At 32.4% G+C, this 115,328-nt stretch overlaps 8 protein-coding genes and 1 long non-coding RNA gene across 13 annotated transcripts; 1 reads left to right on the top strand and 8 right to left on the bottom strand.

The window, feature by feature from the left end:
* Positions 1-6,169: 6,169 nt before the first annotated feature.
* On the bottom strand, positions 6,170-7,983 carry LOC126725585 (gibberellin 3-beta-dioxygenase 1). Its single transcript, XM_050430387.1, has 2 exons — positions 7,133-7,983; positions 6,170-6,833 (listed from the first exon to the last, which is right to left on the bottom strand). The coding sequence occupies exons 1-2, from the start codon at positions 7,606-7,608 to the stop codon at positions 6,203-6,205; spliced, it is 1,107 nt and encodes a 368-aa protein (XP_050286344.1). The 5' UTR covers positions 7,609-7,983; the 3' UTR covers positions 6,170-6,202.
* Positions 7,984-27,955: 19,972 nt separating this feature from the next.
* On the bottom strand, positions 27,956-34,654 carry LOC126729044 (uncharacterized). The gene is made up of 6 exons (XM_050434792.1): positions 34,509-34,654; positions 34,172-34,315; positions 31,092-31,172; positions 30,805-30,927; positions 30,332-30,421; positions 27,956-28,382 (listed from the first exon to the last, which is right to left on the bottom strand). The coding sequence occupies exons 1-6, from the start codon at positions 34,630-34,632 to the stop codon at positions 28,297-28,299; spliced, it is 648 nt and encodes a 215-aa protein (XP_050290749.1). The 5' UTR covers positions 34,633-34,654; the 3' UTR covers positions 27,956-28,296.
* A 1,706-nt stretch (positions 34,655-36,360) lies between these two features.
* On the bottom strand, positions 36,361-42,200 carry LOC126725583 (katanin p60 ATPase-containing subunit A1). The gene is made up of 7 exons (XM_050430385.1): positions 41,944-42,200; positions 40,914-41,382; positions 39,623-39,820; positions 38,942-39,186; positions 38,336-38,494; positions 38,087-38,174; positions 36,361-36,887 (listed from the first exon to the last, which is right to left on the bottom strand). Exons 1-7 carry the CDS (start codon positions 42,063-42,065, stop codon positions 36,606-36,608), a joined length of 1,563 nt encoding a protein of 520 aa, XP_050286342.1. The 5' UTR covers positions 42,066-42,200; the 3' UTR covers positions 36,361-36,605.
* Positions 42,201-45,882: 3,682 nt separating this feature from the next.
* Positions 45,883-52,284, bottom strand: LOC126725582 (aromatic aminotransferase ISS1). 4 transcript variants are annotated; one of them, XM_050430384.1, is made up of 10 exons: positions 52,018-52,284; positions 51,862-51,933; positions 51,666-51,713; positions 50,652-50,780; positions 50,471-50,530; positions 49,466-49,622; positions 48,357-48,463; positions 48,101-48,159; positions 47,210-47,318; positions 45,883-46,550 (listed from the first exon to the last, which is right to left on the bottom strand). In XM_050430384.1, exons 2-10 carry the CDS (start codon positions 51,922-51,924, stop codon positions 46,095-46,097), a joined length of 1,188 nt encoding a protein of 395 aa, XP_050286341.1. In that variant the 5' UTR covers positions 51,925-51,933; positions 52,018-52,284; the 3' UTR covers positions 45,883-46,094. The 4 variants fall into 4 exon arrangements, with proteins under 4 accessions (XP_050286341.1, XP_050286338.1, XP_050286340.1 ...); XM_050430381.1 differs by having other exon boundaries at positions 52,050-52,284; XM_050430383.1 differs by having other exon boundaries at positions 52,085-52,284.
* A 25,598-nt stretch (positions 52,285-77,882) lies between these two features.
* Positions 77,883-86,608, top strand: LOC126725581 (cyclin-A2-3-like). 2 transcript variants are annotated; one of them, XM_050430379.1, is made up of 12 exons: positions 77,883-78,051; positions 79,517-79,869; positions 80,263-80,536; positions 81,534-81,667; positions 81,991-82,083; positions 83,508-83,641; positions 84,122-84,197; positions 85,283-85,359; positions 85,457-85,490; positions 85,601-85,750; positions 85,842-85,976; positions 86,126-86,608. In XM_050430379.1, the coding sequence occupies exons 2-12, from the start codon at positions 79,576-79,578 to the stop codon at positions 86,177-86,179; spliced, it is 1,455 nt and encodes a 484-aa protein (XP_050286336.1). In that variant the 5' UTR covers positions 77,883-78,051; positions 79,517-79,575; the 3' UTR covers positions 86,180-86,608. The 2 variants fall into 2 exon arrangements, with proteins under 2 accessions (XP_050286336.1, XP_050286335.1); XM_050430378.1 differs by having other exon boundaries at positions 86,123-86,608.
* Positions 86,609-89,520: 2,912 nt separating this feature from the next.
* Positions 89,521-91,766, bottom strand: LOC126729043 (uncharacterized). The gene is made up of 4 exons (XR_007656470.1): positions 91,176-91,766; positions 91,028-91,080; positions 89,826-89,939; positions 89,521-89,693 (listed from the first exon to the last, which is right to left on the bottom strand). It is a non-coding gene; the product is annotated as an uncharacterized LOC126729043 (long non-coding RNA).
* Positions 91,767-99,073: 7,307 nt separating this feature from the next.
* Positions 99,074-102,823, bottom strand: LOC126725579 (probable FBD-associated F-box protein At5g38565). Its single transcript, XM_050430376.1, has 4 exons — positions 102,160-102,823; positions 101,671-101,814; positions 101,309-101,585; positions 99,074-99,395 (listed from the first exon to the last, which is right to left on the bottom strand). Exons 2-4 carry the CDS (start codon positions 101,779-101,781, stop codon positions 99,391-99,393), a joined length of 393 nt encoding a protein of 130 aa, XP_050286333.1. The 5' UTR covers positions 101,782-101,814; positions 102,160-102,823; the 3' UTR covers positions 99,074-99,390.
* Positions 102,824-104,318: 1,495 nt separating this feature from the next.
* Positions 104,319-106,208, bottom strand: LOC126725580 (probable FBD-associated F-box protein At5g38565). The gene is made up of 3 exons (XM_050430377.1): positions 105,949-106,208; positions 105,459-105,602; positions 104,319-105,373 (listed from the first exon to the last, which is right to left on the bottom strand). The coding sequence occupies exons 2-3, from the start codon at positions 105,567-105,569 to the stop codon at positions 105,038-105,040; spliced, it is 447 nt and encodes a 148-aa protein (XP_050286334.1). The 5' UTR covers positions 105,570-105,602; positions 105,949-106,208; the 3' UTR covers positions 104,319-105,037.
* Positions 106,209-111,682: 5,474 nt separating this feature from the next.
* On the bottom strand, positions 111,683-113,614 carry LOC126728010 (F-box protein At4g22280-like). The gene is made up of 4 exons (XM_050433895.1): positions 112,694-113,614; positions 112,439-112,579; positions 112,319-112,356; positions 111,683-111,743 (listed from the first exon to the last, which is right to left on the bottom strand). The coding sequence occupies exons 1-4, from the start codon at positions 113,612-113,614 to the stop codon at positions 111,683-111,685; spliced, it is 1,161 nt and encodes a 386-aa protein (XP_050289852.1).
* Positions 113,615-115,328: the final 1,714 nt, after the last annotated feature.

The following is a 115,328-nucleotide window of genomic DNA, read 5'->3' as shown; positions in this document are numbered from 1 at the left end:
TGTGTGTGTGTGTGTGTGTGTGTGTGTGTGTGTGTGTTGGCTAAGACTAAGTCGGGGACTTAAGGCCATTACAAGCAAAAAAATTAAGAGAAAAACTAATTTTGTGACACATTACTACCCAACCCATTTCAAGTGACCCATTAAAAAATCAGTCTTCCCAATTTGATATCACGTTACACTTATCTAGAGAGAGAAAAAAATCCTTAACAATGTTGTCATCCATCGCTAGCACTGCCATTTTTTTCTCTCACAACCCACTCCTCTGACACTCATAGCCACTAGTGCAATGAACAACTCAGATGCATTTCAATCGGTTGGATCAATGGAACCTAATAACTAACTATTTGGTCACAGTTCAAATAGTTCTTCCAAATGGTACATCAATATGGCTATATAGATTATTTAAGCATTGTAAATGAGACATTATGTGTGATGATTTGTTTTCTTATTCGCTTTGGATCTTAAACACATTCGAAGTACATTTGATGTGATTCTAAACTCTAAAGCGTTTATAAGCGAGTATGAATATAGTTCAGGGTGTAATGTTCAGCGATTGATAGGATTTTTTAAGCTTAAGATCTATGTGACACACTAGTTGCATATGTGAGAGGAAGGGGGGAAGAGGACAACGATGCTGGGAAAGGTTTTCAGACCCGGACCGTTCATTGAACCGTAAAAGGGAGAGGTTCAAGGGTTTTGAGGTTGGACCGAGGTCGAACCGGGGTCGAACCGTGATGACGTCATAATTAATTTAATAATTATTTTAAATATATATAAAAACATTAAATTAATAAAAAAATAGAAAAATTAACTAAAATAGCCTAATTCATTTAGAAAAGCTTATTTCTAAAAAATACATAAAACTTACAAAAATACAATACACAATTACACATTGTTACACACTAGACAAAAAAAACTCCTTCCCATCAAAAATGCATGAAAGAAACAAGTCACTAGACAAAAAAACTTTTCAAATGTAACATCCTTTACACAAGTTAATTGAACCATAATACAAAAACTGATCCCTAAAACATCCTAATCCCACATTCACTTTTCCTTTTCAACTTTCCACAGAACCTACTCATTATGCAACAGACCCAAAAAAAAAAAAAAAAAAACTAAATAATTAACTTGTATTGCTGGGAAAGCATAGGGTTTCTGAGAATAATGTCTTCTTATCTGGGAAAGCACAGGGTTTCTGCAAGTCATTGGTACTTGTATTACTGTTTTTGCTTCTTCTCACTTTGACTAGCTATTAGCTTACTTTTGTTTCACACTGTTTTTGCTTCTTCTCACTTTGACTAGCTATTAGCTTACTTTTGTTTCACATTTTGATTAGTCATTTCTTCTTCATTGTGCTTGTCAAGTATGTGAGACATTAGGGCCAATTGTTTTCAGGACACCATCATAAGAAAAAGCTAGTTAAGATACTATAAGGCGTCTGCCTGTTCTATCACTGAACTCATTTTGAAACAGGTCCATGGTCCACCTGTTCTATTCTTGAGGGTCATTTTTCTTCTTCTCTTTTTATTTTTTTATTGATATGTGGTCTGATAGCTGTAGTTAAGTAAATTTGAAATCTAGCATATTCAGATGCTATGTTAATTATGGGATTTCAATTATGTTGAGATTGCTTTTAGTAATGGGGCAAATGATTTGAGAATAATGTAAATATTATTGAAACCAACAGCAATAAAAAATACAAAAAAAAAAAAAAAAAAAAACATGCAGCAAGAAGTTGCAGACACAACAAAGTAATTTTGGCAGACAGAAACACCAATTGACCCAAATCAATTTTCACAATTACAATAATATCACAAGCCTTGTCTTCACATACACCAACACTTCAGATCTATATCATCATCCACAATCAATTTTCAATTGACCCAAATCAATTTACACACCAACACTTCAAATCTATATCATCATCCACAATCAACTTGCAAATATTAACAAAGAAAAAACAGATTAAAGTACCAACGACGGCAACGGCGACGAGGCACAGAGTGAGCTGCGACAGGGACGAGGGAGAGAGGCAGAGATGAGCGTGAGAGAGTGAGCTGCGATCTGGGTTGAGCTGCGACGGCAACGAGGGAGAGAGGTAGAGACGAGAGAGTGATTGAGACTTTGAGAGAGCGAGGAAGAGATCTGGGCTAAGCTGCAACAGTGCGACGGCGACGAGGGAGAGAGTGAGGATTGAGGAAGAAATCTGGGCTGAGCTGCGACGGTGACGAGGGAAAGGCAGAGACGAGAGAGTGATTGAGACTTGAGAGAGTGAGGATTGAGAGTGATTGAGAGAGGGTTTCAAAGTGAGGCTAAGAGTGATTTTTGAGAGAGGGTTAAAAAAAAAAAAAAAAAAAAAAAAAAAAAGCTGAAATTAGGGAACCGTCCGAACCGTGTGAACCGGTCACGGTTCACAGACCCGGACGGTCGGACCGCGGTTCGGACGGTTCCATGCTTTTTTCGCATGGAACGGTTCCTTACCTTAAATGGACCGTGAATCTGAACGGTTCCCGGGTTTTCCGGTCGGACCGTACGGTCCGGTCCGGGTTTAATAACCTTGGCTGGGATCTCTCTCTCTCTCTCTCTCTCTCTCTCTCTCTCTCTCTCTCTCTCTCTCGTTTCAAATCATGAGGTTTCAAATTGGGAATATATGTTTCTTAATGAATCACTTAAAATGGGTTAGTAATGGGTAGATGGGTTTTTTTAATGAGTCAAATTTTGTGTCTTGATTTTTAATATTAAATTTGATGCAACGTCACTTAAAAATTTTCCATATCATAGTTTCATTAGCCATGTAGGCATTAGACTAACGATTATTAACAAAATGACTAATTGTGCTCATTTTTTAAACTTGAGAGACCAATAGCACTCACTTCAAATTTAAGGGACTAATAGTGCTTTGTAAATAAACTTGAGAGGACAAAATTTAGCTACAAAATTGGTTGTAGGCTAAGGTTATAACCTTATTCAATATCTTTTTACTGGAGGTGAATTTTGACAAATTCATCATTAAATTATATCTTCTTCTTATATCCTCTATGCTTGCAAAATTTCTAGAAAATTCAAGATCAATAGGTATGTCATCAGCCAAAGGCCTTGTAGCTGAATTGGCACCTCCCCATGTACAAAGTGCTTGGGGGTCTAGAGGGGAAAGGATTCGAACTGCGGGATTAGCAGCATGTTATAATTATCTCTAAAAAAAGAAAGCTACGTCATCAATAAATTGTTTAAATAACGAGTTTTAGTAGTTTAAAATTATGCATAAAATATAAACTTATAGATCATTTAATAAATAAAATCCGATTGACACAAAATTTGACATGTGTATTAAGAGTGTAAAGAACATACAATTTAACAGTTAGATTTTTAAAATATGTAGTAATTATTTTTTTTTTAAGTTAGATTGTAGTCTTAGACTACAACAAATTTTGTAGCTAAACTTTGTCTAACTTAAGAGACCAATAGTACTGTAGTTTCGCCAAAAATATACCATCCACTTTATTTGGCCCTCTCTCTAGGGTAACCATCATGTACCCTAGAAGTTATAGTATAACAATTACGGAGAATACTTTGGCTGCAAAACTTCTAGTTCATGTTATTTGTGCCACAAAGATCCATTGGCATATAAGATTGTGACATATAGATGCTGCTACGGCCAAAAAATAAAACAGAAAAAACGGCCTGCGAAAACCTGCCTTTCTTGAAATAAGAACATTTACCTAAATTTCAAATCTCATCAATTTTAATATTAAAGTGAAGAACATTTTGAAAATATATACAATATTTGTTTATCTTTCCAATAGGGTGTCATTTCAAACTTAACGAATAAAAAAGGAGAGGGGATATGATATAATATATAACACTACTCATTCTCACATGTTTTTTATTAAAAAAAAAATGGTAAACACCTTCTTTTCCATTATCAATGAAGAATTTTTGCTATTTGTTGTCTAAGGTAAAAGCCTACCGATAGTAAGACAGGAAAGGAGGGGTTTTTTTTTTTTTTTTTTTTTTGGCTTTGAGATTTTTTATGAAAGTAGCTAGAAAAGTGAAATAAATCTGCCTACCAACATAATAAATCACATTCAATTTCATAATTTGTTGACTTATACAATTACAAGTGGTTGATCTTTTCAATCTTGTACAACCCAATATTTTATATTTATATTGGATATTCATAATCATGAAAATCGCTAGTAAAGCGGAATGAATTTGCCTAGGAACACAATAAATCATACCTAATTTCATAATTTCTCGACTTATACAATTGTAAATAATTAATCTATTCTGTCCCGTAGAACTCAATATTATATATTTATATTGGATATTCATAATCACACAAGTTATAAACTTGTGAGATTTAGTGAGTCGATTAGATGGGTAACTAGAATTACTCTTAGATGAAAAAAAAAAAATAGAAAGAAACAAAGTCAAAAAGGTAAAAAAGGGCTTATCGCCCCATCCTCATATATGATAAGGCAAGGCTGGATTCTGAGGGTTAGGCCGGCCAATGTCAAGGTGCACGTGGTTCCAGAGGCAACATCATCTTCAGCTTACAGGACATAAATTTTTTAAAAAGCAACGAAATGACTGACACTTGTGTCGTTACAATGACGCCGAAAATCCACATTGAAAATCAAGAAGAAAGGGTTTGCTTTAACTCAACAATCATGGAACAATCATAGCCTCAAAATTTTATCTCTTAAATTATTCATTTCTTTTTTTTTTTGAGTTATTGGTTTGTGAGGAATAATTGCCGTGTTTGTTCTTTGCTCTCTTATTTTACTCTTTTTCTTTTTCTTTTTTTTCTCCTTCATCATTCATCAACTTATTTTAATTTTTTAGTCATTTCTATCTATATAACATAGTATTATTCATATTCTTGGAACAATCATGGCCTCCTGTTTTTGTCTTTTAACTAACTATCGATTTTTGATCCATCGATTTGTCAGGAATAATTGGTGTCTTCTTTTTTTTTTTTTTTTTTTGGGTAATATTGTATATTTCACTATTGTGCTTTGTACAAACTTCATCTAATGATTTACAATATTTGGGATTCGGACATAAAATCTATTGATTTACGAGAACTTTTAAAAGGTAACGTTCTTTTTCGTTGAGCAGGATAAAAATGTTATTAATGGTAAGTCAATTTAGACATGATATTATTTCAATCACATCTTGCCGTTTAAGTAAGTTGTAAATTTTTTTATGATAGATTTTGTCCCTAACTTTGATCAATAATTTAAGTATTTTCATGTAGAACAATGTGTTCTTTAATTATTGGGAGGATCTTTCTTCATATCTGGGGCAAAAAGATGCCAACTTCTGTATTTTTCACTTGTACATAATTTTTTTTCACAACTACTAAGGTGGCCTATTTTAATTAGTGCATAGTAAAAATAGTATTAGTGTTAGGTCTGTCTAAAAGCAAAAGTGCAACCTATCACTTTAGCAAGATGAAATAGGTTGTAAATTAAGACTTTTACATCTCTAACCTTACACAGTGATGTAACCATTTTTGTGTAAACCAATGTGTTATTCAATTGGAGAGAGGATCCTCCTTCATATCCGGGGTAAAAAGACGTTGGCTTATGTGTCCTGAATTTATTTGAACACCAAATTTTTAAAATTTATTTTCACAACTATTAACATGATCTGTTTTAATTGAAGTATAATAAAAATAATGTTAGTATTAAAACCATGTAAAAGTGATATTACTTTAATTACAACTTATAATCTTATTATAGTGTGAAAAAAGGTTGTAAAATTTTGTTGTCTCTAACCTTTATCAATGATGTAATCATTTTCATGTAAAACAATGCGTTATTTTATTGGAGGGGAGATCTTCCTTCATATCTGGGGCAAAAAGATGTCGGCTTATGTGTCCTTTCCTTGAATATTCAAATTAGGCAATTTTCCCTCTATCTCTTTCACCACAAAGACAAAAGATAGCACAGGCTCTTTGTTTGCATCCCTTTATGATTTGATATAACTTATCCTGTATGGAACTTTTTTCATTGGCAATTTACAAGTCTTCGTCTTTTTTTTTTCTTTTCTTTTCTTTTTTCATTTTGTTTCCTAACCCCTGAACCTTCAACAAATGAAATTACCAATAACACGTCCAAATTAATTAAACAATAAGAAAAACAAAAATGGAAGACCAAAATGAATAAAATACTAAATAATTGAAAATTAAGTTCTAGCCAACTTGTACTCTATTGTGATCATTTACATCAACCAATCCATTAAGAGGAACACAAAGCCGGACACATGAAAGTGCCTCATTGAAATGCTTTGCCTTGGTGCCAAGGTACTCATTCCAAGTGACTGGCCTATAGAGTGGAGGGTGACTTGGGCCTAATAGTTTTGAGAGTGGAGAGATTTGGACACTGGCTGGGGGCCCATAGAGGTAGGCCATTGATAAACGATAACGGGTCCGGTTCACCATCGCCCGGTGGAGCACACTCGGGTACAACCCGTTTGATAATATGTGAAGAAGGTCACCTATGTTGACCACCAGTGCACCCTGAAGCGGTTCCACCGTGACCCACCCAGTTCCCTCCCGGAGGACCTGCAAGCCACTGGTGTTGTTTTGGTGGAGAATTGTGAGCAAGGTTGAGTCAGTGTGGGCTGCTAGACCCATGGCCTGATCCGGATCTGGACAAGCGGGGTAAGAATTCAATTGTAAAGCAGCACTTGCTCCACTGAATTCACCTTTTGGGCCAGCCCATTTGATATCCTCCTTGCATATGCCCAATGAGCCCAAGATTAGCCACATAAGTCTCCCTGCAAGCTTTTTCATCTCTCTCTCATATTCTTCAATTATATCACTGAAAGAACAAAAGCAAAAACAAAATCAGAACACTGTATAATAGCAAATTGAAGATGCTATCATTATAGATAATAAACAAGTTTAACAGTAAGAGAATGGGTTTTGTTTTGTTGATATTATCACTACAAATCTTTTATGTGGGTCCATAGCTCTCATTGTAATCTTTGCTAATTGCATTAACAAAAGAATATGGGTTTTTATGTTTTGGCTTTAGTACTTTCCTCCCCACATAAAATTGTGACCATAAAAAGCAAACAAGCAATGCGCTTTTACACGTGCATGAGCATGTGTGAGTACCAGAATTTGCTGTATTCTTGGGGCCAAAGTTGGCGAAAATGTTCAAGTGGAGACCCTACAATAGTGAAGCCCTCGGACCACATGAGCTTTGGGAAAAAGGAAGAAATCCGAGCTAGTCCATAGCCTGAAACACCATCTGGGGAACGAGCTGCTTTGAGCTTTTGCTGTTGGGGTAGTGAGAAAAGGCATCTACTAACACTCTCAATGTCATCAAGAAGTTTTGTTGGGATGCCATGGTTTGTAACTTGGAACACACCCCAAGTTTTGCATGCATGGCCTATGAGTGTATGGGCATTTGGGTCAGTAACATCGATGAGTGGCACTGACTCTGAGCTATATGATTCACAAGAAGGGTACTCGTCTAGTTGTGTCCATTTGTACGAGTCAGGTAGTTCTTGTAGTGAGTTAAAGTCTTGGTGTTTGGGGTGTAGCTGAACAGGATGGGCTTTAAAGGCATCTGAGAGTCTTGAAGGCATAGTGAAAGTTATATGTTGGTGCGTGTGTGTGTGTGTAGAGAGAGAGATTGTGTTTTGTTAAGAGAAAAAGGAAGAGAGAGAGAGAGAGAGAGAGAGAGAGAGAGAGAGAGAGAGGATTTGTGTATAGAAGAAATGGGTTTCTTGGAAGTTTAGATACTATCAAAGTTGTGTAACTAGAGGATGAGAATCAAGTTGTTGTAGCTAGTGGGACTAGTAGTGGTGGTACTTAGTTCCAAGGTAAACATAGGATGATAGATAGATAGGAAGTTGAGATGAGAGGTATGATGGGTGTAGTGGGACTATATATAGAGAGAGGTTAAGCGTGTGTGTGTGTGTGTGTGTGTTTGGGTGGAAGGATAATATTGGGTGTTTGACAAGTTGGGTGAGATCAATTAGTGAGTGAGTATTGGGAGGGAATGGTGCTTTCTTTCATAGAGGGGTTTGAGTGGTGTTGGGGATTGTAGATAGAAGGGGACAAGGAAATGAAAGGAGAGCAAGTGTTTTTGTATTGGACAAGGGAAAGAACAAATATGGAAAGGACCATCTTGTCCTCTACAAACAATATAACTGAACCAAATAAAGGCATCTCTCAACCTCTCAAAAACCAAAAGGGGTTCCCACGGAAGGAGAGGGCCCTTTCTCTCTCCATGTGCCTTTGTCTTGTCCTCAAGTAGAAAAACATCTAAATCACCATCCCCGGCCATCTTGGTCCTAATCTCTCTAAACTATAGGACAATACCCACCTTTACTTTGGGTCCTAATCTCTGTTCACTATAGGACAATGCCAACTTTCAATTGAATTAAAATCCATCAAAATTTATTAATTGACTTCCCAACTTGCCCTTTCGAAATTGGTGAAACTTCTGTCTTGACTCTATGTTCACTTGGGGGGCATCAGCATCAATTAGTTTTTTTCCTTTTCTTCTCTTTTGGGTTTTGGTTGAGAAACTTTTCATTATTTGAAGAAAGAAAATCACAAATTAATTAATTACAACTTTCAAGGATGACATCCATTCTGACCTAGCTGTGGGGGATCCCTCTTGTCAAGAATGAATTGGAAAGACAAATTCGGAATCTATTCAAGGGGCATTTCTGTCCTCCAGCCAAAAATAAAAGTGGGATGAGTGCTCCTAGGCTTTTCACTTGTATATTTGGTCATATCCAAAAGAAAAGTAGTAAAGTTCCCTTTGGTATTTTGCGGTTAGATTTGCTTCCTTTTGTCCCATATGACCCCAAGTGGGCTCCCAAAAACCACCAATCCTTTAGTACTCCAACATTTTTAGGGGTGTCCTAAAGCATTACATAATGGGTCATTTTGTTCTTTGATTTAGAATCCTTCCACTGTCTCCTACAATTTCTCCTTTTTATCCATCGACAAGAAGTTAGAATGATCCAATTAATTCTTTTGTTGTTTTATTGCTTCTAACTCTCTTTTTGTGTGGTTGCCATGCTCACTTAACAATAACCTAAGCAAGATTATTACGTCATTCCATATATATATATATATATATATATACATATACACATACAAATATACATATTAACCATGCATGGCCCCCCGTCCTTTGTTTAGATATACGGTACATGGGCCACCCCTTCTCTGATGAAGATGACCATCAAACATGGGACATTGGCTCGTGAGAATGCGCCTCACACAGGCGCATTATTCTCATTCTACATGCATATGTTGTTCACGTGACACAAACATGGGAAGGTCGGGTCTTTACAAGATGGTTACCAGAAACAATGATTTGGAGAAGGTGAAGTTTTATTAGCTGCATTGTAAAATGTCAAATCACCTATCTATTCTACAGAATCTACACCCTTTGCCACAAATAAGTTATCAATTAGCTTAAATTGTAAAAACAAAAAACAAAAAAATCTAAGCACATTCATTCAATCGAATATATAGATTTTGTATGTGTTTCATTAAACTCATACTCAAACAAGACCTTTTTGTCTACTAAAAATAGTATGAGGATGATTGTGATTATTTGTGGTTGCAAAGGTGTTACGTAACTTATCCATTAAAAGGAAAAAATGGACCTTATGCTGTGTTTTCATAAATTGTTGTGTCCAAATTCCCGGATTTATGTGTGCCATGTGTATTTTGGTCGATGGTGATACAAATATCCCTGCCTAAAAAATCCTCATTTCTTAGAACAACTTAAGGGAAACTTCCTCAGTTATGAGTGCATTACTTCTATTTTTGGTAAGGTATACAGTATACATGACTTCAAGCCAAAGGAGATCCTAAATCCTAATAATGAGCAGAACTTCAATTTACAAAGTTTTTGTTTTGGTATTAGCTAGTACAGCTTGTTTTTTTTTTTTTTTTACTACAATTTTCTATAACAACAAAGAGTAGGCTAATTTGTTTTGTTCCTAAGAAGAGGAAATGCTAATTCCACTCTTTGTTAACATTGGCACTTCCTTTCACTGTAAAGACTTTTACAAAGTTTTAATCTTGGGGATAGAAATCCTATATATTAAATGACCAATTCGGAAGTAAAATTATTTACTAACCATCTCTTCAGACCCCACAAAAACAGAAGTCTTGCGCATTTCATACAATTTTTTTATGTTATTATTGTGGTTGCATGTACCTACTTTTATATGTGATTATATATGTGTTTATATATTTGCTCATATGCATCAAACTATGTATCTAATGTTTCTCATCATCCATGCATTGTAAGAGTAGATTATGGTAGTTGCAAGAGTACTCAAAGTAGATTGAGTCCTCAAACAGACTCGCTATCAATCAAGCCAATCACAGCAACCTAGCCTCTATTTATGCATGTTGATTTCCAAGAGATTTGTTAAACCTATTTAATCAGATTTTTTGAATCCATTGTTCTAAATGTGGTCTGAGGGTTTGTGTCGTAATATTCTAGCATCAGATCAATTACAGTAGGATTCTGGTTTGAATCCATCTATTATTTTTTAATTTATTTTTTAGAAGATGAAACCATCTATTCTAGATGCTCTCATTTGGTTGATTGAATACTTTACCCTAAGCACCAAATAAGACTCCTTAAAGTATTGAATATAGTAGACATATCCAAATTTGGAATATCCCACTTTGTTTTAACTTTGGACTCGCACAAAGAATTATTTTAATTAAGACCATTATTGCATTAAAAGCAAGATTCTTTCGGTTTTAACCTTATTGGGTGGCATCATTTTCGTTCCTAAAATGCGTATGCTATTCTTTAGCATGTTGGATACTGACATTTAACTTTATTTAATTTTATTGGGAAATTTACTGTAAGCATAGAAATTTTTTTTTCTTAAAAAAAAAAGTGTAATGCAATGAGGCTTCATGTGCTGTCCCATAGAAGTAAGATAGACAATAAGACAACAGTTGCTTCAAAGAAATAAAACAATGGCCGTACGTGTTGATACTTTTATTCTTATCATGTTGGTATAGAATTAGTGGAAGTCATCAGTGCTTCTAAGTTAGCAAAGCATTATAATTTCAAGAATATTCCCAACGAAACAAGTTTGAGACTTTGAGGTGCCAATCTTGTACGAAGTTTGAATGCAATTTTTTTAATGAAATAATTCAAATAAATCTTGAATACCTCCATTAGAAACACTAAATTTAAATTATCAATTAAGCTACAAACTCTTGACAACAATTAGCTCAATCCTTGTATAATTACATTTGTTTTTAAAACAACAACAGAAATAATAAAATAAATTTTGATGAGATTGTACAAACCAGCAATATTTGAAATTGCATTACGAAATCTTATGCATATATGATATGGGATTATTTATAACTCAGCATTCCCAAAACCCTTGTACCACAAAATTAACAGCAATGCCAAACAAATCTTACACGCGGTAACAATTTGTATTGGTAAAGAATGGCAAATCTCAAAAATAATTCAATGGATTCCTTTTTCCATATATATCTCAACAAAGAAGACATGAACTGAGCTATCATGGAAGATAGCTCATGTACAAGTTGCACGTGTCTTCATTGAATTGGACCGTCTTAGCATTGAAGTAAAATCAATCAAAAGTACGTACAACTACAAGCCTAGTTGTTGTTGTTGTTGTTGATGTTATTGTTGTTTTTTATTTTTTTTTAGAGAATCATAAGTCTAGGTATTTGATGTATGGACTTATATATCTAAACTTTTGACTTCTATCTACAAACTGAGTGGTCAAAGTTTCTCCATATTAGGACTTGGAGATATTGGTCATTCAATCAATCAGGGCAATTTTTTATCATGCCTATAATATATGCTTTTTTTCTTTCCTTTTTATGAGAATCAGAAGCCTAGGTATTTGATGCGTGAACTGATATATCTAAACTTCTGATTTCTACCTACAAACCGAGTTGTCAAAGTTTCTTCATATTATTAAGTGATTAGTCATTCAATCAATCAGGGCAATTTTTGGTCATGCCCCTATATATGCTTTATGCATTTCAGTTCCACAGATTTGGTCAAGCGGGGTTAGATTCTCTCTACTAAATCACATGGTTGATTACAAGCCTGGCCTGATTCAAGGAAGCATGAAATTTGACATCAAACATAACTGAGAAAATGATGTGATCGATTCATGTTAGAATAAACATTAAATTATTATTTATTTATTTATCAGATTTAGTTTTTGGATCCGTAATATTTTATTATGGTATCAATATAAGTAGTTCTAGAAGAGTGTGATTAAACTCACACATAAATAAAATAATTCTGGAAAGTGCGTGGGATCAGTACTACACTAATACTCATCAGCCTATTAAAAAAATTTGAATCCACAAGAAAATAAAATATAAAATTTTCCAAAATTTTATTAACGCTAAATCCTCCTTCAAGAGATCATTACTAGTATTTGGCTGAGTTGTTAATGTTATATGCAGTGGCGGACAGAGGAGGTCACGGTGGGGCAATTGAACCCCCAACCTCCCACACCCAATAGTAAAAGAAAGACTGCCACCACCCATTTTTTAAAAAATATAAAAAATTAAATAAAAGCCTAGAGTGATCACTTAGGATATTTTCTGATAATATCTTCTAAATTTTTTTTTTTTTTTTACTTGACTTCTTTTGACCAGATCTTTTAAGATTTCGTGTTTAAACAACCCCCCCACCCAAAAAATTAAAAAAAAAAAAAAAAATTGGCATTGGAGAGTTGATCCCATATGTAAAATATTAAAAATTACTTAACATAAAAAATTAAAAAAAAATATTTTAAAAAAAAAAAAAAAAAAAAACTCAACTAGTTTACCATGTGTGTATAGAATTTGTAATGTATTTTTGTGTTATAACTTCAATCCCTCTCCTTGTGTGTGTGCACATGTACACGTGTATTTTTATTTTAAAATTAAAAAAAAAAAAAAAAAAAAAAAAAAAAAAAAAAACTAGTAATCTCAACAACAACAAAAAATAGTTAGCAACCTATTTAATGCACAAAAAAAATATAAAGTTCAATCAAATATAATTTTATCTAAAAGATTAATTTATTTTATTTTATGTAATATATAAATGTGAAATTTGATCATTATGACATTTATTAATGAATATTTATTTTGATTTTGTTTGTTATGAAATATTAAATTTTATAATAATGATAATTATTAATAAGTATTTATTACAATTGTCTTCTTATATGGAACTATTAAATATATAATTATGGTCATTATTATTAGATATTTATTATGATTGTATTTTTATGGAACTATTAAATTTATAATTATGGTCATTTTTATAGATATTGATTATTATCTTTCTTGCATATGGAAATGATGTGGCAAAATTTTAATTGAGAGTTTAAATATAAAATAGATTTAAAATCAATTAAAATATATATATATATATATATTAGAATGTTGATGTGTAAAATTGTGTGAACTCAAAAAATTATTTAATAAAATAATACTACATTTGTTCCAAATTGTTGGTCTTATATTCCATTTTGGGATGTCCAAAATTGTTGTCATGTTTCTAAATTTTGGGTTTAGTCACAAATTTACTAACTTTCCTATTATGCCCCTATTTTATTTTAAGGAACATTTACAATTTGGGTTTTCTAAACACAACCAACAATTTATTTAAGTTAGTTTTGGAAACTTTTTTTTTTTTTTAAGAGACAAGATAATAAATAATATTCTCTTAAAATATTGAGTTTTTGAAACATGAGCAACAATTTGGACGAAGGGAGTATGTGGTTAACCAAAAGTTAAACATCTTTAAATTTATATATACTAGTTTGTAATATTGAGTAATTCTTAGGTATTCTCAAAGCACGGAGAATGGTACTTTCTCCTCTCACATTCATGGTGGGGTCCATTTATTAAATTTATGGTGAGGTCCACCATGAATGTGAGAAGAGGGAGCACCATTTCTTCATACGTTGGGAGTACATAAGAATTTTCCTGTAACATCATGTATATGCATGGATACAATTAAAAACAATCACAATTATACTCACACCAATATTTTTGTACTAGTAAGTAACAAATTGTACACACTTATAGTATTATGTAAAAGGCTAATAAATTTGAATTAATTCCTTTTATATTTTCGAAGTTTAAATAAACAAATTTGCATGTAAATATAACTAATGTTAAATTAGAGTATAATTGAAAAGACACTTAATATGAAATTGGAGTGCAGCAAATTATAAGACAATTAACATCAAATTATAGGACAATTAAAAGTACACTTTGCACAAAATTAGAGTTCAAATAGAATCTAATTTGGATTCTTGATTGAACTTTTTCTGAGCTTCCGCTTTAAATATGATGTTTCTCAAAAAGAAACAATTTATATATATATATATATATATATGATTTGATAATTATGTTAATTATTAATAAAAATTTATTTTATTTTATTTTTATACAATAATTTTAATTTGATAATTATGGTAGTTATTAATAGGTATTTATTACGATTTTCATTTTTTTCGAAACTATTAAATTTATAAGGAAAATGTTAATGAATGTCCTTAGGGTATTGGTTAACAATCCATTTAAAGAAAATTTTTCTGGGAAAAAAAAAAAAGCAATTAATGTTTTTACAGCTTTTTTCATTTTCCATAAAAATTGTGTCAAAATTTTCCTAAAATGAATTATTAACCAATGCCCTAAGGGTACTCGTTAGCATGACTCAATTTATAATTATAGTAATTGTTAATGGATATTTATTATGATTGTCTCCTTCTACAAAGCTATTAAAATATATAATTATGGTAACTATTGATGAAGACTTATTATGATTGTCTTTTCTTATGAAACTATTAAATATATAATTATGATAATTATTAATAGATAGTTTGATACAAGATAGAAATTATATTCTAGCATCATCTAAATGTATATGTGTGTGTAAATCTCTTTCTTGGAGATTTGAACCCCAGCCCTTACCCCCCTTCCTACCCCCACCCTACAAGAATTTTATACCTGTAAAGCGATAATCACTCTAAGGGTGCACGGATGTATTAATAGATATTTATTATGATTGTTTTTGTATGTGGATATGATGTGGAAAATTTCTAATTGAGCTTTTAAATATAGAATTTTTTTTTTTTTTAGAAGAGTTTAAAGATAGAATATAATTTTAATTTATTATGATTGTCTCTTTCTACAGATCTATTAAATATATAATTATGGTAATTATTAATGGAGACTTATTAAGATTGTCTTTTCTAATGAAAATATTAAATATATAATTATGTTAACTATTAATAGATATTTATTATGATTGTCTCTTTCTACAAATCTATTAAATATATAATTATGGTAATTATTAATGAAGACTTATTATGATTGTCTTTTCTTATGAAACTATTAAATATATAATTATGATAATTATTAATAGATATTTATTATGATTGTCTCTTTCTACAGATCTATTAAATATATAATTATGGTAATTATTAATGAAGACTTATTATGATTGTCTTTTCTTAGGTAACTATTAAATATATAATTATGATAATTATTAATAGATATTTATTATGATTGTTTTTTATACATATATGATGTGAAAATTTTCTAATTGAGTGTTTTAATATAAAAAAAATAATTTTATTTATATAGATACTTACATATATATATATATATATATAATCTAAATCAAATTTTAAAAATTTATATTAGAATTTAACTTGTAAAATTGTCAATCCTCAAAAGCTTATGTGGTAAAATATTATAAGATCAACCAAAAATCGAACGTCTTTAATTTTACATATGTTAATTTCTAACTTTGTGCATATGCACAAGTACAATTAAAAACAATCATAATTTCACATACACACACAATTATATATACGTTCATAGTATTACTTAAAAAGCTAATAAATTTGAATTAAACCCTTTTATATTTTTGAAGTTTAGATGAATAAATTTGTATGTAAATATAACTAATACTAAATTAGAGTATAATCAAAATGATACTTAACGTTAAATTGGAGTGTATCTAAAATCTAAAAACATTTGGCATCAAATTATATATAAAATAAAAATTAAAAATTAGAAGGACACTTGGTACAAATTTATAGTTAAATTAAAATTTAATTTGAATTATTGATTCAACTTTCTTTGAACTTTCATTTTAATAAATCTTTTTTGGATATTCAAGGATAAGTGTTTCTATGGTCAGGTCTAGTCATGGTCCTTCACTGTCTCACAGCATGAGTATACCCTCCCCCTGACCCAAAAACCAAAGTGTTACCCTATTAGAACACTGACACTCTACATACCACTTGTCAATTGGCACCTGATACTTGGCCGTTGATTCTTCTAGTCACTTTCTAACCTCTAAAAGTTTCAACCCTCTCTTTTGTTATGTTGTCTACGAACCTACCCTTTGTTATGTTCTGAGCTATAAAGATTTTTAGGACTTTTTTGATAAATTATTTCAAAGAGTTTTGACAATGATGCAAAATCCAAAGCATACTTTGATGATTCACAATACATAATCTGAAATTGGTTCTTGCCAATGTGGACCTATTTCAAGCAAATTCTCCTTAAACTAATGCTAAATTTTGGCTTCTTAGCCAAAAATATAGTTAAGTGTTTTTCTTTATAATCTAAAAACCCATATACCGCGTTAAAGTTGTTATGTTATTGTGTGTGATTATTGAATGATAAATAGAAATATGAAAGAGAGAGTACACAAAAATTTACATGATTCGATCTGATAGCTTATGCTTAGGGTAAGAAATCCTTAACAACTACACATTAAGATTAAATACTTATATTATAATGAATTCAATGTAAAATTTATATACTAGATAATACTTAACTAATCCTAAACTAATTATAGACTAAGTCAAGATTAAAATATTTACTCTACAAGTACATAAACCTATTAAAAATTTGAGTCACCTAGGTCATAATATGTCTAAATAAATTGAGTACTTTTAAAAAAAAAAAAAAAAAACATTGAATACTTACCTTCAAGATATTGTTGCAGAATAATTGGTGAGTACGGTGGTTTCTACAAACAGTAAAATGTACAACCTTAGAGTACCTATATACAGTAAAATTTGTAAGAAGAATAAACTTGTGACATATGACTGTTGCATCTCCTACTCCTGGCCAAAGCAAAGGATGGTAGAAGTCAGATTGTCCTTTGGATTTTAGCTCTATAGACACTGTAGTACATGTTCACTCATCTCAAACCCCTTTTTCAACTTTGGCAAATGTGTACAATGACTCCTTTGTCATTTTGGGGGGTTTTCAACTTCGAGGATCCATGGCTCTCTTTACCTTAGTTTTGGTTATTAGATTTTGTCACCGACTATAATTTTCCTATCAATTAGGGACATTACTTTTGGTTTTTGATGGAGAAAAAAATGAAAGGTAATGTCACTAATTGATAAGAAAATTATAGTCGGTAAGAACAAAATTAGGGACATTACTTGCTCTTTACTTCTTCTTCTTCCCTAAACATGGGGATCAACATATTTGCATTAGCGCAACAATAATAGGAGAAATAATAAAGAACTAAATTGAAGAAGACAAGTAATAGTGATGAATAGTTTGTAGTTCAAATGACATTTCATCTTTAATGATGACAAAGGTTATTAATTCAATCTGAGCGAGTGAGTGGGTTATCTTGAAACATCTAAAAAATAAAAAATAAAAAGAAGTAATATTAGGAGGAGGGTTTAATTAATGAGTATCCTAAATTCGATCAATGGCCGATATATTCCCATCTTCTTGATCTATAAGATCATGAAGATGATTAAGTATAATAATATATATTCTAAAATATATAAATAAAAAATGCGACCCCTCATGTTTCCTTAAATGAATATTCAATTGAAGCAACAATATCTATCTTTTCTAGGGTCCACAAAAGACGAAAAATCAGTAAATAATAAAATTATCTAAAGTTGAAGACCTTTTGGACTCATTATGCCATGAATTGTGGTGTATAGTTTAATGCACTTGGGATTTCCTTCTCCTTTTTTTTCATACTTGTAACCAATCACATGACGTAGCAGCAAACCAATGGAAACCCCGTAGGAGGAAAGACAGTATGGAATTATTAAGACAAATATGGTCAGTTGGGTTCCCATTTTTCTTATCCTCGCTATATTTTATTAGTATTTTTTTTGTTACAGTATTTAACACATCAGACATTATCTTCTTCAGTCTTCACCACTACACATTTTTTTCTCTATTTGTCAAACAACAGATTAACACCACTTTTTTTCTACTTATTGGTCATGAGTTACACACATCCATTAAGGGTTTTTTTTTTTTTTTTTTAATACCTCCTTCCATTGAGTAATTTCTACGATTGCTTTCTCATGAATCTCATTCTCATTTGTAGGAAGAAAAAATAACACCTTTTTTGTTCGTAATAGTGATCCAACCTCGAATTTTCATCATTGAAGTATAAAAAACACTAACTATTGAGTGACAAAGTCATCGATCTTTATGATTTAAAAACCATGTTACATGTTAGCAAATTTTCTCTCTTAATATATCCTTCTTGTATAAATGGAATACAGATAAGGCTCACTATTCTAACAATACAATCATGATTTCACCATCCACATTACTTGTAAAGAAGGAGATATCATGTGAGCTGTAAGCACCTTTTACGGCCAAAATGGGTATTTGTCCCTTTTACTCAAAAGATGTAGAAAAATACCCCTATTTTGAAACTCGATTTGTAGAAAATCGAGTTTCAATGAAAAGCTCGATTTGATGAAAATCGAGTAATGCAAGAAATTTTACATGGAACTTGAGTTTCATGTTTTTTTTTTTTTTTTAAGTTTGATTTCACATAACTCGATTTTCCAAAAATTGAGTTTTTCATTGAAACTCGATTTTTAGAAAATCGAGTTTAAAACAGGGGCATTTTGCTAGATAATTTTAGAATAGGGGTATTTTGCTAGAAAGTTTTGGCAAAAGGGGCAAGTGCCCATTTTGGCCCACCTTTACACTCACCAATTCACACAATTCCAACCTACTTGTTTAATAAACGAGCCAAGCCCAAGCAAATAAATAAATTGTTCATTAACAATTGCTCGTGAACATTAAGGTTAAATACAAAAGAAGCTAAGTCTAGACTCGTTTATAGATTTGCTAATAAGTTTTGATATGAGCTTGACAATTAAATCCATATTTTACTAAGACTTTAAGTAATTGGGAGTTGGATTATTTGTCCAAACCGAATAGGTTTGATACTAATAAACTTGATATGAGTTTGATGATATACTTGTGTTGAACCTCAAACTCAAAACTTGATATTAAACTGGAATTTGAGCTTGATATTGAGCGCAATCTCGGCTTGATTAATGAATCAAGCCAAGCCAAGTTAAGCTTAAACCTTTAGATTTTTTTACAAATTCGAGCTCAAACATCATTTATAGACTTGGTTCAAGCTCGGACCAAATTTGAATATTTTACATTCGTTGTTGAGCCAAGCTTGAATACTCACTACACAATAAAGCTCAGTTCATTTACAGCTCAACATAAAAATTAGCTATTGGGTGATAAAATCATTGATCGTTGTGATTAAAATAAAATAAAAAAATTAAAAATTAAAAAATTAAAAAAAAAACATGTTACACGTTAAAAATATTTTTAGTCTTGATTTATTGATCTTGTACGTAATATGATATATAGATAAGGCCCACTATTCTTACAAAACAACAACGTTTTCACCTTCCACAGCTTAGTTTTATGATTATGAAGTAAAGACATTCGATTTTAGCTACAATAACACCTTTTACAATCACAAATTCACACAATTCCAATCTCGAATTTCCATCTTTTAAACATAAAAGATAAACCATTAGGTGTCAAAGCCATTTGTTTAAGGGGAATCCCTCTACGTGCTTGAAGCCCTACAGCATCATTCAGTCAATACCTGAGATTTTATTTCTCCTTATTTGTTATCTATTTTTTATTCCTTCAACTCCCATCTTGTTGGGACTTTAATTTGTTTTGTAAACATGAACATCAATTGTTTAGCCCATAATATTGGTATGTTGGGCTGTCCACTGTAATTGGGATGAGCCCCTAAATATCTCTTTTCTTCCTGATTGGGTCTCCTCTCCAATATCTAGAGATGGTTTTGGAACCCCCCCCCCCCCCCCCCCTCCTTCCTTGATTTATAATATTTGTACTTATTAAAAAAAGGTGTCAAAGTCATTAATAATCTTTTTTCAACGCATTGTATTCATTTTTCATTTTCACTATGTCTATTATTCCTATATCATATCAATATGTTTCCTCTCTCTCTCTCTCTCTCTCTCTCTCTCTCTCTCTCTCTCTCTCTCTGTGTGTGTGTGTGTGTGTGTGTGTGTGTGTGTGTGTGTTGTTCATCATACCATATATGTAGGATTGTAAACAAACCGAGTTAGGTCGAGTATTAAAAGTTCAAGGTTGTTCATTAAATTTTATTTCGAACACAAGCTGAGCTCAACATCATTACTTAACAAGATTACTTGTTCAAGTTTGATTAATTTTCTTATCAAACAAGCTTAAGCTTATTCATGAGTTACTTGATTAAATTATTCTCTTCACATATATAATAAAACCATGAGCAAAATTTCTTACCCCTTCACAAATGTTTGAATTTTATTACAAATGAACTATTTATATTATCAATAAACTACACATACGAATTTGATATTATTTGAACCTAGTTACAAACTTACACAATCTATTCTCAAGGCTATATTAGTATATTATTAGACAAGTATACAAATAAAAATACAATATTATATATAGTTAAATTGATCATGGTTGTTCACGAATATATTATTATATTTGAGCTTAGCTTGTTTAATATTCAACCTTAAACTTGGCTTGTTTACTAAACAAATGAATATGAACAATATTTTCAAAATAAACTTGAGCTGCTCATAAATAGTTTGGTTAATTTTTAACCTTGCATACATGTTAACCACATACTAGACCCTAACAAGTTAATTGTTCAAAAGAATAAATATTAAAATTGAACTATTAGCCAAAATTAAATTATTAAAAGTTCTCATAGCTTAAAAATTGCCTACCTACCTAGAAAAATAATTACATTTATAGAGAAAAATGAATTTATACATACACTTCAAATTATAGTTAGATAATACTAAATACGCATGTGTAACATCAAAGTACATTTCTGAAAAATATGTATATAACTTAATCCACTAATCTTTCTCTACAAATTTGGATCAATGAATCAGTTTTACTCTTCAATTAAACAAATTAGATATTTGCATATTTTGTGTATGGTCAACACATCAAAATTAAGTTTGGTATCATATGATGCCCAAAACAAATACGTGTAAGCATAAGACTATATTTATTGTGAGGTGCTTAAATTGTTAAAAATTAAATTAAATTAAGAGAGAGAGAGAGAGAGAGAGAGAGAGAGAGAGAGAGAGAAATAAGAATATAACTTCTTTTTTTTTTTTTTGAGAAGAAGAAATAAGAATATAACTTATTACTCATATAAAAATATTTCATATATTATTATATAGTACCATTGATTTTTTTTTTTTTTTAATAAATTAGAACCATTGTTAATTAAAAAAGAATAAACCTCATTTACACATTTTATCCAATTTTTACATTTTTTTTGAGAATTTTGAAAATAAAATTATTAAATCCATGCTTTTAATTTTACATTTTATGGGCACTAATTTGACATATACAGTGTAATAGTTAGTATAAAAAATAAAAATAAAAATAAAACTTTTATCTATGCTTGGCTTACTAGTGTGCTTTTGATTTTTTTTTTTTTTTTTTTTTTTTGCACCATGTATATGAATCAAGGGAGTCAATACCGTACCAGAAACTGTATCGGTTTGGCCAACGGTACGATATATTTCGGATACCGATCAATACCGGTATACCGTTTCGGGTTTACCGCTGTTTTATATATATATATATATATATGTATGTATGTATGTGTGTGTATATATATATTATAATAAATATAAAAGTTTACCATAAAACATTTCCTTAATTCAAAACTAATTATTCATGGTTTTAGATTTTAGTAACAATTAAAAGAAAAAAAGAACACAATATAAAAAATAAAAAACTTAAAAGTTACCATTGCATACTAAGAAAACAAATAATACTAATAAGTTAATGCAAATAAGTTACCATTTTGCCATAACAAAAATTCAAAAATTACAAAAAAAAAAAAATTTCTATACCGGCCGGTACGCCCGATACTGGCTGGTATTGCTTGAAATTGGCCAATACGGCCAGTATTTTTTCTGATACAAAACAGGGGGGTTATATGTACCAGATTGCTTGCCGGTACAGTATATTCCGGCGATACCGGCTCGTATGGTACGGTATATTCCGGCAGTACCGGCCGGTATGGTACGGAATTGACTCCCTTGATATGAATTGGGTTATGGTACACTATGCAATCTTTTTCATATCATTTTCACCTTTTTAAAATTATTAACTATTTTTTTTTAATTTTTAACTTTTTTACCTTTTTTACTTCCCTAATCTGGACAATTGAGAAGGCATTGCATGCAATCAATCCTCATATATAAGGCATAGGAAGTACTAAAAGAACAACTTCCTAGCTAATCGCTTGCATGGTTGCAAAAAATTACCTAAAAAGGATTGTTAATTAATATATGCCCAAAGGATTGTTAATTAATTAAGCAGACCGTTATTCAATTATATTCTTGTAAGGCTTATAGTAACTAGATTCTCGAGAACCTGATAAAGTTAGAAAATACTGAAGTATCACAAGGTATGTCCTGGACCCCTGGTCGGAATTTTTGATATAAGTGTTTGTTGTCATTATTTGATAATTTTGGCTGTAATAAAGTTAATAGTACGGGCTAAGTTTAGACAATGCGATCCAATCATAGTCATATCCATCATAGAGAAGAGGAAAGAATAAAATTAAAAACACCAGCTTTTATCATTTCAAAAAACTAGTACATTATTAATCAAGTGGTTGAAATAAATAACAGGAGAGAAGTGAATAAAATACATATATTCAAATCATTTTTGTACTATTGTCGCTCAGTTTGCTGCAGGTCACTGGGAACAAGTTGTGTAATAATTGAATGTGTGGAAGTAATGGTCGCCACATGAACGTGCAGTTTTGTTTTGTATGGTTTAACTGCCATACCCAGTTTATCTGTGACTTGGACTGCACTTCACAAAACCAAAGAAAATTCTGAACCATACTGGGAAAAAAACCCAGTTTATCTGTGACTTGGACTGCACTTCACAAAACCAAAGAAAATTCTGAACCATACTGGGAAAATTACCTTAAATTCTATTATGACTTTGATTACTTAACTGGGTTTTTTTTTTTTTTTTTTTTTTTTTGGTTGTAAGGAAGAAAGAGTTGGTATGAAAAGTTGGCATGAGAAGTAATTGGCCCAAAACTCACCCCCCCCCCCCCCTCCTTTCCCCCTTATGGGAAGAGGAGAAGAATGTTAAAATTAAGCATAAAAAAAAATAATAATAAAAAATTTCACTTGAGAGATAGCTCAAGGAGAGTGACAATCGAGCATTAAACCAAGATATCAGAAAATTGGATTTTTACATGGAAGGTAATGCAAGGAGATAGACAATTAAGCATCAAATCAAGAGAGAAAAAAAAAAATATTGGATTTTTGCTTAAGAGGTAATGTATGGAAAGAGACAATTGAGCATGAAACCAAGAAAGAACAAATTGGATTTTTACTAAATAGTGCAAGGAAAAAGCCAATTGAATGAGAAATCATCGAGAGAGAAAATTTTGGATGTTTGCTTGGGAGGTAACGCGTGGAGAGAAATAATTGAGTGTGGCAAAGAGAGAGAGAGAGAGAGAGATGAAAAAAAAATCACTCAGGGAGTAGTGCATGTTATACCCCAGATTGATTGGATAGTTATTAAGTGTGTGTGTGTGTATGTATGTGTGTTAAGTCCCATATCAAGATATACAAGGGGTTGATTTGACCTTTATAAATAATTACAAGAAACCTCAATTATGACTAAACCATTCCTTTGAGAATTATCATAAATGTGACTAATGTTTTTCTTTGGACCTTACAAATAGTATCAAAGCCAAGTTGGTAATCTCATATAAGTTTGGAAACACCACCCTCGCGAGCCCTATAGTACGTCAGAGATTTAAGTGGGGGGATAGTGATTGCGTATGTGCTGTGTGGGTATGTACTAAGTACCACAATGAGCATAGATAGGGTTCATTTGAGTTTATAAACAATTACAAGAGCCTCAATTGTGAGAAGAAAGACGTCAAGATTTGGTTTTTTGTAAAATGCATAAATCAAGGAGAATAGTGAGTATTGGATTAGTGTAACAAATTGAGAAAATAAATGACGCATATAGTGTGTAAGAGGAAAGAAAACAATGAGAGTTTCTTTAGTCACGAGGCACACTCAAGGGATTAAAATTTTGGTTTACCTGAAGGAGGGGATTTTTGGATGTTGTAACCATGAAGAGTTGTAATATCTATAGTGAAAATCTCAAGTGAGTTTGCCTTAATTCCTAGAAGAAGAGATATTATAATATTTGATGTGAACTCAAGTTGTAGATCTAAACTTAAGAAGATACTATAACTAGTTTCATAATAGTGACATTGTTTGGAGTTGGAAATATGGTTTTTTTCCTTTGAGGAAGAGTTTTTTACATAAATTTTTATGTTCTTTTTTGTGGTTGATATATTTCTTTATTAGAATAAGATATTGGTTAGGTTTATTAAATTATAATGTTTTTTTCGAGATTTGTTAAAAATGCTTAGTTAAATTTCTTAATTCACATGAGCTTATATTGTGACCCAACAAAGTGGTAGTAGAACTTGGCTGATTTAGTGAGTATTGTTTGACGTGAATTAAGATGATGAGTTCAGAACCATGATTAAATTGACAGGTCCTAGTGAAGTTTGAGAGAAAATTATGTTTGGAATTTGATATATATAGGCTCTCGCAATTATTCATTTAGATATGGAAACGGTGATTATCTTGTTCAATAAAAGTTTTACTTTAACTAAGGTGCAAATATCATGAAAGGAAACCATGATTAAATTGACAGGTCCTAGTGAAGTTTGAGAGAAAATTATGTTTGGAATTTGATATATATAGGCTCTCGCAATTATTCATTTAGATATGGAAACGGTGATTATCTTGTTCAATAAAAGTTTTACTTTAACTAAGGTGCAAATATCATGAAAGGAAAAGAAGACTACCTGATGGAGTTTTAGTCAATGTGAAAATTTTGGGGAAATTGAATCAATTACTATTATGACTTGGTTAGCTTCCATGGTGTGGAAGTAAAATCTATTCCTTAATTAATATAAAAGGAAATATTTTCTTTATTACAGAAGTAATTAATATTTCTTGTCCACCAAGAAATAAGAATTGAAACTTTATATATAGATAATATTGTAATGGATTTGATGGTTTTTGTTCAAGCAAGTCCTCTTCTATGGGTTTTCAATTGGAAGGTTACGCATGGAGAGAGAATTGAGCGTAACACCAAGAGAAGAAGAAAAAATGATTTTCACTTGGAAAGGAGATAACACAAGAAGAAATACGGCAAGTTTTAGTCTTTTGTAAAGTGCAAAAAGGAAAATTTGTGAGGTTTGGAATATAGCGTATTGAGAGATGAAAGGGTCCTATTTATATACCTATGAGAGAAAAGAAAATACTGAGAGTTTCTTTTACCATGAGACACACACAAGGGAAGAGCATTTTGGGTTTTCTCTAGAGGGGAATTTTGGATGTTGCAACCATTGGGGGAGTATCCAAAGTGAAGATCTTATGTTAGTTTTCATTAATTCCTAGAGATGAGATATTATTGTATTTAATATGAACTCAAATTTTGGATGTAACTTTAAGAAGATATTGTTATTGGTTTTATAATAGTGAATTTGTTTGGAATGGTCCCTTGATTTTTCCTTTCAATGAGAAAGGGTTTTCTGTGTAATCTTTGTGTACTTATGTGTGATTGATCCATTTTTTTATGAGTTCAATATCTCTTGGCTTGGTTTTTTTTTTTATAATAATTTTGTTTGGGATTGGTTAAAATTTCTTAATATGCTTAAGACTAGGTTTTTGGCCCAAAAATATTGCTTGACCTCATTTTTAAAGAAATTGGTAAAATAAATTCAGCGGGGAGAGAGACAGAGAGACAGAGGATCACGTGGTATATAATTTTCTTCGTAATATATAATTTGAAAAAATTGACTGATATTTGAATACCCATTTGTCTTATATGTATGGTATTTATTTTGAGTAATACTAAGAATACAACCATTTAACATTTTTCAGAATTTATCAAGATAATTAAGTAGCTATAATTGGAATAACGTTACTTTTACATTGGTTCACCACTCACATTATTTTTATTATACTTCAATCATATCTAACCAAATTAATTGTCATGAAAAATTTTGTATCTATAGAATTATTGGATTCTTTCATTTTTCTTTTTTTTAAGTATCATTGGATCTCAAAATCCACTAAAACAAGTAAATTTAATAATTTTTTTTTGGAGCAAATCTGCCATTCCAACTTTATCACAAGTGAAAGTTCCTAGTATGGAAATCCCTTGAATTTATTTATCCATTTTTCATTTTTAAGATTTAAGTAATAGTCTAATGATATAATATCATTTATGACATCTCACTTATTTATCCATTTTTCATTTTTAAGATTTAAGTAATAGTCTAATGATATAATATCATTTATGACATCTCACTTCTATCGTTCAAATCTCACCTCTCTTTTTCCTGCCTTCTTCCTATAAAAATAAAAGTCTCTACTTTTTTTTCTTTTTCTTTTTTAATTCTACACCATGGAATATATCATTTTTAGTCTTTCCCATCCGGCTCAATCAAGAAACTGGTTGCAATGTGTCAGACTTTCATGTCCATCTACCCAACTTGCTTCTCATTCAAAGTGATGAGCTTTTTCAGTTGTATTCATCAAATTCAGTTCATAGATGAAAGGGAATTAATTGTTGGAACTTGAAACCATGATGAAAGGAGGTGATAGAAAGAACAAAAATTACAGAAAGCAACCCATTTTAAACTACTAGGACGAGAAATTTACTTTTGGTACAATTTGCCTTGTCTTGTAGCTAGCAAGTTGGTAAACCTTTACCAACACTAATGATTTTTTTTTTTTTTTAATAATATATGGTTCATGCATATTCCTTGAGCATAACAAAACAAACATTTTATAAATGTTTGTTTTACTTCAAAGAGTTTTTAGTATGCTTCAGTTGTACTTACCTATCCATTTGGACATTAAAAATGATAAATAGATAAGAAATAAAAGGAAAAGGTTCAGTGAAAAGGAGGCAAAAAAGTGAACAATAAAACAGGAAAAAAAAAAAAAAAAAAAAAAAAGCCATGGTAATTTTATAAACGATTTTGATTGAAACATTGCACATATTTTAGCACATGCAGAGTGGCACTTGAATCCATGAAACCATTATAGCACGCAGAAGATAAGTGAAGGAACCAGAAAAAAGGACAACAGAAAGAACAAAAACAAAGCAATCAAAAGCATTTAAAACTGCTTCTATGATAAGAGAAATTAAGAAATCTCCCTTGGGCACATGACTTGTCCTCTACTAAGTAAAGCAACACACATGATTCAAGTGGTCACTCTTCCTGTACTTTGATCAAAAATTTTAGGATCTTTATCTTGTCAGTTCAATAGTTAGGTTTGTACTACATGCCAAACTCCAACGAAGTTTGGCAGTGTAAACTTAAAGTAAAGGATTCTCAAAAAAAAAAAAAAAAAAAAAAAAAAAAAAGAACCTTAAAGTAAAGTACTTTTCCTTAGCAAAAAATTTTTTGCAGTCCCAATGTGAAATCAGTGAAAAGCAAGAAATTGGGGAGCTTTAAACACATCTTAGCCAATCAGAAGATAAATGGCCTAATTTCCAACATCCTCATACCATCTTTGTTAGCAATGCTTAACAAGGTAGATTGTCTCCAACATTTTTTTCAGGCCTCTTTTCCTTGATGATTTTGAGCACAAGAGAAACTCAAATTTGTGGACCAAGTATATGGAGAAACTAAAATTGATCATTTTCTAACTTGGGTGCATTACAAATAGGAATTTAAACACAAAATTTTACCCCCAAATATGCAACTTGATAACAAACATCTTATGATTATTGGCTAAAAAAGAGTGTTAATCAAACTATATTTATCACTGTCATCATTGTGTTCATCGTCTTGATCTACTTTACACCCAAGTTGGAAAGATTGCTGCTAACATTATTGCGGTTAGTGCGTAGTAACTCCTTGAGCAATTTGGTACTTCGCCAATTCCTGCACATGGAACATGATGAATTAGCTAAGCATATTAATAAATATAAATATAAAATGGGAAGAAGAATAAACAGGTAAGTTCACAGAATTAGGTATATTAGAAGGAAAATCCATTACAGAAAAAACAAAAATCAGGGAACGTGGTGGTCAATACCAAGTTTGGGAAATAGCTTCTTCTATAATAAATAAATAAAAAAGTTTTAGGAAATAGCTCTTTTTAACCCAAATCCCTACTGTCCAATGATAAAATTAAAATTACATAAAATAAAGTATTGAAGTACTTTTTAGAGCCTACTTAGCTCAACAGAATAACATAAAGAAATAATTCTATTCACGATAATCTCCATGCAATCTCAATTTCACCCAAAAAATCATCAACTTAGAAAAATAACCCCTCTAAAAAAGCGGCCAATTGGTGGAACTCAAAACAACAGTCAGGTCTTAGATTGAACTTTTATTTTTATTATATAGACTTATTTCTATATAGTAAATTTAACTTTTATCAATAATAAATTAATAAGTATGAATTGAATTTGAGAAAAAGAAACCAATATTTAGAGCAATCACATTAGGCTCCCTAAAGTAGGGTAAGACCCCAATTTAAGTAGAGCAGTCCAACAGAAGCCCCAAATTGGGCTCCTTACCCATTACATTCCCCAAACCTATATTTTATTATTTTGTGTTTTGGCAATAGAAATTAAGAGTGTGCATCAAATCCACCAACCCATCAAAACCAACCCAACCCAACACCTCAGGTTGGTTTTCGTGGGTTGGTTTGAAATTTTACCCACCATATATATAAGTTTATTTTATTACCCTTATTTTAATTTTCTAATTTGATAAATTTTGAGATTTTGAAATTTAGTTTCGATAAACTTGAGAATTTGGAATATAATTTAAACATATTATATGAATTATAATAATTTATTGAAAAAAGTGTTTAAAATAATTGATGAACGCCTAATTTTTTACAATGCATAAAACATGCATACCCAACCCCCTAAGCCAACCCAACCCAATCTATAGGGGAATTTCTCAACCCAACTTGACAAGGTTGGGTTGAAACCCTCCAACCTGACTCGTACACACACTCTTAATTGGAATAAAGAAAAGTGAGGTTTTAAAAAGTGAGAGAAATAATATAAATAATTAAACAATCATTTATGAAATAGAATATAGAATAAAGAGTTGACATGGGTGTTTTGTAAAGTGGTTAGCTAAAATAGGAAAAATAGATTATTATCTTAAAATATGGGGAGAATTTTAAGAAGACCAATGTGAATGCTCTTATGATCTTATTGTGCAAAAACTAGAACAAAGAGGACCAATTTTCAAAGGGGAAATAATGACAATCTGCTAGTGGCCTAGCCTTAGCACAATGCCATCCTTCTACAATTTTAGTTATCAACTAAATTTTGGTTGTTTCCAAAAAAACAAAAACAAAAACAAACAAAAATTTCGGTTCGTTTGTCGTCTTCTTTTTTGTTTTCCATTATCTAGTTCTTTTTCGTTCTTGTCGTTTTTTTATTACTTCTTGTCATGGAGTGGCAGTGGACCACGAGCAGAAGTACAGCCCAGAAATAAGCCCTGCCTAATGCCCAGTAACAGGTTCAAGCAATTATGAGTAATCTTTTGAGGCAGAATTCAGAAACTCCAACCCAAAAAGAGACAGAAAATCCAATCAAATCAAGTCAGGGAAGAAGGGGATAGAGCTCATAGGCCCAAATTTGATCATTTGTGGACTCTGCCCATTATGTTTGAATTTTTTTATTACCATATAGATAGAAAAAGGCATTGTATAAAATTAGAAAACAAAAATGAAACCTTCTTTTATTTAAGGTAAGGCAACATTAAGCACTTTCAATTATGTTGCATAAATTTACCTCCATTTGATATACCATTTCTTGAAGAACTACATGTGCTAGGTGGTGTTGGTTGCGGTGACATACCATTTCTTGAAGAACCAGATGGACTCGGTGTTGGTGGTGACGATTGAATCGAGCCTAACTGAAGATTCCTGCAATCTCCTCCTAAGTGACCTATCAAAAAGGATTTGCAATGTCCAATGATACACAAAACAAAATTCTCAATCTTTTTGTTGAAACTTGAAAGGAAGAAAATGAATATATTCAAATCTTATTTTTATTATTAATCGATACTAGTTTTTTTTTTCTTTTTCTTTTTGAGAAAGAGTTTTTAACCTATATAAAATAAAGACATCAATTGTTTTTTAGTATAGCTGAGAATCTAACCCCAAATCTCATATTTGACGAAAAGAGACTTATAAAAGATAAATATATTTGAACCTTATTTTTATTATTAATAGGTGCTAGTTCAACGAGCTAAACGTGCTTTCTTTTTCAAATTAAATGGAAACATAAATTATTCGAGCTTATTCTTGTAGTTATAATGATTTACTTACATTCCTTAAAACAAGCTAAGGTTGGCTTGTCCATCAAATTCGTTGAACCGTCATTGCACTGGCATTTGTATCCTGTTCCATTGGTCACACATGTTCCATCCCCGCACCAAACAAAGGCACAAGCTGTAACAAAATTCACACATACATAGATACAAGTTGTAACAATTGCTTAGTTTAGTTGGCATAATTTTCTTAAATAATGAACCCAGATTATAGCCTCTCTTCTTCTTTTTTCCCTATTCATTTCATTTTGGAAACGAAAAATATGCTACGGTTAGTGAATGTACCATCATTTGCAAGGAGTGAAACTGGAGCTGCTGGTGGGGATGGTATTGGAGATCCTATCCCACATTGGAAATTCACTGAGCCTGAAATGTCATCAATAATCCAATTAAATATTTGTCCTGTCTTTGTATTGCAAATGAAAAATTAAAAATTGCAGTGATAAACTAATAATCTTCCAATCCTACATGTATCTTTTTTCCCTCCCATAGCATTTAATATTTATGTTGAAAATTAGCAAAAAGGAAGTTGTTTTCACTTATTGTTGGACCCAAATATAGTTTGTTGAGTTCCTAATGGACACCATAAGTTATGAAGGGGCCCAATACTTGTTTCATATCAATATCAAAGTAGTTGAGTCATAAATTGTTTCTCATGTTTTTGCTTCAATGGAGATCCAGAGGGAAGCTGTTGGTAAGAGAGCTTACCCAATTTTATGGCTTATCATTTCGCTTAAAACAAAGAAAGTAAAATAACAAGGAAAATATTATAGCTATTATTAATTTTACTACAAAAAGCTTATAAATAGACATGACAATAAATATAATTATTTGTGCTCAATAGAAAATAAATATAATTGGTGCAATATCAGCAATGTCAAAGTAATATTTTTAAGTACTTTTTTGTTTTGGATTAAAATCTGGCGCATCAGCTTGTAATGAATAATGATAAGGTAATAAATAGTAACCTTAGCATCAATTAGATAATAATTCTCATCTTAAAAATTGTTCTTCCTTAATCTAGGAAGTAGAAACATAATTAATTATAAATTAAACTGGCAATCCAAGAGGATAGTCTACGGGTAGAGTAAGGAATTTTTTTTTTTTTTTGGGGGGGGGGGGGGGGGGGGGGGGGGGGCGGGGGCGGGGGGGGGAGTTGTGGCACTAATATATTTAGGACAAAATTTAGCTACAAAATTTGTTGTAGTCTAAGATTACAACTTTACTCAATATCATTAAAATAACTACATATTTTGAAAATCCAACTGTTGGATTGTATATTCTTTACGCTCTTAATACACATGTCAAATTTTGTGTCAATCGGATATTATTTACTATATATCTATAAGCTCATATTTTATTCATAATTTTAAACTACAAAAACTTGCAATTTAAACAATTAATTGATGACATAACTATTGATCTTTAATTTTCTGGAAATTTTGCAAGTATGGAGAATATAAGAAGAAAATGTAATTCAATGGTGGATTTGTCAAAATTCACCTCCAATAAAAAAATATTGAGTAAGGTTGTAGTCTTAACCTACCACCAATTTTGTAGCTAAACTTTGTCCATATATTTACCAAAACAACCTCCTCGCATATACACACATATGCACACACAAGCATTTTTTATTATATACACACTATTTTATTTGATAAGTTATACAAGATATAAGAGCACATTTTATAATAAAAAATAAAATTATGAAAAATAAAATTATGTCTCTATAACTATTAGACCAATTATATTTTTCAAGAGCATTATTGGACTAATTCAAATATTTGGGGAGGCCAATTCTTATTTTTGTAGGCTAAATTTTGAAAACATTGAAATAATTATATATATATATATATATATATAAATTTTCAAAATTTTAGGGGGCCAAGGCCCCTCCACCCATGTACATGCCTCTGCCCCTAGTAGTCTCTGACAATTGCCAAACATATTAGTAATGAGAAATAAAAAATTGATTAATACAGTAATGAGAAATATGTTTCACAATCTTGTTGCAATTGCATATTTTATGACACAAAGCAGAGAAGAATACTAAGAAAATTTCAGGTCGAAGGGGCCTGATTGGAACAACATTTTTTAGAAATTGATTTTAAAAACAAACAAACAAAAAATACTATTTTTTGAGAATAAGAACAAAAAATAGTTTTCTATTGTCTTTTATACCTAAACCAAGAACTTGCTTTGTAATTATTGTACAAAACCCATTTTTTCCAATAGTATGGGTTGTGGAATGTGGATGGAATTACAACAATACTACAACCCCAGTAAATTTCACAACTTTTTTTCACAAAGTTTATAGGTAATGGACTGATTAGTATAATATCCCTTCACATGGGTTTATAATTAATATCACTTTTATTATTTATTATTTACAGTTTGTCACTTCAACAATATTGAAAAAATAAATAGTGAAAATTATTGTGTTTTTAGACTTATTGTAGAATTGGTTGAGAGGGGTTGGAAGCTTAAGTTACTTTGAGCTAAAGGGAGAGTAAGGAGATAGAAGGGCCTTAGTGTTAGTTTTTTTTTGAGCTTGCTAGGTATGACAAAAATGTTTTGCCCAGCTCAACTTGCCCTACACTGCTCTGCCTCATGCGGTTTTCCTAGTCCTATTCTACCTTACCCCGGCCTATAAGCATGTAATTGATTGAATATATTTAAATAAAAACACTTTCTCTCGAAACACTTTCGTCATGCCCCTCCCTTTTCTCTTTTATTTCAATTCCATAATGTCAAAGTCATATCATTAAGAATGACAAAATGTTTCCACCCCATCTCGCCTTGATATGTCCTCTAGAATCGCTATGGATTTTCCACAATCCAAGGGAAGACAAGACACCTATGATCTAACCCAACCCTAGGCAATTGCCATCCCTATCTACTTTCGGGCATAACTCAACTTTATAGACTTTCTTCTTCTTCTTCTTTTCCTTTTTCCCTTCTTTTTTTTCCATGTTGGTCAAATTTCTAAAGGTTAATAATCTTCCTTAAAATTAATAAAAATGTTCCTTAAAATTAATAAAAATGTTCCTATAATGGGTAAAATCAATGATTTTAAAAGTATTCCTGAAAAGGAATTGAAGATAAAAGCATGAATTTTTTTTTTTCTTTTATTTAATTTGAGAGATGAAAATGAAAAAATCTATTGAATTCCACTATCTTCAGGACATTTTCTTAGCATTTTCCATTCCTTTGTAAACAGATAGAGACCCAAACATGTGCATTACAAAAACAGATGTATTAACTATGCATAGAGTCACTTCATATCTACATGCATTGGTGTTGTAACTTGTAACAAAGAGAGAGAGAGAGTGAGAGATACAGAGATTAGAGAGAGAGAGACTCACAGTTAGGAATAACACAAGCAGGGAAGGTCAAAGAACCAATCTGTATTGCCTTCCAACCAGGGTAACACTCACACTCAAAACCAAGAAATGAACTAGAGTCCTTGCATGTTCCTTGCACACAATCTATTACTGCACATGCAATACCTACACAGAAACCATCATCGCCCACATTATAATCATCATAACTATCAACCAAGCTAATCATATTCAAAACCCAAATTTCATTTTAGTCCTTTAAGATAAAACCAAAAGAATTTAATAAAAAATAAATAAACTATCAAACACCAAATTTGTTTTGTAAAGAAAATATATAGTGAAACAAACAGTTCAAGGTTACCTTTTAATGGTGGGGGTAAGTCGAGCAACTTTGAGGAATTGGCTGCCTGGTTGAAGCTGAAGAAAGTGAAGAAAAGGAAATGCAAAGAAATGAGAGTGAAAATTTTGTAATTAAAGTTTTCCATGATTTAGTATTGGCTGTGTGGGGCAAGGGCCTTGCATGGTTGGGAGATACAAGTTGAAAGAGCATTTATATGAAATTTAAACAGTAATGAAAATCTCACCCGGAAGCTGCCTGTACAGCTTCCCTTCTTATTTTATTTTTAAATTAAAATTTCCAACTGAATTTCCTATTAAAATTTCCTTTTTATTTTAATTTGTTTTTATCTATCCCACCATTTCCACCTGAATTTTTGGTTATTATTTTCTGAGTGTGAAATGTATATCTACAATATTTTCACAACAAATCTTAATTGACAAGTTGTTACGGAATATTAGCTATTTGAGAGAAACATAATATCAACAGTGAGTTCAAATTATAACCAATAACAGCTTATCACTTAGAATTTATTATTAAAAGTTTTTCAAAATTATTATAAACATAACACTTCTCTTTTCCCGACCAACCAAAACAAAAAATTCAAATCAAACAAGCTAAGATGAAAACAATTTCCTTTTTTTTTTCTTTTTTCTTTTTTTTTGATGAAGCTTCCTTTTATAAATTGAGCAAAGAATTCATTAAATCAGAGTAGTATATATTAGTAATATTTTAAGAGAAAAGCGTAAGTGAAATTAATGTAGTCAGAGATTGTTTTATTGTGAGTAATTAATGTAGTCAGAGATTCAGCAAGTAAAATTAATTTTAGTTTAGATGGGGCGGCGATCGAAGCAATGGAGGGAAATGAAAAAGACTCAGAGATTAAATTGAGTATTGCCGATTTAATTCACATTGCAATTGTCAATTGGTTGTAAAATGCCAAAAATTGTCAATGTTGTTTCAAGCATATTTTTGCCGTCTTAAATTTAATATTGTTCAACCAAATTCCTGACCCTATAAATAATCTATATGCTTTTTCTAAAGCATGCCTGTCGGACTTTCGTATTTTCCAACCCAAAAAAAAAAACGACAGGGTCAAAGCCGAAGGTGTTGGAATGTCCACCCACTCAAAAGACTCTTTGGAACTATTTTTTTTTGTGCGTTTATGGCAAATCCGCAGTTAATAATCTATAACTCCTTCTAACGAGTACCCTTAAGATAATGGTTAAAAATCTATAACTCATTCACAATATTTTCACAAACATTTATTAGATAGCAGGTTATTATTGGATATTATTAGTAGGTAAAAAAGTAATTTTAATAGTATATTCAAATTAAAATCACTAATAACTTACCACCTCGAATCTGTTGAAAATATTGTAAAAATACTATTAACCTAGCATTTTTCTAGTGAAGAACATAAATTAAAAATTCGTAAAATCTTCTCTTTCTATTTCAAAATAGGTTACTATTTCAAAATAAGTTATGAGATTTTATCAGTAAGATTTTATCACGTCATTCCATTTTTTATGAAAGTCAACAATATTTTAAATAAATATTACTCCAATGTAATAGTCAAAATATATTTAAATATCGATAACAAACCAAATTCAATTCACTTATTTCAAAATAGATAGTTAGACAAGATGAATTGTTTCAAAATATATAGGTAAGATTTTAAAAGCTGCACAATTAAAGTCGTTCAAAAAAATCTGGAGAATCCTAATCCGCAAAACTGCCTTCCTCTTTTCCCGTATGTGCCTTGCTGACTACCCCCATTGCCTTAAACGTGAAGAGATATTTCTTCATTCCATTCTTTAGATGGTTACATGATTCAGGGAATAAGGGATTGATTGAATAACATTTGAGAGAGATATAAGTGAAGTAGATCAACAAGGGATGTGCAATCATGACCAAGTTACATTACATGAGTGATTACAGATACAAAATAGCACAACAATAGGTTACACTTCCAAGTTCCAACACCTGGGGTTTGAATTTAATCGGCTGCACGAAAAATAAATGAAAAATATGAAGGAACAATTAGAGGACACAGACCACGCAAACCGACTAGTTAGGAAAAAAAACACCTAATCTATTAGCTTCAGTATGGCATGATCTTTATGCTGATCCAAACTCTGAAAACCACTTCTCATGCTTTTCAATATCAGATGCCGAAACACTGCGTTGGACCTTCTTTATGGCTTCCTCGAAGTCGCACATGGCAATAGGATCCTTCGAAATCTCATCCTTGGGCATGTTCTTAATCTCATCACGTGTCTTTCCGGCTATTTTACGTCTCATGCCATTCAAGGAAGCATCCCGGCAAACGTTTGTCAGATCATCTCCACTGTACCCCTCCGTTCGGCGAGCAACATCATCAATATCTACATCAGGGGCCACCTGATACATGGCAAATATGATCAATCAGAAAACATATTGAAAGTACACAGATGCTTCAAAATAATATTAAGATAAATGCAAGCATATTATTGGAAACTATTACAGCACTACTTCGTCAAGGAAATATCAGAAGCAGAAAGGAGCAGGAATTAGGGCACAGGCAAAGGAGACAAACTTGAGCTGTCAGGAATAGCGGATAATGCTACAAGAGGTCCGCAAGGATACTTTTTCTTGCACAAGAACCAAAAGAGCTTTCAACTAATAGAGCTAGGCTGGCTGATCAAATAGTAGCCTCCTCCCCTTCTTGGAGTTGCTTCTATGAACCCCCGCATATTTGGCAAACTCTTATCAAAACAAGGTACTGAATATTAATAAGGTCTTTTTGTTTTGTGCATTATTTAGGACAAAATTTTCCTTTAAACTGGGTTTCTCCAACCCATTATGTAGCATTAGTTCATAAGACCATGCATGTGTATTTTAATCATGACTCATTAAATCATTTATATAACTCACATAACAATTAAATAGGTCATGTGATTAAAAGTACAAGTGGATGCTCATTTAAATGGCCACATAGAGGGTTGTAGAAACATTCTTCCAACATCAAATTATTTATGTTTATATGTACTGCGGTGAAAGCTGAGATATAATCATTTGTAATCCCCAAAAGATGGATTCGGACTCCATTCAAAGCAGTAGCACTAAAAATAATTTAAATAATTTAAAAAAAAAAAAGACACACACACACACACAAGAACATATGAGTTCTGTAAGAATTTAATTCTAATGTAAGGAATTCGGCAATCATGTGAATAAAGACAAAACCATGAATGGGTCAATAAACTCATGTAACCATCTGGCTAGCTTCATTGACCAGGCGGCCTGTTCCTTAAAAGTTAATCTTCATCAAAATATCACTTAGGTTTAAGCCATAGAAACAAGACAAATGATCAAACCTTTCACATGCCCAAAGATTTTTCTTCTTTAGTGCTTATTTTCTAATCAGGAAATTAAAGTAAAAAGTGCATAATGCCAATTAAGTTACATTTATGTTATTGATCCAAGAGAAAAATAACCTTATATCGGAAATTAACCAAATCCAATTCAAAAGATGGTACAAAAAGTAAGATAAATCCAAGATTGTGATAAACTCTCACTCCTGTAATATGGCCAGAAAATATTGGTATCAACTAATTTACCTCTACAGTTTTCAAATTGATCCGGATAAGCTCCTTACGACTCTCAAAACTTGGAAGAGGAATATAAATACGCTTTTCCAGCCGTCTCCTGCATTAGATTACCACCAAATTAAATGCGGAAAAGAAAGCCAACAAATCCCAATAGTAAAATTTGGCATTTTTAGACCTAGAAAATATAGTTATTATAACTGACAACTCAGGGTAAAGAAAACCAGTATAAAAATACCAAAAAAGAGAGAGAGGAGCAACCTCAAAGCCTCATCTATGTCCCATGGAAAGTTAGTAGCTGCCAAAACCATCACTATTTTACGGGTACCATCTTCACTTGTGGAACTATTATTTACGCCATCTACCTGAACTAGAAGTTCAGACTTCACCCTTCTGGATGATTCATGCTCCCCTGATGCCCTGAAGAAAAGAAGTTATTGTGAACTTAGGTTCAATATAGGTACAAAACATATTTGACAAATTATTTTCACAATCAATTCACATTTTAGTTCAAAATGAACATATTCATTAATCTGGTTCGAGGTTCAACATGTATACAGAAAATAAAGCCATACAAAGGAGGGAAGGCGGGAAGAGAGAGTGAACTAGCTCAAAGCATCATACATGCATTTTTATATATTCAACATATAGGGTTGAAAACAAAAGGGTATATATGACACAAGAACAAAAAACATAAATGCACAAAACTACAGGAGCAGAACATAATAAATGATGGAATAAAACAAAAGTGATTTTTTTTTTTTTGGTGGGGGGGGGAATAAAACTTGTTTAGATCTTAAACTAAAAGCATCTGAGAAAACGTGAATAGGCTTTTCAAACCTAAACCAAATGTGGTGAAAGAATTACCCTCGGGAATTGCAGAGAGAATCAATCTCATCAATGAAAATAGTACTTGGCGCATACGCTCTTGCAAGATCAAACAAGCACCGCACCATGCGCTCACTCTCCCCACGCCATTTTGAAGCTAATGTAGCTGAGGAAACATTGAAAAATGTAGTACCACACTCAGTAGCAACTGCCTTAGCTAGCAGTGTCTTCCCAGTTCCAGGAGGACCAAACATGAGAACACCTTTCCAGGGTCTCCTAATTCCCTACAAGCAAAGAAGCAATAGGCTTAAACCAACCTCATTGCACAAAAGAAATTCATTTAACTCTAAGGAGATGCAGAAAATGGGAGAGGAACCAGTAAAAACCTCACACCCCAATCAATATGTGAGGATTAAGTTTTGGTGGTCACATCCAATACAACTGCTATGTATATTGGTATGCCTTTTGTGCTCATTTGAATGGATTCAAAATAATCAATTGTATTTTGACATGAAAATCGCAAATATTAAATATTAAAAGTTAAACCAGTCATAAAGCAAAAAGAAATCTGCATCTGAACACAACCAAATATGAAATTGAAAGATGACCTGATATCATGTCTTAATACCATGAATTAACTAACATAATATAATTCAATTGTACTCAAACCTTGTGCATTATACTTTTATGCTAAATCAGCTTTAACCAGTCAAAGAGTACCTGGAAATATTCAGGCATCCACAGAGGAAGCACAACAGCTTCTTCTAGTAGTCTTTTTGCTTCACTCAGCCCTGCAACATCATCCCATCTCACTCCAGGACTGGTTTCCAATACGTCCCTTTCAAGCATTGCAGCCAAGTCAGCATCAGGCCCCTCATATTGTCCCTTCTTTGACTTTCCATCTTCAGCATCACTATTCTAATAATTCCACATACAAAACATTTAGCAGAATATAGACAACCTCAATCCTTTTTCTTTTTTCTCTTTTTGATAGGTATACAACCTCAATCTAATATAGCTCATCATACTAGGAAAAGCAAAAGGAATATGTTTTTCAGAGGCCGGAAACACAAGAAGCTAATCATTATAGGTGTTTCCAATCAGAAATACCATGTAAAACTTGATGAAAATAACTAAAAATTGCTACAGCCAATGGATTTTTTAATTCCCAAAGATTTCACGACAAAAATCAAAAAGTTTAGGCAAATTCAATTAACAAAAAAGTCCAATATAGACATGTGATAGATCAATTCATCCCTCCCATTCATTATTTCCTTTTGATATCATATATGAAGACTAAGCCATGTGAAAAAACAACCCTGCATACACCATTACTTGCCTAGCAATCAACAAAATCTAAAGTACAGCATATTCTCTCAATGAGGCAATTACATGCTTGTGAAAGTAAAAAAACTAAGTGGTCAAGGCCTATGTTGGACTTCAGTAAAACCAACTTAATGATTGAGAAGGCAAATTACATGTTAGTGAAGGTAAAAACTAAGTGGTCAAGGCCTTCCCTACTTTAGGATAACTGGATCCAGCATCATGTTGCTACCTTCGAAACCAAATCAAACTTTCAACATTTTTTTTTCACACAAGAACTTGATACAGAGGTCTTGAAGGACAACCCTGACAGTTTTCACATTTTAGTTTTAATCATTCCAGAATGTGAATCTATTAAACCTAGACAAAATTTCAGTTTCAATCAAACTTCCAAATAAACATAGATTTTGGGTTTCAATTACTTTTCATAGAAGGAAAATAAGATGCAGAAAAGAAATATTCAAATTTTGGTACTAGTAATTACAGAGTAAAGAACTGCACAATGTGTAAGATGTACGAGATAAATTTTGGCACCAGCATCATTATGAGGAAAAGAACTCAAAGAAGCCAATTGTATGATAGTAAAATTCCACCATTGAAGATAAAACTCCACCCATCTATTTGGTACTAGCAATAAGTCCTAATTAACCAAAATTATTGCCCAAGAATCTTGTGTACAACAACTTACCGCGGAATCAGCCTTGCTAGACTTCCCAGAACCAGTGCCTTTCTTTCCAGTAGTTGATGATCGGACACCTGAGTTAACCCTGCTTGAAGCACCAGTCTTTGCACCACGGCCAGTTGTATTTGTTCTAGTAGAACCACGAGCCCAAGTCGCGTCTTGTGGTGACTTCCTCATGCCCATTTGACCAGCCCTTGCTGGCCGTCTACTTGAAGTATCCCGAGTAGGTGGCCGCCATACATCAGGATCATCAAATGGAGCACCTGAGGAAGTTGGGTACTCATCTAGCGGTTGAAAAACAAATGAAGATTTAGTATTTATGGGTGGTGAAGAAGGGCGTCTGGAAACAGGACCATCCTTGAATGCCTTTCTCTCCACATCCAATTGCTTTACAACTTCTGTTTCCTCAGAAATGGCTTTCTTTACATTCATCCATTTTGCACGAATTAAAGGGTCATCAAGAGTGTTTAGGTGTCTGAAATCACAACCAACAGAAGTTCAAAAGCTTTACTAAGTGAACTTATGCACAAAAACAGATCAATGACATAAAAAAAAAATGGAAAAAATGGAAAATAGTGTGACTGAAAAATATCAAATTTCATTTGTTGATATGGTTTTCTTTTCTATCAACCCCATATAAATCTTACTCGGAATTTGACAATGATGTTTGGGAAGAAATTATCATGTCCCATCTAAAAAAGTTTAATTAAGTAAAAGAAACAAATACTTCAACAAAGATGCAAAACTAACATTTTCATACAGTTAACATAACTCCAAATAACAAAGAAAGCCACAAATCTAAGCCGAAATCAGTAGCTGTTTTAGTAAGTAAATATTTTCATGTTTAAACATCTTCCTCCCGAAAATTTTTTTTTTTTCTTAACCGCAAGAATCAAGCAAAACCCCAAAATCAAATGTGAACATTTCCTGGTTACCAAACACCTACATTTTCCAAGAAAATCCAAGATAAGCAAATCAAAACCCTAGGAAATGGGAGAATTCTAGAGAGAGAGAGAGAGAGAGAGAGAGGAGATACTTGTTGATCTGAGCAATGGCGCCATCGAAGAAGATAATGGAGGTGTCGTAGAGTCCTTCCAGAGCATACTCCCTCGCTAATTTCAAATGCTCCTGCATCCCACCCAGCGATGCTCCTCCCATATTCTCTCTCTCTCTCTCTCTCAATTCGAAGAATTAGGGTTTCAAATTTCAATTCGGAGAAGAAGAAGAAGAAATTTCTCTCTCTCTTAGATTTTTTTTTGTCAGTGAGTGAAGAGGTTGATGTAGCAGTGTGGCCGCAACGGCGACGTTTTAACGGTAAAAAAGAACGGAGAGAGAGTCTGGTGGGGGGTAGGAGAGTGAAATTACTATATTGTCCTTGGGCTTTTCACTATTTTATGGTTTTGGTAGTAAAGTAGGTTCGGTTTGTTTTTTTGCTTTTTTTAGTGGGCTTCTTAATATGGCCGTTTGGGGTTGTCGGCATGTTCGTAATTAGTATATGGTAGGGCCCATTTTGTGGATTCAATCACTATTAAAGTTTTGGCCCAAAAAAAGTGGGCCCATTTTAACTTAAAGGTTAAAGCCATTGCTTTTTTTTTAAAGAATCAAGTCATTGCCTTTTGTTTTGGAGGGGATGCCCTACTCTATTATTTCTATCTGTGTGTATTGTGTAATAAGGAGAATGCTAGATCTACAAACTCTTTTACAAACTGCTAATGTGATGAGTAATTATTGATAAGCAAAAATATGATTTAATGGAAAGCCTAAATGAAAACTAATAAAAATTAGCCACATCAACAGTTTTGTAAAAATGTTGTAAAATAGTTTTATGTCTGTAGCATTGCTCATATAATAATAACCCACAAAATGGTGTAGTGTTTCTTTACTGGATTTTTCTTTTTAATGATTGAGTTTTTTACTCATTTGTTGGTTAGATTTAAACAATGATCTTTAAACTCCATCATCATGTTAGTTGTTACAAGCAAGAAAGAAAGATCCCTTGGAAACTAAGAGATCTATTTTAAACTAAAGTTTAATGATGGGTTTTGATTTAGAGCAAAGAGAAGTTTGAATTGTGAAGTGTTTGATTAAAAAAATGGTTCAACTTGACTTTGAACCAGTTTTGAAAAATAGTTGACGGACTAATTTACAACAAAGCTCTTAGGAAAGAAACTTTAAAATTAATAGAAATGCTTTTGGTATCTAAGAAATAAAAACTAGGTTCATGGAAATGTATTGAGATCATTGTTGTTATTATCTTACAATACACAAAATAATTCTCATTTTTTACCCTTTCATATACATCATATAAGAGTATGATACTGATAAATAGAAAACAGTGATGGTGTTATAACTTATACCATCACCAACCCAACGGCCCAAGGCATCATAAAAGCACTATTCGCATATCCGTTGAGTAATAAAGGTAGCAAAATCTCTAATGGCAACAAAGTGAACACTTCGGACCAGAGTTGTACCTCTGGAGAAGAAATTACAACAATGACAAGAAAGTTGTTTTCACTAATGCCTAACTGATTTAAATTTTCTAGGATAATATCAAGTACTTACTCCCCCATCCCCCCCCCCCCCCCCCCTTTTAGTTCCTAAATTAGTAATTAAACAATCAAACCTCCAATGGCCTCTTGAGTTAGAGCGTGGGGAGCATGTCAAAAAAAGGACATATGAGATTCGCATACTTGTGAGAGACTCGCTCCATAAAATAAGATAAGTTTTACAAGAAAATTAGAGCTATTGCGTTTAATAAGGGTTAACACAATTAGTTGCTATGTTGTAGCTCAAGTTAGACGTGTGCCATTCCTAAGAATGTAATTGTGTTGCACTAGTGTCAACAGGTGGTGCTAAGGAGAGAGAGCATCCCTCTTTATAATTAGAGGATTGCCCTTGTGGGGGGATGAACTTGATTCAAGGCTGAAACCCAAAAGCTCAGAGGATCATACTTGAGGAAATGGGCAAAGCCCATTTCAACGAGTAGTAACAAGAAACCTCTCAGGACTATTTTTGTGGAGTTCCGAGCATACCTGCCAACCCTAAAACGCTTTTCCAAGCTTATAAGCATGGATGAACCCTTAGTAAACGAAAGAAGTACTACGGGAGATCAACCCCACCCTTTCTATTCTTGGCCAAGGTGGTGCTCTTACCAATACCACCTCGGGAAACCTCTTGAAAGGATAAGGATCACAGACATCTTCATCTCTGCATTAATGAGAGATTCTCTATCTAATCTCTTCTGCATTAAATACATATAAGACAGCCTGAATAATATAAACACCCCCCAAAGAGTCCTGTTTCAAGATAAAAACGGGGGGAAACCAATAAAAGAATGGGAAAATATCCCCAAAAGATCTAGCTAGGGACAGGCCAACTAGAGGGATAAAAGAAGGGAAAATGCCTATAAAAGGGGAGGATATTGCAACAAAGAGGGAGTTGGAAAAAAGAGGAGGAAAAACACTAAGAGAAGAGAGAGAAAAAGAGAAATATAAGACATTGTGTTTCTTTGTAATTCCGAGTACCTCGGGAAAAGAGTGGTGAAGCTTGGTTTGTAATATTTTGTAATCTTACTTTGATGAACCAATTGTTTGAGCTTCCCAATGTGGAATTTTACCTTGTTCTTTTGGCAAATAAATTGTGTAAGTCAATTATCTAGGGATGAAAACATTCTTAACATAGTTGTTTTGTTGTTATTTCTTTTTTTTGGAATTTCTAACCCTCACAGCCCTAATTTTCTCTTACCTAAAGATATTGCTTAAGAAAAATTCTCACTTTTAATTCAAAAAACAATGGTTAAACATTTTTTTTTTTTTTGGAGGGATAATGGGGGTAACTAATTCATCATGACCCCCACTTAATTATAACAATAATAGTGGTGGTGGTGATAATGATAGGGCACAAATGGATCATGAAGCAATGCATCATTATGTACCTAACAAACTCTTGTGGACACTTTTTGATGACAAGCCCGTTAAGATATCAAGCTAAAGTCTTGTGATAGACACGCATACATGCAAAATACACACGGAGAAAAGTAGAAAGCAAAAGTTAGAACAAAATTGTTGGGAGTTCTTAAGACTACCTGATTTTCTCTTATTTAAAGATATTGCTTAAGAAAAATTCTCACTTTTAATTCAAAAAACAATGGTTAAACATTTTTTTTTTTTTTTGGAGGGATAATGGGGGTAACTAATCCATCATGACCCCCACTTAATTATAACAATAATAGTGGTGGTGGTGATATTGATAGGGCACAAATGGATCATGAAGCAATGCATCATTATTTTATTTATTTATTTATTTTTTTGGTAGAAAAGTAATGCATCATTATGTACCTAACAAACTCTTGTGGACACTTTTTGATGACAAGCCCGTTAAGATTTCAAGCTAAAGTCTTGTGATAGACACGCATACATGCAGAATACACACGGAAAAAAGTAGAAAGCAAAAGTTTAGAACAAAATTGTTGGGAGTTCTTAAGACCACTTCAAACAAACTCACAATTTTTGTCACAACACTTTTATATGACAAGCTGTGATTGGTTATTAGCATTTTTATATGAATCTACCACTTTTTTTTTCTACCAAACACAATCAACTACATGGAAAGTAGTACATCTTTTTTTTGGTAGATTTTTTGAATTGTTGTTAGAGAGGTTCTTCTTTCATGTTGCTAACAGAGTAACTTGCCAACGACTTATTAATTATTATTTATTACCCATGTGGGATTTGATACAATCTCTCTCATGATCATGATTCCCAAATCTACTATATCACAGCTTCAAACAATTTCTTTGCTTTCTTTCTTTCTTCTTTTTTTTTTTTTTTTTTTGGGCTAACATAAGTGTCCAAAACTCGTCTAAATAGTGGAAGGAATCCTTTAGAGTGACCCAAAGATGCAGGCTAAGAGTTTTTAATCATGGAAATGGCTAGACCAACCCCTTAAGAGTTAGAGCTTCAAAACTCTTGGCTAAAAAAGAGAAAGAAATCGAATATGTTACCATGATGTTATCAGTATCAAGCTAAGAAACATTTGGCACGTATATGAAATTACATGAATGTATTTGGAAATACCTTTCTGAATATACACATTGGAATTAATGCTCTAATTTCATGAAGCGTCCAATTATTCAAATGCAAAATGTACTTCCAATTTTGATGTTTTGAATTAACCTTAAAAATTTTAGTTATCCACCATGCCATCTCTGACCAATTCTTCTAACCCTCTCCTCAGTCTTTCTGCAGCAGCTCTACATTCACTCTCGATCAAGCCTCCAAAGGAAATCCTAAGGTTCCCTGGACAGCCACATGAGCTTCCCGGGATCACAAGCACTCCATGCTCACGAGCAAGCCATTTAACAACTTCGAAGTCATCAACATATTGACCTGGAAGCTTTGCCCATAGGTATATTGCACCTTCTCCTCCTCTCACGCCATCTTCTCCAAGGGGTGAGAGTGCTTCTAAAACTATTTCTCTGTTCTTGACAAGATCTTTTACTCGCTCAGTGACCCACTCAGGTCCCAATTCCAAGGAGTAAAGGGCTAAACGTTGAGAAATTATTGAAGCACAGATGGGAATGTTGTCTTGAACTTTGAGGAGTTGATCAGCCAAGCCCTCTACTTCTGTAGGGTATGCTATCTGCATGCATTCAAAAATTAGCTTAGGCAAGAAGGGCAAACTTTTGACAAGAATATAAAGAGAAAATTGTAAATATGCACTTGCAAGAGATTATTTATCAACCAAAATAAATTGGAAATCCAGCATACACAGAACTTTGGGTTTCATAAACGTTCAGTCAGCAAAATAGACTAACCATGATGTCATTTTTGGAATAGCAACTCTCTTGTCACTCACTGTTTTCAAGCTCACTCCACACTTGAAATAGATAACCAAAATGCAGAAAGAAGTATGAAGCTACTAGTATTGTAAACCTATAGTGATCAGTCAGAGGTAATTTGATTTCTGTGATTCAATTATGGCGGTCTCATAATAAGAAATCATCATAGGCTTTTTGTTTGAACAGGAAGAACATGTTGCCAGAGAGGATAATAACAAAATCCAGATGAATATTTTTAAAAGATACAGATTCAATTTACTTCTAAGAATAAAAAAGTAACCACCACCAAGTAAGAGATGCATTAACTAGTCACTCTTTATATTTTAGTCTCAATGCTTGCACAATTTGTTCTAAGCAAGCTAATGCTCCATTCAAAGTTTTGCAAAATTTCATATGTATCTTTCCTGTGCTGATCTAAATACAACAATGAACATGAGATTCTCATCAAAGCATAACTTACATATCCAACACGCCATCCCATCATCCCATATGCTTTCGAGAAGGAAAAAATGTTGACTATGTGATTTCCCTCCAGGCATGAGTGTTTTAGACCATCATACATGAAGTACCTGTGAATAAATTCCATAACACTAGACCGTTATAATCTCTGCTTCATGAGTAAACACTTAAAAAACAATAAAAACATAAACTCAAATCACAAGTCAACAGGACCAGATACAATTGGAGAATTATCTTTGAAAAGAAACCAATAAAAGTACCCTGACTAAACATCCTAATAATAACTTCACCATTGGCATCCTTAATTTGCATATTCTATGTGATGTTTGGCAGACCAAATTTAATGTTCTAGATAGGCCATCTATTCATTAGTCCAAGATTATTGCACTTAAACCTTAATGTGTACAATATTTGGCTGCTATGCATATCATTAAATGTCTTTTTCTAAAGTGCTGCATCAGTAGGTGAAATTAGCACTTGCCATATCATCAAATTCCATTAAAGTTCTCCAAATTGACTAATGGATCTAAGCACATGGGAGCTATAAATCTCACAAACCAAACCACAAAGTACCTCTATGTTTTAAGGGCATCCCATAGAGGTGGTAATTGTAATTATCCCTCTAATGAAACAATAATACTCCCAAGTTCTTTCGTCCACTGTTCTCAACTTTTCAAAAACTCTGTTTTTCGTTATTTATTATCAAAATACAAGAATATTCACATAAACACAATTGTGTTGTATGTTGACTTCTAAACCCCCATCACCCCCCCCCCCCCCCCCCCGGGGGCGGGGTCTCTCCCCCAAAAAAAAACACAAAATATAAAAACTAAAAGAATGATTTAAATTATAATTTTTGTTTACTACAGATCTTGTGAAATTACAAACATACTCATATGTGTTATCTACAAGAAGCCAAGCTCCAGCATCTCTGCAGAGATCTGAAATCCTCTACATAAAATAAGAGAAAGCACATAGTTAGAAGATTCCAGAGAATTCAAATGCAAGAACCAAGAAAACAGTTTGTTCTCAAGGCTTGATCAAACTCTATGCATTGCAACATTGGTCTGAAAAGGGTACATGCATATGCAAGAACATGTGTGCATATATATAGTTATGAATGTATGGGGAGAGAGAGAGAGAGAGACCTTAAGAAGAGGCTCGGGAATATAAGTCCCAGTTGGGTTGCCAGGATTGACAACAGTAACAAGCTTTGGGGCTGGATTAGTTTCCAACAATGTTCTCTCTAACCAATCTGAAAATTGATTAAAATTAGATAGATGATCCGAAGAAAGAACTAAAGGCAGAAACTAACTGTTTTGGCACATTCCGTATGTTAAATACACATCAATCCTCCAATATTCTTCTTTTAAAATAACATGTTGTGTTGTATTATGGAAATAATTCTCCAGAAGCATTGAATACAAGTACAACAATTAAACATAATCATGAATAATGCAAATTTAACCAATATTAGCCAACATTTCTAAGAAGAAAATGATAATTGAACTGTAGAAAACATATTCAAAAGTGGTCTTTTAGTAGAGGATAGTAAAAATAAGGAAGAAATGCAAGTATATCCTGACAATGACACCACCAGAATAGTTTTCCTTTTCCATAAAATACTCCTGCGCTTATTGTCATAGCTTTTCAATACCAACATAATACAAACTCGTAAACAAAGTAGTGACTACAGAAGCACTTTATAAGAGCTACCAGCCAATTCAAGGATGTCATCCAATAAGGAATTTGGGAATTCTATGAACTTCTGAAAAGGATTAGGATGTAGAGGTTTTAAATCCCATCATTTACAACATTTTTTGTTTGGAAAACATTTGGGATTTTTTATTAATCTAAACCCCAAACATAATCACTACAAAAACACTGGCCAAACTCATCTTCCACAGTAAAACCACCACCCTTAAACCAACCAAACCCACTTAGTAAAGCAAACAAACCCCTCAGTATACCTCAAGGTGTGTCATGAGACATGAGAACAAAGCACCAGAAGACTAAAATGATTCTTTTCTGTAATGCAATGGCAATGGAAGATAATACTCCAGATATGAATTTATTATAACCGTTATAATTGTTTAAGACCTTAAATACCCAGATTTCCCTTTCTGATAAATTGCTTCACATTGCTAATATCCAATTTCATACAAGGAGCAGCACAACCATTAGGAGGTAGCCCAGAAATGTCAAAAGAAGTAGAGTTCATATAAAATGAGCAGGTTATGAAGCTTCTTAATCTTACCTGCATCTGGATATAGTGTCTTAGGGTCACCAGGTCCCACCAGTATATTAGTGATGCCAGTCATTTGGAAGGACATGTAAGCATTGAAGTAGTATGGCGCAAACATAACAACAGAATCCCCAGCATCACACAATGTAAGAACAAGATTTACAAATGCCTGCATTGCAATAGGTTGCATCAGATTTCATGTAATGAGTACTATAAAACTGCTGAAAAATTCAAAGTGCTTTGTTTCAAGCCGATGAAATGAGTAATTATGTATCATGAAATTTGTTTCTTACACAATGCCTAAACATATAATGATGAAAAACTATGTGAAAGGAAATAAAAAACTATGACTTTTGACATATCTTAAGTTCAGTTTATAATCTGAAAATTTGACAAATATGCAAAATCTGGCATGGAAATATAGCATTCAAGGGAAAATACACATATGCAAACTCTTTTGTGAGAAAAACTTCTTGCATCTTTAGAGCGGCATAAATAATTACCATATCCCACCATCTTCCATAATATGTAGGAGTTTTCTGGCTAACTAATCAAACAACTTTAGCTCTAAAAGCAAGAAAAAGTCAATTCTGTGATACAAGCAAATTGGCAACCTTCAAATTTTCACATTTAAAGACATATTGCTCCTCTGTTTTGGGTCCTAGCCAACATGTTATAATTTGCTGCTCAGGTAGGCTAAGGCTGTATTGTGATGTTGAAAAATCAGACTGCAGATAAGCAAGCAAGAGGAGCACCTAATAGGCAGAAGAATAAAGCATGACACTAGAACAAGGAACCAATAGAAGGATTGCATTTATGCACAATCAGGCACTGGATTGCACCAAGTGGACCCCCTTCCCTTATCCCAGCTGCTGTGCAATTAAACATGTAGAGCAAACAATTGGCTTTCCAACTTAACTCTGTCACATTCCAAAAGCTAAATACTGATTTTTTTTTTTTGGCAATAGCATTTAATAAAATTTTGAGGAAAAAAAATATAAGAATGATCTTGCCTACCTGATTTGCACCTGCAGTAACCATCACTGAAGATTTGTTCAGTTTATTTTCTAGACGCATCTGCAAAATCAAATTAACTTACAACTTTCAGTTGGATAGCCATATTGGTCTGATTTTTTTTTTTTTTTTAAGATGAACAATGGAAAAGGATGCTTGAGATGCAGCTCTTTAATATAGATACCTTTCTTATCAATGCCTCCCTGAGTTCAGGGATACCTTCATCAGCACCATAACGACTAATTGGAGGCTCGAATACAAGTTCTTTGACCCTATCCAATGCCTGTTGGGGTGGTAGCCAATAAACTACCCCCTAGAGCATATATCAACCACAAGCATAACAAGTCATACAAAAATGCAACTGAGGGACAAAAGCCACTTAAAATTACAGTTCTAAATTAATAGTATAAGCTGCAACCAAAAAATAAACCAATGATATAAACACTAGTAAAAATTTAACACCCTCCAACCAATGAACAAAGCCTCATGAATAACCAAAACAACAGGACTAAGCGTACCTTCCCAAATGAAAATTTCTTAAAATTATTCTTGTAATTTTTCAGGAATAAAATAAAAAAATTAAAAAAAAAAATGTTCAAACAAGTCAGAAATCTGTTGAATGTTTGCTTCATATATGACAACAATAAAAATAGATCGTCCCCAAATTTTCTTGAAGTTGTTTTGTCGCAATATAACAAAATGGGGACTTGAAATTTTGGGATTTAACAAGGGAAAAGATTTTCTTAATCATGTCATTTTCTTCGTTTATGTTCTTATACAAATTCAGTAAACAAATACCCCCCAAAAAAATAAATAAATAAAACCTTTGGAATTCTCTAAAAGAACCCATTTTTCTAGAATAACTAGGAAAAATAGTTTCAAAATATGCATTGCCAAACACATTTTCCATGTCCTGTCCTCAATTTCCAACTTTCAAAACAAAGAACATACCTTTCAAAATTTGCACCATACACCCTAATTTTCATAGAATAAACAAAACTGGTCTAATTTCTTGGTACCTCCATACTCATCAAACTCAGCACCAAACCAATATAGTAACAATTCAACATAGGAAGACTAAAACATGACGTTTTTCCTCTCATTTCTCAATAACTCAATGATAACACTAACAGCAACACCTTAATTAAAACCAAATTGCAACAACATAACATTGGAATCCAAAAAAGAAAACACAAACCTGGGCCAAAGACACAGCATTTGTGTAGCTTCGCTGCAGTTCCTGTACCTGTGAAAACCAAAACATCCCCACTTCTTCACCACCAAAAACATAAACATAATACAGTATTACACAAATCCAAATGCAAATTGAAGCTAGAAAACACACAAATTCAGAAAGAAAAAACAAAACCCAGTTGGAATTTTAGCCTTTATACCTTAACCATGACCGGCATCTGAGTCTCCACAACCCTCGTTGCAAGCCTTTCGAACGAACCCATCTCACCCTCCTTCACACAGCCACACAAAAAAACCAACTCAAAATGAGCTCCAATTTACAGCAAAATGTCCAGTTGTCAATACAACTCACCTACCTATAATCCCAAATTCAGATTTCAAACCTTACCCAGAAATTGTTTAGTAATATAGATCAAGACCCACCTCACCAAAAGCTTCCAAGTTCCCAAAATTTTTGAAGTTATTATCTTTTAAGCACTTTTTTTCAACTTACAAAAAGAATATAGATCAAGTTCCACACGCCTTTAACAACCCCCACTACTTGTAGAATACAATACTAATCAAAAAAAGATATAAAAAAGACAAAAGATACACAACTTTTTCTTTTTTTTCCTTTCTTTTCTTTTTTTTCTTATAAGCCAAGTCCTGGTACCATGCTTTTTGTGCATTTATTTGACCTGTACTAACCTTTGTTTTTGCTAACGTTGACACCAAAAAAATAATTGACCTTTTAGTGGGGTCAGTTAGGATAGACAGGAATCTCTACGGAAAAGCACATGATGACATTAATAAGGTAATAGTAAAAGAAGCTTGAGAAACACCCAGTTGAGCTCAAATAACAATCTCACCCTTTGTCATACAAACAAAACTGAATTATCAATTTTTATTATAGATTTTGAAAAAACAAATGAGAAAATTAAGGATTTTTGAGTTTTTGACAGTTTACTAGGATTCTCCAAGAATTACGCTTTGAATTTTTCTTTTATTATTATTATTATTTCTGGATTTTGTCTTAATGCATTGAGTGGTCAGGAACAGAGTGAGCATCAGAAACAGAGGAGCTGGAATTTGAGAACGTGGGTTGATGCAATAATGAATAATCCATGATTTTTTTAGATTTGGTTTTTTAAAGGGAATTGAAATTCCAAGGATACCCTTTTGTTGGAATTGGATTCTGATGTATTGAATTCCTGGGAATTGTGAAGAAAACAAAATCAATTGGTGCTAAAGTCAGTTTAGGAACAGAGATTGAGATTCCCCTTGGAAAATGTAAGCTGTAAAACGCGGTATTTAAGGGAGAAATGAGATTTTTTTTTTTTTTTCCTCTCTTTTACTTTCTTTTTCTTGTTCTGTTATCTTATTTTTGTAATTTGCTATGAAATCAGAGCCTCACAAAATCAAAATGTCTTTAGCTTTGGATTATGTCGGAAAAAATATGAAGAGAGAGTTTGTGACCGAAAGCAGATTAAGACAAAAGAGTATATAGACCTTGAGCAACTTGGACGGTTGGACTATATATAATATATATACATATAGTATAGTAACCATCCAACTTGGACGGTTGGACTTTATACGTGCTTTTCTTTTTTTTAAGATAGTTTGAACTTTTCATCTGTTTTTGATATATAGGCAGAAAATCTCAACATCTTATTCAATTATCAGAGATTTTATATGTTGAACTAACTAAAATTCACTAAGGTATTATCAATTGAGGCCAAACAGAAGATAGTATTTTATCCAAAAAAAAAATCAGAAGACAGTGTTGTTTCGTTTTTACAAAGTAATCTATGTGTAATCCTGGCCTTTGCTATTTTATGTCAAAAAAAAGTCAACAGATGTCCTAAGTGAATTAGTTTATTAACTACTCTCTCCATTCCAATTTAATTTGTTTGTCATGTTTGAAAAATCAATTTTTTAAAAAAAACATCATTGATTGTCTTGTATGCCTTATAAAAATATATAAGCTTACATAACTACCCTTAAATAAATTTATCAACTTTTTAAAAAAAAAAAATAGTTATTCTTAGTGAGACAACTAAAAATGTGTCCCAATTAAATTGATTTTAAAAAAAAATATTTGTTATTTTTTTTTTCAAATAGTTTTGAAAATAAAGTAGTGGTATACTAAGAACATTAGTAAATTAATAACTTTTATTTTTAAAAGCAGGACAATATTTTAAGATATCCCAAAATGGAATAGAGGACAAATAAACTGGGACAGAGAAAGTATTTTTTTAATACTTTAAAAAAAAAACAATTCTTTAATAAAAATTTATAGTAAAAGAAAAATGTAACTAACTTTTTTTATTTTATAACATTTTACATTTTTCATGAAAGTGGTATTAAAGTTTTTTTAAAATAATCCATTAACAAATATCCTATTAATAGGATCCTTTTAATTTTAGTACAAAACTTAATTTTTTGATAAACTAATATAAAACTTAATTAGAGTCAAACATGCCCTTGTATTAAATTTAATTATACTTAAGAAAGATAACACTTTTTTTTTTATAGAACAATACAATATTTTTGGTGCTTTACCATATATCTCTAATATATAATATTTTATATATATATATATATAATTGAAACGCTTAACTTCAAATTGAACTCATAATATTGTGAAATATTAACTTTTGAGGTCTCACAATTTTCCAAGTCATTATTCTAGTTTTTTTTAATTAAATTTCAATTATATTCTATATTTAAACCCCTTATTAGGATCCTGGCATATCATACTTTCTTTAAATAGTAGAATATATAGTCTATAATTTATATATATATATATATATATATATTATTAGTTTTCATATTCAATATACAAACACAATTTAAAAAAAAAAAAAAATTAAAGTATCACACCACAAGTATAAGTGATTGTGGGGTATGGGGGACAAAGGCCGGAATTCAAGTATCTAGGAAGCTTCATACACATATACACTTAGATTAGTCTAAAGTATGATTTCTATCTTGTATCAAAAATTAATTAACACAATTTTAAATAAATGTTTATTGTTTCTCAAAATAAATAAATGTAAAAATTCTATTAATTATTATAATGTCATATCATATTTATATACAAAATATGAGAGAGAGAGAGAGAGAGAGAGAGTCATTTTTTAAAGATAAAATCATATTTTATTGAATTTTTTCATGCGTTGTATGAGATACTGATTAGTATATAATTTCATATACAAATAAGATCATAACAAATATCTTATTCTTTAAATATATATATATATATATATAGTTCCATATACAATCATAATTATAATAAACACATTTAATCATTGTCAATATTATCAAGTTTTATATACAAGACAATAAAATAAAAGAGATAAACAAAATTTTACAATGTTAAACTTGCCCGTGCATTGCTTGAGTTATTGACTAGTTTGAATTTAATTATGGAACCTAGGGCACATTTGGTACACTGAATGAACATTACATTATGTATAGTAGTATTTATTACTAGAAACAAAAGATGTTGTAATACAGTAATAGAATAATAATTCGTATTCATAAGTTTAGTTGTTATATATGGAAATTGTAAAAGATGATGCATATGGAGTTTGTGTATTTGAAATATATTAATTTAAAAAATTACCAAAAACTTTAAAATATATATATCCAATTTGCTTCTTTAGTATAAATGTCACTTAACATCGTTTGAATTCCCCCACTCCTCTTGCTTCTTTCTCCATCTCTTGTTGTTATTTATCTACCATTAGCCACATAGACACTCCCTCGCACATATAATGGTCATAATACAATCACTGTGAGACTTGTGTAGTCAAAATACAATCACTGTGAGACTTGTGTAGTCAAGACAAGCTATTAAAAGGAATGAAAGGTGGAGGAGTAAGGAACTTCCAGACAATGTTAAAGTGTCATTTGTGCTTAAGGAACAAATTTGATATTTTTGAAAAAAGTGTCTTAGTACTTGGAATTGGATCAAGAAAGTCAATACCGTACAGATACCCGTCATATCATAGAAATATATCATACCTGCCATTAAACCGGTATCAGTACTCCTTCAAAATGTATCAAAAAAAAAAAAATTGGTTGTACCAACCTAAACCGATTGTACCAAGCATATTTTGAGTGTTTCAGCCGGTATTGGCGTTTTGGCCGACATAATAAAAAAAAAGTTAAAATTTTGATTTTTTGTATATAAAAAACATGTTATTTAAGATATGTGGATTTTTATTATTTTTTTAGTTGATAAACATAAAAATTTATAAATTCATACTTATATAAATAGCAGTTATTCCAAAACGGTTGAAACGATACACCGATATCAACCAATACTAAAATATTTCATTCTTCTGGCCAAGCTGAAACAACCTTTGATACAAAATTGACTTCCCTAAGTTAAACCAAACTTCATGAGTAGTTTTTATATTTTACCAAAAAATAAAATAAAAAGAAAAGAATGAGAGCATAGGAGACAAAAGGAAAGAGATGGCTGAAATTACCCACTTAAATGGGTAAGTGAATGATAAGCCAAATAAATGTAACAAATTTAAACAATTAAATATATTCATTATCATACACTTCTTATTACTATGAAGTGAAGAATGCAATCTGATGCAAACCGCAAAGCTAAGTTACGTAGAGATTGAGCTCCACCCTAATTTACTCTAAACCAATGTTTAGGGTTTTCCTCCTTCTCTTGGTGTCAATAATAAAGTTTATAATTATCTTATGCTTTTATATAAAAATAATACTCCTTCCGTCCCACTTTGTTTGTCCTGTTTGAAAAGTCAAACTTTTTAAGGGAACATCATTTATTGTTTTGTCTACCTTTTAAAAATGTATAAGTTTCCAAAACTACCCTTAAATAAATTTATCAAAAAATTGAATTAGTAAATTAATAGGGGTATAATAGGAACATTAGTAAATTAATGACTTTTATTTTTAGAAACAGGACAATATTTTGGGACATCCCAAAATGGAATAGAGGACAAACAAAGTGGGACGGAGGGAGTAATAAATAATCTCAATCCTTTTATTCCGAACCTAGAAAGCTTTATTTGGTTATATCTTCAAAACACAATAGTTAGGATTTTATTTGTTTTTCCTTTTAATTTAACTGTTTTTTTTAAGTTAAATAAATTTAACTTCTAAGGAGGAAATTTCACGGATTAAAAGCACAAAAAAAATTTGAAAAATAAACTTGTTTTCTCTTTAACATGAATGTTTCATTCGAAATAATTTTTTTATTATTATAAAATTTGAATGTTGTATGTTTTAATTGTGGGTGGTTCGATGCCTTATCTCAAATTTCAAAGTTGTGGTTTGATCAATAATTTGACTTTATAAATATTATAAAAGCCAAAGCTCAAAATACAAAAATTGATTGTGAAAATATTATTGGCATTAGAAAGATCTCCAAAAACAAATAATAAGAAATAAGAAACAGCCTGAAAGAAAAATAAACAAAAACATAGAAAGAGAATACCAATGATTTGTGTTTTCTGGCCATAATTTACATTCACATATGGTCACAAGGAGGAAATTTTAGTAACAAATACAAATTGCCACACTTCACACCAAACAAAGCCACATAGCACCAAAAAGATCCAAGGTTGCCGCACCCACAAGAGAGTGATTCTCTCAAGCTGAAACAAAACACACACACAGAGATATATAGAGTATAGGTCAGAGTTCAAGTTCTAATTCTAAAAGAAATGAAGCATTAACAAAATAAAAGATACAAATAATTGTTTTTCTTATATTTCAACTTAATCATTTATGATACGTCAAAATGAAATTTAATGTTCAATTTTGTACTAAATTTCACTACAATTTCTCTTTTGATGTATAAAATCAAAGAATATCTTAGAATATCATCTTCTTCTTCTTCTTTTTCCTTTTTTTTTTTTTTGCAAAAAATATTTTCGATAATTTTTATTATTCAATTTTAGGGGAGGCAAGTATGATATTTTTGAATTGAGATTTTCATATATCATATATTAAAAAATAATAATTTAAAAGGCCAAGGACTATGACCCAACCCCTTTGCCCTATATGTAGCTTCGCCCATGGTTGTTATCCTCTGAACAGATAAAACATTTTTTTTGTTAGAGATAGTTTTTAACCTACAACGTTATCAATTGATTTTTGGTGTAGACAGGAATTGAACTCTAAATTTCTCATTTGGCAATAAGAGACTTCCAGTTGAATTAATTGGAACCCATAACAATAGAATAGGAACTTGTGATGAGTTATTGACGGGGGCCGTTTTTGTGCGTAGCCATGTGTCTTCCGCTGGAGGGGTGACTTTGCTAGACCCGAATTTGTTTTGGGGAGTTCAATTCGAAACTCGACATTAGGCCGCATAGACCAATGGCTTCCAATGCATTTTTAAGCCTACAAAATAGATAAAGCCCAAAGTCTTAGAATCATGATAATGGTTGAAATAAATAAATAATATGTTTAGTTGAATAGCTTTGATTAAATGATGAGTTGAACATTTTTATCATGTGTGTTAAGTGATATCCAATATTAGAGAGTAATTAATTATCATAGTCCAGTAATGAGATGAGTCCAATAGTCTATATCCAACTGTGGTATAGTTCATATTCAATATAATAAGGTATGTCCAAATAATGTATGTCTGGCAATGATTTATGTCCAAGTAATACATATTCAACTGCAGTTTATGTCCAAATATTATATATCCAGCAGTGGTTCATGTCCAAGTAATATATGTCCAGCAATGGTTCATGTTCAAATGATATATGTCCAGCAATAGTTTTTGTCCAAATAATATGTGTCTGGTAGTGAAATGAATTCAATTTATTAATACACATGTTTGTTACTGAAGCATTAGTGAATCCATGTTTATTAAATAGTAAGTTAATATTAAAGTAGTTTGCATCTAGCGGTACAGTAATAATGAGTTAATATATACTTAATAATGTGATTTCAAAGATAAAGAAATGTTGACTTATCTTTGTAATGTTTGTGGTTCCAACTATAGCATCACTTTATATGGTTTGTGGCTCCAGTCGTACAACATCGGTGAACTAATAACATTCCAGTGGTATAGTAACATTAGTCGAGTGGTACAATAATAATGAATTAAAATATACTTAATACTATAATTTTGGAGATAAAGATATGATGACTTATCTTCATAATTTGTGGCTCCAGCTGTATAACATCATTGGACTTATAATATTTTAGCAGCATAATAAAAGGAGTCCAGTGGCACAATATGATATTATGAGTCATTTCATGATGACTTCACAATTGAAGGGGAAAAATGAGTGCAACTGAAGGGAGAGAGAATATGTCCAACTGTGTGCATAGATTGGTTAAGTTTATCCCCTTTATCATGCACTTAAATGATTTTTCCCATGTAATGCTCTTTTAGTTTTTAATCAAATATGAATGATATTGTCTTCCATGAGAATGGTTTTTAATATTATAAGTTTGTACCTTTCATAGGAAGGACTTTTTGGTGTTATAATTATATGCCTTCCATGAGAAGGGCTTTTGTAACATGTTTTTAGAAGAGTGTTTGATATCTTTTAGGATGTATCGAGATGGTAAGAAATATACATGTTTTATGAGATATGGTGTTTGTAAGATATATTAGAAATATATGTGGGAAGTATGTATAGATAGTTTGTGAGGAATGCGTTTATAAAATATATGGAAATATGATATAGATAATATGAAGGTTAAATAAAGTAAATACATGAGCTTATAGTTGCTGCTGGAGGGGTTTTTCAAGTTATATCATGAATTATGTTGCTTTCTAAGAAGAGAGATTTTGTAAGAGAAATGGAGAAGTATGGAAATGTGTATATGGCAACAAAATGAATGAAGTTTCAGAATAATAGAGTGCGTGAGAGATGGATAATGGTGTGCTAGTGTTGTCTAAGAAGATCGATTTTATAAGAGAGATGGAGAAGTATGGAAATGTGTATATGACAGCAAAATGAATGAAGTTTCAGAATATTGAAGATGAGAGAGTAAGAATATGATGGGGTGATGGTGTGTTGTAATGGTGTTGTTATTTAAGAAGAGAGATTTTGTAAGAGAGATGGAGAAGTATGGAAATGTGTATGTGGCAGCAATGTGATGAAATTTCAAAATAATAGAATGTGAGAGAAATGGGTAGTAGTGGTGTGTTAGTGTGTGGCTTGGCCCTCTTTATATAGAGCCAAGTGTGTAACTAGATTATAATTAGTTGAAGGGAAAATTAGCAAATAAGTAAAAGTAGTTGCCAAAGTAAGAATTTGTTTAAATACCGTTTATTGTTAAAAACTAAAAACTCTGTAGCAAAATAATTTTTAAATGTATGAATAGTACCGTGGGACCTAATTTTAAAGTTTTTTTTTTTTAATAAAATACTTGCGGGTCCCGTGAACAGTGCACGGGACCCACTGGAATCAGCTCTATCCAAACATACGCTAAGTGATTTATTTAGTGAGTTTTTGGTTTTTTATTCAAAAGAAGAAAGTTTGAAATTTTAAGGTTGTTGTTGCAGCTGTACAGCAACTGACACAGCAATACAACAGTAGTTACTGCAACTGACAACTGTACAACAGTAGCTGTCCTGACACAGCTGGATGATGTTAGCTGTGTGAGTTCTTTTGCTGAAGAAAATATTTTGCATTAAATTCATGGATTTGGCTAAAAATGGTAAGATAACTTTTATGGGATCCTTCTATTTTTGGAATTGCAGCTGGAGGTTAAAGATTGGGCTTAAAATGGTAAAATTTCTTTTATGGTATCCTTACTTCTTTTGGTATAGTAGGTAGTTGCTGGGAGTGGGCATAAATGAGTTGATGATGTCACTTTTGGACATGTGTCAGTTGCTAGAGTTTTTGCTGGAGTTGTTGCAGTTTCTACTAGAGTTAAGGCAGCTTCTGCTGGAGCTGTTGCTAGTACTTTTGGCTAAGTTTCTTCTTTTGGAAAAATATATGTTTAGTCCATGGTTTTATACAATACATTTTTAGTATGTAATAAGCTAGTTGGTTGATATTTGATGAAGTTTTAGAGATATAATTATAGTCTCTTTGTGTTTTTATCAAATCTTAAAGAATAAGGAGAGCATTTAATGCTAGATATGATATATTAATATAGATTTAGCCATGTGCTTGGGATTGATTTAAATGAAAATAATAATATAATTTATATGAAATTATATAATTATATTTTTAAATTTATATTATATGATGAAGATTAAGTTTTAGGTAAATAGCAATAAGGAGTTATATCATTTTAAATGTTATGTGATAATAGAGGCTTACCAAATGTTACCTATTATACACTAACTCATTAGAGTTCAGTGAATTGGGAAAAACATGCCAAGCAACATGTTTCCTTTATCAACTTTAAACCACTGGAACTTTATTAAACATATTTTTTGGCCCTAACTATTATTAAACATACTTTTTGGCCCTCTAAACCACGACTTTCAAAATTCCCTCGATGAGACTCATGAGCTTGGATCATGAGCTGAAAATGAGATGATGTGCCATGAGTTTGAACGATGGGCTTTGATGAGATAATATCACCATGGGTTTCAAACCATGGGCTTTGGTGTCGTTTTATGTAAATATAAGCTCTTTTGGGTTTTGAAATAGATTTACCCAAAATCTATGATAATATTGATGTACTGTAGGTTACCAATAAAATAAAGTCATGTAGTGAGAAAATTTTGTCCTCAGTTATGAATGTGAAAATATTCTTCTAACTTATAGTTTGCTCATATCAACGTGTACTTAAAATACTGTAAATGACAAGAAATTTTCCCAAATCCGATGTTTGCCCATTTTTCCTTTTGATATTTAAGTATTTTCATTTGTTACCGACGACAGCGGGAGTCTTTTGCCTTTTTTTGGCTGAACGGCTAGGAGCCTTTTATCATATAGCGTGAGTTCTGCACATAAAAAACTTAATAAAACTTGAATTCCACTGATGCTAGTGGAAAAAGCTACTAGCTGCCTTAAGAAATAAGTGAAGTACAACAAGATGCTTTAGAATCAGAATTGATTCGCAGACTATATGTGACTTTTAAGAGTAGGTATCTCACACGCTCGGTTTATGAGACGTCTCTCTTATTAATAGGTGGGCTCCACAGACGTGGGACTCACCTCTCAGTGAGAGAAATGGCTTATGCGCCAGATTCATAAAAGATTTTTTCAACTTTTAAAGAGTATTATTTTAATTTTTGCTCTAGATCCAGGGACAGAGCCTTTTTTTTAAAAAAAAAATTTGTAAAGGGAGTATAGGGATTAGGGACAGAGCTTAATAGTATAAGATAATTGTTGAATGAAGTATGAATTTAAAACACTTTAAAGATTACATTTAATGTAATGGGTGGGTCGTCTGAAATTTCAAAATTTTTTAATTTATAAATTCAATAATTATAATAAGAATTTAAATTATGGACGACTGAAAATACTAAGAATAACCAGTTGGATTACAAAAGCCTCTAAAGAATTTGAAGTTAAGATTTTTATTGTTGTTTATTAAAAGAAATATATTGTGTGCAGATGATTTGTATTAATTATTTTTTCACAACACAAAAAATCAACTGGCATTTTAGCATTAAAAAAAAAAAAAAAATTCACAACACAATTATATAGGGTTTGTGTAGTAAGAGATTTCTAGTAACGTTATTGAAATGTTATGAAAGTATGTATAGGTGAAAAAGTGTTGTAGAAATATGTATTATGATGTTTAAACAACGAAAACTGTTATTCAAACAACGTTATTAAACAAGCCCATAATTTTTCAAAAAAGTAAAAAAAAAAAACTGAAGGGATAACGGGTTATATTTTCTTTGTATTGTTGGTTTAAAAAAAAAAATTGTTTAGACAAGTCAAATTAACTTTTTAAAGAATTTGTGATACGATGACAACCTGGAGACCAAAATAAAGAAAATGATTTAATGGATTGTATTTTTTATTTGGTATTATGTTTAGTGATTTTCCTCCACTTATTTTCTTTTTCAATTAAAATATTGAGAAAAATAAAATGTTTTGACTTTTTTAGAAATAAAATTTTGAGTAAAGATAATGACTTTTATGACGTTTTCTTTTTCTTTTCTCTGTCAAATTATGAAATTATTGGTGGGCCTAAGTAGTGGACCTCATCCTAAACTCATTTAATATTGGTCCAATTATCTTTAATGAAAGCTTTGGGCTGTGTCAATTCATAGAATATCTGAAGTCCATTCATCTTGGCCCAAATAACTACATCAACTATTTAAACTTTATGGGAAATTACACTTTATCACCCTAAACTATACGTTAGATTACACTTTATACCCTAAACTATTCGAATGCACATTTTGCACCCTAAACTATGATACTTGTTACACTTTGCACCCCGATGTTAGTTTTACTATTATCTTAGATGGTACTTTCATGTACATGACATACACATGTGTTTTGCTTAAGTGGAACAAAGTTAAAAAACAAAAAAACCCCTCTTCACAAAAAAACCCCTCTCACACGTACAAGTACAACTATCTCCCCAAATCAAAACCCTCTAACCCTAAATCCCCAAATCAGAAATATTTTTTTCCAGATCTCTCACACGTAAGTTGTTCTTCCTGTTGTTTTTGTTTATATTTAAGCATGCGTTAGTCTCCTGGTAAACAATTTCACTGAGTGCAAAGGCATGCGTAAATATGAACTGAATTTAACGCTCATTGAAACACAAATGGTAAAGATAAATGTTATCAAAACATACACTAACAGCAACTTTCTCTGGAAACTATCCTCAACTTTCATTTTCTCTAATTGAACATGCTGTTCAACATGTATTATCTAATTCAAAGGAGGACATAATACGTTGTCCAATCAAATTCTTTAACATTCACTGTAACAACTCCAGAGTGTTCTTGAGATAAGACAACAAAGTTTGAAAAAATTCTTTAAGGTTACAGAAGGCAATACGGCTATACCTGTAAGTGTGAGAGAGAGCTGGAAAAATAATAGGAAAGAAGTTTTTGTTTTAATTGATTGTGAAGAGGAGTATTTTTGTCTTTTAACTTTGTTCCATCTAAGCAAAATACATGTGCATGTCATGTGCACAAAAGTTTCGTCTAAGATAACAATAAAACTAACATCAGGGTGCAAAATGTAATAAGTGTCATAGTTTAGGGTGCAAATTGTGCATTTGAATAGTTTATGGTGCAAAGTGTAATCTAGGATATAGTTTAGGATGGTAAAGTGTAATTTCCCCTAAATTTTAAAAGCAAAAGGTCTTTTTCTCTATTCTCAACAAATTAAGTTTTTTTTTTAACGTTTAAAAATAAATGTTTAAACTTTTAAAGTTTTACAATATTGGTATAGCCGTGTAGGTCTTTAATCAATTTCTCTCTCTCTCTCTCTCTCTCTCTCTCTCGATTTGAATAAAAAAAAGTAATAAAATATTGCATAGAACAATAGTTCAATAACTAAAAAAGAGTTAAACTAATAAATTACCGTGATCATATCATAAACATATCACAACAATACAATATATTATGGAGTTACTTTTTCTTTTTCTTTTTTCTTGGATGAATAATTCTTTATATTGCTAAAAGAAAGACTACAAGAGGCTTGACAGCTCCAAGGCTCCAAACCACCATCCATGCGGAGGAAAACTTAGGTATTGTTTGGTTGCTGAGTGATAGGTAACTCATCACTCATCACCCTATCACTCATTTCTCATAACTTAAAAATCCCCAAAACACTTTTGTTTGGCAACTAAACTCAGTTCAGTTTTTTGCCTAAAAACTTAAAAAAACTCACCTTGTTATAGGACCCATTGATGAGAGAGTGAAGAGAGTAGGTTGAGATGGGCTGCATGTGACTACTAGGAGGAGTGTGTGACTAAGCAGGTGATGTGACCACACACTGCTGTGAGGCCCACGCTGGTAAGGGTATTTACAACTTTGCCATAAGAACTCAGTTTTGGTGTTTTGAAAACAAGTTTACCTCATCACTCAGTTTTGTAACTCTTAACTCAAAAAAGTGGGAAATGAGTTAAGGAAATTGGGAGAGGAAATATTGCCAAACAACATTTGGTTGCGTGGGGCCCACTTGTTTTGAGTAATGAGTTAACAAAACTGAGATATGAGTGATGAAAACAACCTTGTCCAAACACCACCTTAGCCACTATAACTCAACACCAAAATTTGTTACTAGTTGCAAACTTGGTTATCTACACTTATTGGCAAATCTAGGATTTTAGTTTTAGGAAGGGGGAAAGATTATGAAAAAAATATTAAATACAAAATTAATTCAAAAAAGATTATTAATATAATAAAAAAAATACCTTAAGGTATTATATCAAGAATGCCATTGGTGATCTAAGAAATAAAACTAAAAATATAAATTACAAAAGTTTGAAGGTCTTATATATTTCTTTGATAGATACGATATAATTTAAATTTATGGTATCTATTTTATTATGATTGTTTTCTATCATCAGGTCTCGAACATTAGATCTCTTATTCGACTACAAAAATCAATTAAACTAATTGGAATCCAATTGCGGATCTTAAGTTTGAATTAAAAACTTGGAACTCAAATAGCAAAGACATTAGCAATATTAGAAATGGAAAATTACCAAGGTATTTTGAAGTACAAAGACATGATATTTTTAAAATATAAATTATCTGTCTCATTTCTTATGTTTCACTTTATGCTTCACTAATAATAATTTGACATGTATTCTTTTTTACTTTTATTATAAAATAATCAAAAGTTTACAATGAAAAAAAAAAATATATATATATATTAGATGTAAAAAATGCCGTAATTAATAGAGTATAAAATAAAATATAAAAAGTAATATAATCTTTTTATTTATTTATATACTCTCTTAAATTAAAACGTGGAACCCATTCAAAATTAATTAGTAGGATTTATAATCACGTGAGAAGATAGACTATCCTATCATTTTACTTTCAAAGTATCCATTCCAGTACCCTACTCTTTGATCAAGGTAGAAGATTTTATTTTTTATATTTTACAAAGAACAAGGTAGCAGTTAGTGTCTTATCTTAATTTGGCCCCACGTCTCGAGCATGAAACGCAGAACATCAATTGTTTGGCCCCACGTATATGTAGTAATCTCTAAAGATCCTTCCTTTGTTTTTTTGATTACCAAAAAAAAAAAAAAAAGTAATCTCATTTTGTTCTTTTCTTCATCGTATCTTATCAGTCACAGACATCAATGGCTGGCTTTTGTTCCTAGTTATTGCCCCTATGGTTAGCCAGAAACAAACTACTGTTTTAGGGGATTTATGACATGGGGAAGATGAAATTGCTGCAAGATTTGCAAAGTGCAATATGTTGTACTCCATAAGCTGAGTAACCACGGTGTGAGGCAATCTGAGAATCAAAAACAATTTGATCCAACAAATCCTACCAAATGATAGTATGTTCCAACCATGATATCTGACATGTAATTAAACTACTGTGAAAAAAAACTTAGGAATCAGTTTCAACAAACCCTACTAAATAAGAGTATCTTCTAATCTCTAATTTTTTTTTTCACAGTAGTTTAATTACATGTCAGATATCATGGTAAGCACATTGAATCAAACACAGTCTGAACTAATACAAGCAAAATAAATAGGCTAAGATGTAGAAACAGCCTTGGGGTATCAACTCTTTCTTACAACTCTATGAAGTTTTCATATCCGTTAAATTGACCACTGTGATTAACTTTTGTTAGCTTTTATGAACAAAACATTCACATGATCATCATGTAACCTTATTAAGAAGACTTATCAACTGATTTGTGTTACTGCTCACGTGATAGTTGGGTAATTTTTTTTGTCCATAAGAACTAACAAAAGTTAGTCACATGAGTCAATTTTGTGAATATGAAAACCTTAGGGACTTATAAAAAAGAATTGAAATCTCATAAGGTGTTTTAGCAACTAACCCTAACCCATGGGGGTATTTTTGCATGTTTAGCCCAAATAAATATACTGATATGTTTTAAGAGTGTAGGGGGCGGGGCAATTGCCTGCCTTACCCACCCAAGGTCACCCCTTTGTTAAGGTTCTTTTAAACAAATTATATTCCAATTTTTCAATAATATTCTAAACTCTTTTAATAAATTCCAAACTCAATTTTTTATTATTATTGAAAATAACCTTTAACTCTCCCAATGTATTCAAGTAAAAATAAATAAAATTTAACATATTATGTGCCAAATTTTATGTGTTACTTTTTTATTTAAAAAAAAAACATTTACAATGCTATATATATATAAATAAATAAGGTCTTTTGCAATGAACTCACTCTTTGTCTTTGATTGTTTGGAATGAAACTTAAGATAAAAATAATAATAATAATAATAAAACATTGACACTTTTAAGTTAATTCAAAATAACTTATAAAAAAAGTTAATATAAAATGAAAATGAATGTCTAAGGACATTGTGATTGGTGGTATCGGCCCAACATCAACTATGGTTGAGTGGGTGACGGCAGAAATGATGCTAAATCTAGAAGTAATGAAAAAATTCCTTGAGGAATTACCAAGGATGGTGGGTGTTAACAATGGATGGTGGGTGTTAACAATACTATTGAGGAATTCTCAGGACAAAATTGCCTTATGTCATTTTCACCCAAACTATATAGCTTTATGTCCCCATTTCCAAACTAATTAGAAAAATGTCTCTCTTTTAAAACTCGACTTTCTCAAAATTGAGTTAAGCCCTATAATGACGTTTTTAAGAACCTATAGTGATGTTTTTAAGGACCTATAATGACATTTTGTAACTCAATCTTCATGAAATCGAGTTACAAAATGTCACTATAGGTTCTTAAAAACGTCACTATTGGACTTTAGAATTTTTTTTTAAAATTTTTTTAAACTTGATTTTGAGAAAATCGAGTTATAAAAGAGAAGCATTTCCCTAATTAGTTTGGAAAGGGAGGCATAAGGCTATATAATTTGGGTGAAAAGGGCATAAGACATTTTTGTCCGGAATTCCCAGTACCAAACTTATTAAATCCGTTCCAAACCCTGTTTCAGTTTGTTTAATGGAGTGGAATATTTCAGTACCTTGGCATGTTGTTTTAAGATTGCAACCAGCAGCCCACTATTACTTCCTCATTGCCCAACACAATCTTGCAATGTGGGTGGTTACACTATGCCAAAAGATGCTAAGGGTTTTTTTTTTTTTTTTAAATGTTTGGGCCATGCACAGAGACCCAGATTTTTGGAGCAATCCTTCTGAATTTAGAGCCGAGAGGTTTTTGGGTGATGCGATCATATTGGAGAATTTATGTGAAAGAATGTTAATGCATGTGTTGGCTTCATTGTTGCATCTCTTGGAGTGAAAATTGCCAAATGGAACAGAGCTGAACTCCTCAGAAAATCTTGGGATTGTTTTGGAGAAATCAACACCTTTACGTGCTATGTGCTATTCCAACTTAGAGCTGTATGCATAGGACAAGAAGATACTAGTATCACTATAGTGGCCAGTGGCGGCTCTAGGATTGTTTTCTAGGTCATTAATGTCTTAAGTTAGGATTTTGTTGTGGAGAGTAAAAAATAAAATGGTTAATTTTTTTTTTATATATAAAGTTTTCATATAACATGCAATAATCTAACATAATATTCTAAATAGTATACAATGCAACTATACTATACAATAGTCTAAAAAAATTATTAATAGTTTAAAGATCAGTATGTAAGACAACAACAATTAAATGCATAAATAAATATAATTAAATAAATAATCATAAAATTTGTCAAATTAATAACAATTCATTATAATCATATGCAATACCAATTAAATAAAAATATATGATAAAGAAGAGTAGTAACACATACAAGCGGAGGTATGGGAGTAAACGTGAAACTATGAAAAAAAAATAGTAACTGATATAAGATTTTGCTTTTGAAGTGTATGGATTTTTAACCACACAAGTGGTCATTCTCTTGGAATTGGGCAAGTACTAAAAGACTTTTTGAATTCAAAAAACTGTAGAACACTTATCAAACTACTTGATTAGACAGAAAGAAAATATAGAAATGAAAAAGAGAGAATGAAAAAAGAATCATATATTTAAATACAGAATAGTTGGTATGGTGTAATTTTTTGCTGATGAAGAAGAAAAGTGCAAGAAAAAACAGTTTTATTTTACCATCAAAGATAAAGTAAGCTAGAGTCTAGAGAGAATGTTTATTTATTAACAAATGAGCAATTTTAATAATAGTGCTGCTGACACAACATTTATGCAATAAAATCTAGGTGTCAAGTTGTTAAAGGTATGTAAAAAAGTGACATCAATTATGGGTTCAAATAAAAAACCAATTACAACTTGTCACTTAACCTTTATTGTAAAAATATTATGAAAATAGTATTAAAATGATCATATTTCAAATTTATTTTAATTGGGTTTAAACAAAATTTAGAGTCGGAATGTTCAAAATTTTATTTCAGAAGTCAAAAAAAATAAAACTTTATATATAATTTTTTTTTGGGCCAGGCCAGGGGTTCATTTGAACCCCTGGGCTGGCTGTAGAGCCGCCCCTGATAGTGGGCATTTAGTTTGATAATATAATAAGTTTACAGGATCACAATAATTTTGTGATGGTACTTCACACTCATGATGAAGATGACTAGATTGAATGGTTTGTAACTCTAACTCGGCAGTCCATATGTACTTTTTGTAATTGGTCTGAGTCTCTGCCCATCTCTTTTATTGCCTTGGCAGGCCCTTAGTAGAGGCCCAAGGCCATCACCTTGAGTCTCTTTGTGCTTTGTTGGCTATTAATAAAAGTGTCATAGAGCCGAACCCAAAAAAATAGTGGGTTGTTTCAATGTGCCTCCGAGGGATGGAAGGTCTTTACGGGCTTTGACTTTGTGGGCATGTATGGTATAGTGTGTTACTAGACTACTCCCTAAAGAACTTTAAGGCCTTTAATGCACTTTTGTAAAAACATATAGTTTGTTTGATAAATTTCCAGCTGTTACTTCTCCTTTTTAAAGTTGAAAACATCTTTTATTTAGCAAAAAAAAAAAAAAAAAAAAAAGTTGAAAACATCTCATAAGACTAAAATTGAAATTTGAAGCTTTTAGGTATAAAAAAAGAAAAAGAATAAAAGAATAAAAGAAACTCTACAATTTGTTGTCATCTTTTTTATAAATTCAGAACTTTAAAGTATTATTCACTATAATTTGTTAAACACTCAAAACACTAAAGAGCTTTTCACATACACACTAATATATATATATATATATATATATATTTTGGGACAAACATTATCTTGCACCTACACATAAATTTAATTTAGACATTATTTATTGGCATATACACGAATACTTGTGACCAAGGCAGACCCTATTAAGTTTCTGTTAGCCAAGCCAGCTATCTCTGGACAAATGAATTGATGGTTCTTTCTGTTATGCGAGATTGATATATCATTAAATCTTCATGCCATTAAAAGCCAGGCTTTCACCGACCTCTTGGAACTCTTTCCTTCCAAAGAAACTTGAACCCATTAACAAGGAGCTTCCTTAGGAACTACAAGGTGTAGCCACCTACAAAGAAGGTTTATGGGTCCCTTAAATTGATAGTTTATTATTTTCAATCATATATAACATGAGGGAGGCACTATGTGTAGTGTTTGTTTCACATACTCCAGTTATACACTTTTTTTTTAATTGAAATTATGAGTTGAAGACACAATTTTAGTTTTAAAATATTGTCTTCTACTCACAATTTCAGTTCAAAAAATTAGTATATAACAGGGTGTGTGTTATAATTAGTATCCTTATATTAATAAATACAAAAGGGGAAAATCTATCAATAGCATTGTTTCCCATGCAAAAATAACAAGGTCAAATATGAGTGCATGACTCTTGCTTGCTAATCACCCTCAACCTTAGCATCATTAGAATTTAGGTAAAAGCTTATGCAAACTTAGTCATAAAACAGATCAATGGGTATTTCAGGACTGTTAAAGATATTAGGTTTATGTGTATTGGTCCAAGAAACCTAATTATATTACTCAACTCATACATGCTTAGCCTTAGTTTGTAATTATGTGTTTTCCAGCAATCCATAACACAGTCTTTTCTTTGTGGCCATCTTCTTATCTAAATTTGGGTTTCAAAACTAGCTTTATATGTGTAGATTTGGGGTTTAAGTTGGCGACTTTCTACAAAACTAGCTCAACTAAAGTGACTGGCAAGAGATAAGCGAACCTTTCCTACGAACTCTCGTTTAAGCCGCAAGACAAGAACCATCAAATCAAGCAACACGTACCATTTATCAACAACAACATTAACTTAGAGATATCGATCTTCGTTGCCCAGAAAGCTCTCCTCCTCATGGATCGGCCTCCCATTAGCCAAGTGATGATGTCTCTTTCGTTCCCTGTGGCACTGCTAGAACATTTAGGTGGCTAAGTGAAATTGGGCCTTCAACTTTTGGTAAAGGTAATAATCTTGGTGTGGACATTGGCAGCGTGACTTTCCAATTGATTTACAAACTTTAAAAAGCAATTTGGGACTCATGGATAATTCGGCCTTTATATTAGCTTTAAGCAGGCCCACAACCAATTTCACAAGCTTAATTGGTTTTGTTATGGCTTCTATTAATTGCTACATAAAGGTTTTCTTTTTCACTATTGCTGCCACTCACTCTACAGGTGCATTATAATTTATTATTTTCTACTGTGGATAGCATTTGGATAAACCTCATACGCATCTTGGAAATTTTGGATGCATTAAATGTGCTCATTTATATTTCTTTTCTACCAAGTTTTTGGCTTTCCTTATGATCGAGCATGCTCAATCATCTTAATTGGCTGAGTATCACAGACCATATTGTTCAGTAGCCTCATTTATATCGATTTTTTTTAATGATAAAGTGTCTGCGTCATCTTCAGGTCCTGCCATTCAGAACACATATTTGATCGGTAGATTTTGAGAAGGGGTTGTTAAAGATATTGAGTTTATTTGTATTGGCCTAAGGGACCCAACTCATCATGTATGCCTAACTCTAAAGCCTAATACTTAGATATATCTTGCTTCAATGCAACACATTAATTGAGATTATAATGAAAGTGTAGCTGCCAAGAGTTTCTTTTGTGGTCGTAAGCCATTAGGTCAAACCATGTAATTCTTGCGTCCTCGATCTTTTTTTTTTTTTTTTATTATATATTTTTATAAAATCTAAAAATGATAAAAGAAGTACCTTTGGAGGTGTATTGCACCCAAATCCAAAATTTGATTTGAAAATTTTAGGAATCCTCATGCAAACACATCTTCTTAACTTCTAATAGACAAGTCGACACTTGGGGGTGAGGATTTCCTTTTTCGACTAAAACTTAACCCTATGTATTGTGTGTATACGTATGAAATTACCACTTATTTTATTAAGGGGGGAAAAACAAACCATTCATGATGTACATCTTTTATGGACAAAAATAAAATACGTGAAAGAAATAAAAATTATCACTTTTGGTCCTAGTGTGATAGTATCATAATAATCCCCTCTACAATTTTTTTCGACTTTTAATAAACAATTTTTTTTTGATGAGAAAGAAGTATTTATTAAAGAATCTATATGGGGGACAATTGATTTGGCGCCTCAAATCCTAAGGCCACCTTTGAAAGTACCAAACGAATAGCTTTTATTTTTTCAAATACTTTTTGTCTACGCCAGTCATCCTCAATGCAAAGGATCCTCCATTTTTTAAGTTACCGACAGCAGGTTTTGAGTTTTGACCCATCAACATGAAGTAATCAAGCCATGAAATTCAAACTTCAAATATGTTTCCGTTAAAAAACAAAATTCAAATTGGTTAGATACTTAGATGGCATCTAAAAAATGGATGCATAATATAATACTATATATATATATATATATATATTCCTTCTATTATTTGAAGCAGAAAACAATTAGAGGGAGGTTGATCCATCTTTATAATAATCTTTTTGAATTTGTCTTTGCTATGATACCACTGTGGAGGGGTTAATAGTTAATAGAATAGAACATACACACACTCACACTCTTTACTCACTCTCTTTTAAATACATAAATAAAAGTAGTCAAGTAAACTGCCACATTCTTGTATATATTTTTTGGGCTAAATAAAATACAGATCTACAAAAAAGAAGGAAAAGGAACATACAAAGAAAGAGGGGCCACATTCTTGAACTGAAAATGACAAATTTTATTACTCAATTATTGGCAAGGCAAAGTTTTTTAAAAAAAGGGTTTACTCTTGACTCTTGAGTCTTGACTTGCAGAGGGACTGTTTCCTTTTCATGTGGGGGGTCCAGATAAGCTTAGAGTTAGTTATAGACATTAATCTTTCACAAAGCTGCTAGATCACGTGTTAATAATTGTAATAAATTCCCTCCTTTCATTTCAAATACTTTGCTTTCAAATTTCAAAAGAGTTAGTTCGACTTTGTTTTTGCTATTTTCAGTTTCCACATCCCTCCCTTTTGAACCGATCTTCTGGTTTTATGAAAATTTGGTTAAAATTTATAGTAGTGGTTGTTGTAACAATTACATGAATAATGTATTTGTATTCCTGTATGTGGCCAATGGCCATATTTGGGATTATAGTATGGCCCAAATATTAAAAATTTAACCAAATTGTTAAATTTGGGTTGGAAAAGATGATTTTTGTAAAATATTAAAAATTAAAAATTTTAATATTATTAATATTGTTAAATTTTTAAATATGGCCAATGGCCATATTTGGGATTATAGTATGGCCCAAATATTAAAAATTTAACCAAATTGGTTTTATAAAGCAACCCATATGTGGCCAATGGCCATATTTGTATTCCTGTATGGGTTGGAAAAGATGATTTTTGTAAGAGTTGATTTATATAAGTTAAATGAGTACTGCTACTAATACAAAGGTTTTACTTTCACAACAAAGTGTAAGTGACAAATTGTTAATTGAAATTTGTTCTCGTACGACCATCATTAATGTCACTTTTTAAACTACTATTAATAATTTGCCACTCTTTATCGTAAAAATGTTATACACGTAGTTTTATTTAAGTTAGATTAGTGCTAAGTTAAAATTGACATTCTTAAAAAAAGAAAAAAAGTGAAAATTGACATTTTCTTTGAATAGAGAGTAAAAATTTATGAGTAATACTATAGACACAAACCATTTTACAACATTTTTACAAATTGTTGATGTGGTTTTATTAATTTTCAAATAATCATTGATAAACATAAATGTGATGTTAGTGGTGGACCTATATTAAAACTAATAAGAATTTGCCACATCAATAGTTTGTAAAAATGTTGTAAAATAGTTTGTGGCTGTAGCATTATTCAAGATTTATTTAGCTAACTAAACCTTTTATTAAATGATTTGTTTGTTATATGAAATTGTTTTCTGTTTCCCATTTTGATTGCTAAATTCCAGCAACAGATTTCATAAGGTCTAGTCAAACATGTTTTTGTTTCTTGATTCCAAAAAAATCCTATTCCTATCATTGTCAATTTTTTTTTCTTCTAAATTTCAACAAGAGTAAAATACATCAATAATCTATGAAAACATCCTATTCATATCATCCTCAATAATAGTGGAAGGAAAGCAAGCAATGCCACTAAAGAACAACACTCTCGGTTTTTTTTTTTTTTTTTTAAATGCTGAATTGTTTTCATGTATTTAATGTAGAAATAAAAGAGTAATAAGGATTTGTTTCAATTTTCAAATGATGTATAACCTCCAATGTTTTTGAACAGGACAAGATCTGAGTCATCATGCATTACACATAAACCTAGTAGTGCAAAACGTTGAGTGATAGAGCCTGGGTTACACATGACGAGCCCACATGAGTGACATCCTGTTCGTATTAGAATCATGTCGTGGTTTTTATCTTTTTATGGCAATGAGTGGCAGCTGTGGAGTGATACAATGGCAGAAGTAGCAGCTTTTTTTTTTTTTCATACAATAAACACCATAGAGGATCCTTTTTTTTTTTTTTTGATGGGACCATAGAGGATACTGATACCAATAAACAAACATCTCGAACCCTTGTTTAAGGTGACAATTTATCATTAGAATAATATTATTTTTATATAAACTTCTCATTAATATCAGTTTATTATACTCAAATTATAACATATAACCTAAATAGGCAATATACTTGTTGGTGATAGAAATGGTGGTAACTGCTAGAAATGGGGTCCATTTTGTTTAATAATATTATTTTAAAAAGAGAAATACTATGTCAAAAACATTTTTACAAAAAATCTTACGTGATAGATTGTTACTATTTATTAACAGTGGGTGACAAAATTATTTCAGTGGTGAGTTCAAGTTAGAACAATAACAATTTACTGCTTAAGATTTGTTATGAAAATATTGTAGTCGTAACACTTTTCTTTTAAAAATTATTTTATTAATTAAGATTATTTTAAAAGTATTTTAGAGAATACAATCTTTCTAGATTGGATATGTGAAACTAATCTCTTGAAGAGATTAGTTCAATGTTAAGGATATTTAAAAAAAAAAATGTTATTTCCCAAAATAACTTTCAAATATTAGGTTGTGTTTGCCACTAGCTTAAAAAGCCACATTTTTTTTACTATTCAGTTTATTTTTGCTATTATTCATGGGCCCATTACATTTTTTTTATACTATTCATGAGTCCCACTATACTATTTCAGTTACCTTTTAGCTTTATTTAAAGTATTTTTAGCAAAAAATTTTCAATTTTAGCTAAATAAGCTGTTCTCAAATGGACTCTTAATCTTATAAAAAAAATTACTATTTTTTTTTTGACAATGTTTTTTATTTTTAAATAATTATTTACCAAGTTAAAATGATGATAAGGACTTAGATATTGGAAACAAGTTGAATAGGTAGGGTGCTGCTGATAGTGCAGTGCCCTAGACAATAGACACTATTAATATGAGAGTAAGAAAGATGGGAGGATGGAGACCATAGTAAAGTTAAGATTAACAGCAACTGATAATGATTGTAATGATAACATTGGTGACTAAAGGTTGAGTAATGCGGTTATGGTATGATTGTTTGCAGTGACAACAATGCTGGATGCCACAAATAGTGTGGGATATTGAGAACATAAAAAGTGAACCTTAGTTGGTTTTTTTTTTTTTTTTTTTTTTTTAATTTTTTTTTTATTATTATGTTGATAAACAAACACCTTGTATATGCAGTATGCTATGCTCTTTCGTCTTTTAACCTGTTCCCAAACTTTTTAGTGCAAACCAAAATGGAGTGTTGTTTCCTTCTCTCTCTCAAAAGCAATATTTTTGAAATTTGTATTTTGAATTGCAAAATGAAATCATGTGTACCAAACTGTCTTGGGTTTGGGAAACCTTGTGTTATTATTATTCAAATCTTGGCGTCAAAAACAATTAAGCAGAAATAACATAATGTCAAATCGATGTTTTAATGATAATGTCACAAAATTTGGAATTCATAGATAAAGATGCAAGCTGTAACAAATAAGACTTTTTTACATGCCAATCTAGTAATGCAAACATAGTACTAAAAGTGATTGCAAATGTTAACTCCAATTCTTCATGGTATATTGATTGATTATTATAGAAATATTAGAATGTCATTGCTTTTGACATTTCCTTATTTGCGGATTTCCCATATTTCCCACTTCCTAGGACTTATGCCAAGAATGGAAGCTTCTATGATGTTTATTTTGTTTTCTATTTTTATTTAGTCTTGTCTAAATTAATCATATTTTTTTATTCAAATGAATCATATTTATAACAATGATTTGAAAGTAGAGTAAGCAAAAAAAAAAAAAAAAAAAAAAAAAAGATTTAAAACAAGAGTATCCTCCCCATTTATTTTTTGAGAAAGTTTCAATTTATGATGTTTGCTTTTAATGATAATTTTTTATTACTAGATCAAGACGCTTCAATGTATTAAAACCCAGTTTAAAACACTATTATTATTTTCGTGTGTATTTTAATAAGTATTATTGTTTACTAAAAAAAAGATCAAGATGTTAATCAATTTTTTTTTGTAGGCAGGGATTGAACCCAGATCTCTTATTCAACTATCAGAGTCTTTATTAGTTGACTTAACTAGAACTCACATAAGAGTTTCCTCCTCTAGTCTTGCTGTTTAATGCTTTTTTTTTGATAAGATGCTAATTTCTTTTCCTCCTTTACTATACTAGGTACAAAAGATGTGCATCCACCTTATCAAAAATATCTACTTGTCACCTTTTCTCCCATTATATTATGGATCTGGCTCTTTATTCTCTCTCTCACTTCCAAAATGAAGAAAATAATAAAACAAAATTATATGGAAGAAAGAAAAAATGTACTTATTTTAGTGTATTGTATTACAAAATAAAGAATGAAATGTAAGTTGTGTTTTTTTAAAATGATAATGTAAAATAGATAAAATGCACATTTTTTTAAAGAAGATAATGAAAATGCCCTAATGTTTATTATAAAATAGAAAAGTAATTTACATTTATTACATTTCACAACTAACATTTGTAAACCATTCTAATTTGAGATAGAAATTATTTCCTTGTAAGGATAAGCTGTCTAAATTCAGCTCAAAGACTTTGGATTAGATTAAATTCTTGTAGTGACTGTAATTTATTGCAAGTTCTTTTTCAAGTGCATATTAAAAAAAAAAAAAACTATAAAATCAATGGAAATAAAATAAAATAAAATAAAATTCCTGACAGAGACTATTCAATAATACTGGTCTCCGTTACACTGAACAGAGCAACCAATATCCCAAAGCACTTTTAAAACTAACCTAGAATGTTCACTATAAGCGTGGCGTGCTCCTATTCGTCAAATTTTTATACATTTGTAGTTCTAGCCGCAGGGGATTCCAACCTTAACCTAATCTGTAACAAATTGAACCTGAACGGCTGAACCTATAACTAAACCTCTTTAATGACTAAACAACCCATCAAATCCCAGATACCAAAACAACAGGACAATGTAAAAAGGTCCAAAAAATAGGGGGTAAAAAAGTAAACTAAAAACGTTAAACGACCACGCGCGATCTTAACGTAGTATAAATCAAATCTCAAAATAAATAAAACAAACAAACAAATAAAAATTGAAACAGCTCATTCCTCAAAAAAAAAAAAAAAAAAATTGAAACAGCTCACACTCATCAATGAAGTTATCTTTTACTTTCAATTTTTGCAAAGTCAAATAGTCAACCCCCCATTATTTTTTATTTTTTAATATTTATTAAAAATTATTTCTTATTATTATTATTATTATTATTTTTTTTTTTTGGGTTCTCACATAGAATTTAAACTCCAAGACTATCCCGCTCACTTTCACTGCCATTGTTACTCTCTCTCACTCTCTCTCTGTCTCTCTCTCTCTTTCTCAGAGTCGCTCTGAGTTTTGTTGGAGGAGCTTTTAGAAGAGAGATTCAGGTCAATTTTCATGCATAAGTTTATAAACAAATGTAGATTTGTATAATGTACTATATGTTTATTTACTTTTTTTGTTCGGTTTTTTTTTTTTTTTTGAATTTTGGACATTGGGTGATTTGTGGTTTATTTGGTCAGAAATCGAAAAGGGCTTAGTGGGTTTGTTTTAATTTGTCAGATTCTTGAAGTTCTGGGGGGTGGGTGTGGTTGGTGAGAAAATGTGGGAAAAGAAATGAATTTAAAAAAAAAGTTTTGAAGGTTGGATTGCTTTTTTGAAATATTTGTGGCCAAAGAAGTGCAAAATTTATGAAACCATTTGTTCATGGTTCGATTTTCTTTGGAACATTTCGGAAGCAAAATTTGAAATGAAAGAGAACAAGACGTAAGGATTTACTTTTCTTTTCTTCTAGTCCTCATTTTCTGAGCCCCAGAAAATGGTAAATCTTGAATTATTGGAACCTAGATTTGCAAGAAGAAAGTTGTTTTCTTTGCATTTCCTTGGCTTTTTTTCTTCTTCTTCTTCTTCTTCTTTTGGGTTAAAGAATGCTGAGAATTTGTGGTTATAGAAAAAGAAGCTGAATTAAAGAAAAAAAAAAAAAAACTTTTTAAAGTATATTATTCTGGGTATTGTTTCTTGGATTCAAGGTTATTTCAAAATTTAAGAGTTTTTTCTGTGGCTTTTAAATTTTTTTTTTGAAAATTCAGGGTTCAAATTTATTTTAATTTTGTTTAACCTTTTAAGTCAGGCATTATAATTTATTGCCAACATTGACCTGCTCGTCTCTAAGATTTTCTTGCATTTCTCTTAGAACGGTTTCTCTGTGATTTGCAATTCTGCATGAATTTTTGAAAAAGATTTTGGTTAAGATTATATGTTTGCATTCTATGTTATCTTTATTGTGTGTGAAAGGCTGTTTGACGCTCTTATTTGTTTATTTACTATGTTCTTAAGATTGTGTCTAGAACCTGCTTGATGGAAACCATCTTGATTTGTTGGTTTGCTAGTTGATTATTTTGTTTCAATAGATTAAAAAAGTTTGGATTATGAAGAAAGAAATTTGGGGGTGTAGTTAAATGTCTTGAAGGCATAATGTAGTAATGAAGGTAATAGTGATACATGGCCTTAGAGAGGGTTTTAGTAGAAATGGATTCATGTGGTTGACTCCAATTATCTAGGATTATGACTACAAGGGAACATGAACTGGGGATTTGCAAAATCTTTTTTTTTTTACTGTTCATAGTGAGTTAGGACTAGAAATGGTTTTTCTTTGAAGTTGTATTCACAACATACCTAATATTTTCTTCACTGAATGTTGTTATTGCTAATGGGACATATTTTACATACTAACCTTGGTGTTGCCAAGATTAATAAAAATTCTTGTTTCTCTAGCTGCATTTCTACAGGCTTATTGCCAGAACTGCTTGTTCTTAAATTAACTTTGCATTTGTTTTGTTCATTTTGTCGCAGGTGTAGTTTAAATTGAATGCTTTGGGTTTGAGCTTTTCTTTTCTCTGAGGTTTCTAAACATGAGAAAAGAAAATCTGGTTACTGTTAAGGGTGGAGAGCTTACTGCTCCATTAACACGTGCTAGAGCTGCCGCCTTTCGTGTATCTGGACAATTGCCCCCTTTAAAAGCTCCTACACAACAAAATCTGAAGCGGACTCTGCAAGGAAACCCAAAAAAAACTGCCTTGGATGAGAACAACAATGCTCCCAGTAATGCATGTCTTAAGCGTAAGAAGAGGGCTGTACTTCAGGATGTCACCAATTCTTGCTGCAATGGCTCGTATAGGAGCTGCTTGAATGCAGCAAAAATTCAGGTTAATATTCCATCTAATTTATTCATGATCTTGGTTGTCCATTTTCGAAAGAAATAATGACAAGCTTATATATTATTATTATTATTATTATTATTATTTGCGAGTTGAGCCAGAAAATATGATGCCTGTTTTTAATTCTTTTGGTAATTGTTCATGTAATAAGTAAATTATTTTGATAGGTAAAATAACCATTAATGAAAACAAAGAATTGCCCCTATGAAGGATTGAAAATCATGTAATCAGTACAATTTAAGTGACAATCATTTTAACATTCTATTTACTGGAAAATGTATATCAAGTTGAGAGATTTAGCAGGCAGATTAGTATTGTTGCCAAAAGCTCTGATTACTCAAGAATCTAAGTTTCGCTTCCTTTTGTGCTGCTGAATGTCAGGCTAAGAACAGCAAGTCAATTAAAAACGGTCAAGTGAAGGTCTGCAAAGTGGCACCATCAAATGCTGTAGAAGCCCCAAATTTTCAAACTGGTTCAAAAGAAAATGTTCTTCAAGAAGCAGGAAAAAAAAATCCTAGATCAGAAGAAGTTACATGTTCAGTTGACTTGGAAGAAAAGGTACCTCTTTGGTTAACTACCATAGGGAAGCATGGGATTGATGACCATTGTCTTGAAAATCAGAGTTCTTCACAGGCTCAAAGTTCTCCAAAGAGAGGTTTGTTGTCTACTTCAATTTCACACCTCCATGCATGGTAGCTATAACATACATACTATTACTACTTAGAAATGAAGTTCAAGAAGGAATCCATTTCTGGGAGACTCATGTGTGTTGATGTCTTTTTGTTTTGAAGTGTCAAAAAAGCCTGGTAATGAATTATACACCAAAATCATGATACTGAATAAGAACTGAATGTGGGACTGTAATCCAGTAGTAGTTAATAAGTGGAGAGCTCAAAGGGCTAAATTGGCTCTTTAGGTTTGACCTGAGCTGGTTTCATGATTATAAAATTTGTTTGTGTACTCCCCATATGCAATGTGGTATTGGCCAATTGTAGCTGCCAAGTACAGAAAACACTTCAAAAATACAGACCAAATATATGGTAAGAACAATTCAAATCCAAACTCTAAGAGCTTAAACAAGTATAAAAGTACACCATATATATATAATAAGAACTGTTCAACAAAGATATATGATTATAGGCTTATAGCTTGTTGTCTGAGGTTCCAATGTCTCAAAGCGAGCATGAAACCTTTGGGGAGAACTTTGCAATTAGCTGAAAATAACATGAAATCAGTTTAATCTCCCACAAGGAGTAGAATGAACCTTTTACTTTAAGTATTTTGCTTTGCGATGTCTTACCATCATAGAATCTTTGTCATTCACAGGATGGCCAATCCACTTAATTGGAAAACTTTGTTGAGTGCAATAATTTTGAGTTCTGCTAGCACCATATGTTGCTTTCTAAGCTTCTTTTGCCGTAACATGAATGTTTCAAATTATCAGCGAGCCATTTAATGTTTAAGTGGGTTTGGTTCTTCAAGATTATTGATTATATGTTAACTAACATGGTTAATATGGTTTCATATCAAGGGCAAAGGTAACTCATGAATCATGGCTGATTGTTTGCTAAAAGAGATATTTCTGTTTTTTTCTGTCATATATAGATGCATGCAGCAAACAGTGACATTTTTTGTTTAAATGGTTTTACCAGTCAAAGCTGGCCTTTCTGGAGACATGCTTATATCAAACATGCCAGACATTACAGACATTGATGCAGATCATAAGGACCCTCAATTATGCAATGTCTATGCCCCTGAAATATATAGCAATTTACGTGTTGCTGAGGTTTGTGCTGTAGATAGATACCTTTCTTTTATTTGTATAATACTCAGTTTTCCCTTTTATCGCCCCCACTAATTATATTTCAAACTTTTGGATCAAGATTTTGTTTATTTTGGTTATTCAGAAGGGAGAGGATAAAGAAAATATACTATGAAATATATGACATGGTAAACCTAGGATAAAAAAGAGTAACAACCTTAAATCAAAACTAATTAATGCAACTCAGAATGCTGAAAATATATGCATTTCCACTTATCATTGTGGTTGCTCAGGTCATTAAAAGTATACATGATGCCTACTAATGTGTTAATCTTTTGTTCCTACAGCTTGTCCGGAGACCATGTCCTAATTTCATGGAAACAGTACAGAGAGATATAACTCAAAGCATGCGGGGGATTCTGGTTGATTGGCTTGTTGAGGTTAGTATCATGTCACTGCCTGACATCATCATAAGTGGTCTAAATTACACATGCTTTTTTAAGCGCACATCTGTAGGTGTGTTTTATGAAGCTATTGATGATGATTTCTGTGCCTCACACTCAAGTGAAGTCCGTCATTGAAGGGATACCTGCCTTTCTGTATTATATACTTGGGCAATCTTGGCAGCCTTAAACTTTTCTTAATGTTTATTTTAATTTTTAACTTTGAATTTATCCCTGGTGACCAGATGCTCGTTAATCCTGTTCAAAAGCTTACAGAAACCATATGCATGTATATTAGGATTGTCCTTTACTGTTTATATATATTTTTAATTAATTGTCACTTAAGTTGTACTGCAATTTGACGTACACGAATGTGCTGATGCAATGAATACTCAAGGGTCATAACATGGTGGAGAAATGAAAGAATGTCCCATCAAAATGTCCTATTACTGATCTATTAAGTGATGATTTTTTTTTTTTTTTTTTTTTTTTTTTTTTTTTTTTTTTTTTTAAATTGAGAAGCATTAATTGAGATGCATAGTTGCATATGTGATGATTCCTATAGATCTTTTTAATTTTTATAAATATTGCCTTTGTATGTCAAACCATGTTTTTTTATTTAAAAAGCTTCAATGCCGATAACATTTTGATGGCTATTTAGAGCACCCTTGGACTTGTTTGATTAGAACCAAATGATTTTATACTGTTTCAACTTTCACGTTAAAATTAAATTTCTCATATTTTTAAATAATTACCTCAGCCAACTATCTTGACCTAATTTTTAGTTATGCTTTTTCTGGGCAACATATCCAAATTACTTTTTCCAAAGCTCCTTCCTCCACTTAGGAAATTATATTAAAAGAGACCTTTCATAATTGAGGTTGAAAGTGTATCATCTATGATTCTGGCTTGACATTAATGCTTAATGCAACATATTATGATGCTTATAATATTGTTCATCAACAAAGTATGATGTTTATTTGGTCAGTTTGAAATTGTTGCATTTAGCTTCAATATAGAGTAAAATGGAAAAATTTGGTACGCTGAACTCCATATTGTTGTGTTGTGTCAAACATTGTCAAGGTGTATCTATTTCTAATAAAAATTACAGTTGTTTTGTTGCTCCAGCCACTGCTACACAAGTTATGTTGTCATTGTTGGTAATTTATTTTGTAATGTAAATTAACATTAACTGTGCACTATTTGATTGATAAGAATTTCATACAATTCTGCAACAAATTTTCTCAAGTGTCTCCTTCAGTTTGTGTAATTAAATGGATATTAGGCTTCTTGATGGCTATTCAGTGGTGTAATGCTCTGTTATGCATTTTTTTTCAATGTGGTGTGAATGTAAAAAGTAAAAAGTAAAAAGTAATAATAAAATAAAATAACTCTTTCTTATCAATTTAATTTTGTTTCAGGTGTCTGAGGAATATAGGTTGGTGCCAGACACGCTTTATCTCACAGTTTATCTCATTGATTGGTTTCTTGCTCAAAATTACATGGAAAGACAAAAACTTCAGCTTCTTGGCATCACTTGCATGCTAATTGCCTCGTAAGCTTCCTTATCTGTAGCAGAGTTAACTGCATGATACTCATGGTTGGGTTTTTCATGACTACAATCTTAAATTGTACTAATTTTTTAACTTCTCTTTTCCTAATATTTTTTATTCAAATGAAATAAGATGATATTTTTTTTGTCAATCTTGTCTAACATGCAGTGATATATATAAAGGTTGAATATTTTGTTAAACTTTGTGGTTCTTTAAATTATATAGGATGATTTACAAAATATCCAATGAGGAAAAGTTAAGTTTATAAGCTGAAAGACAATTATAATAACTCTTTAAACAATTTCTTGTTCAGCATCTTTTGCTTTACAGATGACCCACATTCGACAGAATTATATTGTCAAATGTCATTCCTTTTAAGTGATTGTAAACTTGCAAGTTCCATTTAATCAAATTAACTCTTTTTCCCCCCTGCACTTAGTATGTACTGAATGAAGTTCATCTCTTTGTGGTTTACTTTAAAGGAAGTATGAAGAAATATGTGCACCGCGTGTGGAAGAGTTTTGCCTCATCACAGACAACACTTACACAAGAGAGGAGGTATGTCATGGTTCTTTCTCCCAGCCCATGAATGTTTTACTCATAAACTTAAAGAATAAGGAAGTAAACAAATTTTTTCAATCCTGGTTGACCAATTACAATATAATTTATGTATTATCTGGAGTTATCTATATCTTCCATCTATTCAACTTTACCTAAAATCAATTTATTGCCTCGGTATCAGTATGAGCTTAAGAGGTCCCAAACAAATTGATGTTAGTGTGCACTTGGTCTCTTTGCTCTCATGTGGATTATCTTCACCATATAAAAACATTTGAGATCTCCGAAACATTTTTTTTTAAAGAAAATTCCCCATATGATGCTGATATGCTGCAATGGCTTGATAGAATTGTAAACTTTGGAGAAAAGAAGAAAAAATGGAGGGGAGAAAAAGGGAAAAGAGATTATGGATTCCATTTCGACTTGAAGTTGAAAAAATTCTCACCAATGAGTTCTAGCTCAAACAGTACCTCCTCTCCCATTAGAAATAATGGGAGGGTAAGGTCACGGGTTCAAAACCCGCTAGGTGCATGCGTAAACTTATTGATATAAAAAACATTATTAAAAAAAAAACCAAAAGAAAAACCTTGTAATCTTCGCAAAATTTTCACCCACCATACGTATTTGGTGCTTTTTTGGTTATAATATAATTCTTATGACACCTTGTTGGAGGTTAGATTTATTTTTTAAATGGTAACATGATTAAAATTGGCTATTAGAGTTATTTCTGTAATACTTAGCTATGTGGATATGCATGAGTTATGGCATGCTTGGGGTCACTAGTTAAATAGGTATATGAAAATTACATTTCATCGAAATATAGGAGGTATGAAAATGATCTGTCACAGCAGTGTGACTGTAGAACTCCTAAATCACAGTTTTTAATCTGTTTAATTTATGAAGATGTCTAGTGCTTCACTTTTATGGCCAGGTTGTAGGCCCTGTACTTCCATAAAGTTTCAAACAATTATACAATTTGACTGACAAAGAGATGTTCTTTTAAGTATTAGAATTCAGACTATTGGCACAACCTGCCAAAATCCTTTTTTTTTGGGGGTTTGCTTTCCTGAATAAAGTGATGGCAGGTATTGGAACTGGAGATTCGAGTATTGAAGTATTTTGGCTTTCAACTGGTTGCACCTACTGCAAAAACTTTTCTCAGGTACTTCAGCTTATCTGTCATTTTCATTCATACTGCTTACAGTTTCAGTATGTATTTTCAAGTTCCTAATCTGATTTTACAAATTCGTTATTTCCAGGAGATTTCTTCGAGCAGCACAAGCTTCATACAAGGTAACATGGTTGGCCTAAGTCATTACTGGCCTTGGTTTGGGAAATGCCAATCCCTTTAGATTTGAACCTTTTGGATTGTCAAAGCTAATTTTTACATATGGAAAATGCAGACCCCTAGTGTTGAACTGGAGTACTTGGCCAACTTTTTAGCTGAACTAACCTTAATTGACTATGGCTTCTTGAATTACCTTCCATCTGTCATAGCTGCATCAGCTGTATTTCTTGCCAGATGGACGTTAGATCAGTCAAATCACCCATGGGTTTGAATTTTCTCCTTTCTTTATTTGTTTATTTACTTTCCATGTACAGAATTATATACTAGAAATATGACTTCTTCTGTGTATCTGGCAGAATCCAACTCTAGAACACTATACCTCTTACAAGGCATCAGATTTGAAAACCACAGTTCTTGCCTTACAAGATCTACAGTTGAACACCAATGGATGTCCTCTGAGTTCTATACGAATGAAGTATAGGCAACAGAAGGTAACAAATAGAACAATATACACAGAAAAATTCATGCTTGCTTTATTATAGAGCTCCCTTGGACTTGTATTTTTACCTTACCATTGACAATCATGTAGGATTGGTTTTACATAACCTTGAGTTCACTAATGAGATTGTTTTTGTAGCAGTTTAAGTCTGTGGCGGCTTTGTCTTCCCCAAAACTGCTAGAAACACTATTCTGAGGATAAAATGGCTGTTAGATCTTTATTGCAAGGGACTACTAACAGATACGTATACTTTCCAGAAGAAAGTGTAATCTGGATATGTCACTTACTCCACGAGGTTCTACTTGATATCTAATCTTAATCCTTCCTCATCTCTATTCATATTCATTTTGGCTAATTTTTTGAATCTTTGTTGATAGTCTCTGTGACCATGGGCTGGGTTCTCTCGAACCTGTTTTTGTAAGGTTGAATCTAAGAACTAGGGATGTCTGGTTTTTATGTCTTAAGTGTATTACAGTTAATATAGCCACTTTTCTTTAGCTTAAACCAGTACATCATCAGACTGTAACAGAGAATTAATTTGCTAAGTTGTAAAGTTTGCAAGACAAGAACTAGCTGAATGTAACTATCACAGCCAAAGCTTCAATTCAATCAACCATTTCTCTTTGTAATTGTGTTCACTTTACTTGTGGCCTTTGTTCTCATTTGATTTTTTCGCATTACTTTAACTTGTTCGACTAATCGACTTGTAAATTCGGTTATGTTTTTTGCCTCTCCACAAATTTCTTTATTGTGTTAGTGTTTTTGCTTTCAAAAATTCCTTTTTGGGTGTGTTTCAAAAATGCCTTATTGTGTTAGTCTTGCATTATTTGTTATTGGCCAAAAAAAAAAAAAAAAAAAACTCAAATTAATCCTACACAGTAATAATCTCCCCATAGTTTGAACAGTCATGGGTTTGTCATATTTGGATCGTGTAGGAGAGAGAGAGAGAGAGAGAGAGTATACTAATACCATGATTAACAGAACAAGATAACATTGTAGGATTATATCTCCTTAAAGAAAATTTTATGTGGCCCACATTTGAAGATGAAACTCATTTCTTAAGTTTCTTATTTCATGTCTTAAGTTTCCTATTTGTGAAAGTTACATTTTAGATATAACATCTTTTAGTAACTCTCAAATGGTGTAACCCATTTGGTTAATAAACACCAAGAAGTTACAACTTTTAAGCTCCTTGATGGAAGGAGAGTTATGGAAATCTTCATCTAAAAGGGTCCCTAGTCTAGCCTATATATATAGCTTGTGTTTCCATCAAAAGGATATGTGTGAGGTAAAGGCCATAGACTAGAAGATCCTTTCATATATACTATCATCATATAGTGAATCTTCTTTTCTTCAAAGACTTAAACAACTATGACTGGAGGTATGTGTATTTTATTCTGCAACTCTAAGTTTATCTTACAAACATCTCATTCATCAATGAGGAAAGTTTTTTCATTTTAATTTCATTCATCAAGATAGCATTCATGACTTGTGGTAAAAAAAAAAAAAAAAAAACCCTTTGAAGGTTAAGGTGCTTACGGAAAAGTGGACAAGGAACGACTATAACCAAGTCCTTAATTTAACCAAATTGCACCATCCATGATCAAAGTTGACTCCCTACATGTTTTTGATAATTTCATATTTTGGAAATGGAGATCTAGATGTCATCTTCCATATATCAACTATGAATTGGATATACACCACTGTTAGTTTTTTTAAAACCTTCTCTCTTCTCTCCTTATGTGTGTGTTAAAATACTTAGTATTCTCAACCAAAAAAAAAAAAAAAAAAAACTATGAATTGTTAAATTTGACAAACTACCACATGTTTTCATCAACATTCTACAACCATATTGACAATTTGCATTCAAGGCCAATTCAAATTCATTGAATTGTCGACCACTCTAACAAATTGCTATTGCTGACCTCAACTTTGTGTCCTTTGCAGTGTGACAATGGTTTTTTTTTATTTTGGAGAAACGATGTCATCTGTGTTGCAAATTTTTTTCCAAAATTGGCCGACTGCGCTTATAAAACATTGCTACATCCCAGAATCTCAAATATTGCCATTACTATACGCAATGAAGTAGGTTCTCTTTCTTCTACTTTGGATTACAAAGCAGTTTGATTGTGTTGCCCTTTGTAATTGGACATTATCAATCAATAGTTGAGTTAGGATGCAAAATGTCAAGATATCAATTTTGCTTGAAAGTTATGAGTTAGATGCTAATGTATTGTTCTTAAAAATCCAATCATTATTGGTTAAATAAGCAAGTTTAATTGAATTTCCACAATGGATATTGATGAGTCAAAAAATAAACTAGAATCATCGTTCTCCATAATGACGACCTAAGCAAGCATTACACATTTATTGCGTGTATTGATGATAAAGAGTAATAGATGGAGCAATGGTGACAAGTGAGCTGTGCACATCAGACCACCTATCGGTAACGCACTTGTTGAACATAAATACAGAGATTCATTGTCTATTAAAGTGAGGAACATCTATAAAAGAAAGGAGGAATAGAATCCAAAGGTACACAAAAAAATTCAGCCAAAAGCTACTTTCAAGTCAATTTATCATGATTTGGCATGTGGAGATTAACAAATTTCACCACTCCCCCCCCCCCCCCCCCCAAAAAAAATCATATCTAAAAAAATACAAACAGAGTAAAAAGTTCTCAAAAAGGACTTGAAATTAGGGAAAATGCAATTAACAAAATCTTTATGGATTGAAAAAATTAAAGTATTAAACTACTAAGACATCATGTCAACTTAAAGATTAGCGGTATATAAGTGTTTTTTTTTTGGTTAATATAATTATAATTTGTTGTTATTTCTGTAACTCGAATCTTTTTCTCCTAAATCTCAAGAGATGCCAATTAAATTACAAGACTCTTGACTTTAACTTAAGATATCCTTGATTCAAGGATTAAGATCAACCTTTTTTTTAAGTGGGTACGTACAAAGAGGCACGTTAAATAATTCATTTAAGTTAGAAAATGAATATCTCTTATTCAAATAATGTAAACATCACAAAATTTTGGGCTCCGTCATTTCTTAACATGAGAAAAGAGGGGGAAAAAAAACACCACAATTGAAAATACTCCAAGATGTCAATATATGAGGGAAAACCTAGCCCTTTTCATTTTAAGAGGCCATCAAAAACTGTATTTAATCACTCACAAATTAAGCAACCATGAAATCACAATACCTTGTTGGAAATTCTACATAACTTTTACATTTTAAGGAAAGGCAAAATAGAGGAAAAATAAATAGGATCCACTATCGAGCCCAAGTGGTTCATTTATACAAACTGCCTGTGGCAACTAAGAAGGGATTTATACAATTTAAAGCTCTTCAATGAAATTTGGAAATTTTAGGAAATTTTGGAAATTTACTTAAAGCTGAATTTGTCACATTGTGACAATTTCATTGAAGAGCTTTAAGAAATTGTTAAACAATGTTGAAATTTGGAAATTTTAGGAAAAAAGAATCACAATTTACTATTCATGCTTTGTAAATTCATATTACTAGTATGTAACCCGTGCTACCGCACGGGAATAGATATATTATTAATCATGAGTTTATTCATGTTTAAAAGGCTCAGTTAAGTCTAAATTCATAGGATTTCAATAAAGGGAAAAATAGACCTAACCGTACCCATTCTTCTTGGACTTCGGGTTGCCTCAAAGGCTTGGCCTTTCCACCTACAAACCCAGAAATAAATAAAGAAACATTAACAAAGAGTGTAGTCTAGATCTCATAGGGAATCTATACTTGAAATAAATCAATGATAGATGATATTAAAATTGAATCAACAGAGAGTCAAAGGAACCTACCCAATAATGGCTCTGGCGGTGCGACGGCAGAAGAAATAAAGTTTCACAAAAGAGGGTAGAAATAGACCTTTGCAAGAGTTCTGCTATATGTATGGAGTGCCTCGTTCTTGTCCCCTATAGACAAATAGAAAAATAAAATAATTCAATTTTACATTCCAAACAACAATCATAATTATAATAAGAAAAGGGTAATACAAATCAAATAGTTGGCGTGCAATACTCAATCCAGTTTGGAGTATTCATTAAATTAGAAAGTTAACATTGACACTCAAACCAGTAGATATGAAAATTTGAAGAAAAAAAAAAAAAAGACACCAAAATCAAAAGGAATTAAAAAACAAATGATAAGAAAAAAAAAAAACTAAATAAAATTCAGAGAATGAATTGAAATAAGAAGAAGAAGAAAAGAACATCACATAGGATGACAACCAAACCACGTTTAAGCAAAGAAAATTCCTTGTTTCTCGGCAATACCTTCAATGGCTGTCAACCCTAAGCTAAATGGGTTTCAAACGTCTTTGATCATGCCCTTTATTTCTTCGTCATTCAAGCTTAATCAAAACCAATAACCCAAATACCTAAATTAATAAAAATCAACCCAAAATAAAAAAACCTAAATCATATTTGATACCAATTTTTATTGTTTAATGATACTTGTATCAATAGTGGTTCAGGCAGTATATATTGGTGGCAAGAGGCTGGGTTGAAGGTGGGAGATGGTCTAACATGGTGGTGGTCCTTAATCTCTCCTTCACAGTGCCTTACGACTCTCTCCCTCCCCCTGTCTCTTGTGAAATCAGTGATTTCATTGGGTATAAAAATAGCCTCTTTGGTTTTCACGTTTGACTGCAAAATAAAAAAAAAACTTACTCATCTATACAACATGTGGAGCTAAACTATGAAAAGAATTTTCAATGCCATTAATCATCAATCATCAGCATGACAAGAATAAACCTTTACTGAAACCTTTTATTATTATTATTATTATTATTGCACCCAGTGGGTCTTGAACTCATGACCTCACTCACCACTAAGAACTTATAAGGGGGGAGGTGCTAGGTGGTTAGAGAAGAATTCAAATATGCCCTTAAAGCAGTTAAAGATTATTCTTCCTTTAAGTTTCTTCATAGCGGACCTTTAGTTGAGGAGGAATCTAGAGATATCAAACCATGACAGAAAAAGTAGGGAAATAGAGCACTCACCTGTACAACATGTGGAGCTAAACTTAGAAAACTATTTTCTACACCATAATAAACTGCAACAAATAAATGGGGAAAAAGATGTCACATTTAGGCTCAGATGCAACTGAGCCATAAACTTGAAATTATATAATGCAAATCAGAATTTTACCAGTTAGAATATATATAACTCTTAATTCTTTTAATTGTCCAGCAAGTTTCAGCCCAATGGTAACTGCTCCATATATGTAGAGAAGGAAATGCCTGCAAATCGTTAAAGAAGCATGTAAAATAAATAGAACCTGAAAAGCAATCTTAAAATAAAAATCAGAGAAGAACAAACAGATACAACATATTGCCTTACATCTCAAATAAAGTTACAATAATTGATACAAAAATATAGAAGAAACATCAAGGAAACTTCTCACTGATTGACGCTATTTAAAACTTGGAACGAAAGTTAAGAAAATAGTTTGGAACTTCTCCACTACTGTGCCATGAATTTCAAAAGTTTTATATAGCATAGAAAGTATGTCTTCTTTTTCCTAATCACCTCACAATCTTGGACATGAGGATTAAATGGTCAAATTTCCAAATAGAAGAAAATTAAAGCTTTGTTCAAAGGCCCATCTCATAACATTAGCTGTAGAGATAGATTTACTACACCTCATTATCAACATCTTCTAAGGAGGCACTAACTAAAATAATGAACTATTTTATGTAGCCAAAGAAGGCTATTTACCATAGCATATATCTAGAAAGTATAAACTCTGTTGCAAATTAGATATTACTCACCACAAAAGAAAAGCCATAAATTTGCCAATGTTTCTCTCCCCTATACAATTATTCTGCACCAATGAAGAGCTAAGTAGAAATTGAAAGTAATATTTAACAATTTAAAAACAAACCATCTCACTACAAAAGATTAAAAAATAATAAACAAAATAGTTTGATATTTTACCATCCATTCACAATGATGGTCAAAGCGAGCAACACAGCGATCACAAATGCTGCAGTGCTTGGACTTGGTAGGTCTAAACCAGAGGAGGAAACAATCATTATTAAAAGAATTACATGAAAGTTTCCAAAGAAATCTCTACGATTCTCTCCCTCCCCCTGTCTCTTGTGAAATCAGTGATTTCATTGGGTATAAAAATAGCCTCTTTGGTTTTCACGTTTGACTGCAAAATCAAGAAAAAACTTAATTATCACAGTAACTCACTTGACCCAATACATAGAAGTGGTTTTAATGAATGGGCCCACATACATTTAGCCACATAGAGCAAAATTCAACTTCAATTTCAGATTCTAATTGAACAATTGGAAGGATAATTATGAATTGATCGCCACATAGATGCAGACATATGGTACAAAATTAGAGTTCTAATTTGGAATTGCAATTTGAGTTTCTCTCTGCTTCACCTATTATTATATTTATAGATTAAAGCACTATCTAGTATCTACTATATTTATCGTACTCAATATTGAAGAGCTTTTTAGTTCTATATCCCGAAACTACTATTAAAACTCTAAAAGTAAAGTTCTACTTCTTACATCAATGCTAAATAGGCACTTAAACAGACAATAAATGTCAACTTTTGAGATGATCTCAACTGTTGAAGAGGGTGTCTTATTTGCTAAGGATATTGGGACGATATCATCTTGGAGGGTGATTCCTTGGTGGTATCTATTTTCTAATGCCAATATTGGGAAATCTCTCTCCATCATCAATTTCTTCTATTATGTATGGAATTATTTCTCTTTCACACACACACACACACACACACACACATATATATATATATATATATATTTTAGATCTGAAGTTTGTTATATTTGTAGGAATGGCAATAAGTCTACTCATTTGTTAGCAAAACATGCTTGGGGTGTTAAGCATTATTTTATACGAGAGGCTTCCGGACACAAGCCCAATCCTTGTTTTACTTGGATTGAAGTGCGTCCTTATTTTCTAGAACATGCTCTCTCAAATGATGTATTTTCTTTCTATTAATTTATGAAGTTCTAGTTTCCAAAAAACAAACAAACAAACAATCAAACAAAACTGATCTCAAGAAAGACAATATTTGGAACAATTAGGACGTTGGTTGTCAAAACACAAAAACAAGTACAGCTACAGTTATATAATCACGACTTTTAACTTGTACTATTACCAAATTTATCTAAATTGATAAATGCACAAAGAAATCACAATTCCAAAGTTCCTCTATTAATTTATATTTTTCTATTTCTCATTAAATTTAAATGTTAATTTTTTAAAATACAAATAATTTTATGCACTCTCCTTTCCAACATCTAAGACCTTCTGAAATAAATTTGGAGCCTAATCTAGATTGTTGCTAATGATGCCGTAAATATCATCAGTGAGCTACACGATCTTCGCACGCTCGTAACAATACTTGCACAACAAAGAGAGAAGACCTAACAGAGAGCACCGGTATGGTGCTGGCCGAATACTCTCCGAAGGTCAAGTTAGAACTATTCTCACAACTCTAGAGTGCTAGAGAAGGGTAAATTATGCGTACCTTGATTTGTGAGGGTATTAGGGCTTTTATAGTAGTAGAAGGTTGACATCTCTTCCTTGGTGTAGAAGTCTTTTCCTTATAGGAATCATCTTGAATAGTCTCAAACGTGATGGACAAGACATTTCCTTGAAGAGAGGATATTCATTAATGCGTATATCTTCTAGAATCCTCTTTGTGCTAGGGTTCCATTTACCTTGGGGTCTTGTGGTGGTTAAGTCTGTGTCGCAAGTATTTCCCATCTAGGGTTTCTGGCTGCCACGTGGGTGCTTGATCCATTCTTGTTGCATCTGTTTATGCAGGATCTGTCCATAACAGACATTTGCATCAATTGGGCTCACCCTCTATCGGCCCTCGGATGTGGATCCGTTAGGCCCACTCCATGGAGATCCGTCAACCTAGATTTTTATCCTCTTCAGTTGCCAAGCATTCCTGAAATCAACATCTACAAGAACCTTCTCTGACTTGGCCAATTCCCTGATAACATTCATGAAAAAGAGTATACCTTGGAGAGGAATAAGTTTACATGTCAAAGAACCACTAGTAATGAGGGGCTGACCTATGTTCAAGGGTGAGGGGCCATGACCCCCCAAAATTTTGAAAAAATATATAGTTGTTTTAATGTTTTCAAAGTTTAGTTTATAAAAATAAGAGTTCCCGTCCCAAGTATTTGAATTAGTCCAATGATGCTCTTAAAAAAAAAAGTCTAATAGTTATAGAGACATAACTTTATTTTTCGCAATTCTATTTTTTATTGTAAAATGTGCTCTTATATCTGTTAAATATTTGATAAAGTTTGGTACTAAACATGTTTGAATCTATCTTTTTCAACCCGTTATGTGGCGATTAAAAGTCCTTAACTCATTAAAAAAATCTTGTCACTAAAACGACACATGAAATGTCTCTTTAGTTATTGCCACATAATGGGTTAAAGTAAGATAGTTTCAAATATGTTTGGAGCCTAACTTGTTCCTTCAAGTTTTGAATCATTCTTATTTTTGAAAATTTCATTAGTTCAATTAAAAGATTTTTTACTTACTTTAGTATAAAATTTGACAATTTGTATCGAAAATGAAACTATTTAAAAATTTTATTATGAAAATGGTAAAAATGAATTTTATTTTATGAAAGATTGCTATCAAACATAATTTTGATTGAAAATACTAAACTTTATTTATTTTTTGTTGGGTGTGTATATATATAACTTATCAAATAAAAAAAAGTGTGTATATATATGTGTGTATATAATAAAAAAGCGTGTGTATAATATATTTGTGTGTGAGGGGTTGTCTTAATAAATATATTAGTGTTGCAACTTGGCCACCAAACAAAATTGCTGGCTCTGCCCCTGCTGGTAATGTTGACAATTTCATGAAAATATGAAATTCTTCATTCAAATTCAATAAGTCAGCATGAATTCCCATTGTTTCCAAGACTTTTGCATTCTTTAGAATATATTTTGAGTTTCATTTCATGTTCCAAGCTTTTAATTTGTCATAAAAAATTCCCCAAATACATGATTCTAGACATTTGGGAACATACAATAATGGCTTTATCCAGCACAACTCATGTGGTTCTTCAAAATCCACCCGATGAAAATAGACCGACCAATCGGTAAAAAAATCAAGTTTAAGAGAAGATTAATTGAAATTCATTTAAACCAAACTGACCTAAATAAGATTAAGGTTCTCAAGTTTATGAGCATTTTCAAGCAAATTTGGTAGAATATGCCATTTGTAGCATTTAAGTTCCAAACTTGTCAAATTATTAAGCATGGGAAGATCATATCTAGCAGCAAGACTGAGAGACTGCACATACTGAGAGATAATATCAAGCACACACACAGACACTGTCACGAGTATGGGTATGGGTATGATACTACCACACAGGTAATTTCTGAAAAATTATAACATGACACGACAAATAAGACGTTGGTAGAACATGAGTCTGACATCGATGTGACATGGGCATGACACCCCAAATGAAGTGTTCGTGCTTATTATTAGTTTTCTTCAATATTTCAATAATATTACCAAGAATCTTGTAACTTAATTAGTTGGCACCTCAATTTCCAATAGAGACATTTATGATTCAGATCTCCTGACTATCGATGTCTTAAAAAAATATTCAATAAAATTTCATGTAAAAAATTGTAATCTTTAGTTATTTTATAGACAAAATAGAAAGACACTAAGAGTAGTGTAGTGATTTGGTCACACTACGTATGTGTTCACAAATTGAAAATTGCATGATATAATGGTTAATATAGATAAGCATGTTCATGCCTACTAAAAAAATGCATATATCCTTCGATAATTATTATTTTTTTTACATTCTTGATTGTGTGTTACTAATTTTTCCCCCATTTTTGTTGGACATTGCTTCAATTGTTGCATGATATAGTGTTTCAATTGTTTCTTACATAAAAAGAAAAAGTTGTTTCTCATATAAATCTCAGAAAAATTATATTAAAATTTCATTATGCTATAACAGAAAGGAGTTAAGAAACTTTAAAGGATTAAGATTAATTTTAGTGAATTCACAATTATTTAATTTTTTATGACTTTTATGTTAATTGTCATTAAAGTAACTAAACATGAGTAAGAATGTCATATTCTAAATTTATTATTATTATTCCAACTAAAAATTATCTCTTATGGAGAGTTTATAAAAATATCATATAAATTCATTTAATATAAATAATTAATGCACAACTATAGATAATTAATATATGCATTTACTTTGTTGGCTAATTTAATAAACTAGTACTTTGATATAAATGCAAAGTTTGTTGATTTAAATAAAGAGAACTCTAAAAAATAGAGTCACATGGCACAATCCTACACTTTTTGATATGAGGTCTCTGTTTATATATATATTGATTAGTACAAAATATGCTATAGGAGTTGAGGTGCAAAAAATCTAATAATAAAGTATGAAATTTACGAAAGCAATATCAAAAGGAGGGAAAGCACCTTTCCATAACCCAATATCAAAGTCTGAACATTAGGGAGTGCTCTATGAAGCTGGAATATGCAGTGACCATAATTTTGAAGGTCATCTTGTTGCCCGCGTTCTGGGTAAATCAAGGTATGCTGTAACAACGTTGGTTGCGTTGCCTAGCATATAATTTTGGCAATATTGATCCCAGAGAGTAAGTTTCTTAAGACTGCCCAGCTTGTTAATCGTAGTTTAAATTTACGATATTGTACTTGATTATCAATGGGAATATCTTGCGGTGTAGGGTGAGAGATATTAAAATTGATCGTATTATCCTGTAGAATAATGAGCCAATCCACCATTGCTATGTGTCCCATGCATAATAGAATGATAAGAAAAGAAAGATAGAAGTTACATACAAGTGAGAAAGCATGTAGACATTAGCTATTGTCTAAGCATCCAAGATAGTGGGTAAAGATAATGACAAAATTAGTCAAGTACTATTACAACTGTATCAATCAGTCATATGCTAGGTTTGGGCCATATTACAGTAGCGGGCCAACTTGTCAAAGCGGCATTACTGTGTTACTATGTATGGTAAAAGCACAAACACACCTATCAAAGAAGCACCAAATGCATGTTATCTTATTTTGTCAAGATTCTATCTTGTTTTTCTCTAATGGGAAGACAACACCTTACCCAATAGAACAATGACACATACCCACCTCTACTACTATTAAAGAATGAAGGTGTCAGAAAAGGAGTGAAGGACACAAGGAAGAAAAGGAGAATGAATTACAAGCTCTCTCTCTATGGCAGAAGTCTCTTCCCACCTTCTCTTTCTCTATTATCTTCATTAATTCTCTCATCTCTCTCTCTCCATTGAAATATAATACCCTATTGTAACTATTTTCTAAAGGTTTCCACATAAAAACATGTGTATATTTCACTTACACTTTCAATTTCTGCGACTTTACTTTTTCATTATTAAGCACCAAGTTCAATTGGTGTGTAAATGTCGTCATAGAAATCCAGTGCCTTATTAGATCAAGACTACCATGTACAACCACCACCTACCACCCCCCACTAACGTCCTTGATCTTCGGTTTCTAACTATCATCGGCCGCTACCACTGTTAGTCATGAATTTTTTAAATCTAAAATTCTCATTTTATTTATTTACTATATATGTGCTTGGGAGATGAGAAAAATATGGGAAAGTAATAGAAAATATGTTTTCTATAACATTTTCAGGAATGCAACCAAACTCTTGAAGATATTTTTTGGAATTTTTTCCAGAAACGCAACTAAACATTTGAAAATATTTTTTGATATAAAAACATTTTCCAGAGTTTTTTCAAAAATACAACTAAACACTTGAAAACATTTTATGGTCGGAAAATATTGAAATGTTGGCCTAGCATGACTATAATCTTGTCCCTAATTCAAACAAATTGCACCATCCTTGATATCAAAGTTGATTCCCTTCATTCTTTTGGTGGTTTCCTAGTAGTAGGTAAATGAATGAGGACAAATTTTGGCAACAAACTTGGTTGTAGTTTAAGATTATAACTCCATTCAATATTTTTTATTAGATGTGAATTTTGACAAATCTACCATTAGATTATATTTTCTTCTTATATTCTCTATGCTTACAAATTTTGCAAAAGATCAAAGATTAACAACTATGTTATTAATCAAATATTTAAATTTCAAATTTTTGTAGTCTAAAATGATGTATAAAAAAAAATTTATAAATTGTATGGTAAATATTAAATAACATCGAAATGGAATTAATAACATTGGTAAATAATATTTGATTGGTATGAAATTTGACATGTGTGTTAAGAACATAAAAAATATGCAATTCAACTATTAGATTTTAAGAAATGTAATCATGTTAATTTATTAGTGGGAATTATAGTCACAGGCTACATCTAAATTTGTAACGGAACTTTGTCCAACAAGGAACTTGATGTCACCTTCCGTATATTATCAAATATCAACAATGAATTGTTAAATTTGACAAATTTCACTACAAGGTTTCACCAACATTCTACGACCTACATGAATATGTGTACATCTACAAAGCATATTGACAATTTGCATCCAAGGGAACTTTTGCCGGTCTTCGGTTGTGGGCCTTTTTTTTTGGGGGAGCAAAACCAACCACTGAAGTGCAATTATTGGCACAAGGTTTGAAAACCCAACAAAATTGCATCGCAAATTCCCCTTAAACCCTCCTTTCTCTAATCTGCCCACATTAGTAACCCAAGTCCAAATTCAATATCACAAATGCCGAATCTCATCACCGAGTGCCTAAACAAAGAACCCAAAGGCATCCCCATTGGAAAACCCATATACTTCCCTCCCCCCAAAATATCCTTTGTTCTTGAGAGTTGAGAGCTCGATGCTAATGTATTGGTATTATATATACGCACTCATTATTAGTTTAACAAACAATTGCTGGGAATCATGATTTGGGGTGTGGAGTAATTGATTTAAAGTCCTTGGCCTAATCAAGTTCCTCTTCTTTGAATCACTTGGTTCAAGGTTCAACCAATTTCTACGTGGGTAATATTCGATTCAAAGAGCCATATTAAATAGTTCATTTCAATTCACAGAAAATATAGGCCTCGTCAATGTCGTCATTTCTTCATAAAATGTAAAAGAAGCGTACCCAAAATAAAATTACTCCAAGATGTCAATATGCAAACATAAGACCTAGGATTTTCATTTTAAGAGGCCACCAAGAACTGAATTTAACCGCACAAAATAAAGCAGGTATGAAATCACAATAACCTGTTGGAAATTCTACATGAATTATACATTTTAATGAAAGGAAAAATAGAGGGAAGAAAAATGGCTTTTGGGGCTGTTGAGCACAGCAGATTCATTTATACACTCTTCAACCTGTTGCAACAAAGAAAGACTATCAGCGAGAACACCAGTGAAGTTGGTTAATAATTATTAATTAGTTCCTTTTAGAAGGAGCGTATCACAAACCCTACCTTTTTCTGTAAACTCCAAACAAAACTATTAACTTTCAAGTTTCAACTATCAGCATCTAAAATGTGAGCATATAAGAAAAAATAAAATTAATGGGCCAAAAATCCAAGAATTCATGGGGAATAAAGCCTTCTAAGAGAGTTCGTTAATATCAAATTTTGAAATGATCCTAAAGATTACAAAAGAGATCTTAAGAAAGCTCAAAAGGTTAGAATCATTTCGCCATTTGGTTGTCACAAAGCCAAAATATTATCACTAATTTCAGTTTAAGATAATCCCAAAACAGAGAACCTGCAAAATGTAGTAACAACAAAATGAAATCAACACCACTTTGGCAAATTGAGAAGGATCTAAATGGCCAAAGGAAACAACATTTCAACATGCTCCCTTATGTATTTTGGATTGGTGTTATATGTGCAAGTGTAATAGTGAAACTATTAACCATCTCCTCATTCATTGTCTAGTTGCAATGGATCTGTGGGCTATGGTTTTGGGTTTATTTGGAGAAAGTTAGGTTATGTCAAAGTCTGTTGTTGAGCTTCTTGCTTTCTAGCAAGGTCAGTTTGGTTGCCATCGTAATGGACATATATGGATCTTTGTTTCTCATTGTTTGATGTGCCGTATGGTAGATGCTTTGAAGATAGTGAGCGTTCTTTGCCTGATCTCAAGTTATTCTTTTTCTAGAACCTTATTAGACTGGTTGTCAGTATGGAGAAACAGAGAAAGGGAAAAGAAAAGCTGAGAGAGAAGACTTTGATTTGATCTATTATTCACTATTTAGAAAAAATGATACAGCTTACAATCTGGAGAGAAAGAGATCCTATTTATACAGGTAAATAAGCACCATCTAATCTGATACAACAACAAAATCCACTCCAACTAAATATGTTAATAATAAAACAACCACTTGCTAAACTAAGCTGACTAGGACAACAGAGTTGATGACTAGACTTGGTGAATGTTGCTGACTAGATATGTTGACTGACTGCAGGTATTTTATCAGAAACAGCATTCCAAAATGCATCTATATTAGTTTTTATTTTCCTAGTTCTCACTAAATAAAGAATTTTAATTTAAAAATATCAATGATTTTTTTCTCTCTCCTCTCCAACATCAAGCCCTTTTAAAATAAGTTTGGAGCCTAATCGTTGTTGCCAAGCATGAACGTAACCAACATCTACAAGCACCTTCTCCATCTTGGCCAATTCAATGTCCTCAACCACCATCAACTTCACCAATTTCTTAATTCCATGCTCTCATTTCCAAGAACCTCTTTGGCCTTTGATTGCATCACCCGTCAGATTAAAACAGACAGGTTCCACCATTGTCAAATACCTAAAGATTCAAGAGTTGTCTAATTTAGCTGTGGTACATTCCTGGCACAGTGCAACCTTACATAGGCAACTTCAAAGTTTTGTTTTGTTTGCTGGATATGCATCTTTAGTATCATGGAGTAATTTTTCATACATTGAGTACTTTTTCTGTTTTGTTTAAGTGTTTCCACTTTCCTACTTGGTGAGCTCCAATTAGCTCAACACGTAAATTATTTTAAAGATCTGTTGGCATCTTGCATTGATTACAAAGAGTAATCATAATGGAGTGGACACTATAGGTTTCAAATCCTAAAATATCTATAAAAATAAGGTTGTCAGGTTGTCAATACAAATGTCATTGATACAGAGTAATCCCAGCAAATCAACAAAAGCATAGATACACAGGTCGTAATCAGTTCAATAACTTCTCTTTCTTTCAAGTTCAAGTAAGTTATTATCAACATAGGCAATCGTGATAACATTCATAAGAGAGAGAGAATATACCATTGAGAAGAAAAAGTTCACAATTAGAAGAACCCCTTGGTAACTCTGAAAATTTCTTGAGAATTCGAGAATTTTCTGCCAAATCCAATAAACCAGTAAGAATTCCCATTTTTTCCAAGACTTTTGCATTCTTCAGAAAAAATTGTACGAATTCCAAGTCATGTTCCCAGCATTTAAATTTTACTAAAGAAATTATCCAAAGGCATGATTCTAGAAATTTGGGAACATGTGGTGGGTCTGTCCAACAGCACAACTCATGTGGTCCATCAGTATCCACCTGATGAAAACAGACTCACCAGTTAATAAAAAAATCAAGTCTATATGAGAAGATTAACTAAAATAATCTTTTAAACCAGACTGACCTTATGAAGAATAAGTTTCTCAAGATTAGGAGCACTTTCAAGCAACCTTGGTAGTATATGCCATTTGCAGCATTTTGAATCAAATTGCAGTGACCTCAAAATATTAAGCATGGGAAGAGAAAAACCAAATCTAAGAGACTGCACCTACAGGAAGATAAAAACCAAAATGACATTATTGCAAATAGCAAAAGAAGATTTAGCAATCATAGAGCAAGAAAGACTTAGAAATCTGATTGCCCAAACTGCTACCATCAAAATATGATAAATGAGTTGTGGTGCATTTGGTATACCATATTTTCATTGCCTTATTTTGTCTAGGGGGAAAAAATCTGTCTACCCAAAAAGTCATACCAAACTAGAAAAATTAGCTAGCTGAATATTTTAAATGTTATTAATGTATAATGTTTGTTTAACTATCAAATAAAGCATGAAAGTGCAGAACCTACTAAGAATTACTAATTTACTAAGAGTCAAAACAAAGGAAAGTACCTTGGTATGACGTACTAACAAACTTTGAACGCTAGGGAGCTCTGTAATAAGGTGACCGCAACTGTCATGTTCATCAGCTTGTTTTATAACTTTATATGATCAAATAGATCACTGAGATTAGTCATCAAATTAATGGCCCTGGCTCTTTTTAAACATACTAACATAGCATTTTAAAACCCATTGGCCATTAGATTAATTAAAATAAGTAAATATCTAATTAAACTAAAACTAATCAGACTATAAAAATAAAAGTTGGAAACCCTACCCTACATATCCCACACTTTTCACTCTCACATTCAGACAGCCACAGCCTCCACTCCACACTCCCTCTCATGCCAATCTGCCTCCACTCGCCACCCTCTCTTCTCACTGTGACTGTGCAACAAAAATGGCATCAGCAGCAGGGTCTCCACCATCGCTGCCACTCCAAGACAACGTCGACACTGAGCGCCGCCTCCGAGAAGCAGAGGACCATCTCCACGAAGCCATAGAGGAGCTCCAAATCTGCTTGATCATCGACTTCTCATCTCAAGAGTCAAGACTCACGGTGAGTCTCTTTTGAAAATCTTTATACCCTCTCCCTGTTTTGTGTTTTGGGTTTTGTTTAATACTGAATCTAAATCAATAAAGTTAGGGCTTTGAAAATAGTGAATCAAGATCAAGATGTTTAGAGGCTGTTTGGTTAACCAATTTCCACAACTCAATTCTCAGTTTCCATAACTCATAACTCAAAAATGGTAGGACCCATAGTAAAAAGGTTGTTTGGCCAAACGATAACTCTGTTTCCATAACTCTGTTTCCATAACTCAATTCTCTGATTTTTGAGTTATGAGTTATGGAAACTGAAAACAACAAAAGGCTGTTTTCAGTTTCCATAACTCATAACTCAATGGCATTTCCGTAAATAAACACATATGAGGGACCCACAGCCGCAACTTTTGACCACCTTTTGACTTTTTTTTTTTTTTTTTTTTTTTTTTTTTCTTTTCCTGGGTTGGCCGTTCAGGTTTTTTTTTTTTTTTTTTTTTTTTTTTCCTTTTTTTTTTTCTTTTCTGGGTTGGCGTTGTTCTTTTTTTTTTTTTTTTCTTTTTCTTTTTCTTTTCCTGGGTTGGCCGTTCAGGTTTTTTTTTTTTTTTTTTCCTTTTTTTTTTTCTTTTCTGGGTTGGCGTTGTTTTTTTTTTTTTTTTTTTTTCTTTTTCTTTTTCTTTTCCTGGGTTGGCTGTTCGGTTTGTTTTTTTTTTTTTTTTTTTTTTTTTGTTAAGCTTCGGTGAGTTGGGTATTAATAAAAAAAAAAAAAAAAAAAAAAAAAAAAACTACTGTACTGGATGACAGGTGTGGGACCCATGAATAGTGTGAAAAAATTGAGTGATGAAAATAAAAATGATGTTGCCAAACGAATGTTAAAAAATGAGTGATGAGTGATGAGTGATGAGTGATGAGTTATGAGTGATGAGTGATGAGTGATGAGTGATGGAAATTGAGTGACGAAAATTCCTTACCCAAACAGGCCCTTATTTTTTCAAGTTTATATGCAAATAAAGTTGGGGATTTGAAAAAATGATAACCCATGTGCTTGGCTGAATCTCTGTCTTGTAGTAACAACATACTGAATACTACATTTAAAAAAAAAAAAAAAAAATTTTGGAAAAAAAAAAACCAAAGGCCCAAACTCAAGGCGCAAAAACTGAACAATGACTGAAAAATAGACCGAAACCGAAACAAACCGAAATTGATTGAGTTCCAGCTGTTTCGGTCGATTTCGGTTGAGAACTTTGCAAACCGGAAATTTTGGTTTCGGTTGGCCAAATAAAAAAACCCGACCGAACCGAACTGATTGCAGTCCTGATGGAGAATATAAGAAGAAAATATAATCTAATGGTGGATTTGTTAAAATTCACATCCAATAAAATATTAAATGGAGTTGTAATCTTAAGCTACAACTAGGGCTGTAATCGATTTGGTTCGGTTGGTTTTTTTTTTTTTAATCTGGCCAATCGAAACCGAAATTTTCAGTTTGCAAAGTTCTCAACCAAAACCGATCAAAACAGCTGGAACTCAATCTGTTTCGGTTTGTTTCGGTTTCGGTCAGTTTTTTAGTCGGTGTTCGGTTTTTGTGCCTTGAGTTTGGGCCAGTTGGGCCTTTGGTTTTTTTTTTTTTCCAAATATTTTTTTTTAAATGCAATATTTAGTATGTTGTTACTACAAAACAGAGATTCAGCCAAGCACATGGGTTATCATTTTTTCAAATCCCTAACTTTATTTGCATATAAACTTGAAAAAATAAACATCTTGATCTTTGATTCACTATTTTCAAAGCCCTAACTTTATTGATTTAGATTTAGTATTAAACAAAACCCAACACAAAACAGAGAGAGGGTATCAAGATTTTCAAAAGAGACTCACCCTAAGTCTTAACTCTTGAGATGAGAAGCCGATGATCAAGCAGATTTGGAGCTCCTCTATGGCTTCGTGGAGATGGTCCTCGGCTTCCCGGAGGTGGCGCTCGGCGTTTACGTTGTCTTAGAGTGGTGGCGATGGTGGAGACCTTGCTGCTGATGCCATTTTCGTCGCACAGCCATAGTCACAACGAGAAGAGAGGGTGGCGAGTGGCGGTGGCGGAGGCAGATTGGTGTGAGAGGGAGTGTGGAGTGGAGGCTATGGTTGTCTGAATGTGAGAGGGGAAAGTGTGAGAGTGAAAAGTATGGGGCATGTAGGGTAGGGTTTTCCAACTTTTATTTTTATAGTCTAATTAGTTTTAGTTTAATTAGATATTTTTTTAGTTTAATTATGGTTAATTAATCTAATGGCCAATGGGTTTTAAAATGCTATGTTAGTATGTTTAAAAAGAGCTAGGACCGGATTAATTTGATGACTGATTTCAGTGATCTGTTTGATCATATAAAGTTCTAAACAAGGCCCAATTGAGAGAGAAGATACCGTTGAGAAGAAAAAGTTCACACTTAGAAGAACCCCTTGGTAACTCTGAAAAATTCTTGAGAATTCGAGTATTTTCTGCCAAATCCAATAAACCAGTAAGAATTCCCATTTTTTCCAAGACTTTTGCATTCTTCAGAAAAAATTGTACGAATTCCAAGTCATGTTCCCAGCATTTAAATTTTACTAAAGAAATTATCCGAAGGCATGATTCTAGACATTTGGGAACATGCGGTGGGTCTGTCCAACAGCACAACTCATGTGGTCCATCAGTATCCACCTGATGAAAACAGACTCACCAGTTAATAAAAAAATCAAGTCTATATGAGAAGATTAACTAAAATAATCTTTTAAACCAGACTGACCTTATGAAGAATAAGTTTCTCAAGATTAGGAGCACTTTCAAGCAACCTTGGTAGTATATGCCATTTGCAGCATTTTGCATCAAATTGCAGTGACCTCAAAATATTAAGCATGGGAAGAGAAAAACCAAATCTAAAAGACCGCACCTACAGGAAGATAAAAACCAAAATGACATTATTGCAAATAGCAAAAGAAAGATTTAGCAATTATAGAGCAAGAAAGACTTAGAAATCTGATTGCCCAAACTGCTACCATCAAAATATGATAAATGAGTTGTGGTGCATTTGGTATACCATATTTTCATTGCCTTATTTTGTCTAGGGGGAAAAAATCTGTCTACCCAAAAAGTCATACGAAACTAGAAAAATTAGCTAGCTGAATATTTTACATGTTATTAATGCATAATTTTTGTGTAACTATCAAATAAAGCATGAAAGTGCAGAACCTACTAAGAATTACTAATTTACTAAGAGTCAAAACGAAGGAAAGTACCTTGGTATGACGTACTAACAAACTTTGAACGCTAGGGAGCTCTGTAAGAAGGTGACCACAACTGTCATGTTCATCAGCCTGTTGCTTGTGTTCAGATAAATCAAAAGTCGCCTTAACAATGTTGGTCGTTAAACTATCTTGGCCAGATCCATCAAAGAAAGAAAGACACTTAAGACGCGTCAATCTCAATTTTAAAAGGAAATGGTACTTTATTCTGGATGCAAAAAAAGAGTAATCTAGGGTGACAGATATTAATAGTCGTTACATCATCTCGTCGTACTCTCCCGGTGAAAAATGTTATGAGGTTTGGGATACCAATCAAGCCGCTACGAAACGAGTCCTCATTTGAGCATAATTGACTGCCAAGACGAAGATCCTTGAGATTCGGAAGGTGTACAAATGAAGGACAATTGAGAACAATATCGCCATATAGTGTCACAATCTTCAGTGATTTGCAACCAAAAAAGCGACAAGGCAACTCAAATGGTTTTCTAAAAAGAAGCAAGAGTTCCAGTTCTTCAACGCCGTGATCCACCGCACAGCAAATCCACGAAGAGACGTGGAAATGGATTGAATCGTCAAAAGAATCGAGCGCCAGCCGGAATTTCTTCACGGGAAGCGGCTTGCGGAGAAGCAAAACATTGCATACGAAATGGGTAAAGGTCATGCGGCCATTGTTATTACCAATGTATTGGTTCCGAGTTACGGAGTGCTGGAAATCAAGAACGGTGAGCTTAGTCCACAGCAGCTTCCACCTTTTCGACAATGCTGATGTGGCAACAGCTTGTTTGGTTGGGAGGAGTGAAAGAATGTCGTACAGAAGACATTCTGGTAGATTGCTAATCCGATCAACCTCTCCTGCATATCTTTTCGAGTTTGATTCGGTGGCCATCAGATCAAAAGTCCACTACTGAATTTGCTTGATTCACTAAGGATATTATATGAGTATCAGTTGTGAAAAATTTGTAACAGAACAAAAACAGTTTTAGCTATGAGTTTGTAATTCAACAATCTATAACTCGAAAACTCTCAACAACAAATTAGTCAAAATTTTTTAGCATTTTGAATTTGATACAGTAAAGCGAGCAGAAATGAATCAATTAAGACACTAGTGTAATTGAAGAAAATCACATAAACAAAAACAAAGAGAAAATCAAAGTGTGACCTGAATCGCTGAGAAAACGGAGACAATGGGCCTAGTCATAGTCGGAACCAGACAATGTGGAATTTAGGGTTTCGAAGTAGAGTGCGGGAGTAAGAGAGATTTGGGCAAAGCTAACGGGAAATGATATTTTGAGGAATAATATAAAAAATGGCCGAGAAAAAAAAAAAAAAAAAATATATATATATATATATACATACATATACGTGTGTAAAGGTAAATTTGTATTTTTACAAGCATTTTCACATTGTAAATATGTGAATATTTTCTCTCATACTTACCTTGTTTATATTTAGATAATTAAAAAAAAAAAAATTATAGGATTTTGCTCTTAATAAGGTATGCATATGTGTTTTTAGTATTCAAACTTTAAATGTATTTTTATGCGCATCTTTGTATTGTAAATATGCAAATATTTTCCCTCATACCCACTCCGTTTATATTTAAATAATTAAAAAACTATTTTTATAGTTTTTTTTTTTCCTTCTCGTAAGGCATATGTATATGTGCTTTAAGTCTAACTTTAAATTTGTTGATATCCACTTTTGACAAAAAAAACCCAATAGCAGAAGAAACCCAACAATAAGGGAAGTGGAAGGAAAATGATATGTGAATGGTAAAAGCAAGTTATTAAACCCAATGAGCCAATATGGCAGGAATGATAGCTAGTAGGCCCGTGGGAGGAATAAGAGGTAAAGATAAAGTAACTAGGCTGAGGAAGCCTAAGGAAAGAGGTAGCAAGCCCAATAGGTCAACATGGCGGGAATGAAAGCCATCAGGCTCGTGGGAGGAATAAAAGGTAAAGATAAAGTAAATAGGCCGAGGAAGCCCAAGGAAAGAGGTAGTAAGCTCAATGAGCCAACATGGTAGGAATGACAGCTAGCAGGCTCGTGGAAGGAATAAGAGGTAAAAATAAAGTAAATGGACTGAGGAAGCCTAAGGAAAGAGGTAACAAGCCCAATAGGCCAGTAGGGCAGGACAAATAGCCACAAGGCCCATGGCCAGGGTAGGAAGAATGGCAGAAGTGGAAGCCTAATTGGCTATACGGGAAGATACCTTTACTTAGACAATACCCAGTCTAAGGAGGAACAAAAGAAGGTAATGTAAGCCCACACCCACCTCACGCTATAGAAGACAAACACGACCCAATACACATAGCAAAGGAGGACAATGCAGGAACGACATGAATGGCATGGGAGCAAAAGGAGAGAAATGCAGATGGTAGTGGTACACCACCTACTTGTATTCAGCCAATACATGGGAGGTAGACCCTTTGTCAAGATATTCAGGAGGTGTGGTTTGGGGATGGGAGAAAAAAGTCTATTCTAGGGTTCTTGCTGAGGCTTCTTTGGAGGGAATGCTTTGCTAGGATGGCATTTCTCCCAAAAGAGGTAAATATAAGTGGGGACCACTTGAAGCATGCCATAGGAGTAGGTGTAGAGAGCTCTCAATCCTTATCCGTTTGGGGGGAGGCAAGTAGTGAAGTGGAGGAAAACAAAACAGTGATTTTTTTTTTCCTGGAAATAGAAAGTGGTGTAGCAAGCACACTCTCAACAGAGGTAGTGGTCGGGCAACCAATAGATTAGTGGGCAATCCTAGAGAGATGACCACAAGAAATCAAAAATGGTTGGTATAACCTTAGGGACAAAAGGGAGAAATCCCATGAATTCAAGTAGTTTAAAAGGAAGAGAGGTAGCCATAAATAGAAATAGAAGGCAAATACAGAGAGAGGAGGAAAAAACATGAAGAGAAGAGAAGAAAAGAAACCTAACAAAAGAGAATAGGAAAACTAAGTGGTAAGTGAGAGTAAAAGTGTAAGATAGAAAGAAATATGGCAGAAATAGAGGCATGCATTGGTAGACCAACTGTTCTCTCCCTTCCACATTCCCACTCTATTTGACCTAAAAGTCAGAACACAAAACCATTTACGCCCTCTTCCTAGCATAAGTAATTTCTATAGTAGGAACTTGCATTGAGGTTACCCATGTTGGGGAATGGCTCCCTTTTTGGACCTGTTCTTGCTGAACGACCTAGCCCAAGATTGGGGAAAACAAGGCCATCCCTATTGCATTGTTGGATGTTGTCATTACCGCTCTATGACAGTCCCTTTCAGTTCACGTAGGCAATCATGATGTTACTTGTTTTGCTTTAGTGTTATATGTCTTGCTATAGTATTTTTTTTTCCTATTTGCTATATCAGTTGTTCTGTTGTAACCCTACTTATTTTATTTGTGGTATTAGTTACTTACTGTAACCCTATTTAGTGCGTTTTATTATAATGGTTATTTTGCCGTAGTGTATTTCTGCTGTAACAGTTGTCCTACCACGACTACACCTTATATTCTGCCTACGGTGCTCTTCTTGGGCAAACTCGACTCGTGCACAAGCTAGCTTGCGGTGCAATCCTAACAAGGCCAATTCCAACTCCCTTACCCCAGATTCATAGGCCTTAGTATAGCAGAAGGATCAAGGCCCAACCACACAAAAAGGCCTCCACAAAATTCATGATATTTTTTGACATTGTATTATTGAGTTTATATTTTAAGATTTAAATTGTTTATATCTTTTAATTGTTATATCGTTATGTATGTTTTTTTTTTTTTTTTGGTTTCCTAATATTTGAATTGTTGTATTGTTATGCTTTGAATTTTAAATGTAATTATTCCTGTAACCTTTTTTTTTTTAAATTTTTTATTATTATAATGTAGAGTTGAGAAAGATTTATGTTTATTTAATTTTATAATTTAATTACTGCCAATGAAGGATTTAAGCAAGAACATTTCCATTAAAAAAAAAAAAAAATATATATATATATATATATAAATATATATATCAATTAAAGTACAAGTTGTTGACAACACACTATAAAAAAAAAATCAATTGAGGTTCAACATTGTTGACTTTTAAATGTGACAAGATCCTTCTCCCCACCACCAGACCACACCCTCACATGCTCCTGGCTCGTGGCCCACCTCCCTTGTATTGGCTAGGTACATGTAGGTGGTGTTTGGGCCCTGTGTGCATGCTCCACTTTCATCTGAATCCATTACTTTTCTAGCCTTCACGCATTTGCCATTGCCTTCGCGTTTGTTTGATTTTGCCGTACGTTCTGGTATCTATTTAACTCTTGTGGCATGAAAGATACATGGGTCTCCTCTTTGGACTGGGCATTGCTTGGGTGTAGGCCCTCTCCCTCCTACCTAGCCTATGTCCCCTTCTTTCCTGTGTCTGTGGGTTGGCTGATGATCTTGCCACGCCACTACACTATTCTTGCTACGATATTACTCCTCTTTTATTTCGTTGTTACCTCTGGGCTTACGGGCTGAGGCTCTTGCCAGTCAATTTTCTACATTCTTTCTTTTTTGGGGCTTTACTAGCCAACATTCTTGTTGGGCTAGCCCATTCCATTCCTTGGGCTTCCTCAGCCCATTTCATTCGTTAGGCTTCCTCAGCCCATTTTCTTTTCCCTTACCTCTTTTACTCCAATGGGCTTTTGCTAAATTCTTTGGGCTTCTTCGACCCAATTACCACATTCTTTCCTCTTATTACTTTTCGGGCTTGTTGGTATTCATGCCAATCTTATTCATTTCTTAGGCTTCTCCGGTCCATTTACTTCTTCTCTACCTTTTATTATTATTCCCATGAGTTTTCTACTTCATTCCTTGGGCTTCCTTGGCCCATTTGCTTCTTCCTTGCCACTTATTATCCTTATGGACCTGTTGACCATTATTCCTGCCATTCTGTCATGCTATTCTTACTTTACTATTTTCTCTCCCTACCTTCTTCATATTATTGGGCTTCTTCTGCCATTAGACCCTTTTATCAAAAGTGGGTATCAACACTTGGATAGGCTTATCACTACATCGAAAGCTTTTGGGCACCATCTCAAGAGCCCATAATTAAGTTTCAGCTTGGCTTTCCCATATTTTATTTGAAGGCATTAATTTCCCTCTTAACAGATGGTAGAAATTAAAAATTATAGACGCTATAAATTCCATAACCTGTTTTTATCTTGATGTAGCGGAAGTTACAAGAAATCAAACACGTTACTTTCTGAATGGAAAAAGAAACTAAACACATTTGCTTCTAAATGAAAACCTCGAATCCACGGCTCCCTTGAATCTACAAGATTGCAGGGTGATAGGGTTCTGGAATCCACAAAGTCTGTAATTTTATAAATCTAAAAAAACAGAACTACCCTGGAAGCTTCAATATGTTTAAATAGTAAAAAGAAAACATAGGACAGCTAGGAAAATGTCTAGAAACCCTATATCATGCTAATCACATAATTAGATGGAAAAATAGTAAATTTTGCCAAAAATAGAAAAATTGAAATAATTGCGAAAATTGAAAATACAAGACCTTGTTCTGATTTTTAAATTATAAGTTATTAAGAAAAAAAAAAATTACTATAAATAGCAAAAATATTGTTTTTGAGACTTTAATGAAGGAATTTGCCTAAATTTAGGCGACACTCAAGGCATGTGAGTCTAGATCAGAATGCCATTGCTCTTCAACCCGCCAAATTTTATGTAATTCCGACATCGTTGTTCCGATGGCCTTGATCTTGCACTATGATTTCTGGCGCTCTAGCTGCTCCAAAAAGGTCTTTACAGTCTGTTCTACATTATATCTACATTAAAAAAGAGATAGTTTCTTACTTGCATTAGAAGAACATTCTAAGAGATTAAAGTACTTTTACGTGTTCTTTGTCTTATCAGATTTTCTATTACAGTACCACTTTTTCTCCATAAATTTATTGGTGTAGCAATCCAATCAAATCAACCAAACCATAAATAAACAGCTTGCGGTGAGTCTGGTAACCAGTTAAATAACACTAGGTCTGTAATTATCAACATAGGTAATCATGCTTTCATGTATACATACAATCAAAAACCATCTTAAAACTTAACATAGGTAATCATGATGAAGTAAAGTTCAATATAAAATTCATGGGAGAGATATAATACCGTAGAGAATTTCAGTTCACAAGTTGAAGAAGCCCTTGGTAACTTAGTTACCAATTTGTTGAGAATACGAAAATTTTTCTCATAACTCGATGAGCCAGAAAGAATATCCATTCTTTGCAATACTTTCGCATTCTTTAGCATATATGTTATGAGTTTCAGTTCATGTTCCAACCCTTTAAATTGTAGTAAAGAAATTGTCCGAAGGTGTGATTTGAGACATTTTGGAACATGCACTGACTCTGTCCAGCAGGACTCATGTGGTCCTTCTGTATCCACCTGATGAAAACAGACCCAGCTGTGTTTAAAAAGCCAAGCCTAAGAGAAGGTTAGCTGAAATAATTTTCAAAACCAAACTGACCTTAAGAATAAGGTTCTCAAGATTGGGAGAATTTTCAAGAAAAATTGGCAGTAGATGAGAATTGCAGCATTTTACTTCAAGTTGCAGCCGGCTCAAATTATTATAAATGGGAAGATCATTTGCAGAAGCAAAACTCAAAGACTGCAATCACATTATTACAAAAAAAAAAAAAAAAACAATAAGCTAAAAGAGTTGAGGCGAAAACAATCTAATAAAGCATGAAATTGAGGAAAGCAATTTCAAAAAGGAAAGCACCTTGTTATAACGCAATGTCAAATTTCGAACGTTCAGAAGCGCTTTGAGAAGCTTGACAATGCAGTAGTCGTCATTTAGTTGATTGAGTTCAAATAAATTAACATTCGCTTCAACTACGTTGGTTGCTTTCCGCACCGAAAAATCATGGCAATTTGAAATGTTTAGAATCAGAAACTTAAGACTCGGCGCATTTATCTGAACCTTACCAAATCTAGCATCTTGAACTTGATTGTCGATGTCAAGATACTCCAACGTTGGGTTATTTAAAATAAAATTGACAATATTATTGCAAGGTCGATTCAATACGTGTAATCTCAAGAGGTTTGGGGAGCCAATTAAGAGGCGATGAAAAGAGTCATCATTTGCGTACTTGATTTTTTTAAGATAAAGGTGTTTCAGATTCGGTAGATGAACAGAAGGAGGACAGTCGAGAACAATTTTGCCACTCAGTTCCAAAACCTCGAGAGATCCGCAACTGAAAAGACTATGAGGCAACTCACAACTACTGTTCCTTTTAACCAGGAGGTCGAAATTGAAAAGACTATGAGACTGAGGCAACTCACAAGTGATGTTCCTTTTAACCAGGAGGTGGAGTTCTTGGACACCATGCTCTATTGCATAGTCAACCCATGTACGAACATGGCTCCGATCAAAAGAGTGGTGGAGTACAAGTCGGAATTTCTTCACAGGAAAAGGTTTGCGGAGAGACAAAACTCTGAACACGAAATCCTTGTCTCCGAAATCAAGAATGGGGACCATAGTCCAGAGTTGCTTCCACCTAGTTGACAAGATTGTTGTGGCGACCGCATGTTTGGTTGGGAGGAATGAAAGGATGTGGCAGATCAGAGAATCCGGTAAATCACTGATCCTATCAAAGCTTGCGTATTTTTGTTTTTTGCATTTTGATTTTGATTGATCCATCACTTCTGCTCAAGGTTGGACATGATATCAGTAAATAATCCAAAGTGAAAAAAAAAATTTGTTACAAACTACATGTTTTTCAACAATCAACTGATTTTTGCACTTTCAAACACATGCCCGAAAAAAGAAAACAGTGTACACAAACAAAAAGGACACCAAAAAGACCAAACGATCGATGAACTTCATAATCATACCAGTTGCTGCGACAAGAAGAAAATAAAATCTTTGGAGTCACTGAAGAAGCGGAGGCCGAATTGAAGGAATAGATCAGTTGTGATAAAAAGAAATAGGGCACAAGTTTTAACACACTGTAACTCAGGGATGGACCTACATGGCCCGGCCCCCCCTGATATTCCAAAAGAATTTTATTTTTTATTTTTATTTTATATATATATATATATATATATATATAATATAGCTAAGACCCAAGACAAAATAGAGTTTGGGCCTCCTTGCTTTAAAAAGCTTGCCCCTCCTCCCAAACTAAAATCTTAACCTAGCCCAAAAAACAATCTTCGACCCATTTTACAAATTAAAACCAGCCCAATAAAGTCAGAATTTACCCATTAATAAAAAAAAAAAAGAGGAAAATTAGAATATCAAATTGAGAGAAAGAGAGAGAGAGAAACACATATAAACAATACCCAAACCCCTAGTACTCACACAATGTCGACACAGGAGTCATAAAGGGCTAGCCAGCCAGACCCAACTACCAACATCACCGCCGTTGGTCAGCACAACGCCACCATTTATTTGCCAAGTACTTCTCTTTCTCTTTAAAAACTTGAAGTGTTTAACTATTATGATTTTTTTCCCTCCTAATACTTGATAACTGATAAGGCTATGCTAGTTTGCTAGACTAGTGTACCACTGTGTTGTGATTGTGTGTGTGTGTGTGTGTGTGTGTTTTTTTTTTGGGGGGGGGGGGGGGTTGTGATTTTGTGATTGTGAATCTTTATCACAGGTTGTTGTTTTTTGAATTTTTGCCCAGATTTGTGTTATGACTAGTTGTGAGATGAGAATGAGGGGTGAGTCTCCTCTCTAGTTTAATAGCCTCTTGTTTTCTCCCATTTTAAATAGGATGGATGACATGTGGCATATGGTCAATCCAACAATTATAAATAAAATAAAATCACACACAAATTTTCTCACTTTCTTTCTTTGTCTCATTCTTTCTCTCTCATAATTTCTTCACTTCAACAACTCCCAGTTCGGTGGGGGCGACTATGCAACTGTAAATGAAATGGTGGAATAGGGTTTCGGGATATCCATGTTTTTAATTTGGCGATGTTGGCGAAGCAAGCATGGCAGCTTATCCATGAGACTCACTCACTATTTTACCGTGTCTACAAGGCACAATATTTCCCCTCATGCTCTTTTCTGAAAGCTGATCTGGAAACAAATCCCTCCTTTGTGTGGCGTAGTCTACTCCAAGCTCGGGATGTGATACAGGAAGGGTCGGTTTGGCAAGTTGGCGATGGATGCATGATTGGTGTTAACATCCATAAGTGGCTCCTTTGGCCACCTGGGTTCAGAGAGGGGGCAAACCGAAGTCTAAAGGTTGCCGACTTGATTGACAGTAACTCCAAGTAGTGGAATAGGACTCTAGTATACTCCATGTTTACCTCGAGCACAAGGGAGGGTATCCTTAGAATCAAGCTAGGCAACCTGAGCTCAAGAGACAAGCTGGTGTGGAATAAGAATAAAGTTAAAG

Source organism: Quercus robur, chromosome 5, assembly GCF_932294415.1.
Source record: "Quercus robur chromosome 5, dhQueRobu3.1, whole genome shotgun sequence".
In the NCBI taxonomy this organism is placed as follows: domain Eukaryota; kingdom Viridiplantae; phylum Streptophyta; class Magnoliopsida; order Fagales; family Fagaceae; genus Quercus; species Quercus robur.
This window is presented reverse-complemented; position numbering and strand designations above follow the sequence as displayed.

Bases quoted from the DNA above. Each gene is read 5' to 3' on its own strand.
- LOC126725585 (XM_050430387.1), bottom strand. From the start codon at position 7,608: ATGCCTTCAAGACTCTCAGATGCCTTTAAAGCCCATCCTGTTCAGCTA. The intron at 6,834-7,132 runs GTACTCACACAT...TTGTTCTTTCAG, and splicing joins CAAGAATACAGCAAATTCTG to TGATATAATTGAAGAATATG.
- LOC126729044 (XM_050434792.1), bottom strand. From the start codon at position 34,632: ATGGAAAACTTTAATTACAAAATTTTCACTCTCATTTCTTTGCATTTC. The intron at 30,928-31,091 runs GTACATTCACTA...ATTTTGTTACAG, and splicing joins TTCACTCCTTGCAAATGATG to CTTGTGCCTTTGTTTGGTGC. The intron at 28,383-30,331 runs GTATGTCACCGC...TTCCATGTGCAG, and splicing joins ATCTGGTTCTTCAAGAAATG to GAATTGGCGAAGTACCAAAT.
- LOC126725583 (XM_050430385.1), bottom strand. From the start codon at position 42,065: ATGGGAGGAGCATCGCTGGGTGGGATGCAGGAGCATTTGAAATTAGCG. The intron at 39,821-40,913 runs GTAAGTTGTTGT...TGGAATTATTAG, and splicing joins CTAGCAAGGCTGATTCCGCG to AATAGTGATGCTGAAGATGG. The intron at 36,888-38,086 runs GTAAATTAGTTG...GCCATGTATCAG, and splicing joins TCAATTTGAAAACTGTAGAG to GTGGCCCCTGATGTAGATAT.
- LOC126725582 (XM_050430382.1), bottom strand. From the start codon at position 51,924: ATGGGTTCGTTCGAAAGGCTTGCAACGAGGGTTGTGGAGACTCAGATG. The intron at 50,781-51,665 runs GTTTGTGTTTTC...TATATGCTCTAG, and splicing joins ATGCTGTGTCTTTGGCCCAG to GGGGTAGTTTATTGGCTACC. The intron at 46,551-47,209 runs GTAAGTTATGCT...GAATGCATGCAG, and splicing joins TGGGATGGCGTGTTGGATAT to ATAGCATACCCTACAGAAGT.
- LOC126725581 (XM_050430378.1), top strand. From the start codon at position 79,576: ATGAGAAAAGAAAATCTGGTTACTGTTAAGGGTGGAGAGCTTACTGCT. The intron at 81,668-81,990 runs GTTTGTGCTGTA...TTGTTCCTACAG, and splicing joins GCAATTTACGTGTTGCTGAG to CTTGTCCGGAGACCATGTCC. The intron at 83,642-84,121 runs GTAAGCTTCCTT...TTTACTTTAAAG, and splicing joins ACTTGCATGCTAATTGCCTC to GAAGTATGAAGAAATATGTG.
- LOC126725579 (XM_050430376.1), bottom strand. From the start codon at position 101,781: ATGCTTAATATTTTGAGGTCACTGCAATTTGATTCAAAATGCTGCAAA. The intron at 101,586-101,670 runs GTCAGTCTGGTT...TGTTTTCATCAG, and splicing joins AGAAACTTATTCTTCATAAG to GTGGATACTGATGGACCACA.
- LOC126725580 (XM_050430377.1), bottom strand. From the start codon at position 105,569: ATGCTTAATATTTTGAGGTCACTGCAATTTGATGCAAAATGCTGCAAA. The intron at 105,374-105,458 runs GTCAGTCTGGTT...TGTTTTCATCAG, and splicing joins AGAAACTTATTCTTCATAAG to GTGGATACTGATGGACCACA.
- LOC126728010 (XM_050433895.1), bottom strand. From the start codon at position 113,614: ATGGATCAATCAAAATCAAAATGCAAAAAACAAAAATACGCAAGCTTT. The intron at 112,357-112,438 runs GTCAGTTTGGTT...TGTTTTCATCAG, and splicing joins TTGAGAACCTTATTCTTAAG to GTGGATACAGAAGGACCACA. The intron at 111,744-112,318 runs GTCAGTGCATGT...TTTTTAATGTAG, and splicing joins CATGAGTCCTGCTGGACAGA to ATATAATGTAGAACAGACTG.